Source organism: Nothobranchius furzeri, chromosome 1 (assembly GCF_043380555.1).
Source record: "Nothobranchius furzeri strain GRZ-AD chromosome 1, NfurGRZ-RIMD1, whole genome shotgun sequence".
In the NCBI taxonomy this organism is placed as follows: domain Eukaryota; kingdom Metazoa; phylum Chordata; class Actinopteri; order Cyprinodontiformes; family Nothobranchiidae; genus Nothobranchius; species Nothobranchius furzeri.
The window spans coordinates 91,706,287-91,846,994 of NC_091741.1; the positions used below are offsets into that span (position 1 = coordinate 91,706,287).

At 41.6% G+C, this 140,708-nt stretch overlaps 10 protein-coding genes across 22 annotated transcripts in view; 7 read left to right on the forward strand and 3 right to left on the reverse strand.

Moving 5' to 3' along the window:
• Positions 1–1,042: 1,042 nt before the first annotated feature.
• zgc:113229 (uncharacterized) lies at positions 1,043–13,260 on the reverse strand. 2 transcript variants are annotated; one of them, XM_054739099.2, is made up of 8 exons: positions 13,159–13,260; positions 9,229–9,398; positions 8,317–9,108; positions 8,098–8,234; positions 3,558–3,972; positions 3,342–3,471; positions 3,033–3,244; positions 1,043–2,596 (listed from the first exon to the last, which is right to left on the reverse strand). In XM_054739099.2, exons 2-8 carry the CDS (start codon positions 9,241–9,243, stop codon positions 2,345–2,347), a joined length of 1,953 nt encoding a protein of 650 aa, XP_054595074.2. In that variant the 5' UTR covers positions 9,244–9,398; positions 13,159–13,260; the 3' UTR covers positions 1,043–2,344. The 2 variants fall into 2 exon arrangements, with proteins under 2 accessions (XP_054595074.2, XP_015801508.3); XM_015946022.3 differs by having other exon boundaries at positions 9,229–9,585; positions 13,159–13,252.
• Positions 12,798–18,874, forward strand: rad9a (RAD9 checkpoint clamp component A). Its single transcript, XM_015945995.3, has 12 exons — positions 12,798–13,059; positions 13,166–13,236; positions 13,365–13,438; positions 13,533–13,581; positions 14,920–15,034; positions 15,166–15,265; positions 15,461–15,567; positions 15,830–15,936; positions 16,073–16,137; positions 16,220–16,318; positions 17,534–17,750; positions 18,503–18,874. Exons 1-12 carry the CDS (start codon positions 13,026–13,028, stop codon positions 18,617–18,619), a joined length of 1,155 nt encoding a protein of 384 aa, XP_015801481.1. The 5' UTR covers positions 12,798–13,025; the 3' UTR covers positions 18,620–18,874.
• A 101-nt stretch (positions 18,875–18,975) lies between these two features.
• On the reverse strand, positions 18,976–25,588 carry tbc1d10c (TBC1 domain family, member 10C). 2 transcript variants are annotated; one of them, XM_015945983.3, is made up of 10 exons: positions 25,468–25,588; positions 25,042–25,182; positions 23,860–23,959; positions 23,523–23,630; positions 23,192–23,298; positions 22,953–23,067; positions 21,978–22,043; positions 21,606–21,795; positions 21,340–21,497; positions 18,976–21,222 (listed from the first exon to the last, which is right to left on the reverse strand). In XM_015945983.3, exons 2-10 carry the CDS (start codon positions 25,176–25,178, stop codon positions 18,976–18,978), a joined length of 3,228 nt encoding a protein of 1,075 aa, XP_015801469.3. In that variant the 5' UTR covers positions 25,179–25,182; positions 25,468–25,588. The 2 variants fall into 2 exon arrangements, with proteins under 2 accessions (XP_015801469.3, XP_070407580.1); XM_070551479.1 differs by having other exon boundaries at positions 25,042–25,480.
• A 220-nt stretch (positions 25,589–25,808) lies between these two features.
• On the forward strand, positions 25,809–32,432 carry ndufs8b (NADH:ubiquinone oxidoreductase core subunit S8b). Of its 2 annotated transcripts, none has more exons than XM_015946011.3 (7): positions 25,809–25,908; positions 26,732–26,780; positions 26,858–26,926; positions 27,016–27,105; positions 30,722–30,894; positions 31,150–31,278; positions 31,401–32,432. In XM_015946011.3, exons 2-7 carry the CDS (start codon positions 26,732–26,734, stop codon positions 31,530–31,532), a joined length of 642 nt encoding a protein of 213 aa, XP_015801497.1. In that variant the 5' UTR covers positions 25,809–25,908; the 3' UTR covers positions 31,533–32,432. The 2 variants fall into 2 exon arrangements, with proteins under 2 accessions (XP_015801497.1, XP_070407605.1); XM_070551504.1 differs by having other exon boundaries at positions 25,861–25,908; positions 26,700–26,780.
• A 234-nt stretch (positions 32,433–32,666) lies between these two features.
• ran (RAN, member RAS oncogene family) lies at positions 32,667–36,760 on the forward strand. Of its 2 annotated transcripts, none has more exons than XM_015945999.3 (7): positions 32,667–33,533; positions 34,369–34,426; positions 34,565–34,649; positions 35,592–35,717; positions 35,814–36,001; positions 36,120–36,290; positions 36,394–36,760. In XM_015945999.3, exons 2-7 carry the CDS (start codon positions 34,382–34,384, stop codon positions 36,436–36,438), a joined length of 660 nt encoding a protein of 219 aa, XP_015801485.1. In that variant the 5' UTR covers positions 32,667–33,533; positions 34,369–34,381; the 3' UTR covers positions 36,439–36,760. The 2 variants fall into 2 exon arrangements, with proteins under 2 accessions (XP_015801485.1, XP_015801486.1); XM_015946000.3 differs by lacking the exon at positions 32,667–33,533 and adding an exon at positions 34,027–34,245.
• Positions 36,761–40,449: 3,689 nt separating this feature from the next.
• Positions 40,450–72,228, forward strand: stx3b (syntaxin 3b). Of its 5 annotated transcripts, XM_070555296.1 has the most exons (12): positions 40,451–40,861; positions 62,118–62,192; positions 62,292–62,391; positions 63,082–63,156; positions 63,245–63,315; positions 63,457–63,565; positions 63,656–63,729; positions 64,450–64,584; positions 65,177–65,287; positions 65,503–65,613; positions 71,553–71,642; positions 71,709–72,225. In XM_070555296.1, exons 1-11 carry the CDS (start codon positions 40,832–40,834, stop codon positions 71,628–71,630), a joined length of 969 nt encoding a protein of 322 aa, XP_070411397.1. In that variant the 5' UTR covers positions 40,451–40,831; the 3' UTR covers positions 71,631–71,642; positions 71,709–72,225. The 5 variants fall into 5 exon arrangements, 4 of the variants coding, with proteins under 4 accessions (XP_054595073.1, XP_070411397.1, XP_015801448.1 ...); XM_054739098.2 differs by lacking the exon at positions 65,177–65,287 and having other exon boundaries at positions 40,450–40,861; positions 71,709–72,228; XM_015945962.3 differs by lacking the exons at positions 65,503–65,613; positions 71,553–71,642; positions 71,709–72,225 and adding exons at positions 69,525–69,630; positions 69,951–71,258 and having other exon boundaries at positions 40,454–40,861.
• A 5,950-nt stretch (positions 72,229–78,178) lies between these two features.
• kdm2ab (lysine (K)-specific demethylase 2Ab) lies at positions 78,179–106,494 on the forward strand. 2 transcript variants are annotated; one of them, XM_015945933.3, is made up of 23 exons: positions 78,179–78,345; positions 78,738–78,780; positions 89,937–90,075; positions 90,285–90,363; positions 90,455–90,501; positions 90,832–91,010; positions 91,104–91,210; positions 91,319–91,412; positions 92,516–92,669; positions 92,771–92,886; positions 93,244–93,370; positions 93,442–93,725; positions 93,815–93,892; positions 94,004–94,261; positions 94,411–94,539; positions 95,847–95,933; positions 96,039–96,263; positions 100,860–100,889; positions 101,006–102,027; positions 104,325–104,488; positions 105,534–105,680; positions 105,747–105,962; positions 106,089–106,494. In XM_015945933.3, the coding sequence occupies exons 2-23, from the start codon at positions 78,745–78,747 to the stop codon at positions 106,268–106,270; spliced, it is 3,900 nt and encodes a 1,299-aa protein (XP_015801419.3). In that variant the 5' UTR covers positions 78,179–78,345; positions 78,738–78,744; the 3' UTR covers positions 106,271–106,494. The 2 variants fall into 2 exon arrangements, with proteins under 2 accessions (XP_015801419.3, XP_015801409.3); XM_015945923.3 differs by having other exon boundaries at positions 105,534–105,962.
• A 1,454-nt stretch (positions 106,495–107,948) lies between these two features.
• ankrd13d (ankyrin repeat domain 13 family, member D) lies at positions 107,949–120,772 on the forward strand. The gene is made up of 16 exons (XM_015945944.3): positions 107,949–108,199; positions 108,286–108,421; positions 108,499–108,623; positions 108,847–108,892; positions 109,530–109,673; positions 109,785–109,974; positions 110,441–110,507; positions 111,579–111,660; positions 115,915–115,976; positions 116,050–116,180; positions 116,258–116,415; positions 116,565–116,678; positions 116,794–116,966; positions 118,688–118,767; positions 119,146–119,379; positions 120,504–120,772. The coding sequence occupies exons 1-16, from the start codon at positions 108,116–108,118 to the stop codon at positions 120,565–120,567; spliced, it is 1,890 nt and encodes a 629-aa protein (XP_015801430.1). The 5' UTR covers positions 107,949–108,115; the 3' UTR covers positions 120,568–120,772.
• Positions 120,773–123,089: 2,317 nt separating this feature from the next.
• Positions 123,090–129,349, reverse strand: LOC107376666 (signal-transducing adaptor protein 1). 2 transcript variants are annotated; one of them, XM_015945898.3, is made up of 10 exons: positions 129,102–129,349; positions 128,708–128,779; positions 128,456–128,572; positions 128,270–128,326; positions 127,571–127,725; positions 127,351–127,482; positions 127,158–127,227; positions 123,718–123,820; positions 123,465–123,647; positions 123,090–123,379 (listed from the first exon to the last, which is right to left on the reverse strand). In XM_015945898.3, the coding sequence occupies exons 1-10, from the start codon at positions 129,201–129,203 to the stop codon at positions 123,231–123,233; spliced, it is 1,140 nt and encodes a 379-aa protein (XP_015801384.3). In that variant the 5' UTR covers positions 129,204–129,349; the 3' UTR covers positions 123,090–123,230. The 2 variants fall into 2 exon arrangements, with proteins under 2 accessions (XP_015801384.3, XP_015801393.3); XM_015945907.3 differs by having other exon boundaries at positions 123,232–123,374.
• Positions 129,350–134,261: 4,912 nt separating this feature from the next.
• The window catches only part of LOC107376649 (hypermethylated in cancer 2 protein), a 16,967-nt gene continuing 10,520 nt past the window's right edge, over positions 134,262–140,708 (forward strand). For 2 of the 3 annotated variants that reach the window (XM_015945870.3, XM_015945886.3), the window contains exons 1-2: positions 134,262–134,400; positions 136,957–137,315. In XM_015945870.3, coding sequence (XP_015801356.3) covers positions 137,021–137,315 — 295 coding nt within the window. In that variant the 5' untranslated portion in view covers positions 134,262–134,400; positions 136,957–137,020. Of the gene's footprint in view, positions 134,401–134,424; positions 134,556–136,956; positions 137,316–140,708 lie in introns of those variants that run through there. The other variant, XM_015945879.3, reaches the window with a different exon arrangement.

The window sequence follows — 140,708 nt, forward strand, 5'->3', positions numbered from 1 at the left end:
TTGGTAAGAAGATACATATTTGGTTTATAAACAAAATAGTTAATTAGTTAAATATTTCGTTTGGATGCTAAATATATATTTAAGAAGGTAAATATTTAGTTTGCAATCAAAGTATTTAGTTAAAAAGTTAAATATTTAGTTTGGATGATAAATATTTACTTAAAGTTAAATATTTAGTTAAGAAGGTAAGAATTTCATTTGTAAACAAAATATTTCATAATTAATTTTGAATAATTAATTATTTTTCAGAACAAATTTTCAGAAATGTACAGTAGAATTAAATACAAATAATCATAAGTTAGTGTTTGTGGAGACATTAATATAGATATTCTAAATGCACACAATCATACACAAATAATTTATTAATTATGTGTTTTGTTAAAGATTCCGTCCAACAATTACACACCCTAACAGGATAGCTATAAATTCTGCAACTCGTATTAACAACATATTAACAAATAGTTACAGAAGTAATTACTGTATATGATGTCAGCATTTTCCCCACACTTTCTAGATACTGCACCAGTACGATCACTGAAAAGACCTCAAATGGTCAATGAAGTTATTTTATCTCACCTTTCTCTGTCTCCTTTCTTTTTTAAATGTATTGTAAAAATATGTCCTAGTTGGTGTGTTGATAAAACAGTTCATGAAAATTTCCATAAATGTATTTTTATATTAATATTCATTATTGATTAATAGTTCTCTCTGTTTTAATGTCAGGTTTCTACCAAGTGTTAGAGACTGTTTGGGGTGTTACTTTAATCAAGTGGTCTTTTTTGCTTTTTACTAAGTACTTTTTAGAATACCAGGATAGGAAGGATGGTGTAGGTTTACGTTTATTAGATTGATACATAAATATTACCAACAAGAAAGTGTACGTTGGTGTGTGTCAGAAACAGCGTAAGGCTTAATGTCTTTCCCAAAAAACAGGTGATTGGCCGGTCTCCAGTCAAAATGCCCGGGCTGAATTTTTGTCCCAGTCCAGCCCTGCATACATCACATCCCATCCACTTAGATTCATCCATCACAGTAGCCTTGGTTAACTTGTCGTGTTTTTATTTGTTTGGAAAATAAATGTCTTATCTTTTATAAACCTGACTCTGTCTGAATTGAGACGAAGTGTGTCTGATCCCTGAAAAAGCAAAGAATCCTAGAATCTTCTGATTAAACATCCAAAGACCAAGCAGGTTGATATTCTATATTTATATAGAATATCACAGCTTACTGGTCGTAAGTAAAGGTAATGTATTAAACTTAAAAGCAACAACATTTACCCTCTACACTGACATGTTTGTTGTTGATTTGTGGGCGGAAACAAGAGAAAAACCAAGGGGAGGACATAACTTAATCTAGAACGGCTGCAGCCAGGATTTGAACCTGCAACTTCCAGGAAACACCTCCATGCAGCCCCAACCGCACAATAAAAGTATAACATCACACCGACATTTCTGCCATTACATTTGTTATTTTTAATAAACCTTGTTTGTTAGGGGCAGGAGCCTCATCCTGACCTGCTTTTGTTCCGTTACATAAACGTATCCAAAGTCGCTCATGCAGAGCTCAATTAAAAACTTTGATAAATAAAATAAATAAAATCTTCATGACTCAATTTATTGTGTGACAGAACTTTAAAAAACAAACTTGAGTCAATTTGTATAATGTGTGTGTGTGTGTGTGTGTGTGTGTGTGTGTGTGTGTGTGTGTGTGTGTGTGTGTGTGTGTGTGTGTGTGTGTGTGTGTGTGTGTGTGTGTGTGTGTGTGTGTGTGTGTGTGTGTTCCATATTGTGAAGGTCTCTGATGGAGAAACCCTTATGCTCCAGTGAGGACCAGAGGTCCATCAAGATCTGTTGCTTTGTCTCCGTTCGACTTTCCTCTCCTAGGATTAATTTCCATGAAGGTCGGACAGGGACCCATTACCAAGAGACAGGATATGTGTGGAGAGTCAGTAATAAAGACATTAGACCACAAAGTAGTCTGCTGCTGTCTAGGGAGAGACTGATGGATAAGAACACACAAAATCACAAAATAAAAAATTAGTAACAAATATCAGATTGCTTGCTCCTTATCGGTGATGCTTCTCATTTGCTCAAAAACCAGTCAGCAAAGCAGTTTCTGAATGAAACAGGGAGAAGAAAGTGCATCAAGAGTTCAGAGAGCCAGCTGCAACAAAAGAAAACCCTACCATGCAGCTGGCATGTTGGTCCATTCTGATTTTTAAAATACTGCTTTAAAAATATTTTAAAGCCAGACGACTATGTCTCCAGTCCTTTAAAAACATCCTGAGATGTTGCGTGCTGGTTTATTTGGGGGGGAGGGGGGGAGGGGGGGGGGGTTGCCGTCACTACCAGTGCTTCTTTCCTGCATTCTTCTTCTTCAGAGCCTTGATCCAGGCGGGGAGATTTGAGCGGCGGATGTGGGGCACCTCCTCTGCTTCTACCTGCTCCACCTCAAAGGCCTGGTCTGACAGCGATTCCTCATCTGTTTCAGAGTCCTCTTCATCCTCTGAGTCGGTATAATCCACATCCAGACTTGCAGACTCGATGATTATCACTTGTTCTGAAAAGGTCACCCGCCGGTTCTCCTCAACTCGTCTCTAATCCGCAGATGGAACGATGGAGCAAAGATGAAAGAGAAAAGATGGTTAATATTTCTATCAGGTGTCAGATTTATATATATATATTTTAAATGTATTTTTATTTTTATTTATTTTTTGCTTGGGGGAATAAATATTTTTCTTCTAAATTATTTTAATTTAACACTAAATGTTTGATCAAAACCTATCAAACAACATCCTGCATATTTGATACAGCAGGTACAATTCTAAAAACACATTCATGATCCAAACACATGTTTCTGTTTTGTAATGTGCAATCAGGTAAAAAAAAAATTCTACCGTAATTATTTTAAGCTCATTTGAAAGACAGCAAATAAATGAGGTCACCCTTTATTCAGGTGTATGTGAAAGTAAATGCTTAAAAGCTGCCGACAACATACGCCACTAGGAGGCGCTTTAGTTTGAAGCATCTCACCCTTTTTGTCAGCGTCTCCACTGAGGCCTCTGAATCCTGGGATGTGGAGTGTTTGAGGACGCCTCGAGGTGTCGGACCAGCGGGATTGAAGGGGGACGGAGACAGAGGAGGAGACTTTAGAGACCACATCGGTGGCACGTTTCCGTGTGGTGACTCCACTGAATCATCCATCATCTGGGAGCTGATGGGGCATGGTGCAGATATAGATCTTCCTGTAAGATTATAATTATTAAACATTATTTATACGGCATTGCAATATATACAGCAGTGCAAAACTAAAAACAAAGATGCTTCTGAAGATGTTCTGACCTCTTTCTGCCTTTTCTCCATCACTCATTTTCTCAGTTTGAAGCCTCTGGTCTCTCCTCACCACCTGCTGATGCTGCCTCTTCCTGCTGGTCTGAACTCTGTTGCCTGCAGTGAAAAGCATATCTGCGTTCTGCAAACAAAAACCAGGTCACCGTCATGTTTATGTTGTAATAAAATCCTGCTTTATTGTTCCTGGTGTATAGGTGAATATCTGACCTCTACACAGGATGAAGGTCTGATTTGCAGTGCTGGTCCACTCGCTCTGTGCCGCACACCTGATTGGTGACCATCTTCCATGGACTCTGGCTGATCAGCCTCTCTGTGAGCAAACTGTTGTTTGGGTTGTGAAACATCCATATGGACTGATGGAAAAGCAGAAGCTGCTGCCAAGGACAGCTTTGTACCACTGGAGCTCCACTGGTTGCTCCCAGATCTGAGTGGACTCTTGAGGGACGGGATAGTATAAGGCTTTGGTGGGACATTTGGTCGAATGAGTGGCTCCTCTGAGGGTCTCTTGTTTACTGATGGCGCTGCGAGGTTGGGGTTTATGAACTTGCCCCATTCCTGACCTTTTAGAATCTCATCCAGGAGGCTGAACGAGCCCAGGCCGATGTCAAAGTCACTGTTATACCTGAAATCAAGCGGACACATAACCTCCATCACTCATAACAGCACATTTATGAAGAATCTGCCTTCTAAGAATGCTACATCAAATAAAATGACCACAACCGATATTAAAAATACAACCATAAATAAATCTGTGGGGGTTATTAGTCATGGTACAAATAACTTGTAAAAGAACTCCTTTACATTTTGATATCTATGTTTGATTTTGTTTCCTTGTGAGATCAGAAGGGTGGTGACAGCTGTTGGTGATGGTGACGTTCTTCTTGGCACATTAGCGGTAAAAAAAAGTCAATAATTTCAAAGCTATTACTAGAAACATCTTAAAGAGGACAGATTTAGACATTTTTCTTTAATTATAATAGTTTTATGGTCAACACAAAACACGCTTTTTTATGTTCCCTCTCACATGAAGTGATCTCAGCAGTTTATTCTTAACATTTTCAGTACCTTCCAGAATGAGCCATTCCAGGGCTCTATCAACTTAAGAAAACAAGATGGAGCTGGCCACGCCCACCCATACCACACTCATCCACACTGCTACTGACCCTTTGCGAGTGACGTCACCCCGCTCATGGGACTGTCCCCTTCACCAGGATGGTTGGCAGAAGGACCGTTTGCACATGTTGAAGCCACTGTGAAGCTAGTCAAAACGAGCGCTTTGTAGCCTTTTATCGCTTTTATTTAGTTGATTTCACAGTAAAATGGTAAAAGTTTGCTGCGCGGTTAGCTGCACTAACAAACAAGGATGTAAACTCAACTCGTCTTTTTTTTTTTAAATAACTTTGATGGAGACCGAGGATGGAGCTGAACTGCAGGGATCAATCAAACGGACTAGCAACCCTCAAAGTATTTTGTGATTTGCAGCGAATGCATTTTACAGGGTAAGATTAACGTTGACAGGGACCGACTGTGATGGACCTGAAATGATACATGTGATGTGGACACATAACTATGGCAAGGCGTCCTTCCAATTTTGTGGCCCTCGTCTCTGGAACAGGCTGCCAGAGGACCTCAGGGTCATAGAGAATGTTCAGGGTTTTAAGAGCAGGCTTAAGACTCACCTTTTTATCATAGCTTTTAATTGACATCTGTTTTAGCTGCATTGCTTGTTTTATTTTTATTTTATTATTTATATTTTAGTTTTATTAGACATTTATGTCTTAGTGCTTTACTATCTTTTAAGCACTTTTTTAGTTATTTTACTATCCATAATAGCTCTTATATTTTTTATGTTACTTATTTGGTCGTGCCAATGTTTTTCTCTGTGGGGCCCTCTGCCTTGGGGGTGGTGGTCGACTGTGGCAGCCTGGGCACACCTCGGGGAGTGCTTAGGTGGTGGTGGGGTTTTTTGCCTCCCTGGAAGCCCTGGGTGGTGCCTTTGCTGCTGCCGTCGATAGACTACTACCGAGGCAGATGGCTCACCTGATGGCATGTCATTCGTTACGTAACCCATCTGAACTCGGCCAAGTGTTTACTTATGATGTTATTTTTTTATTAAGTTTTGTGTGTGTGCATGTGTGTATTTGTTGTTTGTGTGTGTGTGTGTGTGTGTGTGTGTGTGTGTGTGTGTGTGTGTGTGTGCGTATGGGTTGTGGGATTGGGGGGGGGGGCGCAACTTTTTATATTTTGGGGGAAATGATGGGATTATGGGTTATGTTGGGTTATGTTGGGTGATTTTAACCTGTAAAGCACTCAGAGCTGTATTTCTTGTATATGAAAAGTGCTATACAAATAAAGTTTGATTGATTGATGTGTTTATACATATTTAGAATTGATTACATATTTCACCATGGAGGAAGTGCAGTACTGTCCATTGTTGTGAAATGCAAGGTAATAATTTAATAATATAGTTTCAGTGTAGGACTACTTGTGTTAAAGTTATGTTCTTTATTTAGTATGATGAGCATCACCGTTATGAGATGTCTTCTCATCCCAGTGTGTGAGTAGGATCTCAAGCCGGTGACCTTGCCAGCAACAAAAACTGGTAGGGATGCAGACTTTTTGAAGTTTTTTTAATCAGCTCCATTGTAAAGTGAAAGCTGTTTATCACATAATGTTATAAATTCAGCAGGGTGATTCTGGCAAAGTCGGCAACTTGTTTACATCAGTGAGCAGGAGCAGGGACAACGTAAGCTAACGTTCGTAAGCTAGTTGACACGTAACTTTTTAAATATAGTTTTCTATGAGCCCCACTTATGTGTGCTAAATCTCCTCACAAGTACACTGGGCTAGAACTTGTAGAAGCCAGGCTAAATTGGGAAAAAAACAACCTCAGTTGCTATTTTTCTCTCCACTCAATACTCTTGTACTTTTCTTTAAAGAGCAAGTCACCCCCAAATCAACTTTTTTTTCTGATAAACTATATAAATGCATGTTTAATTGTGCTGCAGACACGTGTAGTCAATAGTTTAGCACTTTAGTGCCTTTTAGTTAAAATTAAAATTTTCTGCCTGAAACTGTCAGTGTTGTGCTGTTGTCAGGTAAAAACTGCACTGTAGTTGAATTTAAATCTGCCATCACTGTTGGCTAAGAGGTACCCTAACGTTAGTTGGTACCATATGATGTCACAATGTCGTTTTGAGCCTGTGTGTGTGTGTGTGTGTGTGTATTTGTTAGCGGCTCCTCCTTCTCGGTCTGCTAGGCAACAGCATTTGTTGCATTTTTCAAACAGGAAGTGGGATTGGAGTAATACTCTGGTAGGGGGTGACTTGCTCTTTAAACTAGTTTCCTCTTCTATAATTATACTAAAAGTGTTCTGTATTTGGAGCGGGCAGCCTAGTTAATTTTGTGTTTACTGGTCACGTATGTCAAATGTATAAAATTCATGTATTTATTTATAAACTGAAGACTGATGTCATTCACTTTGTGTTTTTGTTAATGTTGCTTCAGGATAATGATGACACACACAGGTACTTTTTAAACAGATTGTTTTAGGCACATAATTCCTAAAACAAACACTGACAGAAAACAGACTGATGGTTCGTTTTCACGCGCGGAGTGGTAATATGATCTTTGTTGATATTTTTCTCATCTTTGCGTGCATGCGCGAGTGGCAAAAACGAATAGAAAATGTCCTGTTATCAATACGCGGCATAAACTTTTAAGAGAGTTTGAGGGTAAAATCGCTGATATATAAACACTTTAGCGACTCTAAAGACAGGAGGAGGTTTAAAGAGAAGCTTAAAATCTGTATTGAAGACAAAATTAAAGTCATTACAAGCCTGTATGAGCTCTGAGATGACAGAAAACTTCTGTCCCATTCGCTGGAGTTTTTTTCCACAAATCAGCTGAAGAGACATTTATTCCTATTCATCAGAAAGCCCTGAGCTCTTGACTTAAGAAAAATTAAAGGCTTTTAAACGTCTGGAGGCCTACAATTATTTTGTTTTAAGGAAAGCTGATCCGATCTCTTCTAAAAACGGAAAGCCGTGGTCGTGCTAATAGCAGCAGTCAGCTCAGACAAGCAGAGTTACAGCGTTGTTTAAATCATCTGTGGGTGATGGCCAAAGAAAACGGATAAATCCTCACAGCGGCTGCAAAGCAGTTAATCTGTGTCCTTATTTATTTCTGCATTTATTATTATAGTGATCACGGGTTGAGACACCTGAAACAGAACGCAAAATCAACATGACTCAGTGGATTTAAAAATACACGAAGATGAACGTTTTTAAAAACATCTTCTCTAATTAACAAATACTTAGTCACAAGGACTGAGCAGGCTGTCTTTGGAGAGTTCAACTCGCTTCCTATCATCTCTTTCATATTTTGCGGTCGTTTATGGAGGAAATCCCATTAAAACTTTTTATCAAGCCTCCCACAGCCAACCACACAGCAAGAACCATCTGCTTCACTAAATCCTCCTCTAAATATGCAAAACAACCGAATTATAGGCAAAATATGTTGTTTCTTGCCACACACTCCTGTGATACAATGGGAGAAACGTAAACAATGATGTCACAAAAGATTCTCCTATTGGGGCAGTAGAGACCACATGGTAGCACAAAAGGGTGCAAAAGTTGGGTTTTGCATAATATGTCCCCTTTAAATATCTATCATATCTCCATAATGTTACAGTAAAAGAACAAATACAGAATGGCTTTAACCTAAGAGAGAACCCTTAGCTGATTACCTGCTATTGTTGCCATTAGTGTGGTCTTCTGTGGTCATGTTGTTGGGAGAGCAGCTGTCCCATGAAGGAATGGTTGTGTCCCTGTGGTTAGTTGGTGTGTTGATTCCTGCTGTCGTCTTCTGAGCTGAAGCTGAAATCTATGAGACAAATAAGCCGATCCTTTACAAGAACTGAAGAAACCCTGAAAGAAGAAAAGAAGCAAAATGGAAATGTGCTCACTTGAGCGCCTTGCTCTGTCCTTTGGGTCACTGTCCCTCCGTCCTCTTTGTCCTTTTTTCTGTATTTATCCTTCCATCTTTCCTTAATCCTCTGTGTCCATCTTCTTGTTTTATTCTCAGACGGCCGCTGATTTTTCCTGATCGTTGCTTGGTTGCTCGAGAAAATCTGCAAATCATCACTTAGTCTCAAACTACCGATTCCTTCGTTTTCCTGGTGCAGCACTTTGTGCTTCTCACCAGCGCTGTGAGGAGGAAACCATGTGGGTGTGAAGTCCTGGACCTGGCTCTGATTTGGACTCATGCCTAAAGCAGTGTTTGCATGAAGGGGCGCGTGGTTTGCCAGTGCAGAGCTGCTAAACCTTCCCCTCTCACTATCAGCCCTCTTGAAGAAAACAAAATTACCATTCTTGGTGGTTTTAGGAGGAAGAGGTGGGACAAACCCAGATTGTGCTACTGGTCCCAGCACCCTGCTCTCACCAGTGGTGACTTTCCGGGAAGAAAAGGAAGTTAGACTCCCGTCCACTTTATCGCCAGGTTCTGATTGTTGTTTTGAGTTTGCAGTGGGATTTGTGAGGTCCTTGGATGGAGTGTTTTTACACCCAAACACATTCACAGGGTTGTTGTCCACCACCTGGAGGTTCGGAGCTCCTGTCAGCTTATCTAGTCCCAGTGTGCAAGCTGCTGCATCGGGTACTGGTGCAGGTCCGTACATATGACCATCTCTTCCTGACTGAAGCTTCAGCTTCTGCAGCATAGACTGCAGCAAAGCTTGAGAGTCTTTTGACTGAGACATCTGGGAAACCACACGTCAGTGAGTAAAGTCTTTCAGTTAAATATAAACGCACGTGTACAGAGCACCAGCTTAACAGGAATGGGTTCCACGCCGGTTAGGGTTCACATCAGAAGTAATTACCTGTGTGGAAATCATGTCCAGCTCCTGTCAGGGCTGCTTCCCTCCTTTTTGGACATCCTGATCTTTTTCCAATCATACATAACAATGCAAACAGAATCCAGGCTCACGTTTTCTTGCTGCTTGTTTTCATCAGAAGTCTGGCCGAGATCCAGCCGAATTCTTAACGTTTTCTGTGGTTTTGGCACAAGTGGACAAACATTAAACACTTTATGGTCTTCTGTCCATTTGAAGTATCTTCCTTCCACCGAAAATCCAAAATTTGACACAAGCTGGCTTTAGTCACACTTATTCTCCAGCTTCCTCTTATCTCCCCAGTGATGGGAGGAGAGATGGTTTTTGTCCCTTAGACTATACGCACTGAAGCAGACAAACAAGAAAGACCAGTGAGGTGAGATAACTTTGCTCTGACAGTAACCCTCCCTCTGACTCTGTGAGTTTCTCTGTCTGTGTTTTAGTTCACCCTTCCTGTCTCTCACTGACTGACAACATGCAGGCCCTTCTCAAAAAATTTGCATATTGTGATAATGTTTATTATTTTCTGTAATGTACTGATAAACATCAGACTTTCATATATATTATGTTTATGTTTATGTTTATTCATTTGGCAGACGCTTTTATCCAAAGCGACTTACAATTTATAACCTGTAGGGCATGTTGTGATCTGTGGGGGAAACCAGAGTACCCGGAGGAAACCCACGCAGGCATGGGGAAAACACGCAACTCCACGCAGAAAGGCAGCAGCCGAGTTTCGAACCTGCGACCTTCGTGCTGCGAGGCAACAGTGCTAACCACTGCACCACCATGCAGCCTGAATATTAGATTCATTACACACACAACTGAAGTAGTTCAAGCCTTTTATAGTTTCTAATATTGATGATTTTGGCACACAGCTCATGAAAACCCAAAATTCCTATTTCAAAAAATTAGCACATCATGAAAAGGTTCTCTAAACGAACTATTAACCTAATCATCTGAATCAACTAATTAATTCTAAATGCCTGCAAAAAATTCCTGAGGCTTTTAAAAACTACCAGCCTGGTTCATTACTCAAAACCGCAATCATGGGTAAGACTGACGACCTGACTGCTGTCCAGAAGGCCATCATTGACACCCTCAAGCAAAAGGGTAAGACACAGAAAGAAATTTCTGAATGAATAGGCTGTTTCCAGAGTGCTGTATCAAGGCACCTCTGTGGGAAGTCTGTGGGAAGGAAAAAGTTTGGCAGAAAATGCTGCACAACGAGAAGAGGTGACCAGACCCTGAGGAAGATTGTGGAGAAGGACCGATTCCAGACCTTGGGGGACCTGCGGAAGCAGTAGACTGAGTCTGGAGTAGAAACATCCAGAGCCACCGTGTACAAGCGTGTGCAGGAAATGGGCTACAGGTGCTGCATTCCCCAGGTCAAGCCACTTTTGAACCAGAAACAGCAGCAGAAGAGCCTGACTTGGGCTACAGAGAAGCAGCACTGGATTGTTGCTCAGTGGTCCAAAGTACTTTTTTCGTATGAAAGCAAATTTTGCATGTCATTCGGGAATCAAGGTGCCAGAGTCTGGAGGAAGACTGGGCAGAGGGAAATGGCAAAATGCCTGAAGTCCAGTGTCAAGTACCCACAGTCAGTGATGGTCTGGGGTGCCATGTCAGCTGCTGGTGTTGGTCCACTGTGTTTTATCAAGGGCAGGGTCAATGCAGCTAGCTATCAGGAGATTTTGCAGCACTTCATACTTCCATCTGCTGCAAAGCTTTATGGAGATGAAGAATTCATTTTTCAGCCCAACCTTGCACCTGCTCACAGTGCCAAAACCACTGGTAAATGGTTTACTGACCATGGTATTACTGTGCTCAATTGGCCTGCCAACTCTCCTGACCTGAACCCCGTAGAGAATCTGTGGGTTATTGTGAAGAGAAAGTTGAGAGACGCAAGACCCAACACTCTGGATGAGCTTAAGGCTGCTACCGAAGCATCCTGGTCCTCCATAACACCTCAGCATGTCATGAGCCGTGGGTGAGTACTCGTCTCTCTACATGAGATCTCTGAGTTGTGTCTTGCAGGAGAGGGAGCGGCAGCTGCACCTGATCAGCTAATCAGCAGGTTGACTTCTTAAGGAGGAAGGTGACACTACTCGACGCCGGATGATTGCTACTGACTGGTAGTTTCCAGCCCTCGTACTTGGCTCTTGGTTTTTGTGAACATTATTATGTGTACCTTTTCCTGGGACTTTTGTGACTTTACGTCTCTTGGATCTCTGACCTCAGGTTCTCCTCGTCTCTGGATTATTCCCTCACCACGCTTAATAGGACTCTGCTCTGCTCACACGCCACGTCATCCATTCACCTCTGACCAACCCGCTCTCCAACGACTACCCGCTCCCTCTCCAGCTCTGGAACCGCACACCTGGATACCCCCGGCTCGTTACCCATCCCCTCACTCGCTGAACTCATTTTACCCCAACACTGCGTTTCCCCTGTCCACTGGAATTCCCAGTGCGCCCTCAGTTACCGTTATCCACGAATAAAAATATTATTTTTCATTATACTGTCTCCTGGGTTGATTCTGCATGTCTTGGGTTAGACACCTTCCTCAGAACATGACACAGCAGTGCCACAGGCTGATTGCCTCCATGCCCCCCCACACTGAAGCAGTCATTTCTGCAAACGGATTCCCGACCAAGTATTGAGTGCATAACTGAACATAATAATTTGAAGGTTGACTTTTTTTGTATTAAAAACACTTTTCTTTTGTTGGTTGGATGAAATATGCAAAATTTTTGGGATAGGAATTTTGGGTTTTCATGAGCTGTATGCAATCATCAATATTAGAAACAATAAAATGCTTGAACTACTTCAGTTGTGTGTGTAATGAATCTAATATATATGAAAGTCTAATGTTTATCAGTACATTACAGACGATAATGAACTTTATCACAATATGCTAATTTTTTTAGAAGGACCTGTACACCCTCTTTCTCAACACTGAGTCTACTCTGCTAATTACAGCTATTAATAGCATGCTTCTTCAAAATGAAACAAATAAGAAAGCATATTTGGAATAACCTGTTCCTTCTAAATTCTCTGAACTAAATCATTCATCTTCTTTGTAATGCTGTGATTGGTTGGCCCAGCCTGTTTTGAGACATACAGTACGTTCAGATTTAATTCTTCTGATAGACTCTGAGGTATAAAACAAGAAGAATCCAGATAAACTTTGAGTTGCTTGTTGTCTAAGTCAACATTTAAAAAAAGAAAGGAACGAGTCGGCTAGGTCATTGGTTTATGTTTATAAATATGTTAAAAAACATAAACACAGGAATTAACTAATGTTGCTTTTTTATTAGTCATTAAAAAATATTATTAAATACGTAACTAATATGTTCCCTCATTATAAACAATTATTTTAATATAATGGCTTATATATTTAGATAGTTAAATTACACATAAACATCGTTTTATTTTCAAAAAAAAAAATCAGTAAACGTGTGTAAACGGATTGCGCATGCGCTTACAGAACCCACGTTCGTTTCGGTTCTTCCCTCTCCCTGATTGGTCCATAATGCGGAAATGGGTTATGGCGGCGTAAACAAGAGGCAAGAAGGATGGGGTTGAGCCGAAGTTACCGCTGATAAAATATATATATATATTTTTTTTTGTTACAAAATAAGAAGAAAACAATGTTTTTGACAGGAAGACTCGTGTTCCCTGGACACTTCATTAAACCCTAACCGTTTTTCTTCGCGGTGGTGGATGCTAGTTTTGTCTAACATTTTTCTTGATTTGCTAACTTAACGGAAAAGTTAGTAGAAATGCAGTGTGTGGTGACTGGAGGAAACGTGAAAGGTAGCGAACCGTGTCGGTTGGTTTGACAGCGAAAATAATGAATCGTTGACATTAACTGTGTGGCTGTGCGTGCGTGTGTGTGTGTATGTGTGTGTGTACCGTCCAGTGCTGGCCAAAGCCATCCACTCCCTGTCCAGGATCGGAGACGAGTTGTACGTGGAGCCGCAGGGTGACGGGGTGAGCTGAACTGATGCTTTGATAAACCGACACTTCCTGCCGTGCATGTAGTCTGGTTGCTTCCTGTTGGTGCACACTTTGCGTCAATGAACAGTGCTGAATTTGTTGTTTTTCTCTCTCTCTCGTAGCTGGCCCTGCGGTCCGTGAACTCTTCTCGGTCGGCGTACGCATGCTTCCTGTTCGCACCGCTCTTCTTCAGCAGGTGCAGACTCTCCCCTCTCTGTGTGGAATTTAGATTGGGTCAGTGAACAGCACATTCATGGGAGAACTTAAAGGCCATCTCATTTCTCATGCAGGTACAACATCCGTAAAGAGGTCAACTTCCGCTGCAAGATGGCAATAAAGGTGTGAGAATAGAAGCTGTTTAGAGTCTGAATTGTAAAGTTATTTGTGTGAGAAGAGGCAGTAAAATAGAAAATTGAGTTCTTCCACATCAACATGCAGTAATGGGATAAACATTTGTTTAAAAATGACAGAGACTGGGGTGGAAATTAGTAAATAAGCAGCCAAAGTCCAAAGAAAATCTCTGAAAGATGCTCACAGAGCTTTAACTGTCACATAAAATCACTTTTAATGGTCACAAGGACATCTGACTAATTGGAAGCAATTTAAAAAACTAATGGATGATTTCAAATTTTAGGTCCCATAGTGTTCTATCACTGCAGACGGTTTAGCTGTTGTATGCTTGCTTTAAGACAACCATTTGGTTGGCTTTGCACTTTTTGCTGCCCCACCTAGATTTTATCTGCATGTTTTTGTTGGTTTTTAAATGGTTTTATATGTTTTTATTTTTTAATGTTTATTTCTGCTGTGCAGTGCTTTGTTTGGTCCTTGGGCCATGTGAAGGCGCTATATAAATAAAGTTTAGTAGTAGTAGTATTTGGATAACGATGGTGCTACGTGGTTTGACTCTGCTCTGTTTGACCAGATTTTTTCCTCCTGAGCTTTTACTGGGGGTAGATTTGGGATTAGTAAAGCCTCATAAGGTTATTTTTGAACAACTGGCAATTTATAAATTACAAATATTCAATGTTCAAAATTCTAAAGATGTCATTTAAAAAGGTGTTAGTCAAACAAATAAATCTATATATTTTGTAAAGAAGCCAGCATGCTCTTGAGTACAGGGTAGATATGTAATATTGTTACTTCTGCTTCAGTTTGGGAACTCAAGCTTAGAGCTGAATTATTTTTGTGACTTTTAGCTGTTCTGCTACATTAGTATAAGTCTGGTCATTAGATGTATTCATTACAAATGTTCTGACCTTTACAGCCCTCAGGCTCACCTCCTGGCTAAAGGACCTGTTGTTTTAACAAACAGTCCAAAGTTAGTTATAGTTATGAGTAACTAACTCGCTGCTGAACCGGAATGAGTTGAATGAAGTTAGAAGTTTTGTCGTGCTCATTTACAAATGTCATCTTCCCTGTTGTGTTGCTACCAGAGGCTTGTTGTGGTTACCTGTGTGAATTTTTTTTTATTAGTTGCAAAACCTCTAAACTTCCTCCTGATGGTTGCAGACAGACTTACAGAGTAAAACGGGTTACTTTTCTTATGAAAATGTTCTGAAAGTCAAAAGGCAGTTTAGAACTTCACGATCTTCTAATTAATCCTCATTTCTGCTGCACGTTAACATGGACATGGTGCTGTCTCTGTTAAATAGATGTTTTTCCCTGTGTGTGAATCAGAGTGTGCAGACTGTGTTCAGATCTGTGGCGACTTTGGAGAAAACTGTAGAAAAGTGTCACATAGAGCTTGATGAAGCAAAGGACCGCTTGACTTTCACGCTGCACTGCAAACACGGTAACAGAGCCCCTCCTGCACCTCAGCTACAACACGTTTATTCTGACACATTTCTGACTAATTGCTCTGAATTCATTACATTTTATTCTACGGTGTGTCATTTAGACCTCTAAGGGTTTGTTTCTCTGCAGGTCTCCTGAAGACACATAACCTGTCTTACCAGGACAGTGAGAGCTTACAGGCAGTGTTTGATAAAGATAGCTATGCCAATGTATTCAGAGCCCATCCCAGGTCTGTAACATCTGTCTGTGGACTTTTAAATGAAGCATTTATGCTCTTTCTGTTGGATTTCTTAGACTTAATGTTCATAATGCTGCTTTTAAAGACTAATCTCTGTCATTTTTAACCGTGTAATTAAAAACAAAGTGGCATTTTGTTTAGTTAAATATACTATGAAGAATTTATTTCTGTTTTCTTTGTTGGTAGGTTGCTGGTGGACACAGTTGTTCACTTCCCTTTATCTGTGGAAGAAGTGACTGTGACAGTGAGCGATGAACGGATGTGGGTCAGGAACCATGTGGAGGACGAAGCAGGTGGCAAGATTTTTACTTTTCTCTCCCAGCCCAGAGCTTCAGCTCATTGAATCTGTTTGTTCTGATCATCCAAAGAATCTGGTATTAAAGTGGTTTTAACGTCATAAAGAAGGATGCAAGAAATAGAACTGGTAGATGAAACCCAGCAATGCTCTGCAGGTTGTTTATGTTTGCAGAAGTTGTTATTTATTTTTGTTTGTTTCTATTTTTTTGTTATCCACTTTTGTATTTTCACGCCTCATTATTTTTCTCTCTCTTCCAGAGCGGTCCAGGGCCATGCTCACAGAGCTGTGTTTGGCTTCAGATGAGTTTGACCATTTTGCTGTCAAAGCTCATCACAGCATCACGTTTTGCCTGAAGGAGCTACGAGTGAGAATAATTAATAAAATAATAAATAATTAGATGTTTGGAAGTTGTTTAGGGCTCTCTGAATGAACACAGCTAAAATCTGCTGTTGGACGCTGATTGCTGTCAATAATCGTAGATGATTTATCGCCTCTGTCAGGGTTTGTTGGCGTTTGCAGAGTCCACCGGCCTCCTCCTTTCTATGTATTTAGATGAGCCAGGCAGGTGAGCGTTCTGATTGGTTTACTATGTAAGGTGTGTTTCTGTTGTGTGTCCTGACGTGCACATGTTGTTTTTTGCATCCCAGCCCCGTGGTGCTGTCAGTGACAGACAGCGTCCTGGAGGGAAATTTTGTTCTGGCCACACTTTCTGATGATCATAATCTCTGCAAAAACAACAACAAAGGGTAAAATTGTTCTATTAAATAACAGGATTTAGCAGCACGTTTTTGCACATTTCTCCCCTAATTAGGTGAGGACGTTTTCACCCTTTACCCTTGTCTGCCACCTGGTGGTTGGTGTGATTTAGGTCAGCTGTTGTTGTTTGAGTCTAATCCATCAGGAATCTAAAGATTGGCTGTTCTTTTGCGTCATTGAATATCTTTACTTAATAATGAGATTAATTTATTGTCAATCAGAAGATGTAGTTATACGTCTAGCAGGTCACAATTAATAGATAATTACCTGATCTGACGAATAAGGAGCCTCCTCCTCTTCTAGTTGGCTCATGAGTCCCCGGAACAAAGAAAAATGAAGGCTAGAAAAACAATTTTTTATCCTGTGGTGGTTTTTCTCCACGTTTAATGCTCCCTCTGTCATCTTGGAAGAGTGTTTCATAGCTTGCTAAACTATCATCCTCTTCATGTCTGGTTGGATGATGTCAGATTGGTGAGATGAAGATTTGTAGTCTTAAACAAGTTTTCACACAAAACCTAAAAGAACTTTTGCTGCTGTGTGAAAATAAGCACTTTCTTGGCATCAGGACGTGTCTTTAAAATTCACCGGCATCACATGTGAAATCCATGGCACATATCAAACGGGATTAGGAAACAGCATTTAGCCCCGTTGACTTGCATTTATTTTTCTTTCTTCCACGGACCCATGGTCTGGACGTAGATGGGCGGGACTTAGGCTCCCCATTATACCAGTCATTTATAATGATATCCTCTTTATAAACACTTGGATGAAACCAACAGACAGGTTTGATTTTTAGATTTTCATCACCATTTTTAAGTTTTTTTCCCCCAACATCTGTGTGCCCCTCTGTTTGATTTAAAGTAGTTTGTTTATTTTTCTAGGGTTTTTTCTATTAAGATTTTTCTCACTGATTTAGTGTTTTTGTTGGTTTCAGACAAATAAAAAACTTATTAGAACGTAAGCAGTTTAGTAGATTTTAAGGTGGTGGTACTAATTTTAAATTTAAGGTGGCATAAAACTAAAAAGCAACAAATCTTCAGTCAGATGGATTTCCTTTGACTTCTGACCTAAAATATAGATTGTAAGATATTTCCTTTTTAATTTTCATGTATTTATCTCATCATTTGGGTTTCCATACATATTTATTATCCTTCTTAGCATGTGTCATTGATCTGTCTGATGTGTGCTCCCGCCCGTCTCCTCAGACCGGACGCAGAACAACCGCCTCCTCCTGATGACTTTATGAACGATGACATAGACTCCTATTTAATCGCCATGGATACCAGTGTGGCTCCAGGGCCCTCGGCTGCAAACCCCCCCACTACCTCGTTAGCTGCTGCAAGAGAGACTCCATCAGACAGACACAGGATAAGGAGACACAGTGAGGAGGAGGAAGACGGAGACAGACTACCCAATAAGAAGGTTTGCTTTAGTTTTCACTGATAGGAGGAACTGCGTTTTAGGTTTTCTCCTGCTTCTCTTCCTCTCTGTTCCTGCCTTCTGTTGTGTTTTAATCGGTTCAAACCTAATTATAATTTTCATGGAGCATGTTTTGAGATCTAGCATTTCACTCTGATGGAGAAGAGGCTATTAGCTCTAACCTGTTCTGAACTCAACCAATTTGAAATATACGTCTGTGTAAAAGGTATGAATTATAGATGGTCTTTAAATTAGTATCTAACAGCTGGTCTGAGTGCAGTCAAGATCTAAGTGTCTTAAAGCAGCTCTAATGTCAAATATCTCACAGCAGTTCATGCAAACACTTTATAAACCTTTACACCTTCAGGTTCACATTACATGATTTCTTTGGCAGAAATATAAAAAAGCCCTGCCTGATTTGACCTCCTGATGCGTCGGTTAAGAAACGGTTTGCCTCTGCTGGTCATGTTTGTGCCTGCAAATAACACAAAACTGGCAGTCTTGTGAAGAGTTATTAAAAATCTTTGCATGAATTGAAAATAGAGCCATTTTAAAACGGCACCAACTAGCCGTTAGCTCATCACTCCTGGGGCATGGACTCTCTAAACAAAGGCCATTAAAAATGAACAGGCGGTAACTTTTCACTCCTACAGGGCCGAAACATCCCTTTGACAAAACTGTTCAACTCTGTGTTAAAGGTTTTAGACAAAAATCAGTTTTTTAATGATTTCCTCCCGTCTGTTGTCCTCCCTCAGTTCCGCTCCATCTTCTTTGGATCAGTGCTTCCTCCGTCTCCTCAGACGAGCATGCAGCCGGTGCCTACTCAGGAAGTGCTGGCCAGTAACAGTGAGGATGAAACTGAAGCTGATTGATCTTCAGACAGAAAAAGGGACGAGAACAGACCTGAAACTGGGACAACTTGAGCCTGCTGTTACACCACAACACCGTATGGGACCCTACGGGGAGGGCAAGTGTTACATGGACCGGACTTAACACACTTATGGTGTGTTTTATGTTTCAGTTCTATTAAAGGACTTAAAAACTGTTATTATGCTAAACTAAGCAGGAAGCCATTTGTTTTTGAGAGTTTTAAGCTCACTTAGATAAAATAAAAGTATTTTCATTAAGTGAAGAATTCTGTATTTATTCACGTCTCAAGACGTTCGAGTGTAAACCACGGTGGAACTGAGACAAATGTCCCCTCAGACATCAGATTATTTTGTTTTTGTTAAAAATAAGATTGATCATAAGCAGCAGAAAATCTACGAGTCTGTGGCGCCATCTTTGCAGGATGAGCTCCATCGTCACCAGCTTTCTTCTTCTGCTCCTGAAAACTTTTCCCTCTGCTTTGGGGCTTCCTCCTCTCCCTCTCCAACTCCTTCTCTTTCTTCTTCTTTACCTTCTCCTCCTTCTCTATTCTCTCCTGCTCCCTCCGTCTCCTCCTCCTCTCCCTGGAGCTCAGTTTCTCCTCCGCTCCCTCCTCAGCCGGCTTCTCTGTCCCGACCACATCACCGAAGTCCTGAATCAGGATTTTGGGGATTTGCATTTTGGGTTTCTTCTTCTCCTTGGCTGTCCGGGGCTGATCTCCTTTGAGTTTGCGGAAGAGACCGAAGCGTTTGGAGGAGTCCTGTTGCGTTGGGACATCTCCTGTCCCTTTTGGACAGGTTTGGCTTGTGTCCACCTCTTCGGGCTGTTCCACGGGGTGATTAGGAGCAAGCTGGCCTAATTTCTCAGGACTGATGAACAAATCCTCAGAAAGTCTTCGTGTGAACTTGGAGCTGGATGACTTGCGAACACAGAAATCGGCAGAAGAACGGCTGCTGCGACGCCCAGAGGTTTGTTGCTGGTGGTTGTGTTCGGCTTTTGTCCTCTGAGACTCGGGCTCCTGGGTGTTGGTGCTGCTGTCAGTACCCGGTTCCTCCTTCACGGAGGTGAAAATGTCCTCTCCTTGTGTGTCTTCTGCAACATGTCCTGTGCTTCCAACCACTGTAGGGACCTGACTCTCTGAGTGTTCAGGTGTTTGTTCTGAACTCTGACCCAGTTCTGGGATGTCCTTCAGCACCTCCTCCTGTGCTGTTTCCTCCTTTTCTCCAGGTAAGACACACGCATCAGTCTCCTCATTTGTATGGACTGTTGTTTGAGTGTCATCTGCATTCATCTGATCAAGTCTCCTGTACTCGCTGCATGTCTCTGTAGGTCCCGATGCATCTGCTCCACCCGTTTCCTGCTCCGGTTCGGGGGCTGCTGCCTCTTCAGCTCCAGCTGGAGTATCGGTGATGATATCAGTGTCCCTGTTTAGTTGGACACACTCGGGTAAAGACGTTTCTTCTGTCTCTGTGCATTCTGGATCTGTTTGTGTAATTTCATCCTGCACAGCAACATTTTCTACATCCGTCTCTGTCTGGGTGTGGGACTCTTCGTTTTCTGTTTCTAATAAGGACTCAGCGCTTTGGTATTTTTCCACTTTAGTCTCTGTGATGACTTGTTCCTGGTCCTGCTGAACATCTTCCTTAGGCTCTTGTTCTGGGACCAAAGGTGTCTCACTTCCTGGCTCAGGGACCTCTTTGACTGTGTCCGTTCTTGCTCCTGCTGTATTTTCAGGTTCTGCGCCCTCGTCTGGCTCTTCTCTAGAGTCCCGCAGCTCCGCCCCTTCAGCACTGTTATCTTCCACCACACATGCATGCTTAGGACTTTCTGTCCCTCTGTTCGCATCTGTCGCCTCATTGTCCTGGACGTGGCTTTGCTCCTCCAGAGTTTGTGATTGGTCCTCCAGTTTTTCTTCCTGCTCACAGTTTGATGAAGCTTCTGGTAGTTGGAGAGTGCTTTCATCAGTCTGGTGGTTGGCTGGACTGTCCTCTCTCTGTCCTGTTCTGCTGTCTGACTCCTCTTTAAGTTGTTCTTCCTCCTTTATAGATGCGTTTCCTTCCTGTGTTTCCATCCTTTCTTTCACTACCACCGTCATCTCTTTGTGTTCTGTTGGTGTGTTTTTAGCTTTAGGTTCATCTAAATGTTCCTCTGGTTTTTTGTCTTTTGTTAGCCTGAACTCGTCTTTTGTTTTGTGTCCCTCCTGGACATCCTCCTCCTCCTGGACATCCTGCTCCTTCCTAAAATCTAAGTCAGCCCAGCTTATCCAGTCCTCCTTTGCACCCATGGAGAGATGCCTCACAACTTTCCTGCTTTTTTTAGAGTCACATTTTTTGATTTTTCCTCCTTTTTTCCACCTCTTGTGAAGGAGAGAAGGTGACAGTGAAAGAGTGGAGGCGGAACGGGCGAGAGGGACCGACAAGTTCCCCCTTTCTCTCTCTTTCTTCTCCCGTTCCTCTTCGTCGTGCCGAGCTCTCACCCATACCATCCGGTAACTATGGCAGCGACCCCGGGGGTCAAAGGTGGAAGTGGGTTTGTCCTTCCTCCACTTTTGCAGCTCCTTCTCCGTCCGTCTCTCCAGGTCTTTTTTAGAGAGTGGTACTGAACACACCTGAAAAGAAAAAAAATCAGAATCTTGTTTTGTTTTTAAGTTTTTAATTAAAACAAAGTCTAACAAAGGTGTTTATATTTTTGTCTTTAAAGTTTTAGTCGTATTCGTCAAATTCACCTCAGCTATGAAAGCATCGTCCTCATCTTGGACCTGCTCCTTGACTCCCCTCAGCCTCTCCAGTGTCTCCATCTGTCCCTGACACTGCTTCCTTTGCTCAGTCCGACCCAGGACCCGCCGGACCAACACCACCGCCACCTGGAGCAGCACACGCACACCTGTTGTGCGTGTGTCAGGTAAAAATTACGACATAGGAAGTCGAACAGAATAGTTCTGTAGGCCTGAATGTCTCATTGGCTCTGCATCGTATCAGGAAGGAGACGCACCGTAGCAGAAGAAGAGGTCCCAGACCCGCAGCAGCGTGTTGAAGGGCAGGTGGCGTGTGAACAGACACATCAGCCAGTCAGTGGCAAACATCAGCGGCTCCACGCCGTGCTGCTGCAGATGTTTGTGTGCAGCTGGGCAGGTCTTTTTCAGGACCCAGGTTAGGATGGCAGCATCGAACAGGACTCCCTCCTACACAAAACACCTCCTTATGAGGTACAGTCTGCACAAACTGGAGCTACGTTTTCTCATCAGGATTATTTATAGCAAACCTCAATCAAACCCACAGCCTCAAGGTTAATTTTACTGGTGAACATGTGAGCGGTTTGTGTGTGAAAGGGTGAAGAGTGGGTGTGTACCTGGTGTGTACTTACCAGCAGAGGGCTGTAGTATCCAGGTAGGAACTGTTCACTGATCTGAACTAAACACCAGAAGGCTTCCTGTCAGGAGTTAACAACATTCCTGTAACTGCAATGCAAACATGGCTGTAACTCACACACACACACACACACACACACACACACACGTGGTAGGAGCCGAGAGCCACTCAGCTACCAAACCTCATGAGATTTTGTGATTGTACAAAATTTACATAATTTAATTTCTGAACATAAGAGGAACTCTGGCTGGAAAAGGTGATCCTGCAACGGATTCCTGACCTTTAGAGTGACCTCTGCTTCACCAGAAAGCCCTACAGATGCTAAATATTAATATATCCTTCAAAACAATGTGTCAAAATGCAGTTTTTACTGAATTTTGCACATGAAGAACCAATTAAAACCTTTTCTTTTTTATAATAAAACATTGTTTTACTGTTGAATGTTGAAAGAATATTAAGGGCAAAGCAATATTTGAAAGAACGGATAAATGGTGAGAATATGCATAATAATAATAATAGTTAATCAAATTAATAAATAAATATTTAATATTAAAAGATGCTTATGTAGCAGTAAATTAAATAGAAAATATGATAATAAGCCCACTTAATTTCTTTGCCAATATCAACATATCCAATGTCTCCCTGATCGATCTAGTAAAGCTCAGAGGAGATAGCTGTTTCCCGTCAGACAATAAACTAATTTAAACCATGGTCCTCATTCAGCTCATTATAAAATTGTGTGAACAGTTTAATTAGTTGTTGTAAACTTATTTAAGCATCTTTCTGCAAATTAATCCACAACCAGAAGGTTTTCTCTAGATCCGCCAAAACCTAAAAGGCAATAAAAAGAAAAGAGAGGAGCTTAGCGATGCTGAGAGGGACAGTCGAACCCTGATAAGCTGGAAGATGGCTCTAGAAGTTAGAAATAATACATCATTAATGTCGATGATGGCATGTTTCTGGTCTGTACCTCAGCAGGCATGTTCATGAGGAGCACCGCCGCCACTGGGCCCTGAGCCTGGCAGTAGCCCTCCTCCGGCTGGAACTGAGTGTAGGCCTTCAGCACACGGAACAAGCCCCGCTGCCTACACACACACACACACACACACACACACTACATTTCAAACAAAGACACCAGAGATGAGAAGAATCTACTGCTCCGTAGGTGTCGGCTTGTTGACAACAACAACCAGTAGAGGCCTCACTCACCCGTGTCCATCCTTAGAGAGGAACATCTCATGAAAAGGGAACTGACGGTCCAAATCTCTTTCAATTATATCCACCCAACTCTGCATGCCTGGCTGTGAGTCTAGAGTCTAAGACACCCATTAATAATTAGTTAGCAGGCTATTTACATTTCCAGAGCAAAACATGTAGCTGATTCACTATTAACAGCTGTAGAATGATGATTCCAACTGTAAAATGTCCACAAAAGGGATCTGATAGTCACCAACAATATTTTAAAATGAGGGTTTTTGGTTAACAAATTACTGTAAAGTGCTCCGTTATACTTTGTAGAGGCAGATTGGAGGGTACTTGCCTCATAAAGGATTGTATTTTGTCTCATCCGACCAGTGGCTCCACACAGCAGAGGCCAGCACTTTGCTCGGAGCGAGGCGGGGATTCCTTTCTGACACTGCAGCTTGACCTGCAGAGATGTGGGCATCAGAGATCCAGAGTTAGGTCAGACTGGTCCTACAGGAGCAGGTGCACTCATGTGATGCTGGATTTATCTTCCTGTTTGTGTGAATCTTTAAAAGCAATTTAACTCTTTGCAGAAGGAGAAAGAAAAAGATCAAAGTTATTTTTCTCGGGGTGGGTTTTCCCAGTAAATCAGAGTCTAAATGAGTTAGATGCGAGTCTTTGTCAGGACACACCGTACTGCTCTTCCTCAACAGGATGCGGTTCCACTGCCCGATGATGTTTATCCATTTGGCCTCCCTCTGCCTGACCAGCTCAGGGGACGGACCCACACTCCTGACACAACACAACAAACACGTACAGCCGAGTGAGTTGTTCATTTACATATTATTTGTGATTTTGCACGAGGATTTTAATTGAAACAGCAGCAGCGCTGTGACTATTTCTTGTGTTGTTGCTGCACAGAAGCAGAGCTTTGAAAAACAAGACAGGAAACAGGAAAACCACAGGTTAGCAGTATGACATCTCCATGGCAACAGGTCAGGATGGAAGATAGCAGGTAGCAGTTTGTTCAGCTGGTCTAATCCTGATCTGACACCGCTTCATGAACACAACCATTCATTAAACGTCTTGTAAATAAAGCAACCGGCTGGTTTGGTGATGGAGAAGTGAGTTTCTGTGCTGGTGAGGTTTTCTGTCACTCCTGAGATGAAACGGTTAACTCTTCTCTGCCTTCAGGCCGTTTATTTTCATTCTCAGGTAAACAGCATGGAAACACCATCTCTAATAAAGCCTGCTCTTGTTTTATCTCTATTAACAACATGACATGTTTTAATTTATTCATCATTATTATTTTTCCTGCCTACTCTGTGTAGATGGTCTTCACGTCTGATCCTTTTAGAGCCTCCCGGTCCCACCAGTGAAGACAAAAACAGCTTGTCACTGCAGGCCAGATGCTGAGGTTTTTAACAAACTCTGATTAATTTAAACATCGTCGACTCCGCAAGTAACACACTGAACAAACTAGAAATCATCATTTAGGCTTCTTGTTTACGCTAAACTCAAAATAATTGCTGTTAAATCTTCTGAGCATACAGTAGAGACGTGTGTACTTGTTCATTTTAGATTTATTTTAACAACCAAAGAAAGTCATCCAGAGGTGAGTTTTGTTTTAAAAAAGTTTGTAAGCTTAATTATTACTAAAGCTGAACTTTTAAGATTAGATGAGCGGTAATTTCTTGTGTTTACTTTGGTTTTAAAACTTTTTTGTCTGATTAGGGATAACAGACAGTCATATTACTGATGCTTAATTTAAAGTAAACGTGTAACAGAAAAGAAGACAGGAAAGCAGCATGTCTGGTGTTCATAACAGCGTCAACCTCTGCAGCGGTATGTGAGCGAGCAGTGAATTTACTCACCCAGCTGTGGATCCATTTGTCAGAATGAAGCCAAAACGGTCCGTCTCTGGTTCTAGACTGACCTCTGACCCTGCATCAGATGCAGAACTGTCCTCTTCACTTGGGTTTCCCTGGGCTTCACTTGACAATTTGGACATCTTCCTGTGACAGAAGACGATATCCTCTGTGTAACTTTGCCCCTCAGTCAGTATGAAGACAGGGTGACGTGACCGTGCGTACTCATAGATGTTTTTCTTTAATTAAATCTCATTCAAAAACATTAGTGGAGAGTAAATCTTTTAGCACGTGCTTCTCTCTTTATTCTTTACGCTGTTAGTAAATGTAATAGGAGTTTGACCATTTTTAAAACATTTTTTGTGTCAGCTTCCTGCCATTCAACCCAAGACAGCAGTTAAAACTATAAAGTATGCATCTAAACGTAAATACCTTTTACGTTTTCTTCATGATTGATTAGTCGGTCGCTGAAGAGACGAAAAGTGTCAGATCCACCAGTGATGGAAGCGGAAGACTAACTTCCTCTAGCTCATCTGCTCTCTCGTGTTCACCCACACCCACCTATCTGAGCTTTCAGCATTACCAGTGCAAAGAAGCTAGAAGTTAGAAATTTGATTCTTTTTTTTAATTCAGATAAAAAATAGTTATGGAAGTAAAACTCAAACATAACATTTGAGGGATATATGTGTCGTAATGTTGTAATTACTTCCTTTTGTCACTTAAAAAACTATTCAGAGTGGCGTACATAAAGGGGACAGTGTGTGATGAGTTCTGTCAGTAGTGTTGATATCTGAGGAAGAGAAGCGGGATTTACGAGGGACTTTGAATGCAGCACAACTTCGCAGTGTTGATCGTTGAAAGCTCGCGTGAGAGGTAAGGCCTGTGTAGTTTAAAAGGTTATGAAAGGTAAATCTTGTTCTTTTAATGGTCATTTAGACTTTAAAACATACGAAACGCCCTGTTTTTATCGCTTCATTGCATGCGTTCGTTCAAACAACTCGAGGCTAGCTCACTGTTATTGACAAAGGTGACGCTGGTGAGCTTCTGATGTAGCATTTAACATGTAACATTGTGGTTTAACCAACACGTTTCGTTGTTTGGATGAACTGAAGCAAAGCCGCAGAAAGTAACGCGACACAGAAACAACGTTTCATTCGACTGAATCGGAGAGGTCACCTAACTGCTAGTTTAAGGACGCGTTCCGTTCACAGGAAGTCCGAAATTGTTGAAAAGGTTGACACGCCGGTGTACAAGAACACAATATGCCTTAATGGTTGTCGCGGTGTTTTATTAAGAGTTGATGCATGCATAGAAACGGTTTTAAATGAATTATTGTTAGTGTACGTTTCAGGAGCTATACGTGTCTCCCATTGTTTGCCGTTTAAAGATCGCTAATATTTCTACCCAGTTTGAAGCTAAAAAAAAAGCAAATCACCGCGTGGGTTAAAAACGTATATGTGCTTTAAATCAGGCCCGCAGTAGTAATATATTTTATCATATTTTATGAATATAGCAAGTGAATGTGGATAGTTGCTTAATCCTTTAATGTGTTCCAAATTTCCCGGCGTCCCTTGAATGTGGCATGTCTGACGTATATTTGGAGCGCCAGATTGCAGGTTGCTCCTGGTTTAAGGTTTTAGAGTTTTCTTTTTGCTTTTCTATAGTTGGAATTCTCTTTCTGCTTCCCTCCTCGCAGATGTCTGCAGCTCTGAGTTTGCGTCTTTTACGCTGCTACTCAAAACAAGGTACTGAAACGCGTTTGAGTAGTAAAACATACATTAATAGACACATCAGGCCTGTCTAATGTTTTGTGTTTCTCCAGGTGCATTTCTTAACTATGGCCCTTGTGCCGTGCGCACATTCAGTATCAGCGTATCAAGAGGAGGCTATAGTAAGTACTGCACTAAAACATATTTGGACTATCAGGTGACCACTACCAGATTATCTAACCAAACATTTATCTTTTTATTTTCCTGTCAGAATATGTAAACGCTCAGGAGCTGCCAACTGACCTGAAATCCATCACAGACCGGGCCGCCACAACCCTCCTCTGGACTGAGCTCTTCAGAGGTCACTTTTAATGTTGCCGTCACTACTCACTCATAAAGTTAAAGCCAAAGCTTGATGATGTCCTGCTTTTTAATATCATCAAATCGTGTGAGGCAAACGGTCAATTTAAATAAATAGCTTGTGCTTTCCGTTAGGAAAAGCAAATTCACATGTAGTTACATGTTTTACCCAGATAATGGTCTCATGATGACTGTTGTCCAAATGGGTTGACTTGCACTTACTGTTTCTACCCTAGGATGCTTTACATTTAGTAGTTGATTTGATTTTGTGTCATTATCCACCTTACTCTTGGGCCGGCGTTGTGTCAGGGCACCATACTAGTCAGAGGAGCATACGTGTTATCTGCTGGTATGCATCTCTGACTGGTATAGTGTCACTAGGGTTAGGGTAAGAGTTAGGGTGCAGGGTAGGATTACAACTACGCTTGGCCTGTCAGACTGGCATGCACTGTAAATGTGTATGCCAATCTGACAAGGTATGCTGCTTTGACAGAACACTGGCTCATGCAGAGACGATTATGCGCGTAACACCTGGTGAGGTACTGGAAGTAGTGTTTAGCCATTGGCATGCAGGGTGAGCTTTCGTTTCTCATACAAGTTTATTTGAACATTTCAAGATTAAAAAAAATGTATTTGCTCTTGATAAATGTATTTGCTGTTGTACTAACAACCAGAGGAAGTAAAATTTGTAGCTGCAATAGCAATGTTAGGCTGTGTATCATTGCTTGAGGACCCAGTCTTTCCCTGTCTGACTGCATTCTCAACCTGATTAAAGATAATTAAAAAATTACTACAGACATTAGATCCTACAGTTAATTAGTTGATACATAAATTAACTAATTAAAATTAATGCTTAATTTAACTGAATTGTGCTTTTAAATAAAATAGAGCTCAATGTTTAACATTATACATTATCAACTGTTTGTATTTCGTGTCATGTAGAAGCTAAAACTCTGGCTTGGAGATGATGGATTTAAGGCTCTACGTCTGTTTTTTAGTAAAAAAAAAAGATTGTGTCCCACATCATTCTCCAAAACACGACCAACCTTATTACTATGTAGGTACTAATAAGCCTCTGAGCTTTTAAAGGTTGAATATGGAACAATTTAATAAAAATTTATATTTAAAAAATAAAAGAGTGCCTCCACGAGGTGTTTAGAGGTGTGCAAAATGAAGGTACAGTGTTTCCTTTAAAAGCTACATTTTAATTTAAAAAATAATAATGCATTGAACTTATATAGCGCTTTTCTAGACACTCAAAGACGATTTCACACACTCACATTCACACACTGCTAGTGATGGTAAGCTACTTGTAGACACAGCCGCCCTGGGGAGGTCTTGACAGGCGAGGCTGCCATTTGGCGCCGTCGGCCCCTCTGACCACCACTTACACAGGCAAGTTGGGTGAAGTGTCTTGCCCAAGGACACAACAGCAGGATACCCCTGGCGGGAGCTGGAATCGAACCCATGACCCTCCGATCATGAGGCAACCCGCTCTACCACCTGAGCTACTGCTGCCCCAAAAAAATGATCAAATATTTATTTTGACAAGCACGACTCTGGGTTCATGTTTGCCAAACAGTCCGCTCGGCACAGCGAGGCTGGCACTGTGGAAAATGGCGGACTTGGCAAGTCAAGCAGTTGCTTCTGAGCCCAGAAGATGTTCTAAACTGTTTTAAAATAAACGTATTAGTAGAAATTAGTCCTTACCCTGTACGATTCGTCACTGGACGTGGTGCTGGCTGGTAACGTCATGTATCGGATGCAAACCTGTTATGCGACGGCTGGAAACCTTATTCTGTTGTTGCTTCTATAACCTCCACACACTAGATGTCACGTTGGTGTTCATATTCCATATTCAACCTTTCAGATTGTTTATTGCCGTGCCGTCAAATGCGACAAAGTTAGGAAAGTAGCACAAATGCTGCTGTATGTAAGCACTGGCCAGATTTTTGTATCACCCACCCTCTCCAGGGTGACGGTGGCACAGGAGTTAAGGTTGCAGGTTTGAGCCGTTGTGTCCTTGGGCAAGACACTTAGCCCACCTTGCCTGCTGGTGGTGTTCGGAGGGACTAGCGACGCCTGTGTTCGGCAGACCTGCCTGTCAGTGTGACCGTGGCAGCTGTGGCTGCAGTGTAGCTCGTCACCACCAGGGTGTGGATGTGTGTGTGAATGGGTGAATGACCAGTCAGTCACATATTTCCAGTAAGGGCTCAGGGGGGCTAGGAATAAGGTGGACAGGAAATAATTCAGCAAATTTAATTCTGAGGATGACTGCATGGTAATTCCACTCCAGAAAACTAGCTTTCAACAAAAACCAAATGCATCTCCCACAATCAAGGATTTGTGCAGTAGCTGAATGAAGCAATTAGCTGGAATTTTATTTTTGTTTGTTTGTTTTTTTAGGTAATTTTGCTTTTTTCTGCAAATCCAGCTGACATCTCTGATTGGGAGTTTGCCCAACCAATACACATGTGCTTTGTGGATTTGGAGAAGGCTTATGACCGTGTCCCCAGGGGCACCCTGTGGGGGACGCTCCAGGAGTATGGGGTGGGTGGCTTTCTGTTAAGGGCCATTCAGTCCCTTTACCAGAGGAGCGTGAGTTTGGTCCGCATAGCCGGTAGTAAGTCGGACCTGTTCCCAGTGAGGGTTGGACTCCGCCAGGGCTGCCCTTTGTCACCGGTTCTGTTCATCATATTTATGGACAGAATTTCTAGACGCAGCCGTGGTGTGGAGTGTGTCGAGTTTGGTGGCAGGAGAATCTCGTCTCTGCTTTTTGCGGATGATGTGGTCCTCCTAGCTTCATCCAGCTCTGACCTTCAGCTCTTGCTGGGTAGGTTCGCGGCCGAATGTGAAGCGGCTGGGATGAGGATCAGCACCTCCAAATCTGAGACCATGGTTCTCGACCGGAAAAGGGTGGCTTGCCACCTCCGGGTCGGGGGAGAGGTCCTACCTCAAGTGGAGGAGTATAAGTATCTCGGGGTCTTGTTCACGAGTGAGGGTAGGAGGGATCGGGAGATCGACAGGCGGATTGGTTCGGCGTCTGCAGTGATGCGGACGCTGAGCCGATCTGTCGTGGGGAAGAAGGAGCTGAGCCAGAAAGCCAGGCTCTCGATTTACCGGTCGATCTACGTCCCAATCCTCACCTATGGTCATGAGCTTTGGGTAATGACCGAAAGAACGAGATCGCGGATACAAGCGGCCGAAATGAGTTTCCTCCGTAGGGTGGCCGGGCTCAGCCTTAGAGATAGGGTGAGGAGCTCGGACATTCGGGAGGGACTCGGAGTAGAACCGATGCTCCTCCGGATCGAAAGGAGCCAGTTGAGGTGGTTTGGGCATCTGGTCAGGATGCCTCCTGGACGCCTCCCTGGGGAGGTGTTTCGGGCATGTCCTGCCGGCAGAAGGCCCCCGGGTCGACCCAGGACACGTTGGAGAAGTTACATCTCCAATCTGGTCCGGGAACGCCTTGGGGTCCTGCCGGAGGAGCTGGTGGACAAGGCCGGGGAGAGGACGGCCTGGAGCTCCCTAGTTGGGATGCTGCCCCCGCGACCCGGACCCGGATAAGCGGAGGAAGACGAGACGAGATCTCTGATTGATTCTTTGACATGTTCCTTCAGGTTTGGCCATGACCATGAGTTACCTGTTTCGTGAACCTGCCACCATCAACTACCCGTTTGAGAAGGGCCCGCTGTCGCCACGCTTCCGTGGAGAACACGCCCTCCGCCGCTACCCCAGCGGAGAAGAGCGCTGCATCGCCTGTAAGCTGTGTGAGGCCATCTGCCCAGCTCAGGTGAGCAGAAGCATAGTTGTTGTACGGTCAGGAAAATATTGTCCAAAACATTGTAGTGTATGAGAAAAAGGACGTTTGCAGACTTTGATCATTTGAAAGAAACATGTTTGTTTATAATATTAAAGAACAGAAGAAAAGTCCACTCCAGTAAATGCTCTCCAACACAGAGATATAAATGTTTCCATTAGTGAAACGTTCCTAAATTTCCCCCAAACACCAGGATATTTAGTCTGAACTCCCCGTGTCCATCCCCAGGCCATCACCATTGAAGCCGAGACTCGAGCTGATGGCAGCAGGAGAACTACCCGCTACGACATCGACATGACCAAGTGCATCTATTGTGGTTTCTGCCAGGAAGCCTGTCCTGTTGATGCTATTGTGGAGGTGAGAAAAGAGAAAATGTCATCAAACAAAAAGCAACACTTCTTCCACAAAAAAGAATCGCTGCTTACCTTTTCCTATCCAGTATTTGCTGTTTGATATTTTTCTCTCAACCTTCTCCTCAGGGTCCAAACTTTGAGTTTTCTACAGAAACGCACGAGGAGCTTCTTTACAACAAGGAAAAGCTGCTCAACAACGGAGACCGATGGGAGCCTGAGATAGCAGCCAATATACAGGCAGACTATTTGTACAGATAAACCACTTCTTGTAAAAACAAACCATTTTGGCATCATGCTTATGTACATTATAGAAATAGCTACATGTTGTGGAGTTAAAATGCTCATTTTGAAGCAAGCCCAGTAATCATACATTAACTGGCCATAAACAAAAATAAACAAATCTAACAAAAGTTGTTCTAAAAGCTTTTTTATAGGCACACCTTCACTGTTGAGCTTTTTCTGTAAATCATAAAACTTAACTGAGTAACTTAAATTTTCATCTTGTATTTATGACTGGGGGGGGGGGGTGGCTCTGTTGGTTAATCCTTTATTAGAAAAATAACATCTTAAATCATTTAGATCCTGTTGTTGTCAGGAATCAGTCTTGCTGCTTCCCATCTAACTGAGGTTTATATCCTCAGTAATGCGTGTCTCTCTGAGCTAAACGGCTGTTTAGTCTGGTTACATTGGTTAGTCCTTATAATGTGTTTCTGGAAATCATTTCACTATTCCCTCGAGTTCTACTTAGTAAGCATTTTTGCAAAATTTTCTTTATCTTTCGTTATTTTAGATATATGGCAGTTTTTAACCTAATGATGGTCTCATGCGGTAATGATTTGACCTGTCTCCAACTGACTCGACTATTCCTTATCCACAGAATGTTTTCTACTCAGTGGATCAGCCAGGGTTAAATACTACAGCTCTTTTGCCATTGGCTAGAACAGGTTGGGAGCTTTCTTGTTGGTCAGGCACTGTTTGGCTTGTTTTGTTGTAGGATTGGGTTAGTTTGAACTGTTCATGTGTTGAATTCATTTGTTTTTACTCACTGATATTTACAGACACATTAAAACATTTTTTATTGTTTTTAAGTTGAACATTTCAATGTAATGCTTCTCCAGAACAACTGAGGGTAATTAAATAAACCATATTTTAAACCTAGGCTGGTGTTAGATTAGTTGGAGAATTGGGAGTGAAGCATACCTGCAGCTTCTGATTTCAACCTCAACAGAATTGTTTTGACCAGTTTGAAGTGTATTTTTATATAAAGGATATAAGTAATTACTATTTTATTTAGCTTTCTGAATGGACTGAAACATTCAACAGGATTGATGAGCTAACAGCTAGTTTAAGTGCAATCACAACTTGAAAAATGTCATAGCAGTTTAATAATGTAATTTAAAAAGAGTACAAATTAGTTTTAATTCTCTCTGCTTCTTTTGTGCCTCATCAACAGTCATAACATGTTTTTCAGGAAAATTCTTCAAGCTTGTTAGATCTGTTTTATTTAACTGCATGATCTAATATAAAACACAGGCCCAGAATCATTTGAACCTATTACTTGGTCCCATTTCTGTCAGCTCTGGTTTGCAGTTTCCACTAAGGTATGAACTACGGGTGAAATTATACAAATTGATTATGTATTTTTAAACCAGATGAGTTTTAAAGGCCACTCTTTAACCCTGCGTGTTAACTTTGCTACAGGAACAAACAATGGAAGAGCCGGGGTTAAAGCATGGACATAAACACAGAAATGTCTATAGAGTTAAGTAACACATATCATCGGGCATCTGCCTCCCTTCATTACTCCGTAATCTTTAGAGAGCCTGAAAGGGGTTCCTGAAGTAGAGAAGTACAGAAAGACACTGGTGTCTGGGAAAGGCTCCTCCTGTCAAAACCTCCTTTTAGTGCAAATGTCAAATTTATGATTTATAACCCCGAAGGTCCTTGGAAGTTTTCAGAAAAGGGCAGAAACCTTTGAACAACAAAAACTAGCTGGCTTCTTATCGGGCCCATATGTCTTGATCAACACTTTAAAAACATGATATATACGGTTTAATCTCTAGAAGTGTTGCTTTGAGAACAAAGCAGCGGAGTGCGCATCGTGAAGGTATATCAGACGGATGCTGATTCATGTTCTATATTTTATGCGTTTTTGGCGCTGCGGAGGCCACGTGACCAGGGCGGAAAGTGACTCATAGTCCACGCTGAATCTGCCGCGAACGCAGCCATTTACTCTTTCCTCTCTTCGCAGTGACACCGGTGAGTCGCTAGTTTCCTCTTCAATTGAGGGCCTTCCTAAATGTCAAGTTTGGATTGTTTTTAAGTCACTAAGAATGAAACAAAACTTTTTGGGTTATTTTCTTCTTTTGGGTTAAGGTCGTTTTGCATGTGCAGCCTTAACAGCAGTTGAGGGGGAAAGGCCGTCGCATTTTTTGTGCTACCAGCTAACGGGGAAGAATGGCTTCCATGCTGTGCTAGCTGTGAGGCTAGCGAGCACAGCAATGCTCCATTTCACGGCTTTGTTCTGGGATATTTGTTCCTATTACTCTTATTTGTGTATATTTGCCAGGGAGTTTTCACAATTTTTTCTTGTTCGCAATTAACGTTATTTACGGAAGGCGTCTTGTTTAGACCAGAAATTGACGGCAACATGGAACGCATTAGCTTCTGTGACTGTCTGATTGTTCCAGTCGAACCTGAAAAAGTGCGCTCAGGCATCATATGGCGCACTAAACTAACGCCTGTTAGCTTGAAGGCTAGTTGGTAACCGCCAGTGCTGAGGCTTTTGGGGGGCACGGTAGCTTTGTTTTACTTTATATTTTGGCACACCGGAGAGCAGTTAGAGGCTGTTTGTTGATGCGTTAGCAAGCTTTCATAAATTATAACGTCGCATTTGAACATGTCGGAACGTTAGCTTGGATAGAACATGCTAGAAGTTATCCCTTAGCTGTAAACTCGTCTGTACAGAATGGTGCGTGTTCAAAGCCCCGTGTGAACAATATTCCCAGAATGCCAAATTGAGTTATTGAGAATCTTTAACTTAAATCAACGTATAGATAACACTAACGGTAGATTCCCGCCTTGTTTGTTTCAGAATATTTGGAACCATGGCTGACTCTATGGGACAGTGTGTACCTGTGGCGGTGTTCAAGGTAAGAATCTACTTCTTAAGAATGATGTTAAGTATGATCTAATTATGGCGCGTGAGGGCAAAAATGTGTGCGTTTTAGCTGAGGTAACTGGTGTACCAGCACAAACCGGTCAGTAGATAACTGGTCTGTTCTTCACAGCTGGTGTTGGTCGGAGATGGAGGCACGGGAAAAACAACTTTTGTGAAGAGACACATTACAGGAGAGTTTGAGAAGAAGTATGTTGGTGAGTAACCTGAGAAAGTTAAATGTAAACTGTACAAGACTAACCCAGTGTTTGTTTTTACCAAATTAGGTTTGCCACTAATGTTTAGAACATCACATTTACAGAAAATATTGTAAAATCGCTGCATCACAAGTTTATGACACAGACGTGTAAAATGCACAGTTCTGGTCTTCCTGTGAAATTAGTGTTTGTTGAAATTACTTCATAAAACAAGTGGTTTTTATTATTCTTGTAGTTGAAAGATAAACACAACTATTTCATGTCCATGTTATTTAAAACCATTCTCTTATCAAGTCTATGAATAATAGGCCAAATAAGAATGACTGTCCTCAGTAATCCCAAAGAGTGCAAAAATGCAGAAATTCTAAGTACTAGTTACTCCATATAGCTAGCTATAAATGACTTCCAGCATCAGTCACATAACTGATTGTAGTAGATGGAAAATCAAGCAATACCAACCTTTTTATATATTAGTTTAACAAACTTGGTGTCATTCTGCAATGTCTGAAATTCTACAACTAACAGCTGCTTTGGGTTGGTGATGTTTTTAAATGGAAAACGGTAAAACAATGAGTCAAACATTATTTTTTGTGAAACTATACAGGGTTTAAACTTGTAGATAACATCTTTGTCCTAATTTATATTGAAAAGAATTGAATGGGAGAGAAGGGAGATCCTGGATGAATACTGTTCCCGGTATTATAAATATATTAACATGTCAAACATTCAACATAAAGATGATGAATAATGTGTACTTTATTGATCCCCTTGGGGAAAATCATTCTGTTTGATTCATTCATGAGAAGCATTAAGCTACCATTTCTATGCCACCTGGGATCTGTTTTCTAGTTTATAACTTGTATCATAATTCTAGGATTAAAGTTCATTTGACCCTCTCTGTGAGTTTAGATTAATTTCTTGATCTCCTGCATCTTTTTTTAGCTACTCTAGGAGTAGAAGTGCATCCCCTGATGTTCCACACCAACAGAGGACCCATCAAGTATAACGTTTGGGACACAGCTGGTCAGGAGAAGTTTGGAGGGCTGAGAGATGGCTACTACATTCAAGGTGCTTCTTCAATCTTTAATCATGATACCAGCAGCTGGATGCATTTAGTGTCACCTTTCTTCTTCATTTGATCAAATGTACCCGCTCCTCCTACAGCTCAGTGTGCTATCATCATGTTTGATGTCACCTCTCGAGTCACCTACAAGAACGTGCCCAACTGGCACCGTGACTTGGTCCGCGTCTGTGAGAACATTCCCATTGTCCTCTGTGGCAACAAGGTAGACATCAAAGACAGAAAAGTCAAAGCCAAAAGCATCGTGTTTCATCGCAAGAAGAACCTGCAGGTAAAGGCAGCTTTCTAACGAGTTTGTGCTCTACGTTGTTGTGCGAATGTTTTTGCAAATTAATAACGTTTTAGCTTCATTTGGATTAAAGTATTTGTTTTGACGGCTCTGCCCCCAGTACTACGATATTTCTGCCAAAAGTAACTACAACTTTGAGAAGCCTTTCCTGTGGTTAGCAAGGAAGCTGATCGGCGACCCCAACCTGGAGTTTGTGGCCATGCCTGCCCTCGCTCCCCCAGAGGTCCAGATGGATCCTTCCCTTGCCGCTAAATATGAGGAAGAGCTTCAAGTGAGTAGAGCTGTGGTTGCAAATCCAGCATCTGTTCATCTGCACTAAACACTCAAATGGAACAAAGTGGGTTTTGCAGCTGAAATGTTTTTTTTTTTTTCAGGTTGCATCACAGACAGCACTCCCAGATGAAGAAGATGACCTCTAACCTGTTTTCTGTTCCCCCCCCCCCCCCCCCCCCGCGCTGTGGACAGGAAGTTGTTGGAGTTTTGTCCCTTTACTGTCAAATCCCTTTGCAGATTTTTTTTATTTTTGAAATTTTTGTTTTAAAATTTAGAAAAACTTTGTGCAGAAGTTTGTGGCTCTAATTTCACTGTATGGCACACCCACCCATGTTGTTGATGGCATGAAAACATGCTACTCTTTGTCAAGCACCCTCCACTGCACATATCCAACTCACAAAATGCTGTTTGGTGTACTGGAAGCACTAAGGGGAAGAAACTTTGAATAAAAACATTCTCAGTAGAAAATCTGTCTTGCTTCAGTGGTTTCAGAAGTGTGAGATAACCCACGAGTAATCAACGGTGCATATCACTAACTTGTAAATTTATTAAATAAAATAATCTTCAATAATCAGATGTTTCTCTTGAGCATCAGGTTTGTATAAGAGCTCTAATTTAGCCATCAGTTTGGACGTCTGTCATTCTCTGGACAAATGGATTACATTTCTCGGCACTATCATTTGTAGCTCCCTCAAATTGAAACGGCACCCAGAACAGATTTACAAAAAAAAAGCCAATAAAACTCAAAGTAGAGAGTAAGGCACAGCGTCCTTGTACAGTTCTGTACCACTTTCAAAGTATACTCGCCTCATCCATAGTCTGGTATGGTAATCTGGACTCCCAACTCAAGAGAAGACTACAATGCACAACAGACAAATCATCTAAAATTATAGGCCATACACCACCTTCCATTGACACGTGTACCATAGATGCATCAAAATCACCTTGGACCACTCACCCTGCACATCTGTTCACACTGTTACCTTTGGGAAGACACTCCAGGTCTTTACAATAAACTAGATTCAAAAACAAGTTTTTTTCCCCCTAACTGCTATTCGGTCACTATGTTAACTGCTTAATGGTTTAGTTTGTCCCTGTCTGTTTATTTTTTACATTTGTTTATTGCATCCCATGTCACAGGACAGCAGTAGAGCAGGTTGTCCAGTAATCAGAAGGTTGCAGGTTCGATCCTGGCTTCGGCCAGAGAATGCTGCTGTTGTGTCCTTGGGCAAGACACTTAATCTGCCTCCTGCTGGTGGTGGTCAAAGGGAGTGGTGGCGCCAGTGTTTAGCAGACCTCTCCTCTCAGTGCACCCAATGTGGCTACATTGTAGCTCATCACCAGTCTGAACGGGTGAATGACTGAAGTGCCTTGGGGGAGGGTTGTAGAACCCTAAGAAGGCGCTGTACAAATACATTTAGACAGAACTGTGAGCATGTCATGCTGCACCAGAAACGAATTCCACCAACTTGTGTGGCCATTAATAAATGAATCTGAAACAGAATTATCTAAAGCAGTTGAACGTTTGTGTGTGTGTGTGTGTGTGTTCCAAGTACTGTGCAAACGTCTGTTTTAACTAGAGGTTGACTGATGATGGTTTTTCTGTTGCGATATGTGGAGTTAAAGTCCGTTAATTTTTGAGGGGTCGATTTTCGTGGCTGATATCTAGATGTTTTATTTGCATGATAAAACGTCACTAATATCAGTTAAAGCACAACATTTTAGAAGCTGAATCAGTTTTGAACACTTGAATGATCAGTCTACCTCTAAATTTGACTCACTGTCACACATCTGATAACATAATGAATACAAACTGTCCCCCAAGTAAAAACTGTCATGGCCCAGTTTAACAACTGACTTTGATTTATCACTTGCGTAATTTGCCTGTAGACTCTTGATGTGTATGCATGAAGATACATGTCTGATTGTTTGAGAACTCTTAAAACAGAATTTTTTTTTGTCATTAAAAAAATCATGTGTGTTTTTGTATCAAAGGTGCATTAACAACCTTGAAGTATCATGCCTTTTGGGTATAGGGGGTTGTTCTCCTGCTGTCCACTAGGTGTCAGGCTTACCTTAATTACCGGATTATGTAATGTTTGCTGAGTGTGCTGATGCTGTTCCCACATCATTCATCCTCCATAGGTTCAGACTGTTGACCTTAAACCTGTTTCACACATCTTAAAACATAAAACAACCAGGTACGAATAAGCTGTCAACTGTAAATGGAACACGATATGTTTATGCCTACTCCATCAAGTATAAGAGGCTGGCCGAAAAACAGAAAGTTTGTTGTGAGATTAAAGTTAAAGCCATCATCTCTGTATTTTAATGTACTACCCGATGCAGGAAGTGTCCCGTGAACTTTATTTTTGTCTCAACTTAAAACTAATTTACCAAATCCAAACTCCATCTAGTAAGCATTGTCACTGGGATACTACTGTAGGGACAGTAGTAGCTCAGGAGGTAGAGCGAGTTGTCCAGCAGGCAGAGGGTTGTAGGACTGATACCGGCTGCTGACGGAGAATGCTGCTGTTGTGTCGTTGGGCAAGACACTTAACCCACATTGCCTGCTGGTGTTGGTTGGAGGGGCCGATGGCGCTCCAGGGCAGCTGTGGCTACACTCTAGCTCATCATCACCAAGATGTGAAAGACTGTATTGTAAAGTGCCTTGGGGGGTTCTAGGACTCTAGAAGATATACAAAATACAGGCTGTTTACTATTTTTGCCATTCTGTTTGAAAACCATGTGAAAATCTAAAATTCCAACATTCTCGACTCCACATTCTGATGTTTGTAGACTCTTCTGTTTTACTATTAAACTGGAAATAGTGATTCTGGGAACTTTTCTAGTGTGTTTGCTCAACAGACCATTTGAACCATTTGGTTAGCAACAAAACGTCAGTCAGTAGCACAAATAAGAAGTACTCGCTGCAGCTATATGAACAAAAAGAAAAAAAAATCATTGATCTTTTGTAAGTTATCAGCTGTCATTTTAGCGGATAGTCAGCAACTGGAAATTATTACAGAGAAATAGATTCAAATGTTGCCAGTTAATCATGACTGCCTTGTTAAAGATGGTTGCTCTATTTATTTCAGCAGAGCTAAAGGAAGTGTTTGTCTGAAAAGGGTGGTGTTTGTGCAGCTCTCCTTTGTCCTAGCATTGAGCTCTGGGAGCTCCAGAGTGGAACATCCTTCCTTTTGATGTCTGTTTGTTCAGTTTCTCTGAGTCATCGACTTACATCGCTGCCCCATCAGCAAATAAAATTCCTCCCTCCACCATAGACTTACACAAGATAAGAGCTTTTAATTGTGTTGCTCCATTTTCTTTGAATAACCTTCAGAACTGGTTTCACCAAGTGATGACTATCTGGGCAAATTTATCTGTTTTAGTTACTGAATCTTGCAAACCTTTATTTTTCATGATTTAAAAAAATGTATTGTTTTAATTGTCTGACATTGTGCTGTCTCTGTAACTTTATATTCTTTGTTTTGTCCTTGTGATGCCTCCTGGAACAGGCCACTCTTGGAAATGAGTTTTTTCACCTGGCTTAATAAAATATTTAATAAAAAGATTGTTGCAGCAACAATCCCTGATAGTTAAAAAATAAACTCTTTTGTTTTTCATCTCATGAACAAGTCCACAGTTTTATTTATTTTCTGCAGGCCAAGAAAACACCCTGGTGTCCCTAGGTTCCTTCTAGTTCCACCCTCTCATCCTAATGCAAACAGTGTTCCTTCTTTAATCCACAGTCATCTCCTTTGACTTATTTGTGTTTAAGATTAGATCAGATCAGATCAGTTTTCTGTGGATCATGGATCTTTTACCCAGGATTACTGAGATTTAGCACCACGTGCGAAATTACACACAAATTTCAACAACCATGTTAGAATGTGCCTCAAACCCCATTCTCTGAACAAATCCATGTACATGATATATGAAGAAAATAAAAATAGAACTGTCAGAATACTGCAGTTTATATTATGTTCTGATATTTTTATGTAATATCTTAACTCGTTTTGCATTTTATGGTAATGAAATTTAGACCGAACTCCGAATATTCGAGTAGAAACTTTTTGCGGCGGTTATTCCTACATTACCTGAACGCATCAACCGGTGCAGGTGGTTTAAGGCGTGGCCTTATCCAGTAGACGGAGACTTGTTTGCGCATGCGTGAGCCAGAAAAGTGCGTTTTAGAATGATTACTGACGGCCAGTGGAGAGGCAGATTATACGGCTCTACACAACTGTTGTTTTAATCCCCTGAAAGAAGAGATTTAGCAAGAAAAAACACTGCCTTCAAACCCAGCAGCCATATTGCATGGAAAAACGACTGAAAGATTCCAGTTTTCCTCAAAAAGTAGAAACCTTTTCCAAGACTTTTGGGGAGTTTAATTTTCCTCCTTGCCAGCGGTGGGTTCTGTGCAGCAGCTAGCTTGCCAGCTGGCTGAAGAGTCCGGAGAGTTTCAGCAAATTTCCAGCCATTTTGTGCGGTTTTGAGGGGATATTGTTGGCGCCCGTGTGTTAAATAACTCTAATAATGAAGGACCGATTGGAGCAACTGAAAGCGGTGAGTCAAAGTCCAGGAAATGTAGTTTCTCAACTTTGTCTTCAACGTCTCACCAAGTGTGTCCATTAGCTTCAAAATTAAGCGTTTCTTCAGCAAAACATTCATTTTTATCAAGGCTGTTCGAGCTAAAACTTAATTTCCACTGTTTATTCAGTCCAATTAATCACAGAATTATGAATATTTGTGCAAGTATTAGGCAAAGTGATGACTCATGTTTGGTAAAGAAGAAAAAAATAATTTAAGGTTTGAAAGTCTACTGTTTAGTACAGTCTCACTATATATTTTACTGGTTTAATGATACTAGTATTTCATTTTTCAGTTACCACCTGGGATTTCACATTAAAAAATGACATCAGCTGAACATTTCAGCTTTAATTATTATTTATACCAAGGCTAGTAATTGATTAATCAATTAGTTAATCACAATAAAATCCATTTAGTTGTAAGAGTCCACATTTAATTTGTCCTTTCATTCTTATTAGAAACGAAAACCAGCATAAAGTTGGCACAATTGATCATCAGGTGTTTTAATAAGAGTCATTTGTATGTCACTTAGAAAGTTATAAAACAGTTGCTCTAGATTTTTGATGGATAGATGTTTCCAAAGTGAAAATTATTTTGTAATTGTGAAAAAAGATCACATTTGAAGAAAACGATGAAAAGGGCGTAAAAAATAGCAGCTCTTGGCTTGATGGAGCTGAGGGCTACATGTTTGTCTCAAGAAGAGATGTGACAACCTAACATGTTTGGCTATATATTTTTAGTGTTTAAACTAGCCAACTCTTAACTTAATGGTTTGATTTAGTTAACTGGTATTGTACTGTAGATTATTCATGTTGCTGTCAGCATTTTCTCCTTGACTTTCCTTCTTAGTGTTTAACTTTGTGTCCATAATCCTGACTGTATATGTGTGACTCTGTCCTAATGCTGATGCCAGTGTTTGTCCAAGCCAGCTAGAGCAGATCACCCGACCTGTAAACCTGCAGAGTTACAGGACGACACCAAAACCCTGTTGTATTATAGATTTTATGGCCTTCCTCTGTTCTCTTCATTAGACTACACACGCTTGTCCTATTTTACATATAAACCAAGTCAAAGCTGGACATTTTTAATTACATAAACTTGGAAACATTTTACTCTGATTGAGTCATTGTATTGTCTGGTATAGCTGTATAATTTTCAGTTCTAACGCTGTGGTTCAACTCCAGATCAGGACAAACGGGGCGATTGTGATGGCTCTGTGACATATGGAGTCTTTAAATTCCAATGTCAGATTTCAGCTTTGCATCAAGACAAATCCCTATTAAGTCTATTGGCTTCTGCTGTCCATCGTTCATGTCCTGCTGGTGGTGTTCTTCAAAACGGGAACAGCTGTGACAGTGACTTCTATTTTAGAGGAAATCACTTATCCTGAAATCGCTAAAAGGAAAAATACCAATACTTAAATGGACTTTACAGACTTTTGAATTTTTATGCTCGCGATTGCCCCCTCAGGCCAAAAGCATAACGGCAGCTTCAGGCTCGTGCACGAGGCGCGCATGCTGTACGTGCACACTCCTTAGCGCAGCTAATTAATTAAATAATTTGGTTATGTACCTTTCTCTTCAGCACAGCCGACAAAGGTTTAAGATGGGTCAGTCCTCCTGCATGCTCAGATCATGCCCTTCCCTTGCTTGAAAAATTGTTCCAAAATGAAAGTTGAACGCACATCTTTTTTATCTGTGAATTCAATGCCGTTCGGCGAGTCTCAAATAAAAATTTGGGCATCTTACTGTAAAAAAATATACCATTAATGTAAAAAAGAAACTCTAAATAAACTATGTTCACATGCAGAATCAAACCCAGTTCTTCTGCATGAGAGTCAGACACCTTACAAGGTGAGCTACACACCAGTAACATTCATAGCATCTGTGACTTTTATATCCTTGATAACACCTGAAACAACGTCAAACCAAAGAACGGTTCAGAGCGAAAATGGCTATTTTGTTGTTATTTTGCTGGAAACATCTAGAAGAAAGTTCTACAGAAAGTAGCTAAAGGTCCTCAGAAATGTAGCTAGGTTTGTCACTAGGCGTTAGGAACAGCGGCAAAGTGGCACTGCCTCTCTCTGCGGCTAAAGCTATGGATAGCAAATGCTACGGGCGATGCCTGAGCGTGAACGCACATGAAGCAGCCTGCTCGACCCGAGCATCTCTCTTTTTCTGTGATTTTACAGAAAAACAGGCAATCACAGTAAAAATGCCAGGGCTCATTCTACAGGACCAGGGCATTGCCGGAGAATGTATGAAGAAGAAATTTATTATTTCTATACATGTTTTTGCTGTCAAACTTCCATAATGTCCCTTTAACATCTCTTCCATAGACCCACATTTTTATTTGTTGTGAATATATTTGTATTTTATTATAGTTGGACCTCATGGGCATAGAAAAATTATTAGTTTCTTTCTTTATTTAATTGATAAATTTATTTTTTCTGAACTGTATAGATGACATAATAATAGTATTATTACTATTATTACATTAATAACAATAATACTAATACCAATACTACTACTATAATTATCACTACCAATAATATTAATAATAACAAGAATGGTAATATGAACAATCATTTAGAATTTTAGCTCATTGTACTAGGCCTTCCTCCTCCTTGTACCTTGGAAAGATCTGCTTGTGCTGTCTTTTGAACACAGTCATCCCTGGACATTGCTTTAGTTCTTCAGTTTGTTCCAGAGTTTCACTCCACACAGACAGACAAAAGGATTTTAAAGCAGTGCAGACTCTAGATTGAGTTTCAACTCCCCTCTTAACTGATACCTCCTTTCTTTTACAGAAATGTTTTAAGATGTTATCTAAAAGCAGATTGTGAGTTATAGGGCTGCAACAACGAATCGATAAATTCGATGAAAATCGATTACTAAAAGCGTTGGCAACGAATTGCGTCATCGATTTGTTGTGTTGTGCAATTCTTCCAAAAGCCCCCTCCCCTCCTGCCCGCCGTTGCGCGCAGACCGGTGGAGAGCCGGCAGGTGTTTGTAAGAGGAACATGGCAGAAGCAGCGAGACCCCAAAAAAGTAAAAACTTCTAAAGTTTGGGAGCATTTTCAGTTAAATCAGGCGAAGACATGCAACGTTTGTAGGTCAGACTTAGCATGGCATGGGGATACTACGGTGATGATGCAGCGTCTTAAACGCAAGCATGTCAGAATCATCAGCGAGGAAGGAGAGAGCTCGGTGTCCGGGTAAGTAAAAAACTTTTCAAAAGTGATTCACCCAAGCCCCGGATTATTACACAGGCTAGACATGCCCTAAGCTCGTAAAAAAGTCTATAAAATTGTAAGCGCGACGCTATTAGATAGGCGGGGGGGGGGGGACTCGCGCCACTGCGAACCGGTTCCGCCGTCACATTCCCGCAGAAACTGGTTGATCACACCGGGGCCAGACTACTAACATGTGGCTTTACAACCTCAGTGTCCTCACAAGCGAAAACGCTTTTAAAAGGGAGGGAGGAGTCCTAACTGTTGCTGCCGGCGTGTTGTGTGCGTGTAGTTATATACTGGTTAACCCTTTGGTGCATAATGGTCACTACAGTGGACAGGTACTCAAAATTGTTATTTATTTGTTTTTGCTATTAAGCACAGCTGTTGAAGACTTTATTGTATTTGAGCCCCTCCATTTGGACTTCAGTAAGTCAAGCCAACATATTTCATGTTCAGAATGCACGTGGTCCACTAAGGTGGACCTGTAATAAATTATTTGTAAATTATAACATTTTACAAAAAATATTTGTTGAAATTTGTTTCATTCACACCTAAAGATGAATGAAAAAAATTGTTAAAAAATCATGGCTGAAGATTTCATAATTCATGCATCAAAGGGTTAATATATTTTTGGGTTCAGTTGCTTTCATGTGTCCTAATGTGAGTCTATTTGGGATCATTGGAATGATCAGCAGCATCTCTTGATGTGACTTTAAGGCAGTTGCCCAGGGCATCATCACAAGGAGGATGGCATTCATTTACTTTTGTTTTATTTGGTATTTTTCAGTCATTTTTGGAAATAGTGATTAATTCACAGCCTATGTTTAATTTCATTTAAAAATTAGTTGTTTGACATCCCCAATTATAATAAATGTCTACAGATGAGATCAAACAAAACAGATGAGAATTGCCCTTAAAGAGCAAGTCACCCCCAAATAAACTTTTTTTTGCTGATAAACTAAATAAACGAGTGTCTAATTGTGCTGCAGACACGTGTCGTCAATAATTTGGCACTTCAGTGCATCTTAGTTAAAATTTAAATATTCTGCCTAAAACTGGCAGTGTTGTGCCGTTGTCAGGTAAAAACTCTGCACCGTATTTTAATTTAAATCTGCCACCGCTATTGGCTAAGAAGTATGCTATGATGTAAAGTGGTACATTATGATGTCACAATGCTGTCGTGAGCCTGAGTGTGTGTGTATTTGTTAGCGGCTTCGCCCTCTCGGTCTGCCAGGCAACAGCATGTGTTGCATTTTTCAAACATGAAGCGGGAGTGGAGTTAGACTCTGGTAGGGGTTGACTTGCTCTTTAAGCTGTTTAACTTGGACCAAGCATTTTAGGTCACAGATAGGTGTAGCTTAAGGTCTCTGTCTATACACCTTATAAGACAATTTAGGTGATGGCATGTTGGTTTTCTGCTATTGAACTGTTTTCTAATAATGTTGTGTTTAAGTGAAGGAAGGAAGGAGAAAAATAACGTTTCCCTAGCAGTTTTAAAAAATGTCCCTATGTAATCCGATTAATCGATTAATCGTGTCGAGACCCCATCCGATTAATCGATTATCCAAATAATCGTTTGTTGCAGCCCTAGTGAGTTACCTTATACATTTGTTGGGCTGTTTGAAAATACACTAGATCATAACAATTTAAGATTTGTGATTTTAGGAATAATGGCTTTGTGTGCTCTTTATAGCCCACTTTATGAATTATTCTTAAAGGTCTTCTTTGTAACACATATAATGATGATAATGAGCATTTATATGTATTTCCCCATACTTCTACCTCATAGTTTAAATATGCAGCAAGCAAGGCATAATTGGTTAGTTCAAAATTAAATGGAGCAAAGTTGGCAAATATCCTAAAATAAGTCACAAAAAAATACAAAATCTAAAATTATAATTCAAAATGAAGTCTCGTTATAAAAACTGTACTAAATTGAAGAGAATAGCAAAAAAGTTCAATGATTATTTTGTTGTTTTTACATTAAAATTGAATGAATACATAGATTTATGCCTTTATAAACTTGACTTTTTGCATTCATTAATACAATTTCAGTCAAAAGGACTTTATTAAAAAGTCAAATGGTCCTTTTGTTGTTATTATTATTATTAGTCCGAATTAATTACAAACCCAAATCGAACAGTCACTGATATATAAAGTGTAATGAGCTATAAGAATGGCTTTTTCTTCTACAGATTAAGACAATGGCAGGGTTCACGTCTATCTACAGTTCTTTAAAAAGCTTTTTACAGTAAGCCATTTATGGTAAAACAACTTTAACATAAAACAGAAGTAGGTCTGCCCACTTTCATAGGATGTATGAAAACAAACAGATTTAGATCCTCATTTCTATTTAAAATGTAACCATTTGCTAATTTATTTATGCTTGATAACTCTTGGCTCATACCTCACCAATAACACCAATAAAGAATTTTCCTAGGACTAGTTGTTAAAGATCCCTTTCAGCACAATAATTGAATGAAAACTCGGTGGAGTGAGCTTTGCCATAGATTTCGTGGTGAAATCGGTGCAACACATCTTCTGTTGGGTGCCCCAACCTCATTGGGTGTTTCGGCCAATTATCACAATAAATCTATATTCAGGCTATCTGCTGGGTTTTGAAAGTATTAAAAGTTGATTAATTGATTTAAAGAAAATGATTACAGTTTAAATCTATTAAAGTCTTCAATCGATGTAGTAAAGTCAAAGGTCTGGAAATCCTAAAACCCACTTTAAATGATTCTTTCTAATTGTAATCAGTCACTCTGAGTTTCTCACACAGGCTGAACATGAAAATAGTCTCCTACACCTATCTCCTGCATTAGCTTCCGATAGAAAATTGACGGTGAAACTCTAGGATCTACTGATCTACGTCATACTGTCACTAACTTTCATGGACTCATCCATCTTGACTCATGACAGGGAAGGCTGTTGTTGGTTTAGCGTCCAGGAAACAACAGAGAACTTCTTGGCTAGTAGGAACTACCAGCAATAGCTCAACAGGTTGAGCGGGTTGTCTAGTAATAGGAAGGTTGCAGGTTCAATCCCGGCTCCGGACAGAGAATTCTGCTGTTGTGTCTTTGGGCAAGACACTTAACCCACCTTGCCTGCTGGTGGTGGTCAGAGGGACCAGTGGCGCCTGTACTCGGCAGCCTCGCCTCTGTCAGTGTGCCCCAGGGCAGCTGTGGCTACATTGTTATTGTAATATTGGTTTGGGTTATATATCGCCACATTAGCATGTAAATGCTGAACCAATCTGGAATAAAGAGGGTTGATACAGGACAAATGAGTAAAGAAGAGAGGAAAATAAAAACGACTAGGAAACCAACTTAAAAACAGCAACCAGCTGCTGCGCCTGTAAAGAAACATTTCTAAGAATCATCAAGAAAACATGGGATGAACAACATGTAAACCATGAACAACAAACATCAAGCATGTGTCCGTGTGTGTGCTGGGATGTGAAGTGTGAGACCTCTTGGAATGGGACGATCTACTTAAACTCACGATACGATGCACCTCGATATGTCTTGAGTCACGAAACGATATCAAATAAGAAGAAAAAAAAATATTACTGTATAATAACTTGTTTATTTTTTTTCCAGTTGCACACAGGGAAACACAAGGCCTAATAGGCCAAACACAAGCAAGAACACCCTTAGTGCTGCTTTAACGCTTGGTTAACTTATCTCCGGACTGGTTAAACTAACATATCAACATGTTTTGGTGTAATCAGTGATCTTTGAGCAGACACAATGTCTCCTGCCATGGAAGACACGCTCACTGGGCACTGATGTAGCAGGAATGCAAATGTAGGCTTTGGCATGGGGAGCAAGTATGGGGTAAGCATAAGCATTAACTTTCCACCACTCAAGTGGACTTCTGTTGAGTGGGATTCCCATCCCACTCCTGTAGGAGAGTATCTCTATTTCAATCCCTCTGCTGGTCTGCACTGTCTCAACAGCAGTGTAGGAGCTCCCATGGAGATCTTCCAATGCAGTCTTTGGTGGGAGAGGCTGTGTCACATCCTGCATCTGCCTTTCTTCTTCTACTGGCTCTTCCTGGCTCTGCTCTGCTCCCTGTGCTGCCTCAACCATGGCCCTAGCCTGCTCTGCTGCTGCCCCTCGGGAATGATACAGCCAAGCCTATCTTACTGGCCAGATTCACAACATGCACCAAACACTTGATGTGAGGGTGGAGACCGCTCTCTCACAGCAATGTCCATGTTGCTCGTGTTGTCTGTGACACAAGCAATGGTTGTGTGTGGCCTTGTTAGCTCCCACTCACTCTGTGAATTTCTCAACACTTGAGCTATGTTAACACCAGTATGACTTTCACTTAGCTCACGAGTTTGCAACACAAAGCTTTTACTCTCCCGTTTTTCATTGATGATTTGTGCCGCGATGGTGACATAACTCTGTATTGCATGTGAGGTCCAGCCGTCGTTGGTCAGAGCGACGCAGTCGGCATTTTTTAGACACTCTTTCACGCTTTGTTTCGTTTCATTGTAAATTTCTGGGATTACCTTCTCAGAAAAATGTCCTCAGCATGGCATCTTAAACCTGGGCTCCAGCACCTTGAACATTTGGATGAATTTTCTGTTCTCTACTGTGTTAAATGGAGCCTTTATTTATTTGTTTATTTATTTATTTTCTTCCGGCTCTTGGAGGGTGCAAACACTTTTTTCCTCCTCTCCTCCATATCTTATCCTCAAGGCCCTTTGTCCGTCTGTGTGTGCTGGGTGCACGGCTGCTTTTGCATTTTTCTAGAAAGTGGAAAATGAAATTCACTAAAATAGATCTTGTCAGTTTGTCTCTCAATGTGATTAACACAATTTTTTGAACGATGAGAACGGGAGAAGGGGCTCCCGGATGCCCCGCCGGGACAGACCCAGTTGGACACATCATGGACTCCTAGAAACAGTGGCACTTGATTTGTCTATCTCAGCTGTCTGTGGAGGACTCTGAAGATGTGTGGATATTCGTGGTGTTGGTGTCAGGTTTCCTGCTCATTGGCCTTGGAGGCTACCTGGCTTACCGGAAAATTAACGAGCTGTCGAGGAATATTGGCCTGCTCCCAGAGCTCAGAGATGGTTTGCACTGCGCTGTGAATTCACAGACTCACATAATTGTCGAGATGAATCGTAAGCTTGGGACTTTGGCCGAGATTCATTCATTGGCACAAAAGATGGATGCCATCAAGGATAGAGTGGACGAATCAGCACGGATTGGGATAGATTAATGCCCATTATTGGGATTTTGAGAGGTTGAGGACCAACAAACTGTAAGACAGAGAGGAAATTATCTGTCTGGCCCCAAAACAATTTCTAATCGGAATCTGGCGCCCTTGAGCCTGCAAGGCTCCAACAAAAACTCCCCCCCCCCCCCCCGAAGATATGTGAAATGTGCCGTCGCTATGGCAACTCAACTCTGTCTCCTTTCCCAGCCTGGGCGGGACTGCGGGACCCTCCAACCCTCAATGCTTCTCCCCCTATCCACACTGAGGTTACATGCGCTGCTTATCGTGGCTGCAGGAACTGAAGTAGGGATAGTCCCTACCCACCACCCCACCTAGTGGACACTTGTGTTGTCTGAAGTCTGTTGCATATATGTCTGAGGTGTTTTTTTTTTTGCAGAGCAAAGCTGCCCTCCTGGTGGAGGGTAGCTCTGAAGTGCCTTTTTTTCCCTCCACCTGAACCAATCCTCATGTAACCCTTTTATTTCTATTAAGGTAGCGCGACTCAGGGTTGCAAATGACCACAGTCACCAATTCTTGTCATGTGTCTTTGCCTATGTATGTCTGATCTCTGAATTGTGTGTACTGAAACTCTAATTTCCCTCTGGGATTAATAAAGTATCTTTGATTTGATTGATTGATGTAGTCCGCTATGAACTCACCAATGAGCCGGGTTATTTGTTGTGCACGTGGACTTGATGGAGGTAGAGTTTGTATCAGTGCTTGTTTCATGGTCATTTGTCTTTTTGGTAGGCTCATTTTCGCCAAGGCCATCTTCACATTTTTATGGTAACGTTGAAGGTGGTGGTTCATGTTTGTTGTGTTGGAGGTGGTGTACGGAATGACAGCATAGCATAGCTTATACACAGTCTTGATCTTTTCCGTTACTTTATTGCCGTCATTGTCTTTTTTTAACCGGAAAGCCAAAATACTACCAGAAAGATGACCTGTATCCAGGAGGAGCGTCCTCAATTTCAACCTCATTTGACTCTATTGTTCTGCTGTTTCGGGGCAAGGCAGTTGGTGGCACCAACTTGGTGCTAATGCTAATATATGTTCACTCGCTGTAGCCTGCAGCATTGTTGTTACAACATGCGCTGTGACTTGACGTCACAACGCACTGCCCCATTCCCCGGATGTTTAAAATTTATTTTTAATTTAGTTTTACCCTGCTTAATCAGCAGAGATGGTGCTATCAGCCTGCCACCATAGACTGTATGCCTGCCCTACTAATACACAAATCATGCAGCAGTGCCGCCTAGTCTAATTTTGTGACCCTTTTTTTTTTTTTTTTTTTTTTTTTACCTCGATGCATTTCGTCACGTTTTGTATCGCGTGTTTTCGCCAAACGGGGGGCTTGGGGACAAATTATGACACGTCTCTAAAGTAAAATTTTCCAGTGCAGATTGGAGACAACCCATAGAAGCACTGATTTGATCTCATTTCAGAGAAAAATAGAACAGGTTAGATAAAATTACTAACAAACTCAGGAATCTTTCTTTGCTTCACTGTTCTGGTGCTGAGAATATAACTAATGCGGATCAAAGGAGAAACACAGATGAATGCACCTCTTATTTATTATTTGGAGACTACATTTACTGCAGCTGGCAGAGGCAGAGATTTTTTCTATTGATACACGGAATTTACAGAATCATTTTAAAATTTAATAGGGGAAGACTGCAGGAGGGAGCGGTAAAACACAGGGGGTCCCCAGCAAAAACAAGAAACTATGAGTCTGATGAAACCCACTGGTTTTCCATCAGGCAGTCACGGGGCAGTTCCAGCGACCCAGTGGCTGTGCTGGGTCAATGTTATCGAGCTCAGTCCGGCTCGGCAGAGAGTGAACGAGTCGAGGCGACGTCGTGCTCTGCTTAAGAAGAGGTGTTATTTTCCCGCTTCAGAAGAAGCGTCCAACGTGTTTTTATGCTGTTTCCGAGACATGTCACGTCGCTAAGTTGTTAGCGCGCTAACACGTCAATAGTGCAGCGTAGCCTGCTGGAGGTTTTAAGGGTTCAGATGAAACACCTGACCTCTCAGGCTGCTCACACATCGATCTTAAGTTGTCGCTGTTGCGCTCACGTCGTAATACAGTATTAGATTCGGTTAAAGTCAGACATGAAAAAATAAATAAATTTTACATGAATAAGTGATTCTTAGCCTGGTGGGGGAGGAAAACCTGTCAAGATCGTCAACACTCGTTTATCTTGATGCTATTGAAACACCACAAAGCATTATATCCACTGCTACCTTTCTAATTTTAAACTCAGTAACTTATGCTGTAACTTCACCTTGCCTGCTCCTCCTTGCTGCCTGCCGGCTGTGATCACAAGCGACAACTTAGTAGTTCCCGCTGCTTCTCCGGGAAACAGCGCAAAAAAAAAACTTGGGATCTTGTAGGCGTGGTGGTGGGATTACAGCCGTGGCGGCCCGCCAGGGCTACGCCTATGTAAGGGAAACCCTGCAAAATGCATACTTTATAAAAAAATATAAAACCAAACACTTGAGTCTATCGCTTTAATGGATAGGATATGAACCTTTTAATAATCTATTTTATTTACTAATTTCCATTTTATTAAACAGCACTAGTTCCCATGAGAACAGGGCACCTGGTCACGGCTCTTTTTGGACAAATTAGTTATTTAGTCGCTCCCCATCACCACTATTTTACAAATATGCAAAAAATAAATAAACAAGTGAGTTTATCTGATGGCATACAGACTTCTGGAGACTAACATCAAGCACTATCAACCAACTCACCGAGCTGCAGTATTTCTGTGGTCAGGTCTCTCTCCGAGTCCGAGAGCTCCACAAGCGGTCAGCCCACACAGCAAACGGGTGCCGCAGCGGTCAGAGATGCGCCGGTGACCGCTGGGGAGAACCGGGTGGAAGGATGGAACACAGAAGTTTCCCTCAGAGCTCCACCAACATGTCATATTTCAACCCATTTTCAAAAATGCAGCGTTATGTTAAATGCACTGTGTTTTACCCATCGACATATACCCTATTATTTATTATATATATTATTTTACCCTAGTACATTAAATTTCATGGTTAAACAGTACATGTTAAAATGGTAGTTAGCTAGCTACTTTGATAAGCTCAGCTAGTGCAAAAGCATCAGTGACCTAAAATACATAAATATAATTTTTCTTACCGAAAAAATTAAGTGGAGACACCTTGGATGCTCTCTTAGTGCAATTAATACCACAGCAAGTCATTTTGTCCAACAATTGCACAAATATCCAAAAAGAATACACAAACACTACAACTAATGGTCTAAATTGAGAGACTAAAGATCGCGGAACGATTTTCAGGCAAGACCGAAGTTCGGGCTGAGGCCTTTCCACGGAGCTAGCTCTGTGGTCACGTGGGTCTGATGCTCATTAATTATACAGAATTTCGGGCATTTAATACACTTAAACAGAAGAGTGACAAAAATTCACCCCCCTCAGAGTTGTCATCAGTGTAAACTAGATCATTTAAACCAAAAACATGTTTTGGAACCAGGCTTTAAACATGTTTATTTCTGCTGTGAAATTGGTATTTTTAACATGGGAGTCAACGAGGATTTGCTCGGTTCTGACACCAGCCCCCAGTGGATGAGGGTGGAACTGCAATTTATTTCACTTCTGCATTGGCCTCAGTTTCAGACCCGAATTGTGGGGGCTTGGCCATAACATTTGCTACAGCCTTGCTGTCCCAGACGTGACGTGTCCCACCAACTGATGAAGAGGAAAATAAAGCGATGCAGTATTTTAAAAGAATATGTGATGTTTAAAGTGAATTAGTTCATTGCAATAATGTCATAATTTAATTCTAGAAGGTCTTTAAAAGCCTTTAAAAGGAATTGAACATCATTTTGAAATCCCTGCATACACCCTGATATTGATCTGGCTCGTCTTTATTCCTTAGAAGAGATTTTTACTGAGGGGGAGATTGTAGGTATTGTGTTCCACCCCTCTCCAGGCTCAGCTGCTTCTGTCTGGTAAAGTTTCTGTCACATCCCCTTGACTTTTTATATTTCCTGGTTAGGCAGATTTTCAATGAAAAGTCTCCTTTTTTTTGTTGCAGCCCAATGAGCCAGGTGGTAACATGCTGCATTCAAAGCTCTAGCTTCGAATGGATGAACAGCTTGTCCATAAGCTCATTCTCCTCTTAACATCATGACCCTCTTAACTCAAATGCTGACAAAACCTACTACAGAAACCAGATGGCCGTCTTTGCTTTTTACCACCACAACAGAAAAATAAAAACATGTTTTGAGCCTTTTTCCATCTGCTGAAGACACGTTGGGACCAGAAACCCCTTTCTCCTCAGCTCCATAAGTGTTTTTGACACTTAGCTCTCAGCTCTGCGATACGTTAAAGAGCAAGTCACCCCAAATCAACATGTTTTTTCTGATAAACTATATAAATGCGTGTCTAATCGTGCTGCAGACACGTGTAGTCAATAATTTTGCATTTTAGTGCATTTTAGTTGAAATGTTAATCTTCTGTCTAAAACTGTCAGTGTTGTGCCATTCTCAGGTAAAAACTGCACTGCATTTGAATTTAAATCTGCCATCGCTATTGGCTAAGAGGTATTGATGTTAGATGGTACATTATGATGTCACATGTGAGCCTGTGTGTGTATTTGTTAGCGGCTCCGCCCTCTCAGTCTGCCAGGCAACAGCATTTGTTGCATTTTTCAAACAGGAAGTGGGAGTGGAGTAATACTCTGGTAGGGGTTGACTTGCTCTTTAACTCATTTATGATCCTCTGAGACAAAGTCCGAGTTTATCGCCTCCATGTTTTTTTTAGTGTTGACAACAAAACAAGTGAGATCATTTAGAGAGAGCTGAGATAAAAGCATGTGAACTAACATGACAGCATATATGAGGTGAACAAAGTAATGACCATAAGATTGGCTTTCCTGTTCCAGTTTCATTCTAGGAATTTATGAATCAGACCATTCTTAACTGTTTTACACACTGACTTGATCAAAGGAAAAATAGCCTCTGAACTCCAAGAATGAGTTTTTAAAAGATTCTTCATCTACATATACATGTTTCCCTTTTGAACTGTGGGTGTTACTTATATCATTGTTTAGATGAAGGCTGATGAAGTTTGGAAGTATTCAGTGAAAGAGACTCACCCATGTCCTTAGACTATGCCTCAAGCTCTCCTAAAGGTTCTGGCTGAAACCAGTGGTTTATGTCCAGTTTATGGATTACTCCTTTAACACAATAGACATTTTTGAAGTGTTTTTATGAATGGTTTGTTGACTCGATACATAGAGGATTTCCACATACTTCACTTTCTAGATCCAACACTGACTGAGTTATTGCCATTTGAGTGTTTGCCCCTGTTTGATTAGCTGTGGTGGACATCAGTGATGCTAGTAGCCCGCTACTTAGTACCGCATTACTCTAAAATGACCACCATTTTCAGTAACAACTAATCTAACGCCTTTATATTTCCTTATCAGTAATCAAATTAAAGTTACTTGTCGTAGACACTGTGTTACTGGCTACTAATTTTGTGTAACTGTTTTTGTGGTTTGCAAAGATTGCAGAACCAGTGACAGGAATTGGAAGATGCATGTAACCAACAACAGCAAGAATACTGTATTCAGAACAAGCAGTATTTTAAGCTACTAAAATACCAAACAGCTGTTTGGTGCAAAATGTATACCAAACAAAAAATGGCACCATCAGTGAACAAAAGACTAACAACATCCAAAACAACGCTGGCGACAAAACCCCACAAACACACCAAAAAAGAGCAAACAACTGGAAAAGTTACTTTTGGAAGGAGTAATCAGTAGTCTGTAATCAAATTACTATTTCAAGGTAACTTACAACACTGGTGGCTGCAAGCTGTGGCTGCACATCCAATGATTATTTGAGTTACTTTAAATCAGTCCAGCGTTTCATGAGATAATTTTACTAAAAGAACACCTGCAATAATTTATTCTCGATCACACAACTATTATTGAACATGTGTGTGTGCATAGACCCCTTGAATGTTGTTTAAATCCAGGTGCACATCCACACAACGCTGGAGGGCAAGAAGACCCTCTGTAGTCGCCATTCAGACCTGTATCTCCACAATTTAAGTGAACAAAATAAATTTAAGGATTTAGATATTACCATTTTAGATCATCTAACACATGTTTGTGCAGATGATCACAAAGTTTCATCTAAATGCTAAAGTTGCTTAGCACAAAGCTTCCAGGTCCATTGCATTAGCTAACGAGCTGTGGGGACAACAGTCCTAAGAACTGGCTGCTAGTACAGGGTATCTACAATTATTTAACATGCCTGCACTATACAGGACTGAAGAATGAAGGCGTAACCGGACCTCTTCTGCATTGAGTGGGTTAATGTTGAAGGATTGCCGTGAAACAGTTTGTCTTTTGAGATCAACAGAACCTCCATTTATTCTAACGAGTAACGTAAACGGAAACAAGAAACAAACCATATTAGAGGCTGGGCAGATCTCAGGAGGTACAAACTGTTTTATGAATGTTAGGGCAGAAACGATTCCTCGAGTACCTCGAATAATTCGAGTACAAAAAAAATCCTCGAGTCAAATTCTCTGCCTCAAGGCTTCGTTTAATTCATGTTTAATTCATGGCTTTGCAATCACCCGGGATCATGTTTCACTGACGCACATACACACTGCACTGAATGCACACGCGAGTAGCGAATGTAACTTAACTTTCTCTTAAGCCATGGCGGACAACGTGGACCTCGGAAGTGCGAAAAAGACAGAAAATGTCAAAGGTGTGGGACCATTTTTCACGTCGTAAGGCGGAAAACGTAGTCCAGTGTAAATACTGTAAAATGGATTTAGCCTACCACAACACCACATCCTCCGTGCTGCAGCACTTGACCACGAAACATCCACATGTAAATGTCACTTCTGCAAGCGGACTCGGAGCCTCTGCAAGATAATGCATTTTAGCCTGTATTTCTATATATTCTGCAGACACTGTGCGACTTTTTCATTTGTAGCACTTGGTTTCAGCACACACCGTACATCTGGTAGCAACACGTCCGTCTTAAAATGTGCTAAAAATAGCAGTTTTTCAACACGTCAGACTTTTTATTGTGTTGTTATTGACGTCCGTTGTCCCTCGGGATTGCTGCAGGAGGACACAGGTATTTATGAGTGGCGGAGGAAAACGAAAGAAAGTAAATAAATGTTGTGTGATCAGTGTAATTTGACATAACCACGGTAAACATGCTTTCTCGAAAATCCTTGTTAGTGTGAGACAAAAAAAAGTGTAGAAATTAAAACGGACAAGTGTTAATAGGGAAATGGCTGGCGAGACATGTTTGCGCATGCGCCGTGGTTCTGGTTCTGGTTCTGGTTCTGTTTGGGCCGCAGCCGCTCGCATTTGTTTACTGTGAAGTAAAGTTGAAGTGCTGAAGTATTGAAAACTAATTTTGAATAAAACTTGAAGAATAACTGGCAATTGCTTTCTCATTTTAAGAGGTCTTTCATATTTTATAACATGCTATTTGATATAATGGTTTACAAACGTAAAAGGGTAATTTATTAGAGTACTCGATTAATCGATAAAAGATTCGATAGAGTACTCGATTACAAAAATATTCGATAGCTGCAGCCCTAATAAATATATAAATAACTTTTATATACTCCTCATACCTGATGTACGGAAGAGAACTAGGGCCGCTAAAATAAGATAAAAGTCAAGAAAGCAAATTCTGACTTTTTTTCTCAGAATTCTGACTTTAATCTCTATGGAAGAGGACTAGGGCCACTGAAAAGGAAAAAAAATTAAAGAGAATTTTTACTTGTTTTGTCAGAATTATTAGCCAGAATTCTCTGTCTTTACTTTTTTTCTTTTCAATGGTTCTGAAAAAGTGGGACTCCTGACATGATTGTAGACTTTCACTTTAAGCGAGCAGTGGATGACTGCATTTGCCTAAATGTAAAACCTCATTTTAGGCTTGTTGTTGAGGGGAATTATGTAAGGTGACATAAGGTACTTTGTATGCTGAATACAGGTGATGTTGTTTTTGCATAAAAGGAACAAGACAATGCTCCAGCTGACAGGTACACCTTTTTTCAGCTTGTGTGTAATTTTTAATCTTTGTCCTCCTGACTGAATATTATACAGTGTTGGTAAGATTTTGTTGATTATGCAATGAATGTTGCGATGGACTGGCTCTCTGCCCAGGGTGTACCCCGCCTGCTTGCCCATTGACCGCTGGAGATAGGCACCAGCCCCCCCGCAACCCTACATGGACAAAGCGGGTTCAGACAATGGATGTTCAGTATGAGATTATTGTTCTTTGGTTTAGAAAATCTAATTTGCTGCAGCATGATTCATCCTTAATCTTAATCTTTCGTCATTCAACATTTATCATGTTTTCCATCTTTCAGGAAGATCATTCGAACCCCAGTTAGTATTGCTGTATTTCTGGTGTGCAATTTAGATGTTTGTCTTAAACCAGAAGGAATTATTAGGAGCTGAAGTAGTTTTAAGTAGTTTTCTTTTCCAGTAGTAATGGTTGTGTTTGAGTTCAGCCAATAAATAATCACTGGTTTGACAAAGAAGGTGCTTATGGCTTGGAAAAAGTCACTCCCACTGATTGCTACTAAGTATCAATGTAATTTTACATAGAAGTCTCTCTCTCTCACTCTCACGGCACGTTCTTTGGCCATTTGTTGCAAAGTCTCTTTGCCCCTGCTATGCTGAGCGAGTCAGTGGAAGGAAGTGAGTGCTGGTTGTTATCTCACCCTTGCAGAAGTTCTGCGTGAGGGAGCATAATGTTAAACGCCACATGTTGTATATTTAAAGAATAATCACATCCAGAAAGGAGCACTTGGTTTGCAGACCTGCGTGTCTGGGGAAATGTTACAGCAGCCTGGACTTTCATTTGCAATTCAAATTTTAGCAGCAGAAGAAAGTTGAACAGAAATGTCAACTCGAGTCCTTTGCCCCTAAAACAAAGGTAAATGTTCATGTTCAGAAAAACCTCTTGTTTCTAAAAAAAAACAGCTGAAGATGATCTCAAGGGATTTTGTTTAAGATGTGATCAGATATTTGTCTGTTGACCATCGACATCCTAGGATGTGCTCTCTTTAGGAAGCAGGAAGTGTTGACTGTACGATTATTAAAACGATGCTGATTATTTTTCAGTTAGCTGAGTATTTCAGGATCTACTCTAGACTCATTTGCCTTCTTTAATCTATCTTTAAAAACACTGCAGTATAATTTCACGTTAAATAATAACAGTAATTTATTTATTACTACTAAATGTTCTGTAATGCGCTTATTGAGGATGAAGCTGACTCGACACAAGTTAGGGAAGTCAGCAGCTGTGTCACCTGAATGTTTTTTCTCTTCGGTCTTAACTTTGACCCGGCACACACCTGACTGTCACGCCTGAGGAGCCTTGACTCAGTTACACATTACAAACACAATCTGCAGACTCCTGCAGTAAAAACACAGTTGATCAGAAAAGCAGAAGTCATTAAAAAGCAGAGAAGTTGTATTCTTGGTGTCCAGTGTAACAGCGTCATACCCCAGAGTGATGTGTGTTAGTTTGAACTCATTTTTTAAGACTGTTCCTGTAGCCTGGTCCCCCTTTTGTAAACACCTTACCAGCACCACTTCATGTTTGCTGACTGATTCTCTCCATTGACTCATTTAGACTTCAGCAGCAGGAAGCATTTAATACACTTATTGGGTGTACGATGATGAGAATAGGACCAGTTTTTCTAGTTTATGCATCACAGGGAACTGGCAGGAAGTAATTTCATTATTATACTGTAGCCATGGGCTATTCAGTTCTGGTCCTGGAGGCCCAGTTTTAAAACACCTGGTCTGAGTCAGTGGCTGATTAACTGGCTTCTGAAGAGCGTGAGGTCTTGCTGAAGAGGAAACTGAGTCAGGTGTGTTCGAGCAGGGAAACAGCTAAAATGACTCCGGGACCAGACGTGAATAGCCCAGCTGTAGCATTTTCATAATTAAATAGCAGCCAGTCTTTGTAACTGAATATAAATGAGAAGTCAAATGCCCACGTTCTTGTGTAAAACGAACCTCCAGCCTCCCACAAAGGAAACTCTATTTCCAGGAAACTTGTCATTGTGCAAACACAAAATCCTTTCAGACATGCCCTATTTTCCACTGAACGGAGAAGCTGAACGTGCAACGATCTAACTTCAGTAAAGGAACAGTGGCACACCTCTGCTGTGGGTTCATTAGACTTCAGATCTGATGGATCATACCATCTTACAGCCCTGAACATCCTCCCCACTGGGCCACCTTCTGTAGTGTGAGTCCAATAAACGTCTGTTTAAGAGCCTGATTCAAGTTTCATGGCAGAAGATGTTATAAGTAGAATGTACGATAGAGTGCCTTGATGTTCTGTGTAGTTGGACAGTTTATTAAACATAAATGTAATGTTGTCATAGGTGTATGAAATGATTGATGTGTTTCGTTATGTTTGTAAACACGCAGAGCATTATTGATGGTCATGTGATCATGGATGGGATTTATTTCAACTGCTGCACCTGCTCAGGTGACATTGGAAAGGGAGAGTGGGTGAGCAGGTAGCTGTGTTTTTGTTGACTGCCACCTTTTGATTGTGATAATTATTCGTTAGATTATTTTAAGCATGTTATATTCTGTATGCAACAGAAGAGTTGCATTGCTGTTAGCCAATCAGAGACGAGATGTTCACATGTCATGAATATTATTGAGTAAGACTTGTAATCTTGCGGTTTTCCACACCTCTGTCTGTGTTCTACATCCTGAAACAGGATCATGAGAGCTGATCCTGATTATAATCAGTCTCTCAGTTTAACATGCAGGTTGAACATGGAAATAGTCTCCTACACCTATCCCCTGCATTAGCTTCTGATAGAAAATAGACGGTGAAACTCTAGGATTGGAAAAGCCTGACAGATCTATGTCACACTGTCACTTAACATTCATGGACTCACCCATCTTGACTCACAAATGAAAAGGCTGTTTTTCCTTTAATGTCCAGGAAAAAACAGAGAATGTCTTGGTTATTGGAAGCTGAATATTTTCATTAGCAGCTTCACCACATGGCAGAACTCCTCCAGGCTTGTGTAGTTTGTGGAGATAAAACATCAAAGCAGCAGAGCAAATGGAGTCAGTGGTAGAGTCGTGCTGCTGTGAGCCAATCAAAGAGGATATGTCTGAAGCTACTTTTTCCTCCAGCTGAATTCTCCATGCTGATGCAGCCCATCCCTAAAACACACACACACACCTTGAATTCGGCTTGGTAAATGAATTTAAAAAATGAGTGAAGGAGCATAATTTTCTTTAAAAACTATTGATCAGAAATTAAAAGTTGATCTTTGATCCTGGGTTGCAAATGTAGTAAAAAATGTTTGTCTTTAAATGAATATTTTTCAATTAAATGCAATTTTCAGCAACATTCTTGTTGATTTACTGTAAATCCTCTAATATTAGCCTGTATTTAATCAACTGCCGGGTATCATATTTTGGCCGGTGTCGGAGTCGGCGGAGGTGAATAATGGCCAGATTTTTATTGTGGCCGGGTGGAATGTGGTAACAAGCAAGTACGGGGGGCGGTTGTGTCATCTGTCTCACTTTTGACACATGCGGAGACGAAGAGGAGGCGAAAATTTGATATCAAGTTCAAAGAGAACGTGCTGATTATGCTGCAGAACACTCTGGGGAGCAGTAGGGGTTGTATGAACTAGTCACTAGTCGACTTCACCGCTCTATAGTGACTTTTTATGCCTGTCATCGACTAGTCGCTGTCACGTGATAATGACCGGCAAGATGCAGTCCACAGAAAAGACAGCAGCCTGCTGTCAGCAGGTGACAGGTGATGCACCCCGATCCACAGCAGCGAAACGCATCAGGCACAAATAAAAGAATAAAAAAACAATAAACATAAAAGGAAATGAGCCGACATGAACGATCGCGTGTTAAATTAGTTTTTGAGGTGGCGACACCTGATTTGATCATGTTACTGTGGCCTTGCTCAGGACGCAGATGTCTGGAGCGCGTCAACAATCAGAGCTTTGCATGCGCAAGCTGGTTAAGGTTAGGATGGGGGTGAGGGGAAGGTTAAATTGCAAGAGGGTAATCGTCACAATTTGGTTAAATGTCCGTTTTACGGCGGGTGTCAGTACCAACGCTCTGGCACAGTGCGTTGCCTCCCGTGGCCGGCAAGCAGCGAGCACTCTGCTGTTTTTGCGGTTGGTAGATCTTTTAGAACTGCAGTTCAAAGGTAACTCATAAGGTGAATATATATGAACCCAGGTAGCAGTTTTTCTTTAGGATTGAGAGGAGATGCAGGAAGATAATAAACAGACAGGACAGAAAAATTGTCAAATAAAAACAAGTTAGTTTTGTGGTTGGAACAAACAGACACCATTGAAGGTAATCAGAAGTGAGGAACAGAAAATGAAATAATTATTTTAATGTTTAGAGCAGCAGGAACTCTTGAGAGGCTGCAGGTGCATCAGTGAGTCTGCGGCTGCTGCGCAGGGGGAGGGGGAGAGGGCTGAAGCAGAAACTACCGTTGTTAAAAGAAATGTGTTTAACTTTGAAAATGTGGGCGCAATTTTATTTGTCAAAAACTCCAGCGAACCATTAGTTCATTTTGCTCAAATAGAAATTGGGGCCTGCCTCTAATTCTGGTCCTCCTTCCATTAAAGGCCTGGAGCTTGATGAGCTTGAGTCAAATACAGGCCCGGGCCTGTATTAGAGGATTTACGGTATTTCTCTTTTCTCCGTTAGACGTGTGATCAAGATGACGACGAGGTGGAAATTGCTGTGGACAATGCAGCTTTTATGGACGAGTTCTTCTCTCAGGTGAGATGGAACCTTCTTCTTTTCTTTAAAGACTTTAATTAGTAAATATTTTCGAGTTTAGTTTTTGTGCACATTGGAGATTTTGTGTGTTGCTTTCAGATCGAGGACATCAGGAGCAGTATTGATAAAATTGATGAGAATGTGGCTGAAGTCAAAAAGCTCTACTCTGTCATCCTGTCTGCTCCCACATCAGACCAGAGTAAGATCTCTTCACTATATCCTGCTTTTCTTCATTTACTTTTCTGTTTATCTGAAGAATCTACAAGGATTAAATGAAAGTTAATTTTCCTGATTCTTGATTCGTCTTTAACTCGTTCACTGCCATTGACGACTAAAGTCGTCATTTGCATTTTTTTTACTGTGTGGGCATCGGAACGAGCCCCCGCGCTGAGAGAACAAACCTCTCCGCTCTGAAGCCGATCTTCATCCGCATACGTCACACATCACATGATCAGGAAGCAGAAAATCCATGTTAGTTCATTTTGGGCCTCTGCTATAAAAAAGTGAGGCGCGAACCGGAAAAGCTTCTGCCGATCACAATTCAACAACGGATTATGAAAGAACAGATAACGCTCGAAACGCGCGGATTCTTCCTGATGTAAGAGGTGAGTCTCCACTTTGTTTTAGTTGTTTTTGTTTTGGCATCGACATCATCCTAGCGCGCACCGTTCTGTGACTCTTAAAAAAACAGTAAAAACAGTGAGAAACGCTGGCAGCGAATGAGTTAATATCAAACTGAACCAGCTTCTTAGGGAAACAATCTCACATTCTTCTTATTATACCATAGTTCTTTAAATAAGTTACAAGTCTGCATGAGTACATTATTTTCTGAATATATGTGATACATGTTTAACTTGTCCCACCTTGTGTGTTACTGCATCTCTACCAGAAACACAGGATGACCTGGAAGCAATCACCAACGACATAAAGAAGAAGGCCAACAACGCAAGAAACAAACTGAAGAGTAAGTCTACAACGGCGTCCGTTCGAGAGTTACAGTTTACCATTTAAAATAAAAACAAATATTCATCTCAGTTATTGCTGTTTTCCAGCCATCGAGAGAAATCTGGAGTCGGAACAGCAGGAGAGAGTGTCAGCTGACATGAGGATACGTAAATCACAGGTCAGAGCATCCAGGTGGTCTGTTTACCTCAAGAATTTTCTTCTTTACAAATAATTTGTATTCATTATTTTCTGAGGGTTACATTATTTATTTATTTATTTATTTATTTTTAGCACAAATGATCTGTTTTTCATCTCCCAGCATGCAGTTCTGTCCAGAAAATTTGTGGAGGTAATGACAAAGTATAATGAAGCTCAGGTGGACTTCAGAGAGAGGAGTAAAGGACGCATTCAGAGACAGTTGGAGATCAGTAAGTTGAACTTGCGCTCACAGGAACGGAGACAAATGACGGGCCCAAAACGACCTGTTGGTAAATCTCCTCCTGTTCTGTCTTCCCCAGCTGGAAAAGCAACAACAGATGAAGAGCTAGAGGAGATGTTGGAGAGTGGTAATGCTGCTGTTTTCACTGCAGGGGTAAGTGTGTGTGTGTGGGTAGCTCTCATATGGGGTCGAACTGTAGATAACAATGTGGTAATAAGGACATTAATCCTGAAACAACCATTTTACTGACTTTCTAAAAGTACATTTGAGTTTTTATAGTTGGATAAAAAATATTGTTTCTGACTATTTAAAAGCCAAAACATGAGACGTCACGTAACAAAAAAGAAGCATACTCTGGGCATTTTAGATAAGAAACGATGAACAACATTCCCACTGGGAGAAGGGAGTTTTAGGAGATTGACTCAACGCAGCAGCTGATAAAAGTACACACACACGCAGCTACAGCTCGTTTTCAGGCATATCGCAACTCACACTGATAAAGAGCTGCTTGTTTTCAGCATAAATGAGTTGGTTTCTCACAAGTGCACACCCTGTAACTCCATGTTCTCACACACACACACACACACACACACATCCAGCTCAAACTGTATTTTTCATCCTTATCAAGAGAAAATGCTCTGTTCATTATGAACTTGCTGGATCTAATTGTTCACTAATGATCTGCTTGATTATGTTAAAGAATCACGATCAGACTGTTTAGCTATCTTCTCCCTTGCTGAAGGCATCATTTTATAGCGTTTACAGTAGAAATGAAAGGTTTGTGAACCTCTTATGCTTTTATTCAGCGTGGTGCTTAGTACTATTAGTCGTACTTTAGTTTGTAAATGATAGAAAAATGAACCCCCTCTGCAGATCGTGGACTCTGGCATCTCTAAACAAGCCCTAAGTGAGATCGAAGCCCGGCATAAAGACATTGTCCGTCTGGAAAGTAGCATCAAAGAGCTGCACGACATGTTTGTAGACATCGCCATGCTGGTGGAGAGCCAGGTAAACAAGCCTACACCCATCTACTTGTGATCTTATTCCTATTCATCAATCCATTTTAGAGTTCATCTCTGAATCCTGATTTTCCGTCTGTTCTGTCGTATAACTGTCGCTCTGCATCCGTTTTTTCTCCTCCAGCTCCATGCTTTCATTCCACTTCTGTTCTACCACCTTCATCTCACTCCCCAACATTAGTGGAGCATTGATACATTTAGTAAGACACAAATCTTCATCCTTTTTTATTTGTGACACCAGAACCAAACCTGACACATTGTGAGCAGCTGCATTCATAAAACTAGAACATAACCACCTGTTTTCTTGCTGCTAATGCCATGCTTTCTGAGGGGAAAGCTGGTTTGAGGTAAGGGTCTCCGTGTTTGTGCTGTGTGAGTTATGCAACTTTCTGCATGATTTTTATTCACCTAGTTGTGAGTTTGAAAAGATTTACAATTTACCAAAGTTTATTTTGAAAATCGATCGATAAGAATTAGTCTGAAGTACAGAACTCCTCATCTCGTTTCTGTCTCTTTGCACCAGTCTGCTCCCTTTAGGTAAAGTGTTTAGTGTGTCTGACTGAGTCCTGTGTGTGTTTCAGGGGGACATAGTAGACAACATAGAGCAGAATGTGTCCCAGTCAATGGACCACATAGTACAAGCAAATGAAGAGACTAAAAAAGCTCTAAGGTACCAGACCAAATCACGAAAGGTAATGTCGTTTTGACTCCATCCTATATGTGTATATATGCTTTTCTGTTTTTAAACTGTTGCATCAGGACACAAACGTCTGTCTGCAGATCATCCTCCTTCACTCCCATGAGCATGTTGTGCTGCTGTGTGTCTGTTGTCTATTCCTCCCACTTTTCCTGAATAAATTGGTTTTGTTTTGCTGCTTTTCGTTGCCTCCGACGTTCCTCCTGTCAGGGCGGGATGATTGACAGGATTGAGAGTAACATGGACCAGTCGGTGGGCTTTGTGGAGCGTGCCGTCGCAGACACTAAGAAAGCTGCAAAGTTTCAGCAAGAGGCCCGTCGTGTGAGTGACTGTGGCCAAAAAAAACCCATAGCCTGGTTTCCCAAAAGCAACTGAGACATTCTGGTTTAATGACGAGCTGCATTAAGAAGCTAGAAATGCGTATTAAGGAATAACATATTGGACACAAGCAGGGAAAAAAACTGTATAAATCAGGAAGCCCAGAGCTGATGTCTGCATGCTGATGTCTTCCTACTTCCTAATGCCTGATTTCTGGCCCAACACATCCTGTCTCATGTTGCAAATATAAAATGAAAGATACATTGGATCACAGAAATGCATATTGTTTTGGAATGTATTTCAGTGAGAGCCCATATAAAAAATCAAAACCATACCAGCTATAAACAGAAAGCTTCAAGAAGCTAGTAATCTCAGTGCAGACATTACAGATGGAGATGGGGCAGCGACTGGTAGCTGAAACTATAGCAACCCATTCATGTTTTGTTAAGCTGTCTGATTGTTCAATAAAGCTGCATAAATATGTAGCCAGGCAGTTATGGTAGCAGGTAGAGATTGACCAATGTGGGTTTCCAAGGGATGCTCTAATCAGGTTATTTGCTATCGTTCACGATACAATAACCAAAAGTGGGCCTAGCCTAACAATTACTTTTTCATAAGGGGGAAAAAAGACTTGCAGCACAATCAGTGTGTTTGTTTCTGACCACAACTTCTGAGCATCTTACTCACAACCCAAGATTGAGAAGTGAAGGAGCCTCTTGAATGTAAGACGTCCAGAAAAGTCCAGTTTTCAGTTAAAACTCATGCAGCACAAAGCAGCAACGGTCCAAAAGGAAACCTAGAACACTTGAATGTAGCTGATGTCAGTTACAATCCAACAGATTTAGAGTATTAAAGCCCTTAACAGTCTAAATGGTGCAGAAAAGCAAAAATACATCTGTGTTGTGAGATTTATTTGATTTAATTTTATCATAACAGAAGGGCTGGGCAATAAATCGAAATTGTATCATTATCAAAATTTCTGACTCATCGAGATTTTTCCCATGTCAATAAATTTGATTAAAAAAATGAAAAGATGTGTGTAGGTTGGTAATGTTGGTTTCCCTTTAAGAAGCTGTACCACCTTGAGTCACGTAAAAATTTAACGTAATGCACGTGACGGCCTCATCTAGTGGACAACTTTTGTTTCTGCGCATACCTGTAGTTATCGTCCATTTATTGTTATCGAGGTGAAATCCTCAATATATCGTGATATTGATCTTGGGCCATATTGCCCAGCCCTACGTAACAGTTTGAATAAGAGAGTTGTGTTCTGTGTTCGTTTTATTTTGAAGGGAAATTCACCACATGGAAATGGTTGTTTCTGGTTCTGGTCAGCGGCTGTCGTTTTATTCTAAGGAAAACCGTGCAGTTATCAACTGTTCTGTGGATAAGTAGAAAAGTTGTAAGGCGTGGGGCACCGTCAACAGTAACCAGGTAACCGGAGAGAGCCAGTCATTACATCATTATTAGGTTTAGTTTTTTTTTTTTTTATTCATGACCTGTAGCGGATCCTAATGGGTGGAACTCGGCGTTGTCCCCCACAGAAGGGCATCTAGTATGATGTTCAGCCTTCTGACGGTCACGCTCATACAGTTGGTTAGTGCAGCTGACAGACTAGTGCAGAGTAATGAAAACTCACCTCGCTCTGCCCAGGGATTGTTCTTTCAAAGTCCTATTAAATATTGTGTGACGCATTTTAATGAGCTTCCCTCGTGGGTTTACGTCACTCTCACAGAGTAAAAGTTAATTTCACACTTTTGCTCCTGCGTGCATGTCCAGGGTGAAGGAACGGAGGGGGGAGACATGATGCAGGCTCTCTGCTGGCTACAAAGTATAAGCAACAGGTGATTGGCTGGTATGATCAGTAGGGTAGGGCATTGTTTGATTTTGAACGATTCGGATTCTAATTCCTTGTTTCGATTCCGGTTCCTATCCATTCCCGATTCCGATTCTTTGAAGACATGACATGTTTTACATGAGCCAGCTAACCACAGGTCCTACTTGATGAAATAATCTTAACTTCAGCATGAATTTTAATTCTATGCACAATAACATCACCTTCATTTAGACAAAAAACATGTTTTGGAGAAAAAAAGAAAGACTTGCAGCACAACCAGTGTGTTTGTTTCTGACCACAACCAAAGTCTGGAAGAAGCCTCTGGGATGAGAGGCTAAATGTCTCCAACATATCCAGAAACGTCCAGCTGTTTTCAGCTAAAACTCTCAGGATGATCGTGTCCAGGATGACTGAGAACTACACCTCCATGCTGCAGCAGCATTCAGTCAGAACAGGAAGTGAAACCTAAATGTAGCTGCTGTCAGTAACAATAACAGATTTTAAACATTAAAACTCTCAACAGATATATAAAAATTTCACAGCTTTGTGTGTCATTTATTATTATTATTATTATTATTTATTGTGACAGAAGCTGGTGTGGTCCACCACAGAGAAGCTTCTCTAGCATGGTGACTTTAATTATTCTACAGGTTATTGTTCAGCCTTCTGATGCTCACGCGCGCGCACACACACGAGTGTTGGTGAGCGGCTGCGTCTGACTGCTGATGCTCCGTGTGTGTTTTTATTTCTGCAGTGAGACAAACTCGCCTCACACCGTCCAGAGTTTGTTCTTTAAAGCTTCTATTAAATCCACCGTGTTGACGTATTTTAACAAGTTTCCTCTACGCTGCAGGAGTTAAAGTTTACATTACGGAGTAAAAGTTCTGCAGACGCGTTTGTTTATATTTGGACACTGCGCCGGGTGAGGGAGGGCGGGACTCGGTGCTGCACACAGACAGCTGGTGTGATCAGCTCTGAAAAGTGTTGATCACAATTTGTAGATCATGTTTACTTTTCACGGAGATGGGCCGCGGATTCCTCTTCCGGTCGGCATTCTAGGAATCGAAATAAAAAACTTTGAACAATTCCGGGAAAAACTTCCAATCGATGCTCGAAGCCCAGCCCTAATGATCGGCTTTGAAAGGTGTTGATCGGAGTTTGCCGATCACGTGTTTTTCATGGAGATCGGACCATTTTGATTGGTGGCTGATCAATCTGGTTTCTCTAATACTGCCAAAATGATTTTTATGGGCCAATTTTCATGGTCAATATCTAGATGTTTTCATCAGCCTTACTCGCATGGTAAAATGTCACCAATAATATCAGTGGATGCCCAAAATTTCTGAAACTAATCACTTTTTGAACAATGAATTTAACCAACTGTTGAATCCTAATTTTGTGCACCACTCAGCATTAAAACATTTCACCAAAATTAATCAAACAAATAAAAAAAACTGACCAAGATTTGAATATATTAAACAGAAGTATAGAAAGAAATACCCGGTAATAATGTTTTCCAGCATTTATTTAACAGATGGTTTTCAGAAATATAAAAGAACATTGAAATAAAATCCTGCAGCAGCACTGGGCTGTATGTGCCTAACTTTAAATAGTCTCTACTAAAGAAACTACTTATTGCTCCATCTCTAGTACCAGTTAGTTTGTCATGAACACAGTTGTGCTTTTGGGAAACCTGCTAAAACCCATGAAGACCATCATCCTCCATCAGATCTGTGGTGTTTCCCAAACTTCCAGTTTGTTACCCCAGTTCCATCCCATTCCCTACGGATTCCTCTGAGACCTCCCATGACCAAGAACACACACCTACAACTGTTCTCCCTGTCCTTCATTTGTTGTTTTTTCTTTGACTAACTTTTTATTGTTTCCAGGATGATGCCGTTTGTACATAAAAAAAAACTAAATGATTATATAATTTTTCCTAAAACACCTTGTAATCATGTAGCTTTCAGCCCTGTTGTACACAGATGGAAATCACAACAGCTACGTGTGTTTTCTGTTGTCTCACCACCGAGACTTGGACCTGACCAGGCTCTCTGTACTTGGTTGTTCCCTACAGAACATGCTGATAATAGTGGTGGTTGTGCTGATTTTGCTGGCGGTAATAGCTCTGATTGTTGGCTTGTCAGTAGGATTGAAAAAGCAATGAGCTGTTTGAGCTAAAGGTGAGTAAACGCTGTGGTTCCACAGTGGATGTGGGTTTGAGGCATGCCTTGGTGAAGAGTTCCCCTCCAGGCTGCATGTTTTGTTTGTCCAAGGAGCTTTTGTGAGGTTGGTTTGTTTTTGGAGCACTCGGGTGTGTGTGTGGGTGTGTGTGTGTGAGTGGGTGGGGTTTTTCTACTGTTCTGTATCGCCTAGCTGTGGTCATAAAAAGTCGTCACTCAGTAGCACCGTTTGTCATCTGGTTATTTTCTTTGTGGGAATAATCCCTGCATTCAGTCATTAACACCATCATCTTGATGTCTCTGTGTCTCCCCCTCTGTAGAAAATGATCATCATCGGTGTGTGCTGTGCTGTGGTCTTGGTCATCATCATCATCATTATCCTCACACAGACCATAAAGTAGGACTACTTCCTGTTGCAATCATCTGTTTTCACCACCCAGTCCCCTCATCTCTTCGTGACTCGATCCACAAAGACAGAACTCCACTCATTAGGATCAGTCACAACCCACTAGTAAAAATAAATACTTTAAAGGTGTGGCATTACATCTTCTAAAAAAAGAGAAGAGGATGACGTCACTTTTGGATGTTGCTGAAAATGAGGAATTGGAAGTTGACCTGAGCTCCAAAACACAGAACCTCTACAAAACGGGAAATGGAAAATAACTGATCCCTTTGTCACTCCAGTGTCGCACAGCATTTCATTGTCGAACATTTGATGCCAAAGTTTCTCCTTTTGTGTTTGTCGTTTGTTGCGCTTCACACCATAACGGCCTCCTGGATCATTGTTCCCTGCCCGCTTGAGCCTCGACACATTTAATGACACGGATGCTGATCAATGTTTACCTCTCTGGGGTCTTGTTCGTTTGGGGGAGTTTAAGCACTTTCAGTCTTGTAAAACATTATTGAATTAAGCTCAGATTTCTGTAATTATCATGTAATTAATAGAATTAATACTTGTGTTGACGCCCAGTCATAAACGTGTCCCAATAGTTCAATAATTCAAACGGGCTCTTAAGAAGACCTGAGACTTTAACTTCTTTAGATGTTACTGTGATATTATTGCTTAATGTGATTTAAAAAGATGTTTTATTACCAAAGAATTTAAAGAAAGGTTAATTATTTTCCAGCAGTAACCAAATTAGACCATATATTTATTGTATTTACTATGTTTATTATTATTATTTGAGTTAAACAAAAGTGGACGCCCAGCCTCCGATAATATTTCCACTCAATGCACAGTTGAGTTTACAGGTTTGTTTTTTAAATATTCAACTCCACATTCAACAGTCAATATATGTTCTTTTTCTTTATTGTCTTTGCATTTGCTGGTAAAAATGAGGGAAAGGAAATGTTGGTAAAACCAATCAGCAAACAACCAGACCAATGATCAAACGTCTAATATTTAAATAAAGTGAATGGTTTCTGATGTGAGGATAAAAGGAAAAGCTGCTATAAATCGAAGTCATCTGTTGAACCAGAGCCCATATGTTTGACATTTCAGGACCCCTCTAATATGGTTTTTGTGGCCACGGATCACAAAAGGAATAGGGGGAACGCTTTACTTGTTGCACGTTCTTATGTTGAATGTCCATTGTTTGAAATGAATTAAAGATATCTTGTTTTTTAGAGCTGCTTGTTGTTCAGTCTGTGAGTCACGAGATTAATAGAAAAGCTTTAACGTGTTTTATAGTCCGCTTGTAGCTGCTGTCAGCGTCATGACTATGTTGTAAAGTGTTGAAGAGGAGGTAAGTTGTGTCATGCTTCCTATTACACACACCCACACCCTAACCTTTTTGATCCTTGTTCTTTGATATTTCCTCAAACCAGTGCCCATAAGTAAAGTAATATTATGTTGGGAGCTTCAAGACTAATTTCACTTCTGTTTATCTGACTAGTGTTTTTTTTTCTGTCCAAATCTCCAGAAAAAGATGATGATTACATTGTGTTGTGCCATCATTGGGATCGTCGGGTTCTCCTATCTCTACAGCTTCTTCTCATAAAAGATTTTACAGGTCTGTAACAGTGCATCTGTTTTATTTGCACTTTTAAACCTCATGATGTGTTTTTGTTCTTCCTAGGGATACGGAAATCTCTCAAAGACGAAACATTTCCTGTGGTGTTGTCCTGTTTGTGTCCCAACCTTCGTTTTAATTTTTAAGTATAATAAAGTCATTCTAAAAATAAAAAAGGAAACTACATCAGACTTGTTCCATTTCCCTTCCATGCAGACTACCTTTCTTCTGTATTAAGTGTCTGAAAACGTGTCCTAATATGTGGATTTTTCTCAGTCTGCCTGTTCTCAGACAGCTGGATCAACATGTGACTTTTAATCTTAAAGGTTTCTATGCTCCGTTGTGATCTAGCGCCACCTGGTGGTGCTTTATAGGAAGAAGGATTTATTTGTGCAAATTTATCATGACAAGTCCTTAGGACTTGATCATATCAAAAATATGTTATTTTTATTTTTCTGACTTGTGTGTTTGCCATAACTTCCATTAAAATGTGTGATTTTGTGATGGGTGGTCTGTATGAGTTTGAAGTCTTCAGTAAAGCTTATGTAATAAAAAAAACCAAGTGATCTGAATGCCTCTTCTTGTCTGAGTTTGTTTAATATCATCTGTTTGCATGATGTAAATGCTACAGTTGATGTGCATTATGGATCCTGGCTGTAATGTAGCAAGTCCATGACACAGACTTTTGCTATGGTTGTAGGATAAATGAAACCAGGCTCAATAACTATTGTTTTAATGTTTATTTAAAAAGGGTGACTCGTTTGGACCTGTAAGAAGAAGAGTTGGTATGAATATTGAGGATTTAAAGTGGTAAATGAGTGTTTGTACTTGTTTCCTTTGTGCTTCTGGAGTTGTTCCAGCTAAAAGAGTCCCTGGGGAGCTGTAGCACCTAAAAAAAAAAAAAGGTTCCGGAGCATTCCATTCAGGAGGAATGGGAGGGGTGACCTGTGAAATTGCTCTAGGAAGGCAGATTAGTTTCATTGAATGTTTTTAGGATTAATTAAAGATGTTTCTATTTTTGTATTGTAATTATTTAAAGAGATCTTAGAGATAAAGTTTGTAAGTATAATTTAAGAATATGGAAGGATTGTATTCACCTGGGTCTGGTTTTAGGATTGGTCCAGTTAGTCACAACTGTTATAAATACAGCTCTGTGTTTGTTGGAAGAGTGTTGGATGGAGCGGCAGGCATGGATTAATCTATAGATAGATACTGCCAAATAAATAAAGGGAACACTTGACACAAAGTAACTCCCAAGTCAATCACACTTCTGGGAAATCAAACTGTCCACTTAGGAAGCAACACGGACGATCATTTTCATGTGATATTGTGCAACTGGAATAGAGAACAGGTGGAAGTTAAAGACAATTAGCAAGACATCCTCAATAAAGCAGTGGTTCTGCAGAATGTGACCACAGACCATTTCTCAGTTCCTCTGCTTTCTGGTAGATGTTTTGGTCACTTATGAATGCTGGTGGTGTTTTCACTCTAGTAGCATGAGACAGAGTCTACAACCCACACATGTGGCTCAGGTGGAGACAGCAGGAGTTGGAGCAGGTTGTCCAGTAGGGATGTAAGAAAATATTGATATGGCAATATATTTTGAAATATTTTTCTTCAATATTACATTGGCTCGGTGATCTGGTCAGAATGCCTCCTGGACGCCTTCCTGATGAGGTTTTCCGGGGACGTCCAACCGGGAGGAGGCCTAAAGGTAGACCCAGGACACGCTGGAGGGACTATGTCTCTCACCTGGCATGGGAACGCCTTGGGATTCCCCTGGAAGAGCTAGCTCAAGTGGCTGGGGAGAGGGAAATCTGGGCCTCTTGACTTTGGCTACTGCCCCAGCGACCCAGCTCTGGATAAGCAGATGAAAATGGATGGATGGATTATATTGATATTCAAGAGCCATGTATCAAATTTTTGGAAGAATTTACATGCAAACATTTGTGTGTTTTCTTTTCTTTTGGTGCAATTCAAACGCCGACCGCTAGTTGGCAGCTGTGTGCATTGGGTTTTGTTTCCACCATTGAAATGTAAAACCCTTATTATGGTACAGATACCTCATGTTTAACATGTTGCATATCGGTTTGGGCTGTTTATTTTTCTACAATAAATTCAGTCTAAAACAATTGCCAATATCGTCTGGCTGAATGTATCGCAATATATTGTGATATATCGTATTGTATCACCAGAATTTCACCAATACACATCCCTATTGTCCAGTAATCGGAAGGTTGCAGGTTCGATCCCGGAACTGACCAGAGAATGCTGCTGTTGTGTCTGCGGGTAAGACACTTAACCCACCTTGCCTGCTGAGGGTGGTCAGAAGGACTGGTGGCACCAGGGCTCGGCAGCCTTGCCTCCGTCAGTGTGCCCCAGGGTAGCTGTGGCTACGTCGGTGCCCATCCCCACCAGTGTGTGAATGTGTGTGTGAATGGGTGGATGACTGTGTTGTGAAGTGCCTTGGGGGAGCTGTAGAACCCTACAAAGGTTCTGTACAAATACATACCATTTACCATTTAGCCCATCCAGGATGGCACATCAATGTGAGCTGTGGCAAAAAGGTTCGCTGTGTCTGTCAGCGTAGTGCGCAGAGCATGGAGGTACTACCAAGAGACAGGTCAGCACATCAGGAGACATGCAGGAGGGCAACAACCCATCAGCAGGACTACTGCCTCTGCATTTGTGCAAGGAGGAGCAGAAGGAGCACTGCCAGAGCCCCGAAAAATGACCTCCAGCGGACCACAAGTGTCTGCCGAAATGGTCAGAAACCAACTCCTTGAAGGTGGTTGGAGGGTCCAACATCCACAGGTGGGGGTTGTGCCTACAGCCTAACACTGTGCAGGATTTGCAGTGCCTACAGCCTAACACTGTGCAGGATGTTTGGCATTGGCCAGTGAACACCAAGATTTGCAAATGATGCCATGAGCTCATCACAAGTGAACGCAGGTTCACACTGAGCACATGGGACACAGGGTCTAGGGACACCATGGAGTACATTCTGCTGCCTACAACATCCTCTAGCATGACCAGTTCAGCAGTGGGTCAGTAATGGTGTGGGGTGGCATTTGTGTGGTGAGGCTGCACAACCTGACTGCTATTGGGTGGCTACTGACAGAAGATCCTCAGACCACTTGTAAGACTGTATATTCACCCTGGGTTAATTCTAATGCAAGACAATGCTAGACCTCATGTGACCCCCCCCCCCTTTTTTTTTTTGCTACCCCCACCTAGATTTTATCTACATGTTTTTGTTGGTTTTTAAATGGTTTTATATGTTTTTATTTTTTATGTTCATTTCTGCTGTGCAGCGCTTTGTTTGGTCCTTGGGCCATGTGAAGGCACTGTATAAATAAAGTTTAGTAGTAGTAGTAGTAGTAAATTTGTGTGACTAAAACCAGAACTCCATGGGTTAATATATTTGATTTCCATTGATCAGTTTTGTGTGACTGTTGTCAGCACATTCAAGTATGTAAAGAACAAAGTATTTAATAAAAACATTTCATTCATTCAGATCTAGGATTTCTTATTTATACCAACATCCAGTGTGGGTCCTTAGTCAAGACCTTAAGACCACATGACCACAGCACAGAAAGGCATCGGTAGAGATACCAGGGGAGCCAAACACCAGCTGCTGATAGACCGAGCAGTTGCCCAAGACTGCAAAGCCAGACACACCAACCTGTGCACAGCCAGGATTGGTTAAAGAAAGCCTATGACTCAATGCCGCACTCGTAGATCACTGAATGCTTTGAGTTGCAATATCAACAGGAGTCAGAGAGCCTTCATTGCAAACTCAATAGTCTCTATCAAACGTGACATATACCAAGGAGACGTCCTGTCCCCACTGCTGTTCGGCATAGGTTTGAACCCTCTCAGCCAAATAATCAAGACTGGCTATGGATACAGACTCAAGAATGGAACCACAACCAGCCACCTCCTCTACATGGATGACATAATGCTGTATGCCTGAACGAGCGAGACATTGACTCACTGATCCACACCACCAGGATCTACAGCACTGATATCGGAATGTCATTCTGACTTGATAAGTGTGGTCGAATGGTGACAAAGAAAGGGAAGGTAGTCAACGTGGAAGGGGTCTCACTCCCACAGGAACAATAGCAGATTTTGAGGACAGCTTTATTATTCAAGGGATGCTTTACAAATGGCACCTCAAATGATTTGACATTCTGGAATTAAATGAAAATGTGGTAATGATACCTGCATTAAATGCAGCTGAAATAAACCTTAAAAATAATTAAAAAGTAAAAATAACATTTGCATTATTGTGAGTGTCTTGTGTTGAGATTGCATCTCCTCACAGCTATTTTGTGTCTCATTTCTACAATAATAAGTGCTTCAAACTGGCTTTGCTTTGAATTCATTGTCACTGAGGAAATATTTGGTTGTTTTGCAATAATTTGTGTCATAGTTTATTTGGTGTTTAGGTGTTTTATTTTAGGGTTTTTAATACATACATTTGTTTTTTAAATTATCCTGGTGCAGTCTAATTTTAGCGTATGTCGCGAGCATTCAGTTTTTTCCTCATTCTTGGCGTTTCATTCTGAAGACATCATAGGAAATATACAGGTGCTGGCCAGTAAATTAGAATATCATCAAAAGGTTGAAAATATTTCAGTAATTCCATTCAAAACGTGAAACTTGTACATTATATTCATGCAATGCACACAGACCAATGTATTTCCAATGTTCATTACATTTAAATTTGATATTCATAAGTGACAACTAATGAAAACTCCAAATTTGGTATCTCAAAAAATTAGAATATTCTGAAAAGGCTGAATATAGAAGACACCTGCTGCCACTCTAATCAGCTGATTTACTCAAAACACCTGCAAAGGCCTTTAAAAGGTCCCTCAGTCTTGTTTTGAAGGCACCACAATCATGGGGAAGACTTCTGACTTAACAGCTGTCCAAAAGACAATCATTGACACCTTGCACAAGGAGGGCAAGACACAAAAGGTGATTGCTAAAGAAGCTGGCTGTTCGCAGAGCTCTGTGTCCAAGCACATTAACAGACAGGCGAAGGGACGGAAAAAATGTGGTAGAAAAAAGTGTACAAGCTCTAGGGATAACCGCACCCTGCAGAGAATTGTGACGACAAACCCATTCAAAAATGTGGGGGAGATCCACAAAGAGTGGACTGCAGCTGGAGTCAGCGCTTCAAGAACCACCACGAGGAGACTCATGAAAGACATGGGATTCAGGTGTCGCATTCCGTGTGTCAAGCCACTCTTGAACATGAAACAGCGCAAGAAGCGTCTCGCCTGGGCCAAGGACAAAAAGGACTGGACTGATGCTGAGTGGTCCAAAGTTAAGTTTTCTGATGAAAGCAAGTTCTGCATTTCCTTTGGAAATCAAGGACCCAGAGTCTGGAGGAAGAGCGGAGAAGCACAGAATCCACGTTGCATGAGGTCCAGTGTAAAGTTTCCACCGTCAGTGATGGTGTGGGGTGCCATGTCATCTGCCGGTGTTGGCCCACTCTGTTTCCTGAGGTCCAGGGTCAATGCAGCCGTCTACCAGGAAGTTTTAGAGCACTTCATGCTTCCTGCTGCTGACCAACTTTATGGGGATGCAGACTTCACCTTTCAACAGGACTTGGCACCTGCACACAGTGCCAAAACCACCAGCACCTGGTTCAAGGACCATGGTATCCCTGTCCTTGATTGGCCAGCAAACTCGCCTGACCTTAACCCCATAGAAAATCTATGGGGTATTGTGAAGCGGAGGATGCAATACGCTAGACCCAACAATGCAGAGGAGCTGAAGACGACTATCAGAGCAACCTGGGCTCTCATAACACCTGAGCAGTGCCACAGACTGATCGAGTCCATGCCACGCCGCATTACTGCAGTTATTGAGGCAAAAGGAGCCCCGACTAAGTATTGAGTGCTATACATGCACATTCTTTTCATGTTCATTCTTTTCAGTTGGCCAACATTAGAGAGACAAACATTTTTTCATTGGCCTTTAGAATATTCTAATTTTCTGAGATACCAGATTTGATGTTTTCATTGGTTGTCACCTATAAATATCAAAATTAAACGTAATAAACATCGGAAATACATTGGTCTGTGTGCATTGCATGAATATAATGTACAAGTTTCACGTTTTGAATGGAATTACTGAAATATTTTCAACCTTTTGATGATATTCTAATTTACTGGCCAGCACCTGTATACGTTTATTTGACTCTTCTGCTCATGATGCTCCCCTTAATTTTGTGTCTAGAAGACACACTCGACGCACAAAAACGTGGACGATCCATCCCATTATATAACCAATCATGGTGTATCTTTGTGTTTCATTTTGTCATAATGAAATCAAAGAAATCACACGTCAGATGGTGAAGCTAAAAATTATCTATGGTAATGTAATCCAGTTCTTTAAATTACACCTGCTGTGTCCTATCACAGCAAGGCTGTGATCTTAATCTGACCAATGGCGTGAGATAGGGGGCGGGCCGTAAACGGTTTCGTTTTTTTGTGTGTGAGTGTGTTTTCTGACTAGCCGAAATGGCGGCCTGGAGCGTCGAGTAACTTTATCGCACAATAATAAACAGAACAATATATGGAGGGTTAAACAACATAACATGGGAACGAACTTCACGGTTATGTTTCCAAGGCTCTAGTCGGGACACATTGTTTTAGCCACTACGTTTGAAAAGAGTTAAAAGGTAAAAAGTAAAGCTTCTAACTGCTGTAGACGGGCTAACGACAACTAGCTAGCATCAACGGTAGCCGACGACTTCAGAAGCGATAGTCAGCTGAGCTATTTGCAGATGACGCCAGGCTATTTAAATCGATACACTGTGTCTTCTTTTCTTGTCGAGCTATTGACACTTTTTTCGGCACTTGTCTGCATAAGAAATGCCAAAAGCACAATGTACATGTTTGCAATTTTATGTGATGCTAACCGTAGCTAGTTGGCTAACGTTAGCAGGACGGATTTCAGAGAAAGCCATCACTGCCCCTAAATTGTAAACCACTGTAAAACGTTGGAATAGTCATTGCGTTTTGTTTCAGTGCACCCTAATGACCCATTCCCAACCCGATTCCTCTTTTGTAGACTGATTATGGAGGATCATCATACACGGTACAGCAAACGTTTGGTAAGTAACTGCTGCATCTAGCCGCATCGTCCGCTGAACACTTGTTTTATGTACACAATACCAGGCTGAGATGTGTTATCTGACGTCTTTGCTTCTCTCATAATGGTTTCAAAAGCATTGAGGTGGTTAAAAGTGCTGTTTGAGTCGGACAGCTAGCTTTTCTTTGACACATTGAGTCAGAGCAGCAGGCGTTCGGGGGTAAGAAGTCTTCTGACAGTAATGAACTTGTTTAAAGAGCCTGGGTTCAGAAGGTCAAGTTCACCATATAACCTGACAGCGTTTGTTCTGCGACCTCGCTTCCCCTTTGTAAATAAAGCAATACTCTTTCTAATCACTGGCTATTAGTATCAATACACCAGTGACTTTTGATGTGAAAATCTAATATTTTAATGTTTTTAGAGTTTAGAATTGGTGGTTAGTTGGCTTATTTGCCAAAAACACTTCTTTCTAGAAAATTAAACAAACAACAAAGATTGATGTTTTACTTTAAATTTATATCTTTCTGTTTTATCACTTTATATTTTAGTTATGTTAGCCTTTCCTTATTTAGCAACAGTATATTAATAATACTCTGAGTCTCTGAGCATTAGAGTTTAGATAACACTCTATCTGGTATATTAAAAGGATGGGGGTGGGGAAGTACAAGAGCAGGGGTGTTGTGCTTGATCCATCTGTCGAGCCTTATTGGTGGTGGTGGTGGTGGTGGGGGGGGGGGGGGGGGGCAGCAATGTGTAGATGATTTAACTCCTATTGTAATGCTGTTGTAGTTCCTTTCTGACATGAGCTGCTTTCGTAGCTGGTTGACTGATCGTCTTGGATCAATGCGTTTTGATTTTATGCCTTAAACGGAACATTATGAGGATTTGTTTAGATAAAGGGACCATCTCCCTTGGTCTTATCAGTAATTGGTTATTTTTGCTTTATGTGTGTGTGTGCAGTTGGTTCGCTAGTTAGTTTTTATGCAGACTATGAACAATAATTTTTCTTTTAATCATCTTTACAATAAAACAATTAAAAAGATCAGTTCTTAGGGGTTTCCATAATCCACATATACTGTTTCTGCTGGCTTTCACGCAGTTTATTTACCCAACTGTCTGAGAATTGACAGATTTTTTTTAGTATGTAAGTAAAGTAAGTTAAGTAAAAGTTTATTTATATAGCGCCTAGGGTTGTCACGGTATGAAAATTTAACCTCACGGTTATTGTGACCAAAATTATCACGGTTTTCGGTATTATCGCGGTATTTTTTAAACGGTGTTGCATATGTTCAGAAAGCATTGATAGTCCTGTTCTACACAAACTGAAATAGTTTTGAAAATGTTTAACAGTGTTTATTAAACCTAAAATAACACAAAGCCTTAGCAAAAGTGCAACTTTTCACAAGTAAAGGAACAAATAGCTTATTTTTCTGGAACATGTTACAGTAGTCAGTGCAGGTTTAAATTATACAAATCCAAACATTCAAAACATAAACAATATGTAAACAAATCAAAGAAACACCACTTGTTTTCTCATATACTTGTTTTCTTCATTATCAAAATGAAAATCTAAAACTCCAGTCCACACTTGACTTGAGCACTGTACAAGTCAACCTTAAAAAATATGTATTTAAAACAAATAGCCACTTTAAACAAATTACTAAAATAACTACTACACTATGTAATCAAATCCAAATGTTCAAGTATAAATGGCATTGAATAAGTAAAAAATCAATGACAAGGAACTAATTGTATATTTCTCTTCATCATCAACAAATAAGATGCTTCATCCAGCAACAGGGTGTCTGTGTGACACGGTTTAAATGCTGGCAGAGGACGCTGCGGCTGCAGTATATAGTGACTCGTTGCATTCTCCCTCAACCAAAAGTCCTCACGTCATGCATTTCAGCTAAAATGCTAATGTTAACTTACCTTGCACTGGCTGTAGAGACGTGGGTGATCGTCACACAGATGTGCCATTAGATTCGAAGTGTTACCTTTTGCAGACACTTGTTTCCTGCACGTTCTGCAAACGGGATAGCCGTCTTCTACAGGTGCTGGCCAGTAAATTAGAATATCATCAAAAGGTTGAAAATATTTCAGTAATTCCATTCAAAACGTGAAACTTGTACATTATATTCATGCAATGCACACAGACCAATGTATTTCCAATGTTCATTACATTTAAATTTGATATTCATAAGTGACAACTAATGAAAACTCCAAATTTGGTATCTCAAAAAATTAGAATATTCTGAAAAGGCTGAATATAGAAGACACCTGCTGCCACTCTAATCAGCTGATTTACTCAAAACACCTGCAAAGGCCTTTAAAAGGTCCCTCAGTCTTGTTTTGAAGGCACCACAATCATGGGGAAGACTTCTGACTTAACAGCTGTCCAAAAGACAATCATTGACACCTTGCACAAGGAGGGCAAGACACAAAAGGTGATTGCTAAAGAAGCTGGCTGTTCGCAGAGCTCTGTGTCCAAGCACATTAACAGACAGGCGAAGGGACGGAAAAAATGTGGTAGAAAAAAGTGTACAAGCTCTAGGGATAACCGCACCCTGCAGAGAATTGTGACGACAAACCCATTCAAAAATGTGGGGGAGATCCACAAAGAGTGGACTGCAGCTGGAGTCAGCGCTTCAAGAACCACCACGAGGAGACTCATGAAAGACATGGGATTCAGGTGTCGCATTCCGTGTGTCAAGCCACTCTTGAACAAGAAACAGCGCAAGAAGCGTCTCGCCTGGGCCAAGGACAAAAAGGACTGGACTGATGCTGAGTGGTCCAAAGTTATGTTTTCTGATGAAAGCAAGTTCTGCATTTCCTTTGGAAATCAAGGACCCAGAGTCTGGAGGAAGAGCGGAGAAGCACAGAATCCACGTTGCATGAGGTCCAGTGTAAAGTTTCCACCGTCAGTGATGGTGTGGGGTGCCATGTCATCTGCCGGTGTTGGCCCACTCTGTTTCCTGAGGTCCAGGGTCAATGCAGCCGTCTACCAGGAAGTTTTAGAGCACTTCATGCTTCCTGCTGCTGACCAACTTTATGGGGATGCAGACTTCACCTTTCAACAGGACTTGGCACCTGCACACAGTGCCAAAACCACCAGCACCTGGTTCAAGGACCATGGTATCCCTGTCCTTGATTGGCCAGCAAACTCGCCTGACCTTAACCCCATAGAAAATCTATGGGGTATTGTGAAGCGGAGGATGCAATACGCTAGACCCAACAATGCAGAGGAGCTGAAGACGACTATCAGAGCAGCCTGGGCTCTCATAACACCTGAGCAGTGCCACAGACTGATCGAGTCCATGCCACGCCGCATTACTGCAGTTATTGAGGCAAAAGGAGCCCCGACTAAGTATTGAGTGCTATACATGCACATTCTTTTCATGTTCATTCTTTTCAGTTGGCCAACATTAGAGAAACAAACATTTTTTCATTGGCCTTTAGAATATTCTAATTTTCTGAGATACCAGATTTGATGTTTTCATTGGTTGTCACCTATAAATATCAAAATTAAACGTAATAAACATCGGAAATACATTGGTCTGTGTGCATTGCATGAATATAATGTACAAGTTTCACGTTTTGAATGGAATTACTGAAATATTTTCAACCTTTTGATGACATTCTAATTTACTGGCCAGCACCTGTATTAACTGTCCCTCAGCATTTTTCAGAAATCCCAAATATGCCCATACTTCCGATTTAGTCTTCTTTGAGGGCGGATGGATGTCCTGGGCGCTGCCGTCTCCTCCTTCGGCCATTATTTCAGCTTCAAAGTTTTGGTGCCGTTGCAAACTAAAAAGTGCGTGTGCGCGCCGCGGGAACTTCAGCTGAAGCGACGGTGGCTGGTAAGGGTCATCGCGCCGAAACCGCGGCCACGGTAAACCCACCGAGATAATATAGTTTTTTAAAAACTGGACGGTTATTTTTATTGTCAACTTTTTTACCGGGGTTTACCGCTATACCGGTTACCGTGACAACCCTAATAGCGCCTTTCACAGATATAAATCACAAAGCGCTGTACAACATGATAAAGATCAGGGCAAATACCTCTAACCAATAAAAAACATCAGGAAAACAATAGCAGTGATAAAGTAGAAAATAAAATCATGAGTATAAACAAAGTGAAGGTGTGAACCCGAACAAAGCCATCTGTTTGAAACATTTAGGGAGGGAACGCCTGGATGAAAAGGTGAGTTTTTAGATGATTTTTAAAGACCTCCACAGTGTTAAGAGACACGGAGATTTGAAGGTAGACTGTTCCAAGGTCTGGGTGCAATAGTCTGAAAGGCCCTGTCCTGTTTTAAAGAGCAAGTTAACTGAGAAACCTTTTTAACTTTGTATTTTTGAATTATGATCAGTCACTCAGAATTTCACATGCAGGCTGAACGTGAAAATGGTTACTACACCTATTTCCTGCATTAGCCATCGATAGAAAACTCTCAGGTCAGAAAAAGCCAGCTAATCAACATTCTTGTACTACTCACCCATCTTGGCTCACGACAGCGAATGCTGTTGGCGCCTCTTGGCTTTTAGAAGCTAACTGTTAGCATTAGCAACTCCACAACATGGCAGAACTCCTTCAGACTTGTTTTTAATTGTGGAGGTAAAAAAAATCAACATTGCAGAGTGAACAAAGTCAGTGGAGGAGACATGCTGCTGTTAGCCAATCAGAGGCGAGATGTCCAAATATCATTCATAATAATTAGTAAGACTCCAAATTTTGTTTTCATACCCCCCTCTCCCCATCATGGGCTAATTTCCACTTTCTGAAAGAGAAGTGCCAGTATTTATTTTTCCCCACAAAGACTGACTCACAAGGCATTCATTCATACTAGAGATCTCAGGAAATGTATTGGGGCTGCACAATATATTGCAAATTAGGGCTGGGGATAAGCGATTATTTTTAAAACTATTATTCTGATGATTATTTTATCGAATAGTCGACTATTCTAATGACTATTTAGATGATTAATCTAATGATTATTTTTCTATTGCAGTTAATAAAAAACAAAAAATCTCTAATAAATTCCTCAAAAAATTGATAAATTATTACTGTAAGAGAATAAACATACAGGCCTTCCATTTTGTGTAACACTGCTTTTATTGTGTTGCGGTTGGTTATGTTCTGGTGATGTGTAGAACTTGGAGTGCAGGCTGCTGCCTGAGAGGTGGTTGAAGATGGAGTGTCTCCATACTGCTTTGTTTTGGTCACTTATGTGCGTGAGGCGAGTGGTGTTACGACTCTTCCTGGGGAGTTTGGCTTGTGTACAAAAAGGAAGGGACAATAATTTGGGATTTAAAAGTTAAAATGATGATCAAGTTTATTTACAACAACAAACAAACAAAAATCTTTCCATCCACAGGTTGGGAATAATAAAACTAATTCTGCCTGTGGGGAATTGAAACAAAAGTACAAATAACTAGGGATGTCCCACTGGGCAAAGATTACAGGGTTCTGGACCAAAATAAGGATCTCCAAAGGTCCAAACTCTAAACTGGGTGGTTAAAACAAACTCAAGGTGATATTTTAAACTTAACCGAAACCCACAACAGTCTAAATGTAATAAAAGGGAGATCTGCACCACAAGAAAGATGAGCTCTAAACCGAAACGGTACAGCTTATCCAAACGCAAGAAGCTGTTAGCGAAGATGCTAACAGTAGCTTTACCAACGTTAAGTTCAAGTTACCAAGTTTAAATAAACTTGGGCTTGGGGAGAAATTATGACACGTCTCTAAATAAAGTAAAAATTTCTAATGCAGAGTGGAGACAACCCATAGAAGCACTGATCTGATCTCATTTCAGAGAAAAATAGAACAGGTTAGATGCACCTACTAAATAAAATTACTAACAAACTCAGGAATCTGTTTCTTTGCTTCACTGTTCTGGTGCTGAAAATATCACTAATGCGGGTCAAAGGAGATACACAGATGAATGCACCTCTTATTTATTATTTGGAAGCTACATTTACTGCAGCTGGCAGAGGCAGAGATTTTTTCTATTGATACACGGTATTTACAGAATCATTTTAAATTTTAATAGGGGAAGACTTCAGGAGGGAGCGGTAAAATACAGGGGGTCCCCAGCAAAAACAAGAAACTTTACAAGTCTGATGAAACCCGCTGGTTTTCCATCAGGCAGTCACGGGGCAGCTCCAACGACCCAGTGGCTGTGCTGGGTCAATGTTATCGAGCTCAGTCCGGCTCGGCCGTGTACGAGCCGAGGCGACGTCGTGCTCTGCTTAAGAAGAAGTGTTATTTTCCCGCTTCAGAAGAAGCGTCCAACGTGTTTTTACGCTTTCTCCGAGACATGTCACGTCGCTAAGTTGTTAGCGCTAACACGTCAATAGTGCAGCGTAGCCTGCTGGAGGTTTTAAGGGTTCAGATGAAACACCCAACCTCTCAGGCTGCTCACACATCGAGCTTAAGTTGTCGCTGTTGCGCTCACGCCGTAATACAGTATTAGATGTGGTTGAAGTCAGACATGAAAAAAATAAATTTTACATGAATAAGTGATGTTTAGCCAGGTGGGGGGAGGAAAACCTGGCCTAATAAGCACTGGAGGAAACCCTGTCAAGATCGTCAACACTCGTTTATCTTAATGCTATTGAAACATGTAAACCAAAAGGCATTATATCCACTGCTACCTTTCTAATTTTAAACTCAGTAACTTATGCTGTAACTTCACCTTGCCCTGCCTACTCCTCCTTGCTGTCTGCCGGCTATGATCACAATCGACAACATAGTAGTTCCCGCTGCTTCTTCGGGAAACGGAGCAAAAAAAAAACTTGGGATCTTGTAGGCGTGGCGGTGGGATTTTAGCCGTGGCGGGCCGCCACGGCTATGTAAGGGAAACCCTGAATCTAGTAGCAGACGGACATTGTTCCCGGTCTTCAGTATTTGGCGGAGATGTTAGCGAAGGCAGAGAAGAAGGCGAACTAGAGGAAAAACAGGCAGATTCCTCCTCTATTTACAAACTCCTGGGGATGCAACAAGTGGGCGTGGTGCGTCGACTACCGGATCTGACGTAGACAATTTTTTAGAATCGAGCCGTCGATGTCATAGAGGATTCGCTACAGCCCTATTGCAAATATATCGTTATCGTGATATCAGCATGCGCAATATGCATACCGCAAAGAAGAGATAAATATTGCAATGAATGGTCAGCTCAGATGTTTGCTACACATAATGCATTCTTTCAATCAAACAGAAGAATGATGTTTTTTAACAAATCAAATAGAGCTCTTTACCCATTTGGCCAATAGACCCTTTTACTACCTACGTCATCAAAAGTTGCGCGCGCAGCCTGGCAACGAGAGTGAAGGCTTCCTCATTCACACTCGATACTAAAACAGCGTTTTAAACCCTTTGTTTTGAAGTTCTGAGCACATAAAAATGTCGGGTTGTTGCGTGTATGGATGCCAGAATCGCTTCTCTTCAAGCAGTGGACTGAAACTTTACAGAATTCCGAAGGGAGCACATCCATTTCAGCAAAATCGGAGGCGTCTGTGGCTGCAGGCCATCAAAACCGGACTGAAAACATGATCCGAAATGCTCGAGTTTGTAGCGCCCATTTTATATCAGGTAAGGTAATTATGTACTAAGATTACACCAGAAAGCTGGTTAACGTGTGTTCTATTAAATAAAGTAAGTTGCGTTTGCTGGTTTGCTTTTAAGCAGTCTATTTATTTACTAACACAAAGCTCATATTCAAATAAAATTGCTGCTGTGTGGCTGCAGCATGACCCAAGTCTGGAACATCAAAATGACAGAATTAAACAAATGTATACGCTTTATTTCATGCTTCAAATTAACATTTCATTCTAATTCATCTGTATTTTCCCACTGCATATTAGTATAAACTGTATTTCTCTAAAATTAACACGATTGTACTCTGAGCTAGCTAAAAAAAGAAACCTATGCTATACTCACCCTGCCATGCAGGTACAGTTGGCTGTGAAGACGTAGTTCTCTGGTTTGTTTACTATGACCCAAGCCTCGTACATAGCAGTCTTGTGTCCTTGTCTTTGGCTAGGAAGGACTTCTGCCTTCAAGACGCAAAACTCAGAGTCTATGTCATGATATTTTACTTTCTGTACGTGGCCACAGACAACATAGTTGTATGCTGCTAACGATTTGCATGCCCATAGCTTCTCACGTGTGTACTTACTGGGCCTCTCCACTAAAAACGTATATATATCGGGCCACTGGATATCTGGCCACTCACCTACATCTTCCACCCATTCCGTAATGCCACAGGGATCCGGGAGTCTGTTGCCATTCGTTAAAGTGAGTTTAATAATATAACATTCAAGATTTGTCGGTGATAACCCCGCAGCATAGCTTGATAAAGCCTGAAACAACGCCATTCTCTGTTGCCAAGCTGCACGCGCATTCTCGCTGACGTTAAATTGTTTACAAACAGTAAAAGGGTCTATTGGTTGGGTTCTCATAGGTTAGATGGTTAGCACTAACACTTAATTTTGATGGTTAGTAAACCCCTGAGTTAGCTTTGTTCTGCTCTTTCAGCTGATTCTGCTTTTCCCGGGATCCACTCATTCCATGTCTGGAATGTCAACTCGCTGGCGGGGAAGGAGTAGGAGCTTGTGGCAGAGGTTGAGCAGTATCGGCTAGATATAGTCTCACTCACCTCGACACATAGCATTGGCTCTGGAACCCAAGTCCTTGAGAAGGGGTGTACACTCTCCTTTGCTGGAGTTGCTCCGGGTGAGAGGCGGAGGGCTGGGGTTGGCTTTTTGTTAGCCCCAAGACTCTCTGCCTGTGTGTTGGGGTTTACCCCAGGGGGACGAGAGGGTAGCTTCCCTGCACCTTCGGGTCGGGAAATGGGTCCCGGGATCTTGAATTGAGCTTCATCATCCTGGTCTCTGCGTCTTCGTGTGCGCAGAATTATGCTTAACATAGGTCCGATCAGTGAGAGGAATTCTATCTCTTCGTCTGCCATGTTTGACTGAATGGCTTTGTTTGGGTAAATGACGCAAGTACGCCCGCCGCACTATGTCCCCCCCCCCCCCCCCCCCCCCCCCAACCTCTGGAACTTTTCCCTGCTGTGTGAAGGCAGCCGGAAGGAGGAGTTCCGGTACAAAAGTGGTGTGTCTGAAAACACAGTTCCGGTTAAAAACCGGATTGAATTGTCCACACATATTCAAGAATGTCTATCTGAAAAGGGTTCAGAAGACACAGGTGGGGGCCTCAACTATCTCCTGGATTAAAGTCTACCTGACAAACAGACCACAGTTTGTGAGGCTGAAGAACTGCACATCAAACCAGGCGATCAGTAACATTTAGCACCACAGGGGACTGTACTCTCACCATTCCTTTTCACCCTGTACACCTCAGACTTCCAGTACAAATCAGAGACCTGTCATCTACAGAAATACTCAGGTAACTCTGCAGTTGTCGGGTGTATCAGAGATGGACAGGAAGCTGAGTACAGAGAGCTGGTGGAGCGCTTTATGGCATGGTGTGGAAACAATCATCTGACCTTGAACGTGAACAAAACAAAGGAGATGATTTTAGACTTCAGAAGAAACAGGGTGGAGTCAAACACTGTTTCCATCATGGGAGAAGAAGTGGAGGTGGTTGAGCAATACAAATACCTTTGAGTTCATTTGGACAACAGACTGGACTGGAGAAAGAACAGCAAAGCCGTTTACAAGAAGGGACACGGCAGACTGCACTTCTTGAGGAAGCTTAGGTCCTTCAATGTCTGTAGCAAGATGCTGCAGATCTTCTACAAGTCTGTTGTTGAGAGTGTAATCTCTTCAGCCATCGTCTGTTGGGGTAGCAGCATCAGAAGCAGGGACCTGAAAAGGCTCAACAGCCTAATAAAAAAGGCTGGTTCTGTTCTGGGGACGACTGTGGAACCACTGGAGGAGTTAATGCAAAGAAGGATTCTCCAGAGAATCAAGAAAATTATGGACAACCCTGAGCATTCTCTTCACAAGACTGTCCGACAACAGATGAGTGTCTTCAGTCAGAGGCTTCTTCAGTTTCGTTGCAACACTGACCGCTACTGGAGATCCTTCCTGCCAACAGCCATTGTAATATACAATAACTCTTTGATGACTTGATTATTATTATTATTCTGAGCTACTACAGCAATCAATTTCCCTCTGGGATTAATAAAGTATTTTTGAATTGAATTAATGAGCTTTGGTTAATGACTGAAAGAACGAGATCGCGGTTACAAGCGGCCGAAATGAGTTTCCTCCGTGGGGTGGCCGGGCTCAGCCTTAGAGATAGGGTGAGGAGCTCGGACATTTGGGAGGGACTCGGAGTAGAACCGCTGCTCCTCCGGATCAAAAGGAGTCAGTTGAGGTGGTTTGGGCATCTGGTCAGGATGCCTCCTGGACGCCTCCCTGGGGAGGTGTTTCGGGCATGTCCTGCCGGCAGAAGGCCCCCGAGTCGATTCAGGGCACGTTGGAGAGGTTACATCTCCAATCTGGTCCGGGAATGCCTTGGGGTCCTGCCGGAGGAGCTGGTGGAGGTGGCTGGGGAGAGGACGGTCTGGAGCTCCGTAGATGGGATGCTGCCCCCGCAACCTGGACCCGGATAAGTGGAGGAAGATGAGACGAGAATCAGTTCACAACAAGAATAATCTTAAATGTCTACTTTAAAAAACTCTTATTTTCTCTTTAAAATTGTGTGTTAACAGAATTAAGTTTGATTGAAGAGGTAATTGTGCCCAACTCACCAACAAAGATTGTTGCTCAACAGGTTGAGCGGGTTGTCCAGTAATCGGAAGGTTGCAGGTTCGATCCCGGCTCCGGACAGATAATTCTGCTGTTGTGTCCTTGGGCAAGACACTTAACCCACCTTGCCTACTGGTGGTGGTCGGAGGGACCGGTGGCGCCTGTACTCGGCAGCCTTGCCTCTGTCAGTTCGCCCCAGGGCAGCTGTGGCTACATTGTAGCTCATCACCATCAGTGTGTGAATGTGTGTGTGAATGGATGAACGATACATTGTAGTGTAAAGCGCTTTGGAGTCCTTACTCTGAGAGGCGCTATACAAGTGCGGGTCATTTATCATTAATCATTGTGCCAACTAAAATGAGTCAGCATAAAGAAACTCCTGCTATCCTCGTCAAATAAAATTGTTTTGTGTTTGATGTAGAAGGTAACAGAAAACCCTCTTATCTTCAGCGCACAGGCACGCGTCGCCGCTATCAGGATGATGGGATCTCAGATGATGAAATTGAAGGCAAACGGATGTTTGACCTGGATGAGAAGCTGCAGTGTGAGAGGTTTGGCTCTGAGCTGGTCAAACTTATGGAGGGTAAAGGTGAGACATCTGCCTGTAAATAAGCAGTCATATAATCAGATAGGACCATCTCATGTCTGGTAAAGGAAAGTAGTTATTAAAGCTATTAATAAAATGACAAGAGAAGAGATTATCTGCTAAACCGTAGCAGTTAGGTCTGGTTTTAGCTCAGTTACTTTTGAAGTTTGTGGCTTTCTGAATTATTTCTTTTATTTTCATCTCCTGTTTAGATTTCACGTATGAATACATACAGAGGGACGGGCTCCGGGAACCCATCATATTTAGGAAGGCTGATGGTCTTGGTCTACAGTAAGTCACAATGTCGAATCATACAACAACCACACAGAAGGTGCTGAGCTGTTACTCAGTAAATGCAACAATGTGACCCTCTCTGCCATAGGATGCCTGATTCTGACTTCAGCGTGAGTGATGTGAAGTTGTTTGTTGGTAAGTTTGTGACATGTTTATTAAAGTGATTGCATTTAGAGTTTGAAATCAAAAATACAGCACAGCTGTCCTGACGGCTGTAGTACCTTTTTAAACATTTTCTGGAGAAATTAGCAAGGCAAAACATTTCTAATATCAGTGTTGTAGTAGAAACCTTGTAACCATGACATCTTTTCTTTGACACTGTGATTGAATAACTTTTTCACTATTTTGGTCCTTAGGTGGCCCACACACTGTTGCACTTAATAAGAATTAGTTTAGAGCATGTTGAATTAGAAAGTACATATGTATGTGTTTTTATTGTTGAATCTCTGTAAAATCTCTTTATAGGAAGTCGACGAATCGTAGACGTGATGGATGTAAACACCCAGAAGGGAATTGAGATGTCAATGGCTCAGTGGGGACGCTACTATGAGACACCACCGTCTGAGCGAGAGAAACTCTACAACGTCATCAGCCTGGAGTTCAGCCACACGAAACTAGAGAATCTGGTCAAGCGACCGGCATCGGTAAGGTCATCGTCGTCTTATAGCTCTGACTAATCTAAATCTATACACAATCTAAAACATAAATTCCTCTGCTATGCTCCCTGCTCCACTCAGGTGGACCTTGTAGATTGGGTGGACAACATGTGGCCTCGCCATCTCAAGGAGCGACAGAGAGACTCCACCAATGCCATCATAGACATGCATTATCCCAAAGTCCAGAAGTGAGTAATCCACACTTAATCTTCACTCATGTGAAACTCTGTCAAGTGTGTTTTGTCTCAGTTTGGGCCTTTTATGTATTTCTATGTGAGCCTCTGTCTATTTCTCAGGTACTGTCTCATGAGTGTGCAGGGATGCTTTACGGACTTTCACATTGACTTTGGTGGAACTTCAGTCTGGTACCACATCCTGCGAGGGGCAAAGGTCAGTGTTGGCATCATGAGGCACAAAACACAAGTTTTAAAGTTTGAATGATAGCAAAAACACACAGGATTATAGGCAGATTGATTTTATCTCTTTTAGTACTTAATATCTTGTATTTGATCATTGAAATTTAAATTAGTGCCATGAATCTTTTTTCATGGTTTCATGCAAATCCCTTTTTATTACATTTGTTCTTTTGATCCGTTGTTCGTTTAAACCAAAATTTCTGAGTACCGGTTTCTTCTAAACTCCTGTTTTAATTATGACACATTTATAATAGTTATGGTGTCATTTTGAAATACTCTGCTGGTTCTTCCCATGTTACTCTGCAAATTCAGCTAAAGCACTAATTTGTATTGATGTTGTTATAAATGAGTCTTACCTCTAATGGGAGGCTTTACTGCAAAACACTGAATGTTATCAGGCTGGATTTTATCTATACTGCTTCTAAACTCATTATTACAAGTACGCAGAAAATGTTTAAACTTGTACAACATTTTTAAGTTTGGCCTAGACGTTTATAAAAAGCATAATCCTGGTAACGTGATCTCGGATTGATACAAGACCATCTGAAACCTCAAATAATAATCAAAATAGGTTTATAGGTGACAGAGGGCATGCTGTTCTTGGAGTCTCAGGAAACATCATACTGATTAAAACGTACATTTCTTGTCATCTAAAACAAATCCAAGATTTCAGAGGTTTCAAATCTAATCTGTCATCTGGTTTTTTCCAAAGTTTACAGGTGTAATTTTCTACTTGGATTCTAAATTATAAATCAAAACAAATGTAATGTTAATTATTTGTACTTTATTTTTACGTCTGCCTGAATTATCTGAACACTGATGCTTTCATGTAGTATCAAAGCTGCAGCTGAAAGCAGCTTGCCTCGGCCCAGTGAAATACTGACGTGTTGACTGCTCTCATGCATCCTCACTAATCAGGGATCCTTTCATCCCTCTTACTGAGTGGAAAAAAAAAGATAGTTTGAAAAGGTGGACCTGAATAAATGTTATCTAATGCAAGGGATAATTGAACTAAGTGAGCAGGTTTATTCTTTATTCTTCGGACCTGTTTATGCACTTACTGTGTACTTTCTGCAGGTGTTCTGGCTGATTCCACCCACACCTCAGAATCTGGACATGTATGAAAACTGGGTTTTATCAGGAAAGCAAGGAGACATCTTCCTGGGGGACAAGTGTCACGACTGTCAGAGGATAGAGCTCAAACAGGGCAACACCTTCATCATCCCATCAGGTGTGATGCCCTGTAACAACCAACCAGTTGAATACAGTCTTCTCCCTCTTCTGTCAGCCCAGCCTTCCTTTGACCACTCAGCTCTACTTCATGTGTTGTAGGTTGGATTCATGCAGTCTACACCCCACAGGACACTCTGGTGTTTGGAGGAAATTTCCTTCACAGCTTTAACATCCCCATGCAGCTCTGCATCTACAACATAGAAGACCGTACTCGGGTGAGAAGCTCAACACATTACTAGTTCTATTTGTTTGATTTTCATAAATAAGTTACCCTGAAATTCTTCTGTTCTGTCAGATTATGGGACTATAGAAGGCATGGTCATATGTAGATCATAGAGATTATAATGATCTTTTTCTCAGGACATCCATTGTTTCACTTCTTTGGTCTCCTGCCCTTTCTTGTATGTTTAAGATATTAGGTAGAGAGGCATCATGCCTCCCAGGTTTTACTAAAGCAGTAACATCTATTTATACACACACAGAATCAACGTTAGTAAACCTGTGCATTCATGTTTAGTAGTTTTAATGTTTTTGATCAAACCTGAATTTTATTACAACTAACCCTCTTTTAGGTGCCAGCAAAGTTTCGCTACCCATTCTACTATGAGATGTGCTGGTATGTCCTGGAGAGGTACCTCTACTGTCTGACCAACATCTCTCACCTCACGCCTGAGTTCCAAAAATACTCTCTTGGTATCGGTAAGGAAGAATAAAAACAAAGACAGTTCTATTTTGAAGCAGATTTATCACCAACCTGCACTTGCTTTCAGGACTGACCCCCTCTGACTTGGAGATTAATGATGTCTCCATGGACGAAACTTCAAATGGGATCAACAGTGACTCTGAAAATGAAGTTAATGTCACCGAATTGGAAATAAAGAAAGAAGAAATCGAAAAACAAAAGCCTCAAGTTAACACACCTCGGCATTTCCTGACCCCTTTTGAGTTGGAGGGCCTTTGGAACCTTCTAGGGAAGCTGGAGGAGCTTCCTGCCAACAAAAAGTGTGTTCCTGCTGGGATTCAAAATGCAGCAGCCCTGCTGGAGGACATGAAGGTTGGTGTTTCCAAACTTCTATCATTTCTAATCTTCATTCAGACCCATTTTCTAATAGTGCTATTTTCACGTCCCAATTTTGTGTCCAGGATGTCCTGAGGAAATGTGCATCTGACCAAGTTAAGCTAGTCTACACTGGGGAGCCTATTGTCAAATGGCCTAAAAGGGTGAGCACAGAAGGGAGTCTCGCACACATTCAGTTAGTTCAGAGTACTTCATCATCACATAGACTGGGGGACGTTCGTCTAAACTGTGTACTTTCTGCCTGATTCCTACAGCCATCATGGTACCAGCCTCCTGCTCCCACTCCACCTGCACCTGTTCTTTATCGTCCTATGGGCCCGTCCCTCCACAAGTCCCAGAGACCCACCAAAGGAACTTCACTCTCAGCTCTGAGGCGCAGACGAGTCAGGTGCAAACGTTGTGCTGGCTGTCGCAGGAAAGAGTGTGGTGCCTGCCAGTACTGCCATGACATGAGGAAGTTTGGTGGGCCTGGGCGCATGAAGAAGGGCTGCATGATGCGGCAGTGTTTAACAGTAGGTCCTCAAACTCATACTTAATATCTTTTGTGAGACTAAACAGATAATTGGGCATAAAAAGCCTCACTGATGAATTTCATTAATTTTCAAAGCTGCAATTTAACAAATCAGTGTCGCCAATAAATGTTATTTTATCCGCCCTCCAGCCTGCCTTGCCGAACACAGCCCGGTGTGCCGTGTGTGGAGAGGGGGAGTTTGATGAATCAAATCCGAGCACTCACTCTCTCATGGAGTGCACAGTCTGTTCACAGATTGTGCATCGACAGTGTGTGAAGGTGTGTTTTCTTCAGGTGTCTGGAAGCATTTACCCTTTTGATAAACCTAAAATCTGACTTGGTGTCCAATGCCAAATTAATTTATAGGAATTCCAAAACAGAAATCCTGTGTAACAGATGCATTCCTACTTAGGATCAGCAGTTTCTTTCCTCACTTATGGGAGACTGCAGAAAAGCTTTGACCCTTTTGGAGGGGACTAAAGAGAGTTTAAGTTTGTTGTGTTCTATAGATGATTTCATGACCAGGGTTCTAATGCCGCTTCCACGTCTGGATCCGTACAATATGGGCTGGATAGCTTTTTTTGGTTTCACTTCTAGGTAATATGTGTGTTTTCTGTTCTGAGGTGACTCTTTATCAGACCTCTTCCTCAGCGGTCTGACTGGGACCAAGGTGACACTGGACTGTTTGTCCGGCACAAATTCTCTCCTACCACCTCTGATTGGTGGGTTGAATCAGCCAACGAGGGCTTCCCACATGCGACCAGCAAGAGTTGTGTGTTAAGTGCATTCATAGAGTTGGCCAGTGTGACGAGTGGTGATTGGCTCTAATGGCACTTACACATTAGCATCAGCTCTGCTCCGCCTGCGCCGGGTTAGGAGTGTTCTCTTTTGGGTAGCCTTGGATTTTCCGACTCGCAACCAGATGTTGTCCACTCTTCCTGAGGCGGTCTGCCTTAAGCCGAACTGGTCCAACTGCTGAATGATTGGCCGGCTCAAAGTCTCACTCACCATTAGGGGGAGCCTCTGGTTGACAGAAACAGCCCGCGGGGCCTTCCGCATGTGCACTTCATTGTCATTCTGGATGCTGTGGAGTTAACGTGCCTCTGGCTGAAGCCGTTTTCTCTCCCCACCGTGAGGAGCGCACATATACACACACACACACACACACACACACACACACACACAGAGAGAGAGTCAGAGTCTCCAAAAGGAAGATGCTCAGGCCGCTTTTGTTTAATAATGGAGACTTCTCCTTGCTCTGTTGCTCTGCCCATATGCTCATGACATCACTGATATTTATATTTTTGTGCCAATTTTGGAGACTACCCATGTGCTCAATTACGTGCGCATTCCTAATGCAGTGTGGAACGAACACGGAGAGGCTGGGGTGGGCTGCGCGGAGTGGAGCTGATGCTAGTGTGCAAGTGGCACAAGTGTAGTTGTTCAGAGACAACAGAGTGAGATCATTAACTTCAGTTTCAACCAGTTAAACTCAGTCAGTCCGTCAGTAATCCAAAAACAAAATATTTCACAGAGTTTCTAAGCTGTTTGTTTTGCTGCATTTGTCGAGCTTTGTTTCGTTTCAGGAACCTGGTGATGGGAAGATCAATGAGGACTTACCCAGCTGCTGGGAGTGTCCTAAATGTTACCAGGGCAAAGACTCTGCATCAGAGGTACAGCTCAGATCCTCACTTTGTGTTTCAGAAACACTTTTCTGTTCTCATCAAACATTTGTAACTGCTGTTGGTTCTCAAATTAACCGTTACATTAACATTTAGTCTTCTAGTGATGAGGACAGTGGAGATTCAGATGGATCAACGTTTTCGCCACAGTCCAAGCTCGCTTACCAGGAAGGTAACTGTGCAGGTGACGGGGTGAAACGAGGGAAACGTAGTCGGCCTCAAGGCCGACAGACAGCACCACCACCTTCACAGAAACTGCTGCTGCAGCATCAACAGAATCGCAAAAGAGAGAACGCACTGGAGTACCGGCTAAAGAAGAGGGTAATTAAGACTCGTTATTCAAAGAGGTTTTTTTTATCTGGTTTTTAATCAAATCTTTAAGACCGATAAGTACATCACGTCCTGATCAACTCAAAATAAACTTAAACTTTGTTGCTGGTAAACTGTACAGATGAGTGTCTAATGGTGCTGTAGACGTGTGTAATCATTAGTGTGGCAGTTTAGTGCAACTTAGTTTAAATTTAATATTTCAGCCCAAAACCGTAATGATTTCTCCATCTTCAGGTTAAAACTCTGCTCCACACTTATTTAGAGTCAGCTGTGGCTGATGGCTAAGCTGAAAAAGTGACGTCAGCAAATGACTACGTGGCTGCACTGCACTGGTCTCCAGGTGAAGCAGCCACACCTCCACCTGGCTCAGGGCTGGGTGTTAAATATTTTTTCGATACTACATCTTTAACCATACCGATGCTTTTTTTTCTATACCTATACAGGTGCTGGCCAGTAAATTAGAATATCATCAAAAGGTTGAAAATATTTCAGTAATTCCATTCAAAACGTGAAACTTGTACATTATATTCATGCAATGCACACAGACCAATGTATTTCCGATGTTTATTACATTTAAATTTGATATTTATAGGTGACAACCAATGAAAACATCAAATCTGGTATCTCAGAAAATTAGAATATTCTAAAGGCCAATGAAAAAATGTTTGTTTCTCTAATGTTGGCCAACTGAAAAGAATGAACATGAAAAGAATGTGCATGTATAGCACTCAATACTTAGTCGGGGCTCCTTTTGCCTCAATAACTGCAGTAATGCGGCGTGGCATGGACTCGATCAGTCTGTGGCACTGCTCAGGTGTTATGAGAGCCCAGGCTGCTCTGATAGTCGTCTTCAGCTCCTCTGCATTGTTGGGTCTAGCGTATTGCATCCTCCGCTTCACAATACCCCATAGATTTTCTATGGGGTTAAGGTCAGGCGAGTTTGCTGGCCAATCAAGGACAGGGATACCATGGTCCTTGAACCAGGTGCTGGTGGTTTTGGCACTGTGTGCAGGTGCCAAGTCCTGTTGAAAGGTGAAGTCTGCATCCCCATAAAGTTGGTCAGCAGCAGGAAGCATGAAGTGCTCTAAAACTTCCTGGTAGACGGCTGCATTGACCCTGGACCTCAGGAAACAGAGTGGGCCAACACCGGCAGATGACATGGCACCCCACACCATCACTGACGGTGGAAACTTTACACTGGACCTCATGCAACGTGGATTCTGTGCTTCTCCGCTCTTCCTCCAGACTCTGGGTCCTTGATTTCCAAAGGAAATGCAGAACTTGCTTTCATCAGAAAACATAACTTTGGACCACTCAGCATCAGTCCAGTCCTTTTTGTCCTTGGCCCAGGCGAGACGCTTCTTGCGCTGTTTCATGTTCGAGAGTGGCTTGACACACGGAATGCGACACCTGAATCCCATGTCTTTCATGAGTCTCCTCGTGGTGGTTCTTGAAGCGCTGACTCCAGCTGCAGTCCACTCTTTGTGGATCTCCCCCACATTTTTGAATGGGTTTGTCGTCACAATTCTCTGCAGGGTGCGGTTATCCCTAGAGCTTGTACACTTTTTTCTACCACATTTGTTCCGTCCCTTCGCCTGTCTGTTAATGTGCTTGGACACAGAGCTCTGCGAACAGCCAGCTTCTTTAGCAATCACCTTTTGTGTCTTGCCCTCCTTGTGCAAGGTGTCAATGATTGTCTTTTGGACAGCTGTTAAGTCAGAAGTCTTCCCCATGATTGTGGTGCCTTCAAAACAAGACTGAGGGACCTTTTAAAGGCCTTTGCAGGTGTTTTGAGTAAATCAGCTGATTAGAGTGGCAGCAGGTGTCTTCTATATTCAGCCTTTTCAGAATATTCTAATTTTTTGAGATACCAAATTTGGAGTTTTCATTAGTTGTCACTTATGAATATCAAATTTAAATGTAATGAACATTGGAAATACATTGGTCTGTGTGCATTGCATGAATATAATGTACAAGTTTCACGTTTTGAATGGAATTACTGAAATATTTTCAACCTTTTGATGATATTCTAATTTACTGGCCAGCACCTGTACATCACGTCCTGATCAACTCAAAATAAACTTAAACTTTGTTGCTGGTAAACTGTACAGATGAGTGTCTAATGGTGCTGTAGACGTGTGTAATCATTAGTGTGGCAGTTTAGTGCAACTTAGTTTAAATTTAATATTTCAGCCCAAAACCGTAATGGTTTCTCCATCTTCAGGTTAAAACTCTGCTCCACACTTATTTAGAGTCAGCTGTGGCTGATGGCTAAGCTGAAAAAGTGACGTCAGCAAATGACTACGTGGCTGCACTGCACTGGTCTCCAGGTGAAGCAGCCACACCTCCACCTGGCTCAGGGCTGGGTGTTAAATATTTTTTCGATACTACATCTTTAACCATACCGATGCTTTTTTTTCTATACCTATATGTATAATTCTAAGAGAAATTTTGAGTACGAAAAGTTTTTATTAAACTAAAAATCACAGAAAACATTCAGTGCAAACAGTAAAGGCACAAGACTTAAATATGTGTATGAAAATAAAAAGATAAAGTACAAGCTATACTTTGGTGTACAAAATACGAAGCATCCACTCTAACACTTTGGCCTCACCACATGATGGAATTCCCTGGGTGTTTCCCTCCCCCAGGAAAAAAAAAACATTGACAGCGAGATCGAGACACGGGCTGCCGAAGTGCAAGAGAACCAAACAAGTTGCAGAGGTTATAAACGCGGTCGGGACAGAGGAGAGGTTTCTGTCAGGAATAAATGAAAAAATTTATATGATAAATTGTAGAGTAACTGGTTGTCATTTACATTGTACGTTTAAGGAGTCGTTCTGTTTAGAGTTAGTTTTATTTGGAAATGTTGTCTGAGAGAGCAGTCTCTTCTGAGCTGTGATCCAGTCTGGTTACCTTGGCAACGCAGCGTGTATGATCAGGGAGCAGAGGAGGTTCTGGGGAGGTTCTCGTAGTTGTAAAATAAAAAATGAACTGGAACCAGATTTGTGTGGTTGATCTGTAGCTCCACAATGGGTCCCACGTCACAGCGTAGCTCCAGAAGGATCTCCTTGTGGGAGATCAGTGCGTTCACAGAGGACTTGTTCCCTCCAGAGAGCATGCTCTGCCAAATCCTCCAACACAGAACAACCATGATATAATGTCAGATTCCTGTCGGTCACATGTGTCTTATTGGTTTTAGCACCAATTTAGCAAAATGGCTGTTCTTCCACAGACATGATTATTTATTGTGTAAAATACTTTATAGATGAGGAACATGTGTGGAGGACTGAGACCTTTAGTACTGCAGTTCCCTCATTCTACCACTAGATGCTGTTTATACACATGGTCAGAGCGGTTCTTGTATTTAGGAACATTTTTACATAAAAGTACAAATTGGTAAATACCACACAATGCATAAAATCATTCCTACACAAATATGCACAGATCTGTTTATATACAGCCCTGATCTGTCGTGGTGATAGTAGAAACTGCTTCAGAAAACAGTTCCTCAAGGGCTGAAAGCCTGGATCGCTTCTGTTTATATGAAATTTTAAATACAGGAAGGAAATGTTAGATAATTCTTATTTTCCATCTTGATATCTTCTCAAAAATGATGTGCGTATAAATATATACACACCTTTGTGCCTGCTGCTCCATCTTCCTCTGAGGGTTCAGTGCCTTCTTTTGCTGGATTGAAAAATATGTAGCAGTTCAAAAAAAGTAGAGGAATAACTTAAGGCAAGCTAAAGAAAAGGCAAATAAAAGATGCAATAATGCTCACTTTTGATGATTGTCCCTGTAGATGTTTCTGAAGCTCCTCTTCAAGTGTTCCCCATAGGTTAACAGTTACACTAAATATGACGAGCAGTAGATTAGCCTTTCAGTAAGACTTACGCTTCACTTCATATCAATAACAAGCCTGCTGAACTGCATTTTTTTCTAATGCTAGGTAAACAAATGGCTGAGAAGTTTGTTTTATGGCGTATTTATGCTTTAATTATTTGTTTATTATTGCTTGGGAACTTTCTGTGGTTTTGCTGACGCTGCCTTCCCCCTCACACACCTCGAGTGTTATTGATGCAGCAAAGGATGAAGGCTACAAACTCTGCTTTGCTTTTTTTTTTGCCATCAATGACTACACGCTCATCCCCATGCAGGATGAGGTGCTTTGACAAGCTGCTGGTATTCCTGTTTTTTACAGGACAAATGTTCTTGCATATGTTGCATTTTGCTCATTTACCTTTATAAAATGCAGCCAAACATTAGATTTTTGGGGGGGCATTTTCTACCTGTAACTCGTTTAGCTTGCAGGAGGTGTTGTTGAAAGGGGGAGGAGCGGGCTGTGTGTGAATTAACAAACTTGTCTCCTACTCCCGTCACGTGACACGGTGCAGCTGTAAAAGAAATGGAGACCCACATTAGCGGGGACATTTTTTGGAAAAGTACCAAAATTCATCACTAACAAATATATGCTTCAGTCGGTACCAAAAAGGTACAGAGTTTACCCAACCCTGTTGGACACTAAATTGAGTTTTAAGTTGTTTTATCAACTTGACTTTTTTTTTTCATCACTTCTTATTGCAGATAAAACTGGAGAGAAGTAAACTTTTGAGGGTAAGAAATACACTTTAGATTTGTTCAGTATTGCTATAACACTAAATTACAATATCTTTTGGTCATTACATTTTCATTTGAGTATTTGTGACTGGTCTTTATCCCATTCTTTACAGAAGCAGGCGTCTCTAGATCGCTCTCCTAGGATGCTCAGCTCCAGGCTGCTGTCTCGTCTGCACTCCCCAAGCAGCAGATTGTCTCAGAGCAGAGGCCGGGGCTTCACCTGGGCTAGTAGGTCATCTTACAGCAGCATTTCTGGACCGACCGGGTCCGTCCAGAAGCATCTGGTGCTCGAGCCCAGAGGAGAACCCCGCAGAGGGAGGGGAAGAGGTGTGAGGCTCCGGGGAGGGGGAGCAGGGCGAGGCTTCAGAGACGGAGCAAGCCGTGCAGAGCTGGATGAAGACAGTGAGGACAGCAGCAGCAGCAGCACCAACAACAGCAGCAGCAGCAGTGATGAGGAGGATCAGAGTGGGGTGACCAATGGGAGAGGAGGAGATAAAGAGAATCGGCCCCAGTCGAGGCGAAAAGAACAATCGGCTAAAGAACGAGATGATGATGGGAGTGAGATGGGTAACCAAAGTGGTGCAGAGGAGGAGGAGGAGGAAGAGATGGAGCGGGATGTTCCAAAAGTGGAAAAGGATGGCTCGTTTCTTAAAGTGACTCTTCAGAGACCACCCAGAGCCAAACAGGACTGTTCAGCCATTGTCCCCAAATTAGAGGCCGTTGCTCCTCAGAATGCCCCATCTACAGTCCACAGCCAGAGCAGACCCCTCATCAGACCCCCTATTAGGAATTCTGGTCCTTGTCCAGATCAGCACTCAAACAGACACACGCCTCCACACACACGGAGCAGACACACAGACTCTCGTACTTCCCACCCAGAGAGACTTGAGTCATCAAAAATAGCTTTCTTTAATAGACCGGCTAAACTGAGCAACGGAGCGTCATCTTCAGGATCTGAGCTTCATCACCTCCGCGTCCCTCTGTCTGCCCTGCAGGAAGGAGGCACCGAGGCAGACAGGGAGAGCGCAGGGGGCGGCCCGACTTGTGAGAGGGAGGTCTGGGTGTCTGTCTTCCGCTACTTGAGTCGAGCAGATCTGTGCATCTGTATGGCTGTCTGCAAGAACTGGTACAAATGGTAAGACCTGCTTTCCCAGCTGATTAATGGGCTCGACACACGAGAGGCGACAAATCACTGCGATCAGCAAATATCGTCGCTTTGATAACTTGACATACGGGAGGAGACGCACGGCAGTGGCAAAAGCTAGCGACGCGTTCTGGTCCAGGGCGAATAGCGAGTCTTCCGTTGTTTTGATTGTCAGATTGGAGGGAATTTTGGGTCATAAAAGCAGTTCAGTTATATAATACACAAGTGTTTTTTATTCAGGTTTGCTATTGCACTCGATAAACTTACAAAAATGTCTGCGTCTGTAAAGTGAACTTACCTGATGTGTTAATTCTGGCACCAGCGATTTCCCATGCTGCTGCCTTTTTGTGAAGATCGCTGTATTCTTTTGTAGGAATGTTGTAAAGCTCTGGGAAAAACCGACACAGCAAGTATCAACTTTTCCTCCATGTTTGCGGTCAATCAATAAAACCTCCCCTGATTGGTCCTTGTCTGAGCGACAGTAATGAAAAATTTAAATTTTCTCAACTTTCTGGGATCAAGTCGCTGGCTTGCCTGTACACGAGCGCAGAATTTCACATGCACGTTTTTGCATGTTGCTTAGCAGGATGGAGACCCGCCATTATCGCTTTGTCGCACATGTCTCATTGAAAATGAATGAAGGAGAGGCGATGTTGCCTCTCGTGTGTCGAGCCCATTCGAGTTGGGGGTGATTCTCATTCTGGAGGGGCTTGCTTTTCCCAGACCACTTTAGAATATTTCAGTTTAATCTCTAAACTATAATAGAAAACCAAATAAGTTTCAGCAAGAGATGCTTTGATCAAGTGGCTGGTTTTGTTCATTGGATGTTTAATGCAGATGTCACATGATGTTATCACAGATTTGAGTTATCCACAAACAGCATTTGTGGGTTTTCTATAGCCTTTTTCGAGTTGAGCAGCGCCTCGCCTGGAAAACAGACGAGAGCAGACGGACGCAGCAGGGGGAGTGGCTGAAAGCCGGCATTTAAGTCGGACAGATTTCCCTACATGTAGCTCGCGGGTGATGATGGATGAAGACATCGCGTTAGCGTTCACACTTGTTTAATTATTTATTTTAATTCTGGTGCCTGTTAGCAACTGAAACACTTCCTTACGTGCTTGTGGATATCATATATTGTAAATGAATAAGTAAAGGTTATCAGCTGTAGCTTTAGTGTGTTCATAGCAAATGTGACAAAATAACACAAATTACATTTCTCTTTATGACCTATATAGTTGTCATCATCAACGTTACATGATTTACAGAATACATTTGACCATCTAACATTTCATGTTCTACCACCGGATGTTTGGATCAGAATGTGAACCAATCAGAACTTGGATCAGGTGAGAGCCAGGCGTTTCCCGTCATCCCCTAGGTTTTGCAGCCGGTGGAGAGCAACTGCAGCGCCTTGCTCCAAAATCTGCAGCCGCCTTGATCTCACGAGGTTATCGTTGCCTACGTATGCATGACGTCAGCAAGTCAGCGTCAAGTCGGACACAAATCTAACCGGCATGCACTGCTCGCCGATCACCAGTGATCGAATCTGCGCAGAACTGACTCATCTCGAACACGGTGTATGACATCCAACTGCGTTATCCAGAAAGTAGATCGTGTCTTTGTAATCCATTTTGGTCAGTTGCATTTGTAACCTGCTGCAGTTCAGATTCAGATCAGTTTAATATATAAAAAGAGCATTTGGTTTAGCTTTGTGCTGTAAGCTGTTTTCTTTATTGTCATACAAATGTAATTACAGGTTCAGATGTCAGTAACTGACCTAAATCCTGTAGAAGTAAAAATGTTTTACAGCAAACCAAAGAACTTGGAAGTAAGGATGGTTGTGACATTAACTTTATTGTAGGTTTTGTCACACACAATAGTGATCTCATCACAAGAGCACTTAAAGATTGTTTGATGAACTCAGTCTTATTAAAATTATTCGTAAGCTACGGACGAGTTGGATGAGTCTGATGTCTCATCGCACACTTTGTTTTATTTTCAGTTTTCAGTCCAAGTTCTTGCACTTTTATTCCACTCCTTATCCACTTCATGTAGGCAGCAGCTCTAATAGTCACCCCTCCCAAAACATTTATCAGCCACAAACCATTTTATGAGAACATGATTTACTTATGATACTGGATTGTGTTTCTGGATGCAGCCAACTTTTCCCCTATTCTCTAAGTATCTATGTGCTGCCTTAACAAGTGAATTTCTTCACGGTGGGATTAATACAGTATTGTATTCTGGAAGAGAAACTGTGTTGCTCATGAACATGTGCTTGTTTGTAGGTGTTTAGACAAGAGGCTTTGGTCACGAATTGACCTGAGCATCAAGCACACCGTTACTCCTCAGGCCCTCACCGGTATCATTAAGAGACAGCCGGTCACACTCAACCTCTCCTGGACAAACATCTCCAAAAAACAGCTCAGCTGGCTTGTTGGCCGCCTCCCAGGTATACACAGACACACGTCATACTTTTTAAAATTTGCACAACCATTGCTGGGTTTCACATGACGTTTCATCTACGTTACCAAATGCAGATCGGGGTCCGGAAGTAGCCGACGCTGCACAAAACCCTATTTACCTTGGTGACGGGCGTTAAAATGCCGAAATTCTATGCGGTCTACGGTTATTACAATCACTGTAATCGGGACAAAGACAAACGTTTTTGTCAAGTCCCGAACGTAGTGCGCCACAAAGGACTTAGTTTAAGAAAACATACTGAAACAAGACGGCAGAAGTTGATCAGTAATATACGGCTTAAAACGGGAGCTGAAGCAAGAGTTTGTTTTGCCGATCGCTTAGGCGCTTTCACAGTGCTAATGTTTTTAGCAGTTAGCTTAGTGTTGTAACGTGGCGTTTAATCCTTATTAAAATCAAACAAACCAACCAGAAATTTGGATTTAAAAAGGCATAAAAAGTTAGTTACAATTAGATCTTAGCACATACTGATTGTTAGCATTAGCGATAGCAGTATTATCACAAGTTAATGAGAAAATAGTACAACTCGCGACTTACCCGAGCAAAAACAAGACGATCGTCATTTAAAGCTTTTCCGGATCACTACAAGGTTAACCAACCTGAACCAAAACAGCTGTAGGCTTCCAGATTTGTAAAAGGCTTTTGTTTGGTTGGCAGTGTGATATCAGGAAGACAGCACAAGGTAGTTTTTAGCTGATTGCTTCAGCACTGCATAAGTCCTCCACAACGTATGAAAAGTGCGACTTTTAAAAGTATATGGGCCGTAACCTAAAAGATGTATTTTCTCGCGATATCGCGTCTGTGCCAGCTCATTTAAAGTGTTAGTAAAATCACTTTCATCCATCGCACTTCGTTGTATCTCTGTGTTTTGTTGCGGAACGAAACACTTCCTGTCTACCATTCGAGTTTTGCGCAGCTGCAGACGTCATGTGAGTCAAGTGAGTGAAACCCAGCAATCAATAAGTCCCACAGTGTTGTCACACATGGGGAATGCTTACATCTTCACCTTTTGACAGGGCTGAAGGATCTGATGCTGGCAGGTTGTTCCTGGTCATCGATTTCAGCTCTCTGCTCCACTGGCTGCCCTCTCCTCCGATCTCTGGACTTGCGTTATGCAGATGGGGTCAGAGACTCACAAGTCAGGGACTTAGTCACTCCTCTGGGTGAGTACAGAGCAGCTTCACCAGGTGTTCTTTACACCATCCTAAAATGGAACTGTTCTGCTCCAGGTTGTGACAATCGCAGTCCGCTGAGGAACATGCAGTGTTTGCGACTAGCAGGATTGGACATCAGTGACTCCACTCTGCGCCTGGTGATCCGCCACATGCCCCATTTAACCAAACTAGATCTCTCCCACTGCAACACCCTCACCGACCACTCAGTCAACCTGCTGACTGCAGTCGGCTCGTCCACCCGAAACACACTGGCGGAACTCAAGCTTGGAGGTGAGAGGATACTGGGAAGAGCTAAGTGCAAGACACACAGACTTAGTTTCAGGAACAAACATAACTGTTGTTTCTCTGGGTTATGCTTCAGCTGAATAAAAATGTGTATTTGTGTTTTTCCCCTAGGCTGCAGTAAACTGACAGACACATGTCTGAAATATCTTCGCCGCCTCTCGTGCATCTCACTGCTGGACCTGCGAGGCTGCAAAGGCATTTCTAGAAAGGCCTGTGAGGCCTTGATCTCTGAGCTGTCAGTAAACACACTCTATTGCCTGTCGGACGAAAAACTGATCCAGCGGATATCCTAGTCGCCTAGTGGGGACGCTGCAGGAGGGGTGAGGACTGATCTGAGGGGATTGCTCACTTGACTGTTGTTGAGAAAAGATGTTACGCCCAGAACGATGCATCTTATTTTTTGTGTATCTACAGAGACTCAGGAGCCTTTTTTATTTTTGCTATCATCAATAACTTTGTGTGGGAAAAGCAAATCATTTTTTTTTTTATTTGATCAAGAGAACAATAACTAGCCAGATTAGACTTGTGTTCTGTGAATGACCACCTCCTATGTTTTGGACAGTCCTTCTTTCCAGCTCAAGTTTTTGCATCCTTGGGATCTAATTGTGTTCTAGAATGATCTTTCCATTTGGCTGATCCGTCATTTATGTTCTGCCTTGCTACACTTTTGAACTTACTTCAGCTACATGTGGGTGCTTCGAGTAGATAACTTATCTATTTTTAGTCGGGGAGAAAGTTTTAAGTGAAATACCACACACACACACACACACACACACACACACACACACACACACACACACACACACACACACACACACACACACACACACACACAGCAGTTTTGCTTTGAGATTTTTGAAAGGCGGCTAAAAGTGGGGAGATTTATGCTGCTCTGTTGGAATGACCAGATGTAGATTTGGCTTTGGAAGTCTTCTGTTGCTCCAGTACTTCATTGGGTTTATATGATAATATACATTGTTGATGCATAAAAGTGTACAAAGTTTATGTGAGTAGGCAATCATCGAAGCAGCAAGACCTCACTGTCCCCAGAGAAGATGCAGGTTGTGACAGGAAAAGGTGTGGGATAAATGGTGCATTTCCAAACAGTTTAACTTCAGGTGCTATTATTATTATTTCTTTGTTGTTTTTTGTACAGGCACTTAAAAGTAAAACATACTCTAGATTAAACTCCTCTCTGTCCCTCTTTGATACATTTTTTAATTCATAAAAATGTGATACTCTACTTTGACCTGTCCAGTTCAGTGTGGAAGATGTAAACTTTTATTTTTGGGGGGTTTGCTCATTTCTTTAGTTTCCGTCAAGTGTTCCGATTCTCCTCCCAGACTACTCTTCTGGCTCTATCCCTAAAAATTAATATACGTATATAAATATTTTGTGTAAATGTGCATTTTGTTTCTCCTTAGATTATAAAGATGGGAATCCTGTAGCATTGTAATTATTTTGAGAGGCGTTTTTCACTTAATGTCGTGTTATTTTTCAAGAAAAATAAAAAATGTCAAACACTCGTGTGTTTGTAGCCTGTGTGATTTGCACGGGAGGAAACACTGAACATCCCCCGGCCTGACTCCACCCAACATCTCGGTAAAAACACGGACACAAAGCCGCTGCTGGAGCTGTAGAGATGGACGGGTTGTTTCCCAGATGTTGATGACCCGCTGACAGATGTGCTCTGCAGCTGTCAGCATCTCGCTCCACGCCCTGGACTGACCTGGATGTGGAAGTAGAGGAAAGGGGCCGGGTCTTTTTTGTTGACAGACTGTTTCTACCCTGCGATGGGAACGGAGGATGACTGTAGCCGCACCGGGACAAGCTAGCTAACTTTAACCATCTACTGTTCCACCGAAGTTCTCATTTTTTACTCTTAAGAACGTATTTATGCTTAAAACAATGAAGGGGCACTGTGGCGCTTTGTTGGTCTGTTAAATCTGTAGTTTGACCTTCGGGAGAATGGAAAGCAGGAGCGAAGAGGAGCTGGAAACTGCTGTTATTAGCCAGGTAGCCACCGTTAGCTCAGCTAGCTGCTAGTTACATTGAATCAGCGGTCTGAGTTAGCCTGGTAGTTGTTACTGCGGTCTGTCTCCTGAAGTCTTCTATAGTTGGTCACTGTCAACAACGCCATGGCTCTAGAAGCCTTTCCTTTACATCTGCTTGTCTGGAACAATCAGTACTTGGAGCTGGATCGAGAGCTACAGAAGAAGGAGGTAAAGTGGGAGAAGCTGCTGGTTTACTGATGCGTTTTCGTCGCACTGCAATGCGCTGAAGCTGCTGTTTTATGTGTGTTTGGCAGCTCGACGTGGAGCGCCAGGATCCGCGAGGGCGAACCCCTCTGGAGCTGGCTGTGTGTCTGGGCCACCTGGAGTCCACCCGGGTTCTGCTGAGACACACCGCAGACCCGACCCACTGCACCACGCAAGGCTGGACCGGTGAGTCCCGTCCCTGCCCTGCCCAGTCCTGCCCCCCGGGCTGCGGAGGTGGTTCATACGTCTTTCGACTTTTCTAGTCTTGCAGGAGGCTGTGAGCACCGGGGACCCGGAGCTGGTGCAGCTGGTGCTTCAGTACAGAGACTTCAAGAGAGCCACGGAGAGACTAGCAGGCATCCCAGAGCTGCTCAGCAAGCTCAGACAGGTAAAATCACCTAGACTGGAATCCTGAAACATCTGCTTTGGTTGAAATCCCAAACACATCCAGATTTTTTATTTTTTTTAATTTTTACCTGGAGCTGTACTTATAGTTTTTTAATATAAATGTTTCCAGTCACCAAATATGAACTATAAAGGGAACAGCAACCCAAAGAAATCATTATCCTGTGTTATTGACCCATAAAAGAGCGCTCTCTGTGTCTCTTCAGGCTCGGGACTTCTATGTAGAGATGAAGTGGGAGTTCACCAGCTGGGGTAAGTGGATGTCATTCATGTGTTTTCAGCACCACAGCAGGTGGACAGCTCCCACAGCAGCACATTTATTAAAGACTGGGCTGGTAATTTAATTATTTAGTTACTTCTAACAGGGGTAAGCTCAGGACAGCAGTTTTGGGTTTAAAATGCTTATCTCCTAAATGTTTTGGCAAGACTTAATGCAGTGTGGACTACTCTGGCATAGCCATAGGCTGTTAGAATATCCTCATGCAGGTATTTAAAACGTGTTAATATTTGTATCATTAAAACATATTTTGTTTGATATTGGAAATTAGTCAGAAATGCTTTTTCCATTCATTATGAGGTGATTATAACGTCTGATGCTTTAAAAAGTCCCAAAGGTGTGCTGTAAAGGCTGGGGTGTGGAACGCTCTGCCCCTGCTGGTCAGACAGGCCAACTCACTTTTAACTGTTTAATGTCTCCTCCTTTTATTCATATCTAATTGTTTTACATCTCTTATATCTTCTAACCTCAAAGGAGATTCATCCGACCCTGATGGGCCGAACCAGCTGTGCTATGATAATTTTCTCAAATCGCCTGCTCGGAGTGTAGATTCAGAACATCTAAACAATCATTAATTTGTTTGTAAAACATCTCCCCTCTTCCTCGCCTCAGTGCCCCTAGTGTCGAAGGTTTGTCCCAGTGACGTGTACCGGGTGTGGAAAAGCGGCTCGTGCCTCCGCGTGGACACCACCCTTCTGGGCTTTGAACACATGACCTGGCTTAAAGGACGCCGCAGCTATATTTTCAAAGGTGGAGGTGAGTACACAAAGGTCAGAGGTTGATCTCAGCCTCACAGAGAAGAAATCAGGCCCGTAACTTGATCACAAGGCTTTGCTCTGATTTCCCATCTGTTCCTGCTCCTCTCAGATGACGGGGCTGTGGTAATGGAGGTGGACCACGAGAAGCAGGTGGTGTACACTGAGCCGCTTGTGTTGTCCCCTCGGGATGCCCCCTCCCTGCTGGCAGCCATGCAGCCGTCGCAGGAGAACACAGCCCAGAGGCTCACATCGCCCATCGTCTCCACGCATCTCAACACACGGAACATCGCTTTTGAGAGGTACAAAGAAAACTGTCGACAACAGGAGGATTTAACCAACAATTCTTTCTCACCACATCTGCACTTTTAATAAAAACACTTAATCTCCATCTAGGGCCGGGCGATATGGCCTCAAATCTATTTTGCGATATAATCTGAAGCATGTGCGGTAATGATATATATTGCGTTATATTTTTTTCCTTTGTTTATATATGTCAAAATGACATGCTTTTAAATATCCTCATGTGACAAATATATGCCACATGAGGCATATAGGCCTCCTCCGCCACCCACTCCATGCTTGCAGTCACTGCCATTCTGTTGTCCCAATGTCAGCAGGGTGCACATCTTAGTGACATCATGTGTTACCGCGATATAGCCAAAAACTCTACCTTTACCCAATTTTATATCGTTCCTACCTTATTTCGTTTATATTGCACACCCCTATCTCCATCTTTAAAACACTTTATTTTATTTTCACACTCAGAAATAAGTCTGGGATCTGGGGCTGGCGTTCCGAGAAGACGGAGGTCATCAGTGGTTATGAAGCCAAGGTAGAAAATTTAAATCCTGTTTTTTTTACAGGTCAATTTAATTTTGAATTGAATCATGGATCTCTTCAAATCACAGATCTGCCCATGTTGTCTGTAAGAGATATTTGATACTTCTAGCATGAGAGTCCAGAGCGTCTCTGTCCCCTGTTGTGTTTATGAACACATGACAAGTTCAGTTATTGTTTTGAGTCAAAGGTATAGCGGAGGATCTTTTTCTTCAGGGTGCATCATCTGAACCATTGGTGAACATAACTGTGTCAATCATTTGGTGAAACTTTCACACAAGGCCGTAGTCACACGTGCTCGTTCCTGAGTAAGTTTTCACTACTTGTTTGATTCTGATTGGAGAAAAAGCCTGGTGGTTATTAGCAGAGAAGTTTATCCCAATGGAAATACTTTATTTATGCCAGGGGGAGGGGGAATCATATTCTACGGAAGCATAAGGTGCAGAGATAGACCAACAGCTGTAGTACAGTACGGGTGGAACTGGACATTAACATAAATCTGACATTGTTGCAAACACACAAACCTTCTTTTCTTGAGTGAGCGTGTGCTGCAAGGCCGGCAGCTACTTGTAAATAGAGCATACATGAGCAAAACTGGGTGTTCTGACTGTTCTCTCTCATGCACATTTTTTAAAACATGGAGAGGGTGGCTCTGTCCTGAAATTCAGAAACATCCTCCCACATATCTTTAATAATGATCCACCAGATGCCGCTCTAGAACTGGTTGGTACATTTTTTTCTGTGTGACACATTTCCTAATGAGGCGGGCAGGGCAACATGGTACAAAAACAGAGTTTTATCTTGTGATTATTGTTATCATCTTAGTGAGTTGAGTTTCCATGGTTGCTCAGACTCTAGCAGCTGCCCTCATTTTCACATGTCAGAAATGGAGGATTGCAGCTGGATCCACTAGTTTGTCTCAGGTTGGATTTGTTTAGCCCAAACGTGAAAATAAGGTTCAACATTTTTGTGTGAACTTGTTTCATTTAGTTTGAAACCAAACCTTTTATGCTCATCATATAAATGCTTTGTGTGTGCGTGTGTGTGCGCGCGCGTGTGTGTGTAGGTTTACAGTGCTACCAATGTGGAGCTGGTAACTCGTTCAAGAACGGAGCACCTATCAGACCAGGACAAGTCCAGGAGCAAAGGTAAACACCCACAACCGCCTACAGATGTTTGTATCATAAATGTCAAATTTTTTATACTGATGATAAAAATGTGTCTTTTCACCTATTATTATTATTATTATTATTATTATTGAAAAAGAAAACAAATGATTATGTATAGCTCAGGTCTCCATACCATTCACTTTTAAACTTTTACAAACTGTTTTTAAAGGCGTGGTTGGCTCATTTATTCAATACATTTGCGGTGTTCTCTGGTGTAAATCAGTGCCTAATGAGTTATTTAAAAACGAAAAGCAATGATCCTGCTGTTCTGAGATGCAGGAGTTTGCTGGTGCAGCGATTACTCATTATTATTATTAATGATATGCACTAGGGGTGTAACGGTATGCTAAACTCGTATTGGGTTCGGTTCAGTGTTTTGAAGGGCTCGGTTTGATTCATTTTCGGTACATTATGATATTTATTTATTTTATTTAATATCTGAAGCAGCTCCTATAGTGAGCAGAACCAGGCGTCATCACAGGCTGCTGATCTAGCATGATGTCTTTAATTACTTCACGGGTTATTTCAATCAATCAATCAATCAATCAATCAAACGTTATTTATATAGCACTTAATCATGCAATACATGCAACTCAAAGTGCTTAACAAATTCAAAAGGCTCCACATACCCACATTCCCTCCCATCCCCAGAATTTTAAAAACAGTCTGACAATAAAAACCCCTTCACAACACTCATCCTTCTGCACACTTGCACACGCACACACACACACACATGCCCCCCCAATGGAAAAAACACAATGGGCTGAGATCAGATGAGCCAAACCAGCTAAGACAAGGAAACGCCATCAGGGGGAGCCATCCGCCCCGACAGCAGCAGATCCACAGCAGCAGCAGAGGCACCGACTCAGGGCGGGGAGAGCGGAGACCCCCCACCTCCACCCAGGCACACCTGGAAAGCATCCAGGCCGCCACAGCCGACCACCGCCCCCGGGGCAGAGGGCACCCGCAGAGGAAACACTGGTAAAAGGTTAAATTAAGGTTAAAATATAAAATCATAAGAGCTACAATGAGAATTGTAATATAAAAAGTTATATAGATATTAAAATAATGTTGTTCATAAATCTATGGTAAAAAGCTCTGTTTAAAAAGCACGTACAATGAAATAATACATAAAATAAATAGATAAATAATCTAATTCCATCCAGCCATCCATTTTCTGAACCCGCTTGTCCACGTGGGGTCGCGGGGGGGGGGGGGGGGGGTGGGGGGTGCTGGTGCCCATCTCCAGTGGTCAATGGGCAATCAGGCGGTGTACACCCTGGACAGAGCCAGTCCATCGCAGGGCAACACAGAGACACACAGGACAAACAATCATGCACACTCACACCTAAGGACCATTTAGACAGACCAATCAAACTAACAGTCATGTTTTTGGACGGTGGGAGGAAGCCGGAGTACCCGGAGAGAACCCACGCATGCACAGGGAGAACATGCAAACTCTATGCAGAAAGATCCCAGGCCGGGAAGCAAACCCAGGACCTTCTCGCTGCAAGACAACAGCTCTAACCACTGCACAGCCCAAATAACCTAATTAATGAATAAATTTTTTTTTAAAGTGATAGTAATCAGTTAAAAGCTAAGCTAAAAAGATGGGTCTTGAGCCTGTTTCTAAAAAAATGAACGTTCTCTGCGGCCCTGAGGTCCCCTGGCAGCTCGTTCCAGAGCTGAGGACTGTAGTACTTGCCGTGAATATGTGTCCTGACTTTAGGGATGACTAGGAGACGGCTGCCAAAGGAGCGCAGAGACCGCTTGGGTTCATATGGTATAAGTAGTTCTGAAAGATAAGAAGGCCCAAAACCGCTAAGTCAGTTAAAAACCGTTAAAAGTATTTTACAATCGCGATTATTTGCGCCACAGACCTATATACGTAGATACCCCATGCACTGGCGCTGTCTATTGGCGATGCCGTAATAGCTAACCACCATTTTACATAGATTAACCCCCAGTGCATTAATTTCTACTGAGGAAGGTGCTTACCCAAGTAAAAAAACACATTTTATCAAGTTTTTTCACAAAATCAAACACAAGGTATGGCATGATAATTAAAAAATATATATAATTAAATAAAAATAAATATTAAATTAAAAATCCTATCAGGTAGACTAGAAAAGTCACTGGTAATCCCATGTGATTGGTTTTCAATTGTACGCGGGTTGTTGTAACTGTAGGCTGCACAGAAACGGGCATAGTTGCTCACTCTGCATTGACTTTGGAGAGTGAGGAGACCCATCCAATATGGCGGCGACTCTGTTACACTCCACCACCCAATGGGGCGTCAAAGCATTCATGTCTATGATTTGCGTAGAACACTCATACAGACAAGTGTTGTTTTGACGTGTTTTTATTTCTTAAATCTCACCTCACACCGCCCAGAGTTTCTTCTTTAAAACTCGTATTAAATAACGAGCGTCCTCTGCGCCATGTTTTTTGTTGTCACAGCGAAAACATTCAGCAGACATGTTTGTTTACATGTTTGCCGCTGCGTGCCTGCACACTGTGAGAAAAGGGAGGGAGAGGCGACACGATGCTCTGTTCAGAGTCTCTACACAGACTCCACAGTAACAGCTATAGTCAGCTGGTTTGATCCGCTCTGAAAGACGTTGATCGGAATCAGCAGATCACATTTTTTTTACGGAGCTCGGGCGCGTGCAGCCGTCATGCATCACTCAATACAGCATCAGTGCAGAATTCGCTAAGGAACTTTAATCCGCTGCACTGAAATCACGCAAGTGTGTGAAAAATTCATTATTTAACGGAACACATAAACCGAAACGGTACGCAAGTGGATCGAATCCAAACGGTTCGAATAAATGGTAAAATGGCCTGTATTTGATATAGCGCCTCTAGAGTCCTGAAACCCCCCAAGGCGCTTTACAACACAACCAGTCATTCACCCATTCACACACACATTCACACACTGGTGGGGATGAGCTACAATGTAGCCACAGCTGCCCTGGGACACACTGACAGAGGCGAGGCTGCCGAGCTCTGGCGCCACTGGTCCCTCCGACCACCACCAGCAGGCAATGTGGGTTAAGTGTCTTGCCCAAGGACACAACGACAGCGACAGACTGAGCGGGGCTCGAACCTGCAACCTTCCGATTACGGGGCGAGCACTTAACTCCTGTGCCACCGTCGCCCACAGTGAACTGTTGCACCAATGATATGCACATACCTTGCTTCTGATTGGCTACACGTTCAGCCATGTTGCAAAGTCACTATCACCAAGATACTCTCTGCTCTCCCATTTTGCTGCTAACATTTAAAAAAAATAAACGCCTTCCTGTAGGCGGCCGCAAACAAGATGGATGAGGCCATGAATGCAAATTCAAACTGTGACATAGATATGTGAGGATTTTGAAATCCTAGCATTTCACCGTCTATTTTCTATCACAAGCTCACGCAGGAGAAACTTGTAGGAGACCATTTTCATGTTCAGCCTGCATACAAAGCTCAGTGACCAATTATAATCAGAAATAATCATTAAAAAAATTTCAGTCAACCACACCTTTAAATTCCCAGGTTTACAAGGTGTTCCTGAATGCATCACAAAGCTTCTTGTGTTTTGTCTTGTTTTAAACTGATGCACGTCCACAGTTTGTCGTTCATATTCTTAAATTTGATACAAGCACAGCTTAGTCATGCCCATGAACAATCTCTACCTTCATTTCCATAAACGAGAGCGTTTATGCTCACAGATGACCTCACCTGGTCAGGTTGCAGCTTTTCTGCAGACGATGGAAGAGAAGCCAGTGTTCAGACTGCTCTAGTGACCCTCAGTGTGTCTACACTACTTTTGAAACAAGTAATTAATAATAATAATAATAATAATGCATAGGTTTTATATAGCGCTTTTAACCACTACTGTGTTGTTCTTTTGAAAGACAAACATTCAGGTATTTGGCAACAATAAGGAAGATTTTTAGCAAATCATGCAGCTCTCGCTAAATAAAACCAAACGCAAAGGCGAAACAGGATTATTGTTATTATTATTAGGTCATCTAGCAACTCAGACTGATGGCATCTGAAGAAGAAAGGAGAAGAAGAAAATATCATTTCTATAGCGCCTCAAGATAAAAATCACGAGGCGCTTGAACAGGACTGTCTGATTTTATATCTAATATAAAAAATTTCTGTCCCGCAAGAGGATACGTGCTCTGTCCTTCAATATTCCTTATTAATTAAAATAAATTAAGCTTCCTTTATTCCCAGGCTCAAAGACTCCTCTGCAGTCTTTCCTGGGGATTGCTGAACAACATACGGCTCACAACGGGGTAAGAGTCTCCACGCTGCATATTCATCCATACCTCCCACTTCTCTAATGAACACTCACCGTCGCTCTGCCAGAGCAACGTGTCCCAGTGTGCCAGTCCTCATAACCCCACAGCCATCACAGCTGATGAGTACTTCAACCCAGAGTTCAATCTGAACGGGCGAGACATCGGCCGTCCCATCGAGCTCACCAGCAAAATCCAGAGGTATGACACGATGGAGCCTTTTGGTCGATGTCAGAGCTGAACCTCTTCTCCTGATGGATTTCTTTTGTGGGTTGTAGGTTTAAAGCCACGCTGTGGTTGAGCGAGACACACCCCCTGTCCCTGGCTGAGCAGGTGACCCCCATCATAGACCTCATGGCCATCTCCAACGCACACTTTGCCAAGCTGCGTGACTTCATCACCCTGCGCCTGCCACCGGGCTTCCCCGTCAAGATAGGTGAAAGCAGTTCTGGGACTGACTTGACTTTTCAAAGAGATATTTTTTTCTTCAAACTGTGACCGATTCATCTGGTTTAGTTCTCTTACGGGTCAGTATCTCTCTGCCCCTCACCTCCTGTCTGACTGAGCTTCTATTGTGCTCCTCAGAGATCCCTCTGTTTCACGTGCTGAATGCCAGGGTGACGTTCAGTAACCTGTGTGGCTGCGATGAGCCGGTCAGCACCGTGACGGTCCACAAGCCTGAGAACTCTGACGAAGCTGGTAACTTTAGACTCGAGCAAAAACGTTTTTTTTCTACAACACTGCAGGGTGTCGGGTAACTCCTTACAGCAGAGGTCTGGGGCTTTAGTGCATCGTTTCTGTGCAACTCCTTTAGATCAGTGTCTGCCTGCCTTCCACTGCGAGGTCGACCCCTCCGTGTTTGAGCCTCCCCCAGACTACACTGTCCTCGGGCCGGGCCGCAGCGAACCCATGAGAGACGAAGATGACAACCTGCTGCAGTTTGCCATCCAGCAGAGTCTGCTGGACGCCGGCACTGAGAGCGACCAGGTCAGAACCATACCGTTGATCCATTTGGGCCAGTCTCGCTCAGCTAGCTGGCCAAATCATAGATCAGATTATTGATTAGGTTTGAGTGTTGTTCACTTCATGAACAATGTGATGATACGCAACGCTGTTGCTATAAAACTGGTTATTGCTTTCAGACAATTTGGCTTTTTTAGTCCTCTGTTCCACTAGTTTGGAATGTGAGTCTGTAATTCACACTCTAGTCCAGTAGGTGGCGAAGCTGAGCTGGTATAGAACCAGAAATAGGGAGCTTAAGTCCCCTCACTTTCTGGTCGGCTCACGGGTCCCCAGAAGGGCAATAAAGATGTCCCCTTTCGTTGTCTCGTCTCAAGGCCGTGCGGGACATCACATGTGAAACCCATGGCACATAACAAGCAGAATCAGAAAATAACGACTCGCACTTGTGTAGCGCCTGTCAGAGTCAAAGAACTCCAAAGCGCTTTACACTACTGTGTATCAGTAGCTACGGTTACATGGGCACAAGTAGTCATAATGAATGCCCTGTCACATCAAAAATTCTTCATGTAAACATGTCAATCGCAACATTCTGATCCGATACGGATGTAGTGCCCACTGCACATGTGTACCACTTCAGCATGACATCTTTCTGCCTTTGCAGATGCTCAGGACAAGTCTGAGGAGCTGGAGGACGGTGCGAGCGGGTGATCATTAGTGCGTTATCCTCCTCTCCTGTGGCGGAGGAGCAGTAGCGTTACGAACCGCTGAGCCTGTAGCTTAGTTAAAGTGATCAGTAAAAACAGAAGCATACAGGTACAAATGTGAAGAAGGTCGATAACGGGGAAAAATGGGAATCAACGGACAAAGTTAGAGAAAAAGAATATAAAATGTAAGGGGGTTTGTTTACATGTTTTTTCTGGGAAATACAACTCTGCGCATGCTCAGCCTATTTAATCTGACTGAATGCTTGGTGTGTGTTTACTCACGACATGATCGGATCATTTCAGTTAGCGTCCATATAAGAAGAGTTTTAGGATTTCCGATCAACCAAGATTTGAATCGGATAGGGGAATTTGGCACATGTAAACATAGCTGGTCACACATTCACACGCTGGTGATGATGAGCTACAGTGTAGCCACAGCTGCTCTGGGCCGCACTGACAGAGGTGAGGCTGCCGAGCACAGGCGCCACCGGTCCCTCCGACCACCACCAGCAGGCAAGGTGGGTTAGGTGCCTTGCCCAAGGACACAACCTTCCAATTACTGGACAACCCACTCTTTTAGCCCCATTGACTTGCTTTCATTTTGTCGCTTTTCCCTTCCCCTGGTCCGGGGGTAGACGGGCGTGACTTAGGCTCCCTATTAGAACATTTGACTTTATTTGTCCAATTTGTGGAAGACTTAAATCTTTCAACAGAATTATCCTCAGAATGTCTTTTTGTGGTCTTAAGTTTTTATTGCCACTTTTTTGATGGGTGTTTTTCCAAAAGTCACAATTTCCATAGATGTTCTGAAAAGGGACACAGCAACTGTTATAAAGGTGTGTTTTGTGCTAATTGTACAAATTTCTCCTCCTAGTGAAGTTTTGTTTCTGGACACGCTTCACGTGCACTTCTAGTATTGCATTTGTTTTCTCCAGCACAGACCTCACTCACTGCTGAAGGGTCTGCCATTTTTGTTTGTGTTTTACTGTAAAAGGGTTTTCCTACACATAAATCCAGTTGACAGCTGTTTTGGATTCTCAGGTGACCATCTGGGAGGCGCTGACCAACAGCCGCCCGGTGCCGCCGTCTCCGCTGTACGAGGAGGACTCTCAGCTGGAGAGGTGATCAGATCCTACCTGTGATGATACATTTCAGATAAGTTTAAACAGCACTGCGCAAACCTGCGCTGGTTAACAGATGTTTCACATCTCTAGGTGAAATGAGTCATAAATTAGAGTTGCAAATTTTTTATAGATTAACAATTTACCCATAAAAACCTCTTAAAGTTGAACTGATCGTCATTCTTTCCTCTCCTCCAGGTATAAATTCATTAATTAGATCTTCAGAGTTCAGTAATTAGCATCTTCTCTCGGTCTTCTCTAGAGAGCAGCAGCTCCCATTCAGCTGTTAATTAAACTATGATGAAGATCTCTTTTTAAAGTGACTGAGAAACTCCTCTGTTTAATAAAAACACGTCCTCTTTCTTTGTCCCGTCTCAGGGCCATCCAGGAGTCACTGTCCATCTCTCTAGCCAGCAGAGAGGGAGAGGACCTGAGCGACCCCAGTCAGCCCTCCTCCGTGTCCCCGCCTGACCCCTCCACGAATTCCCCGCTCTCTGTCAGCAGTGGGAACGACCCGCGGCTGTCCGGGAACTTTGGTGTGGCGAGCAGCTTCGACGAGCAGCTGCGAATCGCCATGGAGCTGTCATGCAGGGAGCAGGAGGAGAACGACAGGTGAGGAGGCAGAAGCTAGGTCTCCAGAGCGAAAAGGAGTTGAGTTTTTTCTGATGATGATGATGATGATGATAGTTTTTAAAATAACATTTTGGTAGATATGTTAGTAGCAGCATTTCAAGTGGTTGAAGACATTTTAAGTGGGGCTTTAATAATAAATAAAAAAAACTAACCATAAATATTCCTCTTATCTGTGTGCCTGAAAATGTAGTTTTAGGATTTTTCCCCACCAAACCAAGCAGTAAAAGTCTTTAACTAGTGCCTTTTTGTGTTGAAGTGTCACAAAAATCTTTAATGTTGAGTTATGGGAAAAGGGCTTGATTTTGAATTTTGAAGGGAGTGCTTGAAAGACTTTAAAAGTACACTGTAAAATCTGATTAGTTAACCTTATTTGGGAAAAAAAAATACATACAACCGCTTGCACTTAAATTAATAAATACACAGCATTAGGTCATTTTGTGTTGGAGCCACTAAGACAAACCAGTACATGGTACTTGGGAATTTACTCGCTGAACTAGTATTTCTAAGTTGTATACACTTGAGATGTAGTAAACAGTAAGTATGTCCAAGTACTTTGTTCTGGTTTGTATTTTTAGCAAATCACATCTAAGTGCATTTTTACGTATTAGTGGTTCCAACACATAATGATCTGTTCCTTTGTACTTAACTTTATTTTTAAGTGTTTAACCAATTTTCTAAGAATAAATATCCATTATCTTTTTGGACTTAAAAAAGACCATTTTAATAATTTAGTTTAGAAAAAACATTCTTACAGTTTCTCCTTTTTATTCTTTCTTGTTTTATTGATTTAAAGAAATCTTCAACATGATGATTTTTGAAAAGGTAAAAGAACATTTATTAGATTTTTTTTTTCTTTTTAGAGTTTGGGTATATTTAATGTTTGGGAAGCAGCATTAATTTGTTTTTAGCTTTAAGTCCAAAGCAAACCCAACGAGTTGTAGTCATGTGATCAAACATCTGTCTCACACCAGTCTGGTGGAACATCTGGATTCTGCAGGTTTATTTTGGTGTCCGTTGACCTGTTTTCAGAGGTCTTGTCTGGCATCAACATTGCACCCTGGGAAAAATGTAACCACTGTTTTGTTTATTTATTTTGTTCAAAGGAAGCAGCAGGAGGAAGAGGAGGAGCTGGAGCGGATCCTGCAGCTTTCTCTCACTGAGAAGTAACGTAAACGGCAGCAGATCCACACCCAGGAACAATCACCTTAATTTATTCTGTTTCATTTTGAAATCCTAAACTTTAAATTATTATTATTATTATTGCTATTACAGATATTTTATGTGTTTCTCACATGTAGGCTGCTACCACCGATGAAAGAAATGTGAAATGGGTGAAATACTTTCCACTAAAGGAGGAGACATAAGGGAGTCTTTGTTTTTCTTTTTTATTGAATATTTTTCACAGTCTTGCTGTCTTTGAGTGATGAACGATTCTTGAACTTCTACCACAGTGAAGAAAGTAATAAAACACAAAACTTAGAATAACTTATAAAACATGATTATAACATTTATGTTTGCTTACTCCTTAGATGTGAAAAAATAAAAATAATCACAATCATCCTGGATTATTGTTTTGTTCTGTGGCTAATCTAGGCATGTTTTAAAAGATTAAAGGGACTTTATGGAGTTTTGAATTTGTATGCTCGCGATTACCCCCTCTGGCCAAAAGCGTAACGGCAGCTTCAATAGGAGGCTCATGCACGAGGCGTGCATGCTGTACATGCACACTCCTTAACGAAAATAACAGCTGAGACGAAGCTCTGTGAAGCTGACCCCCATCCCTGGAGGACAGGGCAGCAGAACGCGCAGCTAATTAATTAAATAATTTGGTTCTGTACCTTTTCTCTTCAGTCTTCCTGCATGCTCAGATCATTCCCTTCCCTTGCTTGAAAAATTGTTCCAAAATGAAAGTTGAACCCACATCTTTTTTATCTGTGAATTCAATGCCGTTCGGCGAGTCTCAAATAAAAATTTGGGCATCTTACTGTAAAAAATATACCATTAATGTAATAAATAAACTCTAAATAAACTGTGTTCTCACCCAGAATCGAACCCGGGTCTCCTGCACGATAGTCCAATGTCTAACTAGATGAGCAAAAGTACCAGTGATGTTTTTGGTATCTGTAATATTTATATCCTTGATGACAGCTGAAACAACGTTCAAAGAACGGTTCGGAGCAAAAATGGCTATTTTGTTGCTAATTTGCAGGAAATATCTAGAAGAAAGTAGCTAAGGGTCCTCAGAAATGTAGCTAGGTTCATCACTAGACGTGAGGAACAGCGACAAAGTCGCAGAGTTGGCACTACCTCTCTCTCTGCTGCTTAAGCTACTGATAGCAAATGCTACGGGCGATGCCTGAGCGTGACGCGCATGAAGCAGCCTGCTAGACCCGAGCAACTCTTTTTCTGTGATTTTACAGAAAAACAGGCAATCACAGTAAAAATGCCAGGGCTCATTCTACAGGACCAGGGCATTGCAGGAGAATGTATGAAGAAGAAATTTATTATTTCTATACATGTTTTGGCTGTCAAACTTCCATAATGCCCCTTTAAAGCTTTTTGTTTGTTATGTAGTTTCGGGAATAAACAGATGAAAACACAAATATTCAGCTAAAAGTTAAACAGAAAATCTGAATGATTTAGTTGTTTAAGTGAAAACTGATTTTGACAAATGATCTTTTTTTTAATGTGAGGATTTTTGTGTGACAGTTATAATATCTTACCCATCATTTCTGAATGGCCTCAGTTTAGAGAAACATCCTTCAATGCTAATAAGCTAACGGCTAGTCTGACCACAGTTAACTCATTAACTGCCATTGACGAGAAAAGTCGTCATTTTAAATCCAAATGTTCACTGCCAATGACGACTGAATATGTCATTAGCATTTTTTTTACTGTGTGGGCGTCGGAACGGGCCCCCACATTGTGAGAACAAACATCTTAGCTCTAAAGCCGATCTTCATCCCCATACATCACACGTCACGTGATCAGGAAGCAGAAAATCCATGTGTTAGGAGATCGTTTTGGGCCGCTGCTGTAAAAAAAGTGAGGCACGAACCAGGAAAGCTTCTGCCGATTACAATTCGACAACAAATTATGAAAGAACAGATTAAATGCGCGGATTCTTCCTGATGTAAGAGGTGAGTCTACTCTTTGTTTTGGTAGTTTTGACAATGACATCATCCTAGTGCGGAACGTTAACTGTCTCCTTAAAAAACAGTGAAAACTGAAAAACGCGGGCAGCGAAAAGCTTTTCTGATCAGGAAATGGCTGGCAGTGAATGAGTTAAGACTAGTGTTTCTGCCATCATAAAACATATTCTACAACTCTTTACATGAGCATGAATATAATCAGCAGCATTAAAATGTTTAAAAATCTCAAAGAAACAAAATAAAAGCATGAAACAAAGATCCAGAGCAGGAAAACAAAGATGTAATGAAAGGAAGTGGTCATCTTCAGTTTAAAGTTTTTCACGATGTATTGGAAAAGTTTAGGTTTTTTAATTATTAACGTTGAATATACCCTCTCTTAAGCAACTAGTGAAAGTAAAAATAAAACCAGAATCTAAGAATCTACACCAACATGAGAACAGAGGATGTTCCTGAACGAATCCTCAAAATGTCCTTAAATTAACCAAGTTTAGTGTATTTTTCTCTCTGCTTTAACAGCAGATGTCTTTAGATTACACACACAGAGACTTTTAGGGCCATTGAATGATCTGCTAGAATTTCCTTCATCCCTGACCTTTGACCTCACAGCACCATTGAAGCTCCTCAGCAGTAACGCCTGTGGAGGCTGAGCTCAGTCAGATTCACAGAGAAAGATGAGACTTATGCCTTTGGACCGCCGCACTGCACCGTCCAGCTGGCCCTCCGATCAGCCTCATTCTCATAAGCATCAGCTTCATCTTGTCCAGATTCGCTGTAGATATTTTCTCTCCTCGTCTTTAAAGCCTTTCGAAGCTCATTACCCAGCTGAGCTTGTTTGAACAAAAACAAATTATTTTTTAACAAATGTATTCATTAAAGCTGGCTTCATCATACAAACCATGAAGGGACACTCACCTAACTTCCTGTTGTGATCAAGAGAATCATCTGGCACCACGTACTCTCCTTCATCAGGTTTGTGCGGAGGCGGAGGGAGCTTCTCTTTGGTCTGTGAACGCAGCAGCGGTGCTACTTGTGCTTTGGGTGGCGCTACGGATGATGGAGAGGGGATGCTGACACACTCTGGAGCAGAGGACGGTACTGTGGATCAGAAACACCGGTCAGCAGCTGAAGCTGATCATCTCTAGAGCAGCTGTGTGTCCAGACTCACAGATATGAGTGTCGTAGGGCTGAGAATCCACATAAGGACACAGACGGTACTCTGTCTTCTCCAGGAAGAACTTCAGCACATCGTTCAGAGACGGCACGGTCACCTGAAGATCAGAACACACTTTGTTTTCATATAATATAAAGTTGTCTTTAATAGTGTGTATTAATATCTAATGTCACAGCTCTGAAAAAGGACAAATCTGAAGAATCTGTATTTTGTCATTATCTACCATTCTGATCATCTAAACTGGTTTGTGACCCAACAAATGTTGGTCTGAATTCCTTGGATTAAAAATGATCAGCCTCCATCTTAAATTGTAAAGCGGCAATATTATATGGAATTGGGTCCTGTTGTTGTCAGAGAGAAGCCACGGCTACATTTTATGGTGATAACAATGATCATCACCATAAAACCGATCACAGTAACATTTAAATCTGAGATTTGTTTTAAAAGCCATAACTCTAAAACAAAAACATTCACTGCACATATGTTTAAAAACAGAAGTCTCTCTTTACAGGAAGTAGGAATATTTACTCGACACAGTTTTCACTCTGACATTTTCAGCAGAAATGTGATGTTTAACCAGTAGTGAAAGGAGCTCCATGTATCATTAAGTGTTTAATGATTACAAAGCTCAATAAGCCACAGAACTCTATTCAGGTGTTTTTTTTTAAAGGAGTGGTTCACTCATTTAACACATTTGCAGTAGTCACTAGTAGGAATGAATGTCTTGTATGTCATATTTGGGGGGAAAACACCAGTGACCATTTCCAGGAATAGAATAGACTTTATTCTATTCCTGGGGAAATTTGCTTGTTACAGCAGCACCAACACATGAGAGAATAATTTGAAGAAAAAATAATAACAAAGTACATGTATATACACATAGGCAGTAGTCTAAAATTGTAACCTTCGACCACTAAAGGCCACGAATAAAAATAACAGAAAACTTAGTTTCTATAACTATCCAGACATACTATGTAAATCCGGTATTGAACGAGTATTGAACACACAATAGATATTGCATTGGTGTTATTGTGTACCAGGATAATACCAGTACAGCTTAAACTGAGGAGTTATACACTCTTACTGCAGAGGGGATGAAAGGTCTACGGTAGCATTCTGTTTTACATCTGGGATGTCTCAGACGGCATCTGAAGGAGCTGTCCATGGTCTCCACAGTGGAATGCAGTGGGTGGGAGGGGATTTTTAAGATGAAGGTCACTTTCCTCAGCATCCTCCTTTCACACGTCTCCTCAGCTGAATCCAGTGGGCAGTCCAGAACCGAGCTAGCTTTGTGAACTAGCTTGTTCAGTCTTGCTGTTTCAGTCAGAGCTGCATGCGCCCCAACAGACCACAACAGAGTGATAAAAGGATTTCAGCAGCTGGGAATTAACTCTGAAAAACCTCAACATCCTCAGAAGGTGGAGGCGGCTTTGGCCCTTCTTATACAGAGCATCTGTGTTGTTGGACCAGTTCAATTTGCTGTTGAGGTGAACACCCAGGTACTTAAAGGTATCCACCACCTCAGTGTCTGCACCTTGGATGTTTACTGGTGAGGAAGAGTGTTTCTCTGGAAGTCAATCGCCATTTCCTCTGTCTTACTGGTGTTCAAGCGAAGGTGGTTATGCTCACACCAGTCCACGAAGTCCAACTGAACTGTACTCCAGATCATTCCCCTCAGACACACAGCCAACAATGGCTGTGTGTCTGAGGGGAATGATCAGAGAAATTCTGGAGGTGACAGCTGCTGGTGTTGCAGGTGAAGACCAAGGTGTAGAAGGTGAAGAGAAAGGGTGAGAGCACCGTACCCTGTGGAGCTCCAAGTAGGAACTAGCAGTGACCAATATCACAGCTGAGCTTCAGACGACAGGTTTTGGAGTCGTATTTCCTGATATTTGGACATCTCACCTCAAAATGGCTGACAGCAATGTGACTCTACCACTGACTTACAACACTGATGTTTTATCTCTGTTAATAACACAAGCTTGGAGGAGTTCTGCCATGTGGTCGAGTTGCTCATGCCAACAGTTAGCTTCTACTAGCTACATTCTCTGCTGTTTCCTGGACGTTAAACCAACAGCCTTCCCCATCGTGAGTCAATTGGGAGCCCAAGTCACGCCCATCTACTGGGTCTACATGGGTCCCCGGAAGAACGAAATTATGAATGCAAGTCAAAGGGGCTGAAAACGCAATTTTCTAATTCCGCTTATGTGCCATGGTTTTCACATATGATCTCTGTGAATTTTAAAGACGCAATTAGATACCAAGAAAGTGCTTATTTTTGAATGGGGGAAACGTTACTTTAGGTTTTGTGCGAAAATAAGTCCAGGACTACAAATGTGCTTCAAGAAAGTGACGTCCTCGAACCAGACATGGAGAAAAAAAGAGAGAAAAAATGACGTCCTCGAACGTCTAAGTTCAACTAACTTCAAAATCCTTCCTTCCGGAGGGAAAAAAACACCTTAAATCTGGCTATTTAGTAAGTAGCAGCTAAGCTAGGGGAGAGGAGATTGTGTGGTGATCGTCATATCTGCAATGTACTGATGTCTGATTTGTAGTCATGCTAATTACGAACGTTTACGAGCTGATCAATCTCAAAGTACGTGACTGGCGTGGTCGAAACAGCCATGATTAGTTTTCACTTAAATTGAAGCACAACGTATGTGCGATCCAGGGCGTAAGGCAAAGAGGATTAGTAAAAAGCCCTTTTAGTCCCGTTGACTCGCATTCATATTTTCGTTCTTCCAGAGTCCCATGAGCCGACCGGATTTAGACTTAGGTTCTCTATTAATGTTAATTCACAGTGTGACGTAGATCTGTCAGGCTTTTTAAATCCTAGAGTTTCACCGTCTGTTTTCTATCAGAAGCTAATGCAGGAAATAGGTGTGGAAGACTATTGTTAAGTTCAGCCTGTATGAAACACTCAGTGACTGATTATAATCAGAAATGAGATTTAAAAAATGATTTTTCAGTGTTCCACATCTTTAACTTTTCTGTAAGCTTTCAGTCCAGTTAACATCGGAGATGAAATGATCCGCTCTGTTCTCTTTTACTCAGCAGCTTTTGTTACATTTATGTTGAAAACACAGTTTAACATCTGCAAGAGTCATACGAGCTGTTAAACAAGCAACCCTTTCCCACCACTGTAGATGTGACTAACTCAAACTAATGTATTAATAATATTGGGATTTTGATCCTACATTTCGTGTTTTTTTATTGAGTCTCACCTGTTTCCTATCACTCAGTAAACCTCCTCCTTGTGTTCATCTTTGTTCTCCTGTCAGACCTCACTCCTGATCTCCCCGTAACTCTGTGCTCTTGTGGTTCTCTTTGTTTTAGTTTTACAGCTGCCATGTCAACTTTTTGCTGTAGTCTCTTTTGGCTGCCACCGTGTTTTCCGTCTAAAACTCTAAACATTGACGTCCTTTTGAACTTACCGGAGTCTCAAGCTCGATCACAAACCCAGACTTTGTGGAGGTCACTCTGTAGTTCTTCAGGACAGGTCCCCTAGCACACAACGACCATCAGTTCAAACTCAAACCACTAAAATAAAAGTGTGTGCCTTTTTTCTGGTGCTCAACATTCCAAGTATTAAACTTTCAGTTTGAAGTTTTGGATAGATGATCAGACCTGGACGTCTTCTGCCTCAGGGTCAGGGCATAGTTCTTGGGCATGGCGGACGGGCGGAGGATGATGCTCCCATTCTCCGGGTTGGCCTCCAGCATCTTCTCTGCTTCCTGTCGAGTCACATCCAGGAAACAGCTGCAGGATTCAAAAGAAAGAGCCTGAAATTCCCTCTGATTGTGAGGGTTTCTCCTTGTTTTGATGTACAGATGAAGGTTTAACCTACGACGGCATCTGAGAGCTTTGAGGCTTCAAGTGCATGGGTCGAGGTGGGAGGGGTGGGCGTGTCAGTTTGGGGTTCCTACAGTTCTCCTGAACCAGAACCTCCCCCAGTTTTATCATCTGACCTGGTAGCAACTGCAGCTTTGCAGGAATCTCTCTCTGCAGGGAGACACGAGTCATAAGATGCCTGCAACTAATAGAAAAATGAATCATGTGTTGCTGAGAAAGATTATTTATTAGTTTTGTAGCTTGTTTAGATAAATTACAAAAGTTTCCTGCTAAACTATAATCTTTAAGGTATTCTGACAAGTTATTTTGGCACATTGATCAAAAATACCTGACCAGTCTGCAAAGCACAAAAATGTGCTTAAATGTGTGAGCTGGTGAAAAAAACTCTCCTGTAATCACAGTTTTCAGCTTCATGTTGGAGCTTTTCCCTAAGAAAACACCACAAGTCATTATGTGTTTAAATATTTACCAGGAAACTTTAGTTTCTTTTTTATCTTTGCAATATAACGAAACAGCAGAGCGGGTTACTGGATCACATTAATGATTGTTATTGTGGGAGATGTGTTCCCTGCAGGAATGTCAGGCCATCTGAACTCAGGTGTTCAGACTAAAGGTGACTTTGCTGAGATTTTGTGACACAGAGTGTGGCGTTAATCTGTCTGTGTGTCTATGACAGTTTGGTTTGTTTACTCACGTTAACCACAGTCAGGATGTAACCCCTCCATTCCTCTCCTGTGTCAGCATTGTCCATCTGCAAGGTAAGAAAAACACACAAACACTCAGAAAAGATGCTAAATGACAACAAAATGACTAAAATTCTATAAAATCCAATTATTTAAAAATCACATAAGACAGAAATTGGCTTATTGCCGTGACAGACCTTTAGGTGCACCTCCTCTGTAGGCAGATTCAAGGTGAAAATTGTCGGCATTTTCTTCTGATAAGGAGAGTCTAACTCCATGGACTTTAGCTGCGCCAGTTCCAGCCTCTCTGAGTACTAAAACAACAACAAAACAATAATCAGACACATCAGCAGGACTCTGCTTCCTTATTGCTCTTCTGCTGGGTTCACTTGACTCAGCATCCTATATCAATGAGCATAGTTTTAATAATCTTCCATGCATTTCCTCACCGTGTCCTGTGTGTCATCCTTGTACAGGAACAGCGACTCTCCTCTCAGCTCTCCGTAGTAACTCTTAAAGTCCTGAAAGTCATCAGTATTACTCTAAACATGGATGTGGGTAGAGCGTTCACCACCAGTGTTGTGTAGTAAATCATTATCCTGGGACAAACAACAACTTTAAACATGTTTGACTGAAATTCTAATTTCAAATAAACTGATACGAATTGAAGTTTGTCTAAAACTCCATATTTTATATGTATTTGACAAATTATTGCAGATTGTTGAGGTTAAAACACCTGCAGCTTATTCTTCTTGACACTAATCTATTTAGATGTTACTAATGTGTTTGTACATTTATAGAAAATCATTTAACTTCATAAAGTCTGAAGGATGTAACTCATACCTTCTCTCCGGTGCTTTTCTTCAGCAGGTGTCCTGAGTAATACAGAGGCAGGGCTGTGATGGTCTGTCTCCTGTTGTGGACAACTCTCGGGTGTGCAGACATCGTTCAGTTCAGCAGGTTTCCTCTTTCTGTGCCTTCTTGTGAGCAGGGCTGGACTGGACTAAATGAATCCACGGTTGTTACAAGCCCGTAAAAAGCTTTTTGGGCCGTGTTCAGTCGACTTCAGACCTGCAGCATGTGAGAGAACAAAGAAACGCTGCACTGATTTATCATGAAGGAAGTAGTTGGAATAAAAATCTCAAATAAATGTTTGTACTTTGGACTTGGCAACACACACACACTGTTTAGTACCACCTTCCCAGAAACAGCACAGCACAACACACACACACACACACACACACACACACACACACACACACACACACATACACACACACACACACACACACACACACAGAGAGAGAGAGAGAAAATAAAACACATTTTCTCCCCAACATAAAAATTAGGTCAGAAGTCAGACTCTGTGTTTAATAAAAAAAAATTTTTATTAATAAATGAAATCTAGTTAGATTTTCTTTAGATATTCCTTATCATGAATTTCAAAACAGAAATAAAAACAAGCATGATTGTTTTTTTTTCTAACTTTTTGCTAGTTGTGCTTACCTTTTTCATCAGGCAGTGCCTTTGAGATAGATTTCAGACCTTGGGTCCCCGGAGGAACACAAAAATAAATGCAAGTCAAAAAGTGCAAAAGCAGTTAGCACTTTTGAAATTTGTATGTCAACTAATGTCTTTGAATTAAAATAATATTGTTTTTCATATTTTTGTTACTTCAATAATGTATTTGATATGTTCAAACCCCCTGGCACTCTTTTGTTCTTGTATTTTTAATCTGTCTTTACACTTGTTCAATAAAGTTTATTTGAAAAAGTGTAAATAACATTTTAAAACTACACTTGAATCCACATTATACACATTACTTATGGTCTGTATGATGTAGAGATTGTTTAGTTTAATTTTCAATGTTTTGTTTTTAATATTTTGTGATTATGCCCTGCGATGGACTGGCTCTCTGTCCAGGGTGTACCCCACCAGACAGCCCATTGACCGCTGGAGATAGGCACCAGCCCCCCCGCGACCCTACATGGACAAGGGGGTTCAGACAATGGATGGATGGATGGATGGATTTTGCGATTACTATGTTCTTCTTTTTCTTCCTGTGGTACGGTGGTGCCCTAGCGCCCCCTATGGACTGCTTTAGTGGGAATGTTTTCTTTCTGGTGTGTTATAAATTGGACTTAAAAGTTTTATATGGGGCATTGATGAATATATATTTAATCCTTACAGTGAGGTAATCGTCTTTCTACAGACTCTGGGTAATCCTCATGTTAAGGCAGCACATACACAATTGCATGGGTGACACAGCTCTTTATTTGACACTTTTTGTAAAGTTGCTTCCAAAATTTAATCTATTTTTATTGCAGGTCATACTATAACCTGTCTATGTCTTTAACCCGAATTACAATCTTAAGTGACATTTGGTTTTTTTCCTGGTGATAGGAGACAGTAGATACCTAAATCGTTGCAAGCAAGCAGTATTTTTGTGTTGGAGTAAGACCTCACCAACGGATGCCCATTAGGGTCAGAAAGCCCTGGGGAGTGCAAACTTTAGCAAAATAACGAGCACATCAGACTCCCTTTCATTGCTGGCAACAAGTGAAGAGGTATAAATGTGTAAAACAACAAAATTTAAGAATGACAAAAATTTTGTAACCGTTTGTTACAAATCAGTAAATGCATTTTGTCCTCATAGACTCCCGTAGAAGGATTCATGGCATCTAATATGGCGTTGCCCAGAGACTTACGGTGTTTCTCAATGTCAAGGCACCTGGCCTTGCAAGGCCAGGCAACTTGATGACGAGGACACTGTCCTTCCTTGGTCAAAGAAAACAGTGAAATGGAACAGACTTGCATCACGTGACTTCCAGTGTGGTCACGTAACATCACGTGGCACGGGAGACAATGTTATATTTTATACGTATAAGTTTCAATATAAATATATAACGAGGTTTTACTTTTTAAATTGTGTATATATTTGTTAAATAAAAATATAAGTGAGTTACTACCTGCTAGCCACCGAAGCTGCAACTACTAAGCAACTAACCAACCACACACAACTGCGTCGGATACAAACAAAAGCATTTCAGATATCAACCCGATAGCTACATTTAGTTGACTTACATTCAAACTTGAAATTTGCCCCCATAGTACCTGCCGGCTTCTGATCCACCATCCTTTTGAAAATACTGCGGTGTATTTGTAACATCCAGAAAGGGGCAATTTTCATCTATATTTTGACCTACATGGTGACTCTTTAATCCACAGGAATAAATCTACTTCTGTGTGTTTTATAATCTTCTGAATCAAGAAAGATTCTACAGTGCTTGTTGACATTCCAGGACACGAGACTGTCAACAAAGTGTTCTTCCCCAAGGTCTTTGGACAATAGCTTTTCCCTGATCTCAGACTGCTGGATTTCTCACAGAATAAAAGTGAACTGTTAAAATTATGAAGAATGAACAATATGGTTAAATGAAATATTTGAATAATCTGTGCTAAATCTATTAAGCTGAAATGAATGTTGATCTTGCAAATGATCCATTTATCTTATTATCGGTGTACTTGACGTGACAAGTTAATCAACCATACTCTCATACACATGTGACACAAGGTTAAAGTTGACGTCACTGCACATAAAGATTCTTTATCCACAGAACTAGAACATTCTTGTATCTGATGAAAGTGTGGTTCTGAGGGATGTTTGGTAACGCCGACAAACATGTCAGATTCTGATTAGCCAGAATCATAACATGGTGGTAATAAAACAGAATTTACTTCCCGATTAACTCATTTTCTAGCTGACACCTCGATTCGGCCAAATCGGGAAAGAAGCCTTTTTGAAACAACCTCCTTTGACCTTAAGTCAAAACCTTGCCACAAAGCTGCAAGTGATTACAGACAACAGCTCGTTCCAGAGCTACTGCAACTCTCAGACATCCTCTTGGACGCCTAATCCGCAGACCCTGGGTTGTGGTTTAACTCAGAGGATGCTACTAATCCCTGAGGATCGTGGTCTTGACGTCCGGTGACCTCGCCACTCTGACCACAAACCTCCGGACCGCCGGGAGCAACTCATACAAGTGTATCATAGACCTGCATTCTGGTGTCTGATGTCGTTCTATAAATCATCAACTCTTTATAGCAGATCAAATTCTGGGCTGCATGGTGGCACAGTGGTTAGCACTGTTGCCTCGCAGCACGGAAGTCGCAGGTTCGAAACTCGGCTGTGACCTTTCTGCGTGGAGTTGCGTGTTCTCCCCATGCATGCGTGGGTTTCCTCCGGGTACTCCGGTTTCCCCCACAGTTCACAACATGCCCTACAGGTTATAAATTGTAAGTTGCTTTGGATAAAAGCGTCTGCTAAGTAAATAAACATAAACATAAATTCTTTTACACCCAGACTCATAGTTTCTTCCAGATACAAAGGTTCTGATATACATCTACTCCACACATCACATTCCATCACACATCCTTATTCATAGCTTGTCATGTATTATAATTAGTCTAGAAAATAAAGTTTATTTTAATTATATACTTGACTCTGTCTGAATTAATACGAAGTGTGTTATGATCCATGAATAAGCAAAGAATCCTAAATTTTTCTGGTTAAACATTCAAAGATCAATCAGGTTGATATTCTATATTTATATAGAATCATCACATCTTACTGGTCATAATTTAACCCCCCAATCTCACTACATATTCTGGGAAATTTTTGACCAAGGCTAGGCTACAAGACACCTCCCGTGTATCCTTACTAGCTAAATGGCTGACTAACGGAGAACAGACGCCTCGGTAAAACATGAACATTGGAATACGCCTTGGTGATTCCTGATGACGTATCTCCTAGGCAACCAGGGCGGGGCCAAGACATCAAGGCGAGGTTCCTTGGCTTTGAGAAACACCCTTAGACCCGTTCCCATGTATTTTATACCAGATTTGTATGGTTACATGTTATGAAGCCATGAATAATTTTCAACAACTGGGCATAATTTAATTAATTTTCAACAACATTTTGATGGATATTTCCAGAAATGAATGGTAAAAACTACACATTGTCTCTTTAAAGTCTTAAGTGCATTGTGATTTTTATCTTGAGAAGAACTATATAAAAGATCGTCTTCTTCTTAACCATCTGGAGCCCAAGTAAATGTCAGTGCCAGTTACCAGTCAAAGATGTGGAAACACTGGTATAACAGTCTTTTTCTTTTTTTGATTACAGGGAGTTACAATAATTTATATTTTATTTTCACACTACTGTTATTACTGTCTCTTGTTAATGTTTATGTTTGTGTCTGTTCTAGTATTGTTTGATCTCCTGGGTTCCTTATATAGGAAACTTTTTTCCGATTGGCTTAATGAACTGACCTGTATTGGAATGTTTACTATGTGAAGTGCCTTGAGTGCTATATAAATAAACTTGAATTGAATTGAAAGTTTTTCATGATTATTTGTCTCTGGTGCTTTAGTGTGTCATATTGTGTTAATTTCATGTTATTGTATCAGTACAATGTTTTTCTACTTCAGTGAATTGGACTTCGAGTCTGGAATAAAGAAGTCGTGACTTTTGAGGTACATTGAATGCAGCACATTCATCATTTCCGCTGTAGTAACGGCTGTGTCGAGATTTGTTCCCCGGTCAAATCTACTTCCGTTCAATCTCTGCCCCGTTACTGCCTGAACAAAAGTCATTTTTGGGGTTTGAAAAAAATAAAAATAAAAAACAACAACGTTACAACATTTTGTCATTTTAAATGAAAAATTACCATTAAAATATTACTCATTCTTATGTTATGAAGAAAAAGTTATACATTTTTGAAATACAATACGTTTTACTGTTTTAGTTATTCTTTTTATCTGTGTTGTACAGCGCTTTGTGATTGCACATATTTGGCGGTCACTTTATAAATAAAATGTGCTTATTTACTTACTACAACGCATTGAGATGTTCTTGTTTTACTGATGTTTTACTCTTCAGCAGGGGTAACGCTTCCTGTCGTACGTGAATGTTAAACAAATGGTAACGGGGAAACCCATAGCGGCACAACACCTACAGTTTCTTTCATTGTAAAGCACGGCGGGAAAAATAGCTGCTGTGATGTACTGTTCTGTTGGATTACGTTTTGTATCGATATTATAACTCCTGGCTGGATCAATTCTCACATCCATCTGGTTCCAAGTACGTTTGTTTCGTCTGTATTCTACGTTGCCTTATGTCAATTTAAACGTTTCATTGCGTATCTTATCTGCGTTGGTTACCGCCATGTTGAGTGACTTTCTGGTAGGCCCAGACGAAAATGTGGCCAGCGCATTATCTCCGTTGACTCATTGAAGGTTAGTTTTGAATTACCGACTGATATTTATCTTGAAACATTCAAACCCGCGAAACCGAACTGGGGATTAGTAATGTAAAAGTTTTCTTTCCTCCGGGTCGGGTTTCTGGGGAAAAAATGGCGCACGAGGGTCTCGTGTTTTTCGGCAAGCTGTTCAGAACGGCTTCAGGTTGTAGATATTTGGTGTTGCAACTTGTTTTAAAATTATGTTATGAAGGTCTTCGACTTGCTGGTGAATGGTCTGTTCGTAGCGTTAAAGCTAAAACCAGTTAATGTTAATTTAGTTGGTTCTCGATTACAAACGTGAGTATTTAAAAGTTCAGTAATGCTCCTAAGTGTACTTTTTCGGTAAATTGACGTATTCTTGCACACATTTCGTGGCTTTTGCAAAGCACCACCTAACAAATGTGACAGGAAGTGAGATTTTAGCAATTAGAGGTCTCGAATTTTCAGAATGTGACAAATCTGCCAGCTGCAAATATTTGAATTTGAAATGATTTTATATTATCTTCAGCGTTTAATCAGTCACATGGTGTTTAGCTATAGGTTGTAACTAGGGACGGTGCTAGTCTTTTGGGTGCCCTGAGCACAAATGCTTTGTGGTGCATAGATACTTATTTTTGTGCTTTTTTAACGTGTTATGTTTGTTTGTTTGTTTGCCTACCCATAAAACAAACACAACTAGAGTAAATTGTAGGGCATTCGGTACTTGGATGGCCTGAGGAAAAAATAGCTGCAATATCTGGATGTTCTGTAGTTTCCTGCCTGAGGGCAAGGGTACAAAGAGGTGGTCTGCTGGCCGGGGGTCTTTTTAGCACATCAGTCCACTAGGCCTGGGGTTTGGGTGCTGATGATCTCTGTAGCTCTCACTATTCTGCACTTTTCAACAGTCACAGCTTCTTCTGAAGTTCAGGATCACCTCTTTGGTTTTCTCCACATTAAGGATATCTTATTGTTGTCACACATTCACTGTTCTACCTCTTGTCTGTACAGTGTGTGGTTATTAGTGGTGATTAGTAGGGCTGGGGGTAAACGATTAGTTTTAAAACGATTATTCTGACGATTATTTCATCGAATAGTCGACTGTTCTAACGACTATTTAGACGATTAATCTAATTATTGTTATTTTTCTATTGCACAATTAATAAAAACCAGAAAATCTCAAATAAATTCCTCAAAAAAAGTGATCAGTTGGTACTGTAAGAGAATAAACACTACAGGCCTTCCATTTTGTATAACACTGCTCTTATTGGTTATGTTCTGGTGACATGTTAAACATGGGAGTGCAGGCTGCTGCCTGAGAGGTGGTTGGAGACAGAGTGTCTCCATGCTGCTTTGTTTTGGTCACTTATGTTTGTGTGAGGCGAGTGGTGTTGCGACTCTTCCTGGGGAGTTGTAGCCTAGTGAACTAGACCAAATTCTTGCTTTGCAAAGTTTAAATAATACATTTATTTAGTCTGGCTTGCCAGGCTAGGGGAGTTGGGCTCGTGTGCAAAAAGGAAGGGACAATAACGTGGGATTTAAAAGTTTAAATGATGATCAGGTTTATTTACAACAACAACAAACATATATCTTTCCATCCACAGGTTGGGAATAATAAAACTAATTCTGCTTGTGGGGAATTAAAACAAAAGTACAGATAACTAGGAATGTCCCACTGGGCAAAGATTACTGAGTTCTGGACCAAAATAGAGATCACCAAACTCTAAACTGGGTGGCTAAACCAAACTCAGGTGATATTTTAAACTAAACCGAAACCCACAACAATCTTAATGTAATAAAAGGGAGATCTACACCACAAAAAAGATTAACTCTAAACCAAAACGTAACCGCTTATCCAAATGCAAGAAGCTGTTAGCGAAGATGCTAACAGTAGCTTTACCAATGTTAAGTTCCACTTATCAAGTTTAAATAAACCAAAAACACCCAGCAAACAGACCAGCATGGAGGAGAGACTGCTACCACAAAAACAGCTCTCCTAATGTCTGAAAGAAGCTCCTTAATGAAGGGAGAAACACTACCGGTGATTTTCTACATCTGCGATAGAGACGAAGCAGCGCATCTGACCCCGGAAGTTGTTGTCCTTTGTCGGGAGAAGAAGGCGGGCAAAACAGGAATCTAGTAGCGGACGGACATTGTTCCGGGTCTTCGGTATTTGGCGGAGATGTTAAAGGCGGAGAAGAGGGCGAACTAGAGGAAAAACAGGCAGATTCCTCCTCTATTTACAAACTCCTGGGGATGCAACAAGTGGGCGTGGTGCGTCGACTACCGGATCTGACGTTGACGAATTTGTAGAATCGAGCCATCGACGTCATCGACGCTTCGCTACAGCTCTAGTGATTAGACCAACTACTGTAAAGTCATTTTTGAATTTATACAATTTTGTTTATGTCTCTGTTTAGGGTACCTCCACTGCAACCTGTTTAATCTAAAGCATCAACCAAGTGCATCAAGCCCACTTCCACGATGGCTGACGAACTGATGAGGGGGTACAGAGTTCAGCTGACCACAACGATGGACTCTGTGCTAAGGACAGCTTTGTTTGAAGTAATGAAGATTTTTGAAAATGCGTTACACGAGCAAAAGGTTCAGCTGGCGCAGAAAGCAGCAGAGATTTCTCAACTCAAAGTAAAGCTGCGGAGAGCCGAGCTAAAGCTGAAAGACCTTCCTTCTGACTGTCCCAAACAAGCAGAGACACAGACCCAAGTTTTCTCAGATGCCTCGGCACTGGCTCCTGCAGTTGCTCAGGGTGATTTTAAAGGTAAAGTAATAGTTTGTTACAACTCAAAAAACATCTGGCTTTTTATTGCTGCTTGATCTTGTAAGTCAAATTTGTTGATAGCTGACTTCATTTTATTTAAAAATGGGCTGAACGTTCAGGAATGTTTTAAAAGGAATGATGTACAGCCGAAGTAATGAGAGCGCTGTTTAACAAAGTAACAAACCTGCTCAAAAGCCTAATTACAGTTAACATTATTTAGATCAGAATTAAATGACACAACTGTACTTAAGGAACAGTCATGTGCATAATCTCAGAGTAACCAGCAAAATGTGTGTGTATGTGTGCGCGTGTGTGTGTGTGTGTGTGTGTGTGTGTGTGTGTGTGTGTGTGTGTGTGTGTGCGCACGTGTGTGTAATAAGAGTGGGCAATAGTCTAAAATCTATATTATGGTATAATTTGAAGCAGGTGCAGTATTTATTCTTTGGTTTATAAATGAGTTTTTGAAATAACAATTCCGATGGCTGCAGCAGAACAAATAATTCAAAAAAATTATAGAATGTTCCAAACTTATATAAACAAATACAAAACCTTTCATGTAATTTTTATGTTATGATTCTTTTTCCAAACATCGCAACACAATAATTCTCATAAAATAAATAAAACTTGTCAACTTTTTAAATACAATGTAACCTAAATGTGATAAACACAAAATTCTTGACTTGAAAAAAATGTAAAAACAGAAATAACATTTCTTCCTGCTGTCTTTAAGACTCTGTTGGTACCCTGTAATCAGGAATCAAAAGTTTTAAAAAACATTGAATTTATGAATTTGGAAATAATACCTTTAAAGTCTTTTTTTAAAAGTCTTGAGGTTTGATGTATAGGTCTTAAACGTACTGTATTATAGATAATTATATATAATTGAATGGTTCAAATCAATGAATTCCTCTAATAATTTTTCCTGATTTGAGGCTTCGTTAACTGCGCACACCACAGCGTGAACGCATTCTACTGGCGAACAACATGGTAATCAAGGTGGTATGGAACAAAATGTAGAAACCAGCAAAGACAAAAAAAAACATTGTAAACAGCAGAAACACTTCAAAGTCTGTGATCCATCCCTAACAGGTCAGCTAATGCTAATGCTTGCAGGTGTTTCTCTATAGGGAGCCTTAAGGTTGGTTTATGCTTGACGCGTCCGCGAGGTCCGCACGGCTCCGCGCGGAAAAGTTACGTCATTTTGCGTCATTTTAACAACCACGCCCCTCCACCGCGTCTCCGCACGGCCCAGAATTTCTGCAACACGCACCTCGGAAAATTTCTAACCATGCGGACGGACGGACGGACGCGGAAAAACATGGCGGACCGGCAAGAACTAGTATGGCAGAGGTTCATAAATACAGACATTTGTATGATTCAGCTCTCAGAGATCACCGTGATCAACATGTTGTAAATAATTCTTGGAGAGAAATAGCTCGCACTGTCGGAAAAGACGAGAACGCTGTTAAAAATGCTGGAATGCCATGTTGTAAACAGTAATTTCTACTTCTACTATGGTGTAGTGTTGGGTGCATGCCGTAGAGCTCCATGCTGCCCCGTTCAGTTTGGGAGAATATTGGCTCACCGCAGAGACAAGCCGCACGAACCATTAAAAGCTGCGAGTTGTGAAGCGCGTTCCATCCGCAAGCCGCATCACCACGCGGAAAGTGAATGCGTCAAGCATAAACCAAGCTTTATGGGCCATTCCCATCTTACGTGGTCGGCCCTGCCCGGATAGCTTCAGTCGGCCCCAGCCTGGCCCGGTTGATTCCACACATCCTTGCTTAGGTATGCAAGGAATGCAGTCAGACATTTTCAGCTTCTAGGTAATCAGCATGATAATGAATGATAATGAATTGAGCATGCCTTAAGCCCATGTGGGCTGATTCTACCCACCAATCAGAGGCTTGCTCTAATGGAAGGTGTGAATTTGCTGACTGATAAGCCGGTGTCGGTACAGGATCTGCTCGGGTGCAAAATTGGCTCAGAGTCCTTCGACTGCCGATGACGTCAAAGTACGGCAAACCCACTCGGACAAAATACACTACACATCTATACTGTTAGAAAGAATTTAGCAGTTTCGTTATTAAAATAATGTTTCTTAAGACGTAAGTTTGTGTTTATAAAGGTATTTGTAAAGTAAAACACTATGTTGTATTCATAATGTTGAACTCCTCTTTGAGCACATCCCTTGAAGGATCATAGGTATTAGCAACACCTGTGAAATTGTATTTACAGGAAAGAAGTGTGTCCCGTTTATTGAAGTATTTTGTGTTTAGAGTTTTTGACGTCTTGTCCATGCGTAGTTCAGTTACACTCATAGCTGCTAGCCAAAACTCTGGAGTTTAAAGTTTTCTGGCTTTACTAAAATACCTGTCTGTACTTATTTGATTGATGGTAGTTTTACTTTCTATTAGACTCCAAATGTAATCATTTGGCACGTTTCTAATTCATAATTTGTAATAATGTAATCGGCGATATTAGCATTAGCATTCCTATGGGTTTTTCCACGTATATTAGCATTGCGCTAACCACTCGCTGCCAAATTGCAGCCTTTGCGATTAGAAAATCTCCTTTTGTCACATCACAATTTAATTGCACATGCTGTTAATCGTTCAGCCCTAATATACATGCAGCTCTATGCTAAACGTTTATTTTCAGAGGTAATGATGGATTTCTTTGTAAAAGTTGTCCATCCAACAGAAAGATTTGCCTGGACCAACGTAACGTGATAACAACGTAACGTGATTATGTAATTCCGTAAGGTTCATGTTCAGCCAATCAACTACTTAGACGTCATCGGCAGTGAACGGACCCTGAGCCGATTTTTCACCCGAGCAGATCTTGTACCGACACCGGCTTATCAGTCGGCAGTGGGTGTGTTGGGCCTGGTCAGCCTGAAGCAGACCACCTCAGAAAGAGGGCTGAAAAACTTGTTTCACCCTGTAAAAAGGCAGGCCACCAAGATATGTAAGCAAGCTATGCTATCCGGGCCGGGCCGACCAGGTACAGATAGGAATGGCCAGTCACCTACTTTGAGATTTATCAGCTTGTAAAAGTTTGTAATGAGCATTACTACAAACTAGAAATTGGCACGTAGCATATGTGACGTCGCCACACAATCTCCTCTCCCCAAAGTAGCTGCTACTTACCAAATGACCAGATTTATGGTGGTTCTTTCCTCCTGTGGGAAGTTTGCTGAACTTACAGCAATTTTCCCTCAGTTTTCTCCGTGTCTGGTTCGGTGACGTCAATTTTATGAAGCGCATTTGTAATTCTGGACTTATTTTCACACTAAAATAGCGTTCCCCCATTCAAAAATAAGCACATTCCTGGTATCAAAATGCACCTTAAAAATTCATGGACATCATATGTGAAATCCATGGCACAAAA

Coding starts and splice junctions, on each gene's coding strand:
- stx3b (XM_070555296.1), top strand. CDS start 40,832: ATGAAGGACCGATTGGAGCAACTGAAAGCG. Junction 63,316..63,456: donor TGAGGATACGTAAATCACAG/GTCAGAGCATCC, acceptor TTCATCTCCCAG/CATGCAGTTCTGTCCAGAAA. Junction 64,585..65,176: donor CCATGCTGGTGGAGAGCCAG/GTAAACAAGCCT, acceptor TGTGTGTTTCAG/GGGGACATAGTAGACAACAT.
- ran (XM_015945999.3), top strand. CDS start 34,382: ATGGCTGACTCTATGGGACAGTGTGTACCTGTGGCGGTGTTCAAG. Junction 35,718..35,813: donor AGATGGCTACTACATTCAAG/GTGCTTCTTCAA, acceptor CTCCTCCTACAG/CTCAGTGTGCTATCATCATG. Junction 36,002..36,119: donor ATCGCAAGAAGAACCTGCAG/GTAAAGGCAGCT, acceptor CTCTGCCCCCAG/TACTACGATATTTCTGCCAA.
- kdm2ab (XM_015945923.3), top strand. CDS start 78,745: ATGGAGGATCATCATACACGGTACAGCAAACGTTTG. Junction 91,413..92,515: donor ACATCCTGCGAGGGGCAAAG/GTCAGTGTTGGC, acceptor TACTTTCTGCAG/GTGTTCTGGCTGATTCCACC. Junction 92,887..93,243: donor ACATAGAAGACCGTACTCGG/GTGAGAAGCTCA, acceptor ACCCTCTTTTAG/GTGCCAGCAAAGTTTCGCTA.
- ankrd13d (XM_015945944.3), top strand. CDS start 108,116: ATGGCTCTAGAAGCCTTTCCTTTACATCTGCTTGTCTGGAACAATCAG. Junction 110,508..111,578: donor TCAGTGGTTATGAAGCCAAG/GTAGAAAATTTA, acceptor GTGTGTGTGTAG/GTTTACAGTGCTACCAATGT. Junction 119,380..120,503: donor GAGCAGGAGGAGAACGACAG/GTGAGGAGGCAG, acceptor TTTTGTTCAAAG/GAAGCAGCAGGAGGAAGAGG.
- LOC107376666 (XM_015945898.3), bottom strand. CDS start 129,203: ATGTCTGCACACCCGAGAGTTGTCCACAACAGGAGACAGACCATCACA. Junction 128,780..129,101: donor AGAAAAGCACCGGAGAGAAG/GTATGAGTTACA, acceptor GATGACTTTCAG/GACTTTAAGAGTTACTACGG. Junction 127,228..127,350: donor CTGAGGCAGAAGACGTCCAG/GTCTGATCATCT, acceptor GTTGTGTGCTAG/GGGACCTGTCCTGAAGAACT.
- ndufs8b (XM_015946011.3), top strand. CDS start 26,732: ATGTCTGCAGCTCTGAGTTTGCGTCTTTTACGCTGCTACTCAAAACAA. Junction 30,895..31,149: donor AGGCCATCTGCCCAGCTCAG/GTGAGCAGAAGC, acceptor GTCCATCCCCAG/GCCATCACCATTGAAGCCGA. Junction 31,279..31,400: donor CTGTTGATGCTATTGTGGAG/GTGAGAAAAGAG, acceptor CCTTCTCCTCAG/GGTCCAAACTTTGAGTTTTC.
- tbc1d10c (XM_015945983.3), bottom strand. CDS start 25,178: ATGTCCAAATTGTCAAGTGAAGCCCAGGGAAACCCAAGTGAAGAGGAC. Junction 23,631..23,859: donor TGTTGAGGAAGAGCAGTACG/GTGTGTCCTGAC, acceptor ACATCTCTGCAG/GTCAAGCTGCAGTGTCAGAA. Junction 23,299..23,522: donor AAAATACAATCCTTTATGAG/GCAAGTACCCTC, acceptor TGGGTGTCTTAG/ACTCTAGACTCACAGCCAGG.
- rad9a (XM_015945995.3), top strand. CDS start 13,026: ATGCAGTGTGTGGTGACTGGAGGAAACGTGAAAG. Junction 13,439..13,532: donor GCACCGCTCTTCTTCAGCAG/GTGCAGACTCTC, acceptor TTTCTCATGCAG/GTACAACATCCGTAAAGAGG. Junction 13,582..14,919: donor GCTGCAAGATGGCAATAAAG/GTGTGAGAATAG, acceptor TGTGTGAATCAG/AGTGTGCAGACTGTGTTCAG.
- zgc:113229 (XM_054739099.2), bottom strand. Junction 3,472..3,557: donor GACCTTCATCCTGTGTAGAG/GTCAGATATTCA, acceptor TTTTGTTTGCAG/AACGCAGATATGCTTTTCAC. Junction 2,597..3,032: donor TGGAGACGCTGACAAAAAGG/GTGAGATGCTTC, acceptor TCTGCGGATTAG/AGACGAGTTGAGGAGAACCG.